The following is a 138,788-nucleotide window of genomic DNA, read 5'->3' as shown; positions in this document are numbered from 1 at the left end:
ATCCCATCCATCAGGCATGTCAGCCACACCACTCAGATTGGTGATGTCTGCAAACTCGCTGAAGGTGCACTCGATCCCACTGTCCATGTCATTGATGAAGATATTAAACAGTACTGGTCCCAATATGGACCCCTGAGGGACACCACTTGTCACCGATCTCCACGTGGACATCGAGCCATTGACCACTACCTTCTGGATGTGACCATCCAACCAATTCCTTTTCCACTGAACAGTCCACCCATCAAATCTGTATCTCTCCAATTTAGAGAGAAGGATGTTGGGGACTGTCAAAGGCCTTAAAGGATAAGTGAAAAGAGTTCAAAGTAAAGGAATGAGAAGTCCTAGCTCACCACTCAATGGTATCTCGGTCTCCCAAGATCCCCTGGATCTCCTCCCTGCACCGTTGCTGGTACTCTGGGTATAATGACAGGCAGTAGAAAAGCCAGGAGATCCCGCTGGCTGTGGTATCGTGACCTGCAAACATGAACGTGTCCACCTCGGCACGCAGGTCCTCATCGGATAGCCCAACTCCATTTGCATCCTAACAAAGAGGAGAGTATATCTTTCTTGAGTGCACATTAATTGGACTTGCTCCTTTGGCTATAAAAAGAACCCTGGATGATGATGAAGAAGGGCCCGATTTGGCGTCTCTTGTATCTCGCTGTACATCAGGAAGTAAGCCAGTAGAAAATATATCCAATATATGTGAGACCTTCTAATTACCGACTCTGCAGTCAACAGAGCTACAGCGTTGGGCTTTGTTGGGATACCCATTCCCAGCCCTTCAGAAGGACACCCTATTTGATCCCCTACCACGGGTCCCTATTATGTTTTCCAGTAGTTTGATTTGGACGACTTTTGTTTCAGATTGAGACACAAAAGAAAGCAGAAGGACAGAGTGAGCACAGCATGTGTCTCCTTCCTGAACACCAAAATGGCAGCTTCTGTCCAGAGTATCTGAAGACGTGTGTGAAGGTAAAACTACAGAAGGTAAGAAACAAAATCTCTTAAGAGGACTATAGCCATGGTGACCTTCTTGTAACCTTTTCAAAGAACCCATTCTTCTCTGGTTTCTGACAGCTCACTTATTTTAAATTATTAATGTGCTCAGTGAAAATGAACAAGGAAGATGAAAGTCTGTCTGAGTTTTGTATGTTCAGTCACTGCATCTCACACATTTGTATTTCCTTCCCTTTCAATCCACCTTTCCCTGAGCTAGGAAATCTGGAGTGGGGAAACTGTTGCCAGCAACTCCAGTCAGGGGTGATGAGCTCCCTGCTGATCCATCCTCGGTGCCAGGCATTTGATATGATTATTTCAAACACTCACCTTGGTACAAAGAAGAATGTCCAGAAAATCCAGGTGTCTCTTCTGGATCTTGTCAAGTTCCTTCTCACTGGAGAGCAACATCTTTCTTTCTTTTATTACCTTATCTGCGTAGAAGAATGATCAATCTGTTAGATGTGTCCTGCCCCTCCAGAGAGCTCGTGTAGTTGTCTGCTTGGTCAGCAGCTTGGACTCTGTTGAATGTGTAACCCTCTGGCCAGTGCATGCTGCAAACCCTCTCCAGATGCAAGTGGGGGAGAGGTTCAGCTGGGAGGCAGGGCTGGCGAGAAAGGGGCAGAAATACCTGTGTGGGTGTGGGCCAGCTTGCAGGCATCCCGAAACTCACGGCCTTTGTGAGTCAAGTCATAGAAGACATCCTTGTAAGAAAAAGTCTGGATTCTATTGCTTATGAGGTAGCTCAGGTCATAAACAGCTCTGATATAATAGTCTGAGTTGCTGGAAGGAGACCAAGGTTAAAGCTGGTGTTAGCAACAGGAGTGGGGAAACAGGAGCACTTGCTTTCCCAGAATTTGAAAGCTTAGGCACTGACCTCTGAGTCTGACAGTTGGTATTACAACTGAAGGCACATTTCATGATGCTGTCTAGCGTCATCAAGCTGATGTCTTGAAAGATCTCCACTGACTTCCTCTCTGTGTTCTTCTTTTCCCATTTATCCTAGTGATGGAAACAGGGGTAAGGAGGTACAGACTACCATCTACGATCAGGTCATATTTTCCTGTCCTTCTTCCCAGATCCACACTGCTAATTTGTTTCTTTTCTGCAAGCAGAGGCCCTAGTTCACTATATATTCCGTGAATCTAATCAACTCCTCTGTGCATTTCTTTTTCCAGGTTTACCATTACTAGGCTAGGGAAGGATATTCTAGCAGTGATTGATTTTACTGGAAAGCTGGTAGAAGAGAGAATAAGTGGAATGGCCAGAGGAATGTGAGCAGAGCAATTTCAGAACTTCAAAACTACCCCAAAAGTTCAGTGAAATTCTAGGAACCACCTAAGTCCAATCTCTTTCCCTCAGTCATTCCCAGACCTGATTATTTTCGCTGGTGCACAGCTGAAAGGTAAAAGTAACAGGAGTGGTGATTCTTACCAGCATCACTTTGACCGATTCTGACATCAGGGCCACATAAGATTTCAGCACATCGTAATGAAAGGCTGGTGTGAGCAACTTCCGATGCTGGAACCATTTGGTTCCCCCCAAGTTCAGCAGTCCCTGCCCTGGAGACACAAACAGCAAAGGCGCAATTGGCTCCTCCAGACTCTGATCCCGGCTCTGACAGCCTTACTACTGCTTTTGGCCAAGCACAGACTAATATGCAGGATCTGGTGGAGCCTTTTCTCCAGTCTCTCTGAGGCCCTTCGCAGCAGTGCTACTTGGATGGAGGAGAAGCGTGCCCACGTGTCCTTCACTGCAACCAGCTGCGCACATCTAATCTACCCTGAAACCAAACCCCTGATGCCAGAGGCACAGGACTTGCTCTCTCAGATGGGTTTTTCTGCCCCAAACGAAATACTTGGGTGCCTTTTGCAGCACACGCTGACAGTTGTCAGCAGGACCCTGGAGGGCTACCTCAAAGCTGCGTGCAAGCCATGAACCTCCCTGTCCTTGGTGTGTCTCACCCCAGTTATCCAGGGTAGCATTCAGTCCCTGAGCAAACTGGAGGTTGCTTTGTGAAGGCCAGGGTGTGTGATCCAAGGCAAAGCCACCTGATGTGCTCCACGACTAGGTGGACATCACTGGTACTAATGCTCAAATTCAAACAAACTCTAATTTGCAAGCCCTGGTTTTAGAAGGGAAGAAAGCAAAATAAAGGAAGACAAGAGGGAAGCTGCTGAAACGTGCAATACAGCTGAAAGGGATAATGGAAGAGAATGACTTACCGATCCAGGGAACTAAGAATTTGTAGGGTACATCAGACTTACTATCTGTAAAACAAAGTAGATACCAGAACAGTATGAATGGCTACTGAATTCAACATAACAAAAAAGAAAATTCAAGATAAATTGACATTAGAGTTCGTCCTCTAAATCACAATGTGGAATTAATCTCATTTCAATATGTAAAATACTCTAACACTAGAGGTGGAGTTTAAAAGCAGTCTTCTACATGTATGACCTTAGTGGACTTGAGAAAACCAGAGAAAGGTATAATGAAAATTGTGTGTGGAGAAGAAATGGCCATGGCAAATCTCAAAGTTGAGATCAACGGGTGGAAGTTACCAGAGATGCCCATGTATGTACCACTCACAGGCATCATGCTCCACAGAAAGGAGCAGAGGAGAAGACTAGAGATGTCTTCTGAGACCCATTGCCATGCCAGCTCACCCACATCACTGGGTTTACTGGCAAACACAGAAGTTGTGGTGGTAGGTACCACAGAAGACAGCAACACCAGTGATAATGGAGACAGTGGACTGGGAGGAACAGGCACATGGTCACTGTTTTGCATGAGAATACAAACTGCTCCGTGGAACCTGGGGCAGGCTGGGAGTCTGCGAAGGGGAGCAAAGGAGGAATTGCAATAGCTGTGAAAAAAGCTGGCAGAGGGGATGACTCCAGGCAAGTTTCCCATGATTCTCTCCGTAGGGAAGTGTCAAGGGCATGACTTCCCCAAACCAGATGTAAATACTTACCTGTTTGGCCAAATATGCTTTTGGCATATTCAGGATGGTGGATTACTAGAGAAGGCAGGACTGGTCCAAGCCATCTGGGAAAGGCATAGGGGTATTCTTCTCCCCATGACACGATCTGATTTAATATTTTAGTGGTATTTAACTGCAACGACAGTTAAGCAGGGACTGAATTCAGGCAGAAAAAGAAGGACGTGCTGGGGATAGCAGAGGCTAAACTTGCTGTCTCATGGAAAGCACATGCAAGATGTCTTCTCCTGGGAAATGGGCAGAGAGTGGGTGGACTTGCCACAGGGAAGCTTTCCGTGTTGCAGGTGGAGGAGATGCTGGGCATGGCAAAGGGACCGTGCAGAGGTGGCAAACCTGCCTGAGCCACCGAGTCCCTGCAGCACAAGGCAGCTCCATGGAGAGTCCCTAGCTGGGGTCTGGCTGCAGTTGAGCTGTGTTAGGACAGCCTGGGCTCGGAGCAGCTTGGTGTCACGCTTGGGAGCTACTGGTGGCATGGGCAATGCCAGGATGCCCAGTGAACAGGCCAGGGGGACCAAGGCTGTTGTTACAGCCCTGTTCTCCAAATTCAGCAGTGCAAGGTGGGTGTGCAAGGTGGGCATGCAACATGAAAGCAAAAACATTTGCACTATAGAAGGATGAAAATGCTTGCGATAAAATGCCCTGCTTTTGTGGTCATGTCTTCTTAACTGAATGTAGGGGGAGAGACTCTTATTGGTAGAAGGTTTAATGCAGAAGAGAGACATTTTATGGTTGCTCATATTTAATAATTTCATGAAAGTCCCAGAAATCACCTAACTCCATCTTTAAGCACATGATCCCAAACAACATGGCTCTGTTTTTTATCAAAACGATGCCCATTTCATATCCAGGCACCCTTTCTGCCTGCCCTGCGGAAGTCTTGGCACTCCCTGTGTGAAGAGGTCCTCTCCTGTAGGAAGGCACACTAGCAGGGGACATGCACAGCCCACCCGGTGCCCCCTCACATCCTGACTGATATCTTCCACAGTTGTTGGGACAAACCCACCCTGGCTGAGCCCAGCTACCTCCTTACCAGGTGATTGTGGCCATAGAGCCAGTGTTTCGGGGGACCAGGGAATGCCTCCAGAGCCTTGATGAGTTTCTTCCTCTCCTTGTAGAACTGGGCCACCTTCAGCAGCACGAAGATGACACCAAGCACCACAGAGAGCTGCAAAATGACAGCAGAAGGTCTGGCTATGTTGTCCAGCAGAGATGCCATGCTGGCCCTGTGCCTGAGATGCCTGACGCTGCCTTGTCCTGCCTGCTCCTCTTCTGCTCCTCCCACGCTCGTTCCTGATGGGGAACCTGGTTGCAGGTAAAAATCCTCTCTCTCCTGCTCTGCTGGAGCTGAGCCTGGTGAAGCACTGCTGACAGCAATTTATAGCAGCAGGAACATCACGGTAATCAATGCGTCAGCTTGGCCAGCAGCCCGATTGCCTACTACCCCCACTCACTCTTTGACCTGCTTCCAGCAACCTGTGGATGGAAGCGGCTTGTTAACAAACAACCTGAACATATTTCCCACTTTCTCTGAAGTCCCATATGCTCCAGCAGCAAGTGAAAACACTGAGTCATCCATGCCCACGTGGACGAAGCCATCGGAGGGAGTAGGTGAGAGGTAGCCAGGCTCGGGCTCTAGCTGAGCTCCGGGCTGTGCTCAGCCAGTTCAGGTCTGGAAGCTGTTCATCAGCCCATGTGAAGTGAGGAGCAAATGGGCCACCTCTGCCCAACACACGGGTTGGACAGATGCAGCTGCCTTCAGCTGTAAAAGCAGTGCTCTGAGGGACTGCAACATCACGCAGCACCTGCTCGCCACGAGGTCCTGCCGTAGACGAGCCAGGAGACAAAACTGCTGCCCAGAAGAATTGCAATAGATAAGTCAAGGAGAGGGAACGCAGCAAAGAAGTAAAATGAGCTGCAGCAAGATTGAGGGCATGTCTAAGCTGATAGGGAGGCGTGATGGTAAGGCCATGTTCTCTCTGCAGTCCTGGTGAGTCCTCCTTCCCCTGACTACACGGCATCTCACCATCCTCCAAAAAAAGCTCCACCTCACCGCATTTACCTCTCCAATGCAGTGCTCGGTTGGGCGCCAGGTAGGACCCCTTCTAGCAATCGCTGGGCAGATCCTGCCGGTTCCCTGGGCTCACATCCCGTAGGTGCAGAAGCCTGGAATGGCTTGGAGGGAATTGCGGGGCTGGTGGAGGACTTGGGCTGGAAGCCTGCCACGCGTGAGTGACTTCCAGGCTAATCCGAAGAGGAGGATCCCTAGATGGGCTGAAAGCATTTCTCATTTGGTTGTTGGGATATTATGAGGATCAGATGGGTCATCAGCTGCTGAACCTGGCAGTCTGATGGGCTACTACATAGGGACTGCTGAATTTTGTGGGTGTTTCTCTTCAATTTAACATGTCTCCGCGACAAGGGTCTTCTCATGTTTGGCCACTTTAGTTTTAGTCTAAATTACACCATGGCCAATTGAAACCCATGTTTTCTGCTAACAGAGTCATTTTACTGAAAAAACTACTGTTTATCTGGTATTCATTGCTGACATGTATCCTTTTTATAGCAACAGAGACATGGAGTTTGTTGGCTGAAGTGAATCTGCACAAGCCCAATGAAAAGATTTAAACTTTTTAGACAGAAAGAATGTATGAAAAAATCTTACAAGACCCACTCTCTGGGAATTACCTGACTCCACAAAAATGTCTGCAAGTTAGTGAAGTGAGTAACTTTTCCCTCAGGTGGCTTGTGGCCTATTAATTAATGATTGCAAAGATGAAGCCCTAGGTCCGATTTATATTTGAGTCTCAGGGAGGTGTGAAGCGGCTGCTACAAACCCATGCAAGGGATTGTCGATATATGGCTCATCTGTTGTTATATGCAGCTCATTGCGAACAGGCTGAAGGTCACGGTGTATGCCAGTTTGGGTGTAGAATGGGAAGGAGCCCAGCTGTGAAAGCTGGACTTATCCTGTCCTCTTCGAGAGAAAAATCAACAGATGGCAGAAATGCTCCAATGTGGTGCACGGCACTCCTCAGGAAGAAGCATTGTTAAAGCAACTCCATTTTCACCTGAAATTTTCACATGCAACTTCTCTGAGCTTTCAACCCCTCTTGGGAGGTCACAGTGTAAAGCCCCCTAACTGAGGGCATTTGGGGCAGTTTTACTTTGCATCTGCGCAAATTCCCTTGCTGAAATGCATAACCTAATTCATCAAGGCTTTATTTTCTCTTCATGGGTGTGTAAACTAGTGTGCGGGGCAGGAATGCTCATCCTGACTCTCTTTCCGACACAGGCACTGCAAGATTACCTCTGGGTCCTTGCAAGGGAGAGGGTTTGTCCTCCCTGCTATCAGCTAGAGGATGCTGAGTGCCATACAAAGACTGAACCTCACACCTGAACGGATCACAGGGGGACCCTGCAGATTTAGGTGGCTCCACCATCATGCCCTTTGGAGGGATGTTTGACTGTGCATGTCACTGCTTCTGTCTCCTCTTGGAAGTTCAACTATGGATTTTCTGGGTGAACATCGATCCCCCTGCTGACATTAGCCAGTGTGGTATGTGGTCTCTGTCATGTGCATCATCACCTAGTTCTCAGGTGGTGATAAGATAATTTGCAAATGCTCAGGCACGATGTGTTGGAAGTGGCAGTTCTAACAGTAGCCCCTAGCTCCAGCAGTGACGATGTTTCCAGAGCTCCTCATTCACTTCTGGGTTTGCATCCTGAACTTGGCAGCCCGGACATTTCCACATAAAGTGGGAGGAGAACGCTGACATTGGGACACCTGCCCCCACAGGTACCCAGGGCACAAAAGGCACTGGGGATGTCAGCTGGCTAACAGCCGGCTCCTACCATGTGTGTCCAGGTGCCTGCTAAAGTTTGGGCTGAAGATGGGGTCTGTCCATTGCTTCTGCATCCTGGTAGTAGATGACTGCTCTAGAAACACACTTTTCTCTTGAAAGACATCAACTCTGTGATCTACTCTTAGTCTGTTCCTGGGCTGCAAATACCCTTTTTCTAGGCTGCCCATGTTGTTTATAACACTAAGTTTCTTCAGCATTTCCCTAGAAATAGTGATTGCATGAGTTCCTCAGCTGGGATAAGGTGACCCAGTCAACACTACGGCTGTCTGCATGGCACCGGGCTTTTGCTAGCATGGCAGGAAGATGCATTGGAAAGAGACAATGACGACAGCTGAAAATCTCTTATATCTCCCCAGGCTTGGGTGCTTTGGCTGCTCGAGCCTTGTCCTAGCACATTCCTTCAGCTCCCCAGTGTGACTGTCTCCTGAACCGGACCCCTGTAACTTACATGAAGATGGTGTCTCTGGTTCTTCAGACTGGGAAGAAGAGGAAGGAGAAGTTATATTCTCTGGCTGGCATTTGTCATCCTGCTTTCTCCCCATCAGTTGTTGACATGCTGCATCCTTTGAGCCGGAGCCTGGTAAGTCATTACAGCCACATCCATCAACAATTTTAAAATTTAAAGAACACGGTGTCTCTGCTTATGTTGCCTTGGAGAACATCCCTGAACAGCACTGCACAGCGTTAGCTTTTCACACACTTGGCCATCTTCATGAAACTAAGCGTATCTTGTTATGCTGAGCCAGCTGGATCTGTGTGAAAGTTCAGACGAGAGATAAAGATTGTCCTTTAGGAGGCAGAAGGCTGCAGTCTGTCAGGTTAGGCATTTCTTAGGGAAGGCTTTGGCTGTAGCCCAAAGCAAGAGGGACCCGATCTGCCATGACTACTTCACACTCCTGAGCAGGAGCACCTGAATCCAGGGACCTCACGGCTATGGAAGGTGTAGGAGACACATCTAGTACCTCTAGCTCTTCGTATGATCCTCCACCTGTCCTGCAGCACTGTGATTAATGGGCTTCCCATCAGGAGAGGAGGCAGTGCAGGCCAGTTGGCTGGCTGGCCAGTTGGCTGGTTGGCCAGATGGCTGGGGAGTGTGTGGGCTGCAGTTGGTCAGGAAGCTCCTGCTGATGTTTCTTGCCTACCTGAGGAGGAGGAGAAGGATGAACATGCGGCACAAGGAGCCACTTTTGGGCTGTCTGAGCCAGATCTATGGCTCTGCAAGCTGCCTTCAAAATGTGGGGCCGACCTAAATAGCCAGGGAGGTGAAGGATGTGAGGAGAGCAATGTTACCATGGGCTTTCTCTTGTTATCAGATGAGGTCACAGAGAGAGTTTGGACAGATCTGCCATGATGCTTGGGATTAACCTTGAAGTTAGGTTTGAGTGGTGTATGCTACTAGAGACCCGATTCCCCATCTCCAATACATCATGGACTCTGCCCCAGAACTGTCCTTCCTCCAGGATTTTTTTCCTCTCAACCAGCTCTAAAATGGCCTTTAGGCTCTTTCAGAGACTCCCCTCTAGGAAAAAAACCATTAAAACCTAGCCTCTTATCTGACCTTGCCTGTGACTATGGAGGGAGGAGAAGGGGAGCTCCGCGGGGCTGAGGACATTGGAAAGTGGGATTACTGCTGTGGGTCCCTCATGTGAAGACCTGCAGCACGCTCATAAATCCAGCAATGTCGTGTAGTTGGGTGCCTTTCAAGGTCCACGTAAGGAAAACAGGGAGAGTTGGGGTTTGAGCCTTTGGTCAGCGCCAGTGGAGCTGTTTTGGGGTGTTCTGTGGCACCCTTTGGCAATCACTTACAAAATAACTCAAAAATTCCCCAAGACCCACAGGTGGAGGGGCCAGACTGGTGGAGTTGCTGACATGGCCTCAGATGAAACTTTTACAACAACATAGAAATTCTCACTGGTGACAAAGTCCCTGAACAATGGGCTTGACAATGGGTTACAGAACAGGGTGGATTTTTACCCATCTGGCTCCCTGATAGTTATTTAATAACCAGTAACAACTGTCAAGCATGGAGCCAAGGGGATATGGGTTGTCTTGAAGGTCAAGTGAGATGTCAAACATTGAGCTGATAGGAGGGAACATAGGGGACAGAGTGGCTAAACCCATATTTATGGGGATTTGGAACAAGAATGTGAGCTTGGGTGATAGCAAAAGTGGGTGCCTGATCCAGCCTCTGCATTTTCTGTTTCACTGGTGGAGGGGAGAGAAATGCCTTTCTCACGTATTTCACAGATTTCATGGTAAGAGGGGCCATGAACATTTGGTCTGCCACTCTTTAGCACAGCCTGGGGAAGATAACTCAGGGATTTTTGCAGGAGAAGAAACCATGGAAGTTAAAAAGGGAAAGTGAAGTGGCCACAGAGCTGCAAGTGGAGAAAAGTGAAAGGGAACAGCACTGGTCTGGTCATCGTAAGGGATTGGGACAAGGCCAGAAACAGTCTGCTTAGCACTAGGAGAAGTGTCCCAACTGAAGTACGGAGCCTCCAAAAGAAGATCTCAGCATGACAAAGCAGCTACAAGAGTCTCCTGATAGCCAGAGAGGTCTGGCCAGGTTGGCAGGGTGAACGGAGAGTCGGCTCGACCTCCTGGACATCTGGGGCTGGCAAAACTACAGCTGTGTGTTCAAGGGCACTCGGAAGGTTGTCAAATATTTGCAAAGAGCCTCTGCACGGTTGGCTCGATGCTGTGGATGTCCACGTGATGGCAGTGTATGCCATGACAGGTCAGGCCATAAATGTAAAAAAAAAAAAAAAAAAAGTTACACTGAAGAATTCCCATCGTATCACAACCACCGACACATCAGGTTGCGGAACTTGCTGTCAGGGTCTTGGGTGTCTCTTCACTTAATTTAGACACCTAAACAGAAGGAGAGGATCTTCATCTCTGCCTTAACTCATACTGTTGGCATTCATTGCAGAAGAACTGGTTTATCGAGCAGGTGAAATTTAGGTGGCAAATTGGTACTTTGCCCCAGAGTGTGAACTTGCAGCAGCTGCTTTCCTGCCTGTGCCTGTGTTTATTCAGATAGGAAGAAGAGTCCAGGCCCATCTGTCCCTGTGTGTTCCTGCAGTGCTTGGTGCTGACAGATGAAATGTAGCTGTAATGACAAAAAAAAAAAAAAAGAAAAGTTTCAAGCTTCCAAACACATGATATATGAGGAAATCATGGCAAGAGCCCAGCAAGTGTTGCAGAGTAATGTGAGCTGCCTGGATCCCATCTGACCACACATGTCTTGAGGATGAATTTATATCTGGAAGCATTTAATACAGCTGTCTTACAAATATGTTGCAATACTCATTTAATTTACAGGCTGCTTCCAGTGTGAAATCCCAGTGGGGTTTAGATGGAAATTGCTGGTACCATCTGATAATGGGTTTGCCTGGAGAGCAGCGTGGGTCCTGGCAGGGACCGCATCCCCCAGCAGCGCGAGCAACCTGCTCTGGCCGCTGGTTCTGCTGCTCCCGTCGTGCTTGGCAGAGTGCGAGAAAGTACCACCACCAGCCAGCGATGGACGGGTACCCTTTGTGTGACTAGGATGGGGCTGTACAGCTATAACAACAATCTCTGTGGGGAAAGGAATAGCTGCGGGAGTCGATGGCATCATCTGAAAGACCAAGCTGTAGAAAAGAGAAAAATCCAAGATCTTTTTAACTGAAACAAAGACTTATGCTGTTGCAGCCCCCGTAGCCCCTCTCACAAGTTCTTGTTAAATTAGTTATCTGAAGGTCTGAATCAGGCTGTCCAAGGTCAGCTCATCATCTTTGCAATTACCCTTTCTGTAGAAAGTAGGGAAGGATTAAAGAATGAGGCAACCTTTCTGCATCTAGTCACTGACTGTCTTTCTTGCTCTGAGTTATACATCCCATGTGACCAGGTCTTTTTATTACTACCATGTCTCTAATATCTAGGAGGAGAAAAGTACCTGGAGGGAGGCAGTCTCAGAAATTACATTCTGGAAAGATCCGGCTCACTCTGGCACTGGGACACAGTTGCCCCAGAAGCCCTGTTGCAGCCTCAGCCCAGCTCTCCGGTTCAAAAGCAGAGCAGCCATGGAAGGTGGGGGATGCAGGACACGGGATGATGCAGGATGTGGGATGTAGGGTGCAGGATATGAGATATGGAGTGTGGGATGCAAGAAGTGGGATGTGGGATGATACAGGATGCAGGATATGGGATATGGGATATGGGGTGCAGGATGTGGGATGTAGGACACAGGCTGGCTGGCCTGGCATGCGGTGCTGGCCCATGTGGCTTGGGGAAATTGGGAGCTGGGCTGCCATGCGTGGCGTTATTTAGAAGAGTGTGACTCTAGCTCCTGGCACCCGAGGGTGTTAGCACCAAGGAGACCTTTGTGTGCAGATCTGATGTTGGGTTTGGGTATGCGACTGCAGGGAGAACCCAACTCCACTCCCTTCCCGTGCCAAGAAGCCACAAGCACAACACAGAGAGGAGGACAGGAATGCTGCAGAGCACCTTTCTTTTTCCTCTTCAGATATGAAGAGGCAGATTTTTAGCAAATCCTAGAAGTCCCGGGGGGAGCAATGACTGAACAGGGTGAAGGCTGGAGCAGCCTGGCTTTTCTGTCCCGGGGCCAGGAACATTGACGTGTTGGACAATCTACCCCTGATTCAGGCCACTCCCAAACACCAGACCAGAGGTACCCTGCTGTAGCCTTACACCGCCGTCATAGCTTAACCCCAGCCGGGAGCTAAGCAGCACACAGCTGCTTGCTCACCCCGTCCCAGTGGGATGGGGGAGAGAATCAGGAGGGTAAAAGTAAGAAAACACATGGGCTGAGATAAGAACAGTTTAATAACTGAAATAAAATAAAATAAACGAAAATAAAATAATGACAAATTATAATGAAAAGGAAAATAATGAAAAGAGAGTGAAATAAAACCCAGGAAAAACAAGTGATGCAAATGGAAAACAATTGCTCACTACCAACTGACCGCTGCCCAGCCTGTTCCCGAGCAGCAGCCCCCCGGCCAGCTTTCCCCCTGGTTTATACGCTGAGTGTGAAGTCATATGGGGTAGGATACCCCTTTGGCCAGTTTGGGTCAGCTGTCCCGGCTGCGTCCTCTCCCAGGTTCTTGTGCCCCCCCAGGCTCCTCGCCGGCAGGGCAGCACGAGAAGCTGAAAAGTCCTTGACTCAGTGTAAGCACCCCTCAGGAACTAAAACATCAGTGTGTTATCAACATTATTCTCTTCCTAAATCCAAAACACAACATTGTACCAGCTACTAGGAAGGAAATTAACCGTATCTCAGCCGAAACCAGGACAACCACATTCATTGCCTTCTTTGGGCTTTTAGACTATGCAGCAAAAATGGTGACCTGCACTTGAAACCTCTGAAAATGCAGATTCCCCGGGCAACCTATGTCAGGGCTTAAGAAACCCCAGGGAGTGCTTTATGCTATGTAATCTGTATCTACCTAAATGCAATTTAGCAACTGCCATTTATTTACATGAGGACTGTTATGCCAAGTTCCCCTAGTCTGATCCCTGTTCATGTGCTCCCTTTCAGTGGGTACACCGTGATTTCAGCTCTTGTTCATCAGATGGTCTTGCTTTAATCTTTCACATTTGCGTGCCAATGTTCATCCCCTCCTTTTTAGACGGTGCTTTTTTCAAATCTTACCTTTAAAAGAAAATTGAATCCAATACAGAGATGTATGTCATTTGCTTCTAGTGACTTCAGCTATTTTGATTAAAAATTTTCTCATTTTACACTTTATAATATGTAGGTGAGGTACATTTTGGAGTAAATGCAGTTGCCTTTATACTTATATCTCCAAACAGGGTTGAAGGACACTGTCTCATTTCATCTAGTGAAAGGAGATGCAAGTGAAAAATTTTTGAGAAATATTTGTATTTATGCATGTAAGTATGATGTTTGCTTTGATTACAACAACAGGATATTATTGATTCGTATTATTTTGTCAGCCTCTATATCTACAAAATACCTTTTGGAGAGATTGCTGCCTATTCAGTGGTTTCTGCTCTAGGTTTTGTGCAACAGCTGTGCCTGCTCTTGTGCTTTGTGCTTGTGCTTATGGACTCGCATCCCATTCACTTCAGCATTTTTTTCAATTTATCAAGATAATTTTGTATCCTAACACCACCCTCCAAAGAGCTTGCGGCGTCTCGTGGTTTTATAACGTTTTACATTTTAATAAGCATCCTCTGTCTCTCTCCGTTGTAGGGATATCTCTGATTTCAACTCGAGAGCTGCACCTCGCGTCTGAAGAGGGGACAGGCAGCCGGAGCGTGCGGGCGTTCGCCCGGGCTGCCCCAGCGCAGGGGCTGCAGCCGCAGCGAGCGTCCCCCGCAAAGCGGGTGCCCTACCGTCGTGCCGACGTTCCCGCTTCTTTGAGAGGAGCTGGCTCAGGCCAAAAGAAATTGGATTAACTCAGAAGCGAAAATAAGTTGAACTGGGATTCGGTTTTCCTGGCACAGGCGGAAAGCCAACATTGCTGAAGAGCAGGGGATAGAGACGGGAAAGCACATGGAAAAGCACGTTTACTGAGAAATCTTATTTTCATTTTACTTTCTAGAGTCCTGATCCTTATGTATATAAATGAGGGCAACCGCTAAAACTGTGTGCTGATTGAGCTGCCATTTGACAAGGACTGCCTTCACACAAAAGCTTAAATCTATTTTCAAAATATATCTTTCTCATTATACGTTCAGATTTGTCCTTTTGGTCGAATTCATTACAAAGGAAGGGAGTAGCATCATTATTCATATTCTAATATGGAGTTCAATAAGTTTCTGATTTTTTCTGAAGGAAATACTTTTCTTCCTGGGAGAGTTTACCTCTGAAAAGTCCTGGTTTTCAAAGGAACAAGAAATTTGAAAAGAGAAATGGCATTTGGATCTCCTGCTTTTGAGCCCAGAAGATAATAATTGGATTAGAATATAGTCTGGCCTGATGCTTGGGTTCTTCATGTGCTTTTTTTGCCAGACAGCATGGTATATAAAATAATCTGCCATATACTGAAGTCCCTGCTCATCCACCCAGACCAGCTCAGGGAAGCGGGGTAATCCCGATGGCTGAGGCTGGCCCCTGAGCTCCCCACTTTCCTAAGCTCCATTCATGCTCTTCCGTGAGAACCTGCTGCAATCTTTACTTTTTAAAATATTATTTATTATTATTTATTTAAAAATTATTCTTTTTTAAATTATCAATTCAATATCACAGATTTTCATGTCTTTTGCCTAAAAAATAGCAGGTCTTCCTGCAAAGCCTTTCTAGGCAGCAGCAGTGCTCTCTATAAGCAGGATGGACTTGTGAAGGTGCATGCAGGAGGGACGAGGCTGGGGGAGGCTTCCAGCACTGCCGACGGCTCCTGGCGCTGAGGATGCATGAACCGCCTGTTCTGGCAGATGCTCTCCGGCTGCTTTCTCAAGGTGATGATGCCAGCGAAAGGTTGTCCTCTCACCTAGCTGCCTTGAGCTCTGCACAGCCCTGCACATCAAACTTAGGCGCTGAATCCAGATAGCTGGTGCCGCTAAGCCTTTCTTTAGCTTTAAATCCTCTGTCCTTTGCAAACTCGGAGTGTGAATTTTAAATTGCACTTGTGATTTGCTCCTGTTCTCACTGGTGAGAAGTCTGTGCGTTTCCATGGCCCTGCAAAATAGTTCCCGTGGGTACATTTTCCTTGGCCATAAGGAGCAAAGGAGTTTCTGGTGGGTCACAGAGCAGGGTCAGCTTCATTTGCAGCCAGTTTTGTTCATCCAGTCTCTGGCTGTGGTGGTCTGATCACGAACTGCTTCAGGTCTCAGCACAGAAGAAGAGAGAAAAGGGGCTTGACTGGCACCTCGTCTTTCCTGGAGGTTTGGTACTGTCTCAGCTTACTGGGTGGCAATCTATAGCTCAGGTCTCACCTGAAATGGGAAGCTAAGGGGTTACAATCCGTTAAAGACGGGGAGAGGAATGCCAGGTACAAGGTGATGCCACCTTGCTCCATCTTCCTACCACCAGAGCACACGTGTTCTGCTGGTGAGCCATCTGCACCGGGGTCTTCTTGGCACAGGGGCCACCAGCCTTGATATAAACAGCGCTTTCCTCAGCGTTCACCAGTTTTATTGCTGTCACTTGTGCCATTGGTCATTGATACAGGCCATTTTTGCAATCTTTGCTTTACGTTATTCCGCCTAGTGCTTTCACACCCAGCCATTTCCATTCGTGCTTCATGCCCAGCACTCCTGCTGGCGCTGTGCCGGGTCTCTGCACGGCTCTGCTGTGCCGAGCTTCACCACGCTGGGGCTGGTCGGCGTGCAAGGACGGTTGTGGGTTTGCACGGGAATATTGGCATCACCCCTGATAGGTAGCTCCTCAGCTGCTGTAGCTGGAACAGCCTTAGTTTAGCAACCGAGGTGAGGTGAGTTTGCATCTTTTACACATTGAGCTTTTACCCAGTGACCTTGAAATATGATTGAATGTAACTGAAGAAACTGGCTTTTATCAGCTTAGTACTTGCCATATGACTAGAGGCTGTGACTGAGCAAGTTTGAGCCAGGTGCATTTATTGCTTTCCTCCTGGACCTCATCAGGAGTAGAAAAATCTTCCTGCTTTCCTTATTAACTTATTCCAGGATATGGAGTGACCCAAGTTTTTCTCCTCACAAACTATGGATGCAAATCCATGGCAGGGTGGGAATCTTTTGGTGTTTTTTGTGTACTCAGGCTCAACAAAGTCGTAGCTGAATTCAGGGTGAAGCTGGCTGACACAGTTGTGTCCTTCGTGTTACCCATGCACGCAGGCGATTTCTTTCTTTTACCATTTCTTCTGAAATGGGATATTACTGAATCATAGCAGTCGCTTCAGGGCAACCTGGAGGTTTTGGTCGTAGGAGGAACTAATTTGTGGCTCGGGTGCTTGGAGCACCATGAGGTATGGAGATCGGAGGTGAAGCTGGCTGGTGGATATGTCTTCTCGGGGCTGCTTGGCTAAGCGAGCACCCCACGGCAGGCAGGTTTTATCGATGGCAGCTAGATGTCCTGGCACAAAAGTAAGTGGAGAGGACACAGGAGGGGTTTGGGGGGGCTTGGCAGTAGCTGTGGATACAGCTGTGGTTAGAGATACGGATGATGTGGCAGAGGAGGTGCATGGGCAACCCTATTTGCACAATAAACCAGCCTGGTTTTTGCAGCTTCTCAATTACAACTGTTCTGAGGACACCTTTGGTGTGACATTTGCAGTGGGTTGGTAATATGGTCAGAGTGAGAGATGACACCAGTTATTTGTATTATCTCATTTAATACAGGCACCCTTTGTGCACTTAAAATTAAAATTGGACAAAACCTTATGTTTGATATAACCTTCCTTTAATGGGGCTCAACAGTGACTGGGCTTGCGGTGTTGACAGTGTAGCACAGTGTATCTCACAAAAAGGTCCCCCTGTTTCCCCAGCTGCATTCTATCTGCCTTATCTCTGCGGATGAAAGCTGTATGAAGTCAGCTGCTGTCTTGCTGCACAGCAGCCTGCTCGTGATGCTGGAACCACTCTTGATGTCACCGCAATGCTAATTGCAACAGCAGCATTTGGGTTTTCCCAATTTGACACTTCCTACCCCACTAATGATTCCTGCAGAGGCAGAGGACAGCTCACTAGCGTCCTCCAGTGTACCTAAAGCATACAACTCTCCTAACTTTATCAGCTTAGGAAAATTAAAAAAAAAGAGAGAGAGAAAAAAACCCCTTTCTAATCATCAGAACTCCTCCCTTGCAGTTTTAAATGAAGATTGCACATTGGACCCCTGTTAAGGTATTGCTCATGGAAGAAGATGCTGCCTGGCTGTGGCTGGAGACCTGCGGGCAGGGGCCTGGCCAGACACCCCCAGGGTTGTCTCTTGCTGCTCATGGGTTTCCTTTCCACTTCCCACTTCTAAAGGGGTTCTACACCATATTTGTGACAAAGTGGGCAAGCATCAGCAATAAAAACTGACACAGCTGCTATTACAGGACTAATTATTGGTTTATTAACACAAAAATTATGGAAGTTTTGCAGTTTAGGCACAATTTCAGAGCCCAGACTGGAATCAGTGTTTTCAACAAAACAGAGACCATTGAGTGCGAGAAGAGAGGCAGAGGTCTGCCACAGGCTGTCCCTGCGGCAGGAGAGGAGGGCTGACCTCTAGGCACCGAGGAAGGCGCTGATGACGGAGCAGGGCTGGGAACGGTCACGAATTTGGCCAGGACATGAGTGCGAAGGCAGGATTTGGTAAGGAGGAAGCTGGTGGGACCTGCAGATGTTCCCAGCCCTTACGGCAGGGCAAGGGGACAGCCAGCAAAGAGGCACGGCCATGCCCGGCTGCTGCGAGACTGGCGCTCGTGGAGCAGATGGCAATGGGTCGGTGCAATGCCATCCGGGCTACCTGGGCCCAGGCCAAAAAGGGCTTTCAGCTGGTGGAAGAAGCACAGAAATCAGGCATCCTCATCCCCAAATCCTGCCCTGCACCTTTTGCCCCAGAGAAACATTGTCCCGTCATCTGCTTGGTCCGTCCCTACAACAAAGGCAGGACGTTTTCCAGCATCAGCGGATTTTCTTTAGATACAGGTGAATCCCATTCTTGGAGCGAAGGATGATCTGAGGTATTTTGCAGGGAGGCTTGGTGGGGTCGGGTGAGAGCTCGAAGCGGAGCAGGGTCAAAGCCAGCGCCACCTTCATCTCGTTCATGGCAAACTGCTGCCCGATGCAGTTCCTGGGGTAAAACAGAGCAGCTCAGCCACTCCACCTCGGTGCTGGGCACAGATAAACCCCCACGGCTGGATCCCAGCCCTCTCAAACCGGCACACAACCCTTCCCCTCTGCAGCTCTGGAGGCCCCAGGCAGTATTTTGGGTGGCAAAAGCAGGGACACGGGCCGAGCAGAGGGAATCTGGGGGAGCATCGGAGCTCCTGGATGTGTGTTCAATGAGCATGGAGAGGGAGGGGAGATGGGGAAGCCAAAGGAGAGGCCAGCAGAGCCGAGGTGGTGGGTCTCCAAGCAGGAGGGTCTGCAATGTGTTTGCCTTGGCGGGGTGAGCACAGGGCGAAGGGAAGGATTGGGAGCAGGGGAGAAGGGGGAATCAAAGGGCAGGGGGGTGAGATGGGGTCTCTGCACCGAGGAGAGGAGGAGAGCAGGTAAGCCCAGGATGCTGCAGGCTCCCCACATGATGCCAGCAGGATTCTCCACAGCTTTGGGACCCGGTTCCTGGTCCCCAGGAGTGGCCTGGAGATGTTTCCTTCCCATCTTGCCTGCTGGTATCAGAATCCCTCTGCAGCACAAATGCTTGTTATATGCTCCTGAACTGTTTAATGCTGCAGGACCAGGACTTCAGGCAGCAGTCTCTGAAAGCCCTCTGTGAGTGCTTCCCTGATAGCAATTATAACAGCAGCACACATTTCTAGGGCTGAGCAGTTTCCAGGGATGCATGTTTTCTCTCCACACTACTCCTTCAGTATTCAATACACTTTACCTCATTCCAGCAGAAAAAGGCAGAAAGGCATGAGAGTGTCTGCCAGAGATGTTCTCTGGGGAAAACCGCAAAGGGTCAAACACCTGGAAATGAAGAATATGCAGCAAGAAAAAGCAACTAGTCAAGGAACACAGTACTGACCAGTATCTTCAGAAACGTGACACCCCATAATTTCCGAACAACCCCATTGGAGAGAGAATTCATTCTGAGATGGACTGAAACTCATACACCAAACTCCCTTGCTTTCCACCGAGCCTGGCAATGGTGTTGCCAAGATAAACCAGACATAGATACAATGAAAACCAGAGAGCCAGGTTTCAATCCTCCACCTGTAGGCTGAGCAAAAAATCATCTTTCTGCCTGGTAATACAACAAGCTCTTCACAGCACGTTGTCTTACTGTTTGGGCAGCACCCAGCCCTAACGCTGCTCTCTGACTGCCCTGTGCCACCGCTGGCTGAGACTAACGCAAGGTGGTTGCTTCTCAGCATGATTCCCATGGGCAAAGATGTTTGGGAGAAAGTGGGGGCTCTGCTCTCCTGCTAACAGGTGAAGGGGACATTGGAAGAGGCACAGCATAAAGGGGAAAATTATTAGAAGGGCAAAAGAAAACTCACCAAAGGGTCCTTCCATACTGCAGGGTTTCTGTGAATGAGATAAATGCTTATCGCGGCAATGCTGCCTGTGAAGGAATCAAGGAGGAGAAAAGGGCTCAGTGACAAAGAAACTAAAGGGAAGGTGCAGCGTGCTCACACAAAGGTCTGTCTAAGTCATCACGGTCTTATCTGTCAACTGGCAACCAATGAGGGTTTTGTCACTGGCTTCAGAGAAAACTAAATATTTTCCATTTGTTTACTTGTAAGCAGGCAAAAGGTGGAAATGAGGAAGGCACCGGCACCATAGGCACATCGTCCCCACCCTGACGCTGCCCGCTTGTGTGCCAAATCAGAGAAGGAATAGAGGAGCACAGGGCAATTCCCATGCCGCAAGTCAGGATGGGACTGGTCCCCATCCCCCTGTGCCTGCAGTTTGCCAAAATGGGTGAACCACGAGTTTGTGCTTGGCCAGGATGACAAGGGGCTTTTGGCACTGGCACGGCTGCCCTATAGTGGTGGTGGCAGGAAGGATGTCACCGGGATGCCACCACCCAGCCCAGACCTCAGTCTATCAATGAACGTCTGTGAATGTCCTCTCCGAACGTCTGTGCCAGCAAGGAGCAGGTCACAGAGGCAGGGCTGCCGCCTTTGCTCCGCGGCAGGCGGCGAGATGTCCAAGAGCACAATTTTGTGAAGGAAGACTGGGATTTACAGACCTTCTGGCAAGGTGCGTCCATCGGGGAAGGTGATGGGTTTGCTGAGCTGCCGGGACACGCCGGGCACCGGTGGGTAAAGGCGAAGGCTCTCCCTGATGCACATGGTGCTGTAAGTCATCCTGCCCAGGTCCTCCCTGCCGGGACAGAGGCAGGCTGAGCTCCCCGCTCCCCCCGCTGCCCCGTGCCGCGAGGCCCCTTGTCCCACAGCCGTCATCCCCCTGGGCAGACCCCCTTGCAACAGATGGGGCGTACGGAGGGACCCGCAACCTCCAACCACAGGCTGCTGCAGCCTGGGGTCCCCAAGGCTGAACAACCTTAACAACCTCTGAACAAGCTCAAGTGCAAAGTGACAGCAAAAGGTGAAAAGCCACGACTGCAACGTCTTGTGGCGAGAAAACAGGACAGAGCAAAGGGCGATGTTGGTGGCCCAGGTCTTGGCATGGCATCCAGCATGTCCCTCCTGGTCTGGCCCTTTTCTTGTGCCTGCCCTGGTAAGAAGGGCAAGGAGGCAGATTTAGCTGAAGGATGCAGTATCTGCTCCATCCTATGAAGTCCCTGTGCACACAGCAACCTTTAGCAGCCCAGCTTTCGAGCCCTGAAGACATTTGCCCGCTTAGAAATGACAGCGATGGGAGAAAAGTTACCAGCTGAGGAAATGTGCAACCTTACCACTGAAGTGTCTCCCGGTGCCCCAGGATCCCCTGGATCTCCTCCCGGCACCGTGCCTGGTGCTCAGGGTGTGATGCCAGGCAGTACAAGAGCCAGGAGATCCCGCTGGCTGTCGTATCATGGCCCTCAAACATGAACGTGTCCACCTCAGCACGCAGGTCCTCATCGGACAGTCCAGCTCCGTTCTCATCCTAACAGTCCAGAGACACTTTCAGTGGCCCATACATATATAAATAATATATAATATATATAAAAAGTATAATGTAGATAATATAGATAATACAGATAATATAGATTTTATATATATACATATATAAGCGGCCCTTATATTTATATATAAAATATAATATCCCAGAAGGGACCATTACATTCTTTCAGCTATTGCAAAGGGAGGTGGTGATGCCCCTGGGATATGTATAAACAAAATCAATCTCTGTTTAGAGTGAATTCAGGGGCCCTTTTCCTTCACTTATAAATCCCTTTATCCCCTCCATATTAAACCACCAATCCCTCTGCGTGTTGTATTCCCCAACAGGTGCTACCAACATTTCAGTGATGGAAAATTGGACCTCCTTGGCTCCTCCTCAACTGGGCAGGACTGGGCTAATTTATTTTAATGGCTTGTGCAGTTCTGAGGGTCTCTGGTGGTTTGTGGCACCCCTGCAAAGACTGACGGGCTTTTGCACCCTGCTGCCCCGCCGCACACCCACTCCTCACCACTCACTTTGGCACACAGCAGAATGTCCAAGAAGTCCAAATGTCTCTTCTTCTGGATCTTTTCAAATTCCTGTTCATCTTTAAGGGACTCCTTTCGCTCATGGATCACCTTGTCTGGGAAAGAAAGAGTTAAAGGTTCAGCAGGGCAGGAGATGCTGAGCTGCAAAATCGCCCTGTGAATGCAAAGCTCACCCAAGGGGGTGACCATCACTCCGTCCATGATGCATTTGCCACGTATGCTTCTGCATCCCAGGCAGTTTGGCTTTTTCAGCAGCACAGCGACAAATGCCGTGCACATTGCCATCCTTTTCTGCAAACTTCTTTGTCCACCACAGGCTCCTCAGCCTATTTTACCCACCCCTCCTGCATTAAAATCACACCTGGCCTGGAAAGGAAAATCATTCCTTGCATCGGTGTTGCTTGCAGTGCCCATGCCTTGTCTCACCAGTCTCAGCTCATTTAACAGGAGCGTTCCCAGAGGGAAATTCCTCCGTTAGTCCAGTTTAATAATCCCGGAGCTGTGAGACCCCCTTGCTTCATGCCTAGATTGGACCACCGCTGCAAGGTGATGCTCTGCTTGGATCCCGGCTCCGATCCTCCGGGCAGGATCACTGCATGGGCAAGGAGGTAACTCGACTGCCTCTGGTCAGCCAGCACCCAACCTGCTCAAAGGCTTTGGGAGAAGACGAAGGCAGGGAATACCTGTGTGGTCATGAGCGAGCTGGCAGACCTTCCTGAACCGATATCCGTGGGGGCTGAGCCAGTAAATGATGTCATTGTGGTAGGGGAAGATGCGGAGGCGCTGGTGCACCATGAGGCATAGGTCATAGACAGCCTGGATGTAGGTGTTTTTCCTGGGGAGAGGGGAACGGTGGAAGTTTGTACATTTGGGAGCATCATGACAAGCAATTTGCCCGCTTCCCTTCGGAGCTGTGAACTTTCTGCCAGGGTCTGGGGCAGCCAGCACTGACCTGTTGGTCTGGCAGTTGCTGTGACAACTGAAGGCACATTTCATGATGCTATCGAGAGTCATCAAGCTGACGTGCTCAAAGAGTTCCACTGGTTTCCCGTCTGTGATCAGTTGCTCCCATTTATCCTAGGACACAAAGCAGACAGAAATGAGAACGTAAGGGACAGTTCTGCGTGAACTACATTCACTTTCTGGTTAACGAGTGCTCACCTAGGGATACATCCCAGAGAAATGGAAAAAAGAAGAGGATCTCTTAGTTGCCATCAAAATCCCAGAGGAGGGAAGCCAAGAGGGGGATTATTAATACAAGATTTGCCTCAGGCAGCTGCTACTCTTGAATCCAGGCAGTGGTGAGCCCTGGTACACCCTACCCTAGGGCAAAGGCAACAAGGCACCCCGGAGGAGCCCAGGATGGGCACATTGCTGGGTGATGGGGTGTGTTACCAAAGTATTTCTTAGGGTGCAGTGTGTTTCCCGCACAAGAGCAGCATATGTTGGTATGGGGCTTTGTAGGGGTCGGCGTTCAGAAGATCTCGCGTTGTCACGGAAAGTTAGAGGGGTAGTCGCAGCCTTGTGATGTACCTGTAACCCCACCTCCCCTTGTTAGTATAAAAGGAATTAACTGCGCAATAAAAGGGGGAAGTTGGCGCTCACACTGTGTGTGTTATCTGTCTCTTTCCCTGGTCCGGGCCGACCAGTGATCTAAGCGTGGCACCTTGATATGTAGCGAATGCTACAGGGCTTCACCAAGTCTGTGTTTTTCTATCTCTCTCTCACAAGCACATGTGACTTTGGTGCCTTTGGTGTCTCAGATCCAAGCTTCCATCTCACGATCTCTCTCCCACTGTGTTTTTCCAGCATATAATATAGGAGCTCTTGCTCAACTTTTCCCATAGGGGATCCCTAGAGAAACTGTAAATAGTGTCTCTTGCCTGGCAGACATGAAATGATGTTGAATCCCCTGTCCCTTCATGGCTGTAAGGAACCAGTGGACTCAAAAGCTGAGAAAGGGAGGAGATGGAGGAGCACAGTCACATCTGAGCTCCCACAGCATGAAACCAGGTTATATGGACAGACTTATGTCCTTAGCACATACAACGATTGCCACCTGGTGGCATGGGCTCCCACAATAGGCACTTTGCATTGTCTGCGGGGAATTATAAAGTGCCAGGCACTAGTGTGCATTGCAAAAGCTCTCCTGGCTCTTCAGCCCCCGGCTCCTGGCCGTTCCCTTGGCTGGTAGGAAGGAGGACAGCCAGGATCCATGTGGACCTGCTGGGGAGATTGGATGAAGGGAGGCAAAGGAGGAGGAATACTTCTGGCACCCAGACACCTCCTGGTCCATGTGCATAAAGGCTGGTGCCCCTCACCTGTAATTCACACTGGTTTCCATCACACCCGGCACTGATGGATGGGAGAATAGTGCAGTTTCACTGTGTATTAGGCAAGGCAGAGATTGCAATCCAGTCATGGGTGTGTTGATAGCAAATGATACCTTTTAACTTTAGGTCACAGTATAGCTCTGTTCCAACCTTTATATTTTGGGGATTTATTATGGACCTTCATTTACTTCAATTCTTCATTTACAAAAACACCCTATGAGAAGTTGCAGTTGGGATTGAGATTTGGGGACGGCACTAACATTAATTCTCCAACCTTAGCCACAGAGCCCAAAGCAGCACCAGAGACATAGTCCCCACAGGGAGGCTCAACCTGCTGGTTCCGTCCAGACCACAGGCAGGGATTTGTGGTGGCTCAGAAACCTTGACTGCCACAGCCTATCCTTACAATTACCAGGTTGTGAATAAGGGCACTGCAAGGAAACCCTGCTCCAGCATTTACCTACTAAACAGTCAGGATCAGGGAAAAGAAAACAGGGCAGAGAGAGGAGCATCAGGTACGAGTCCTACCAGCATCACGTTAGTAGACTCTGCCATCAGGGCCACGTACGGTTTCAAGATGTCGTAATGAAACCCTGGAGTCAGGAGTTTTCGATGTTGGTGCCATTTTGGCCCGTGTAAGATCAGCAACCCGTTCCCTGGGGAAACACAGTCAAGGCATGTTTTGCTTGGCACAAGCAGGCTGTTTTCACCTGCCTGCAGACACAGCCTCTGCCTACAAGGAGCACGATTAAATCTGCTGAGCTGCTACGAGAGAGCATTTCCAAATGTTGCTGTCAGCTCCAGGGTTCCCAGGGCTGAGCAGAGCCCTGCTCACCGAAACAACACAGTGCTGCCTCCGAAAAGAAACAGCAACACTGCTGGAGCCGAGAAGTTCAGAGCAGCAGATGCATTTTTCACCAGTCCTCCACTGAATCTGAACTTCTCCCATCACCACCCTTTGTTAACTACGGACATGTAAGTGGTTCTCATTTGTACGTATGACTATGTCTGAACCTTCTATCCTCGAATCACAAAAAATAGCATTATTTTAGCACCTTTTTCAATAAACATAAATATTTCAGGAAGCCTTAAGCTATAACTGCATCAAGGAACAAGCACAACGCTGTTCATTCATAGCATGTTCTTGACTAACTTCAGAATCATTCCTGGTAGGCAAAGACCTGGGAATACATACCGATCCATGGGACAAGGTGTTTATAGCTGATGTTGTCCTTGGGATCTGTAAAAAAATCATCAAGAAAGAGAAAACAAAATGGTAAATGTTTCAGTAGCATCAACCCACTGGTTTGCACATGAAAGCTCCCTCTGGGCTCTCACTCTTGATTGGGTATGAAGCCAAATTGGTGGCATCCCTGCAGAATTAATCAGTATTTCACAACAAAATAATACTGTTTGGCCCAGCTGCAAGAAACACGTATAAAAGCAGATGCCCAGACTGGAATAAAGAAGAATACTGGTAGTCCAAAGTCTATGCTGTGTGATAAATTATTAACCCTCCCAGACAGAACTGTTTAATACCTTTCTCTCTGGATGCACTAAAGATATGGCTCCGCAGTAGGAGCCAGGGGTCTGAGTCAAGAAAAAAGCTTCCAGCTGTCTTCTCCTTGCTGGGGTCAGGCACTGAGAAGATAACTTTTAAAGGAACACTTGAGGAAATTTGATTTGCCAGATTTGGAGGGGCCCCAGCCACCTCCACAGCCCTGTGCCTGAAGCACCAAGGGCATGGCATGAAGGAGGGATATCGCTCCATGCCTTTAGGTGATTTCTGCAAGACAACCTCTCTGCAAAATCCTGCCTTGCTATGAATTTTTAGGCTGGCATGGGAAATCTGCAGGCTATGGTTGTTGCTCCACAGCTGAAGGCATCATCTTCTCACCTCCTCTGGCCAACAGAGCCTTGGCATAGTCGGGATCGGTGACAACCAGGAATGCTAAGAAACTCCCGAACCAGAGAGGATGAGCGTATTGGTACTTCTGTGCCCAGATCTCCACCTTGTCCAGCACCTCTTCCTCCTTGAGAAACTGTAGTTGTGGGGAAGTAAAAAGAGAAAGAATACTTAGATTCAGATGAAAAAATAAATACTCTCCCAAACTGTAGGGTTCAATTATATGGAACTTAGTTATCGGGCCTGAAAGTAGCTCATGGTCACAAGAGTGTTCCAGACGCCTTTAGAAGGCTTTGAACAGACTAAACAAGATAGAAGAAGAAAGATCCCAATTAGAAAAACACAGGTGCGCATTCCACGATAAAGGGAACTTGGCACAAACAACCTCAATTCAAGGACTTATCTCAACCAATTGGACTAAGACAAGTCTTGCATGCTCTAATTAATACGGCCAATTATGTCCTATGTTTATGTGCGTGTATAACTAACCTTTTCTTACATCTGTGCGCGTGGACAGTACCGATGTAACCAATCACCGTTTATGCTTGTGCGCGTGGACACCAAATGCTTGCATGCAGCAACCAATTAGAATTTCTAAACAACTTATAGAATTGTATAAAAATGATCGGCTAAGCTCAATAAAGGACTACTACTTTGATCATCATATTGGTGTTCCATCATCCGGACCCCAGATGGATTAACCCTAAACCCTACATTTGGGGACCCCGACGTGATCTGAAGAGGAACAAGAGGCAACGCTACTGAAAAGACGAGGAACCGCCGCGGACCACGGTGGCTGGAAAGACGGCGCCGGACACTGCTCGAAAGAAGCAGGACCTCACTGCTCGAAAGAAGCAGGACTTCACTGCTCGGAAGAAGCAGGACTTCACTGCTCGGGAGAAGCAGGACTTCACTGCTCGGGAGAGGCAGGTAAAATAGTGAGCTTATGGTGAAAAAAGGGGCGGCATGGGTATCGCAGCATCTGCAAAAGAAAAGGCAGCCATAAAGACATTTATTAGGCTGGCTGAAGAAACAAAAATAGATATTAAAAAGGATCAGTTAGAGGCCTTGTTACAGTGGGGCCAAAAAAGGGGACTTTTTAAGGACTCTGAGGCTCTCTTTTCATTGTCTGTTTGGGAGAAGTTAGGAAAAAAAATATGGGACTCTATACAAGAAGGGAATAAAATACCTACACGTCTGGTAGCGCATTGGAAAAAGTGTCTCAAAGTGATGCAGCAAATAACGTCAGAAACTGCTGCTAAGGATGCACTAAAACGTGCTGTAGCGACAGAAATTCAAATCATTAATGCTCCTGCTCCGCTACCGTATCGTTCGGAGGCAGAGACAGTACGCGAAACGCAGGACCCCCCCCTGCTGCCAACGGTGCCGCCGTTAGAGGAACAGAAAACACTGATTGCGGCTTTTCCTGTAGAGGAGTTGAATTTTTGGGGAAAGGGAACTAACGCTGATATCCCCATGGCCCCGCTTACACCTGAGGAACAGGGGGTGATAAATCCTTTGCCGAAAGAGACAAGTCAGCTGCCGTTACGAGCGGAAGACATTCCCCTGCCTATGGACGCTGATGATTGGGGGGCCCAACCGGACTTAGAAAATACTGAGGAAGCTCAAAACCAGCTACGTACTGATTCTAATAATGTAAACAAGGACTTGGCTACTTTAATAATAGATCAAAAAGAGACAATGTTAGAATTGTTGGCGGAAATGCAGAAAGAGAGACTTTTTGGAGCTTGTCCGCGTGCTCCTGTGCCCTTGACTTCTGCTCCACTCCCTGGGACTGCCGATATTAATCAGCCATCTGACAGCTCCCAAGCCTCCCTAACCGTACAATTAAAGGAAACCCTACAGGATCAGGGAGTGAGTAAAAACCCACCTACGAGAAAACAGCCCCCAGATACCACCGTTCAACACGAACAAATTATACCTAGCATATACCCTGATTCAAATAATGCAAACGAGGATTTGGCTACTATAATACAAGGACGAGAGAAAGCTAAAATACATGCTGACGCTCACGCTGCAGCACTCGCGGTAGCTCTACAACCGATAGTGCGGCAGGGAAAAGGAGACTATGGCCCACACAAAGACCCCTTAGCGTGTTATCAGTGTGGTCAGCCAGGGCATTTGAGATGTGTGTGCCCTCAACGCATAGCAACGCAGCCTCGATCTATGCCAGAACTAACTAACAGCAGTCAGTCAAACTTTCCTGGGGTCTGTAACAAGTGCGACAAGTTCGGACACAAAGCCAGTGACTGTCGATCAAGGTTTAAAAAGGATGGAACACCGTTAACACTATATTCGGGTTTGCAAGTTGCGGAAGCCTCTGTTTGTCCACAAAAGCTGTCGCTACACAAAGACATACGAAATATACATGATGTGCAAAAATTTGTCGGAGACCTACAGTGGATCCGGCCTTATTGTGGTATCACAAATACAGACTTGCAGCCACTGCTGGACTTGTTACGGGGCAGCAATAGCTTAACTTCTGTACTACAACTAAATGTATCGGGACAGCAAGCCTTGACGGCAATTGAACAAAAAATTACATCATCTATGTCTGGCAGATATATCCCTGATTTACCCATAAATTTATATGTATATAACTCAGATAAGGAAGTTGCGGGAATTTTGGGTCAGTGGGATGAACGACAGAAACAAAACCCATTGGTAATACTAGAATGGATATTCTTGCCTGCTAGCATGTCAAAAACGGTAGTTACTAGAATTGAAGCTCTGAGAATGTGCATTCAAAAAGCAGGGGTGAGGGCGATACAAATTTCAGGGAAGCAAATGGACAAAATTATTTTACCTATGTCAGTTGATATTGTGAATAAGGCCATGATAAAAAGTGACTGTCTTGCAGTAGCTCTGCTGGACTTCAAGGGGGAAGTGGATAATCACTACCCCCCTCACCCATTATTTAAAACAATGTTAACAATGGAACCACGCTCTATTTGCAGCGAAAAGCCGCTGGAGGCTATTACCGTTTTTACTGATGCTAGCAGCAGAATGGGTAAAGCGGGATTTGTGTATCTTCAGGATGGATCCTGGAAATCTGAAGTCATTCCAGTTTTACAGCAATGGCAGGGACCTTGCAAATTATTTACTTGGGGAAGAGGGTATGCTTGTGTTTCCACAGGTAACGAACAGCCCCATTGGATACCGGCGAAATGGGTCAAGCCGTGGATTGAGCGACCAGATGACGCAAACAACTCAGAAGATCGAGAGCAAGAGGCAGCGGAGACATCAGCAGGTCCCAAAGCCCTAGACAGACCGACTGGACAAATCACGACAGAGACCGGCAGTCAATGCAGAAATTAAGAATGCGTGTGAAAAATGTGGAGTATGATACCGACTTTAGATATGTATCTTAGTGTGAGTGGGTAGAAAGGATAGTAAAAAAAAAACAAACAAAAAAAAAACAAAAAAAAAATGTTTTTTTATTTTATTTTGTGTATAACTATTCTAATAGCATTTTAACTAACCAACTAACCTACTAACCTGTAACTGATCGTATTGAGAATAAGCAGTTTAGAGTTATTATAGCATATATATATATATATACAATTTAATCTTCACCAGCACTCGGTGGACCTTTACTCTTCAGAGCCGGGTGTGGCAGTGGTTTTAGGATACCCCGATATATAGTCATTTATTCGTACAAAACAAAAACAAAAACAAAAACAAAAACAACAAAAAAAAAAACCAGGAGAAAGACAGAGATTTAGTTAAAACTAAAATTGGAGATAAGGTCATTGCCTTAGTTAAAGATCTAGAAACAGAGCAATGGGAAAGTCCACCTCTTCCTTAATAACCTGGGGCGAGATTATGCTTGTGTTTTCACAGGTGCAAGCTCACAATGGACTTCCGTTCAATTTACACGATCATCATCATCCGGAGCATCACAGATGGTGCGGCGGCAATACGAATACCACCTCAGCCAAAAAGTAATGCGTAGGTCATCCTGGCTAACATAACAGATCAAAATTCTCAGTGCATTGCAACCGCATCACAAAGCCCATGAACAAATAGACAAGATGGCTATGACTCATGCAGCGCGCCTGGCCAGTGAGCGCAGGCGTCATGAGTTTCTAAATGAGGCGGCTTTTGGCACCCGCTGGCCACGTGTGCTAAAACCCGTTCCTCTGCAAATGTATAGATACCGGGATTTTCCGAAGAGCATCGGGTTGGTGTACGGTGAGGCCATCGTTGCCTCTGTGGGGACGCCCACGGAAAGCTGGCACCTACCAATTGCTGGGCTGAGTTCGCGGAGCAAAACCGCACAAGAATGTACAAGATGGTCCATCCTTGTGTGTTGCAATGTATTTACAAATTAATTGATGGATCAAGTAAGGCTGTGTTAATTGAAACAATAAACAATAAAAGAGGGGGAGATGTAGGGTTCAATTATATGGAACTTAGTTATCGGGCCTGAAAGTAGCTCATGGTCACAAGAGTGTTCCAGACGCCTTTAGAAGGCTTTGAACAGACTAAACAAGATAGAAGAAGAAAGATCCCAATTAGAAAAACACAGGTGCGCATTCCACGATAAAGGGAACTTGGCACAAACAACCTCAATTCAAGGACTTATCTCGACCAATTGGACTAAGACAAGTCTTGCATGCTCTAATTAATACGGCCAATTATGTCCTATGTTTATGTGCGTGTATAACTAACCTTTTCTTACATCTGTGCGCGTGGACAGTACCGATGTAACCAATCACCGTTTATGCTTGTGCGCGTGGACACCAAATGCTTGCATGCAGCAACCAATTAGAATTTCTAAACAACTTATAGAATTGTATAAAAATGATCGGCTAAGCTCAATAAAGGACTACTACTTTGATCATCATATTGGTGTTCCATCATCCGGACCCCAGATGGATTAACCCTAAACCCTACACCAAACCACTGTCTTAAAAAGCTCAAGGTCTTTCTGTATCACAAAACCAAGTAATGGCAAACAAATTGCTGGCCTCCTGGGTTTGCAGAGCATCAGAAGTAGAGATGCTTGTTACTTTTAAACCTCATATAAAATAATTCTTCCTTATCAATTGACCCTAACCACGGGGAACGACCTTAGGGCAGTGGTGGTGCCTATCAGTGCACATATGTTTTCTGCTCTTTTTCCATGGCCACCCCAAAGAAGACACAGATTTGCCCAGACAGCCTCTGCATTTTGTGATGTGCAAATACGTCCTCACTTGCATGTGGCTGAGCAATTAGCACCTGCAGTCATGAGAAAATACAGCAGCACTTTTACAGCAGTCCACGGCATCACTGCTGTGTCTGTCCCAGTGCAATGATGCCTCCTGACCGGGAAACCTGGGCCACAGCTTCTTCCAGCCATTTAGCTGGAGAAGGCCAGTGTCCACGTAAAATTCAACAGAATGAGTCCACAGTCACCAACGGAGTTTACAGTGGAGGGGACAGTGGTTAATAACATCAGATTAAGATTTCCTTGATTTCCAGGAATTTAATTTAGTAGGTGATGAAGGGCTGGTGCTCCCAGAAAGATTCATCTCCGGTCCTTGGAAGCTGCATGCTGAGGAATAACGTGAGCATCAGCGTTTGTATTGGCAGCACTGGCAGGTTCACTCTTCAAAAGTGATCACCATTTTATTGCTTTTTCAGTCAGTGTTGTTGTATATTAAACAGGCAATAGCCAGAGAACAAGTGGAAAGATCAGTGGAAAATTCCAAAGTCACAAGCAGAGAAAAAAAGGTCATGGAGACAAAACCATGTAAGAATTCTCTTTTCTTTGAACAGAAACTACTCTGCCACAATATGCAGGGCAAAGGATTTTGGTGAGCTAGGGCTGACATAGCTGCTGCTTTGACTTGAAGCTTGAAGTTTAATTACATCTGGATACTGGCAGAGAAATCAGCCCCAAAGTCACCCCATTGACTGAGTCTAGTGAATATTTGCTCAATTGCTTCAGTGCTGAGTTATCTCAGCTCAGTTTTTAGTTTGGCTAGTGTTTCTCAACCCAGAAGATGGCTTCTACTCAAATAACGACACACGTCAGGTTTGTCTCGGAGGGGATGTTCAGGAACCATGGGGCGTCTGCCAGGGGACCACGTAGGCTGAGTTGGGGCAGGTCCAGGCTCCGTGCTCCACGGCTGAGCCCCCTTCCTTGTGAGCTGGGGGAGTCCCTGCAGCACGTCCCCCACGTCTCTCGCATTTGGCAGAATGACGAACTACATCCAGTTATCATTTATGATAGAAGGTTGTCGTTCAACTTCTTTTGCTCAAGTTCAAGATTTTGGACTTATTAAAGAGAACTATCAATTTATCTGGTTGCAGGGATCAAGTTTTGGGGTAAAAGGACGCAGCCCTCCCTAGCGCCCGCCCCTTTGGCAATGCCAGCAGAAGCAGGGCTTGGCAAGGCACCTTTGGTTGAGTGACACTTGAACACGCGAAAGTACCTTTGATAGGTCTGCTTGTGCCTCCTCCCATCACGAAATCACAGGAAGCATAAATGGAGGTAATTGGGAGATGCTGAGCAAGCCTCGCTGGCACAAGTCCTAACGCTAGAAGCCTTTGCATCCAACCTTGGTTTTGGAGTGCCAGCCTCAGTTTGTGCTCTCAAGAGCCATCCCTGCATTTGCAGAGGTTGGGATGGGTTTATTTGAGAGGAAAGGTTACCTCCAAGGTGAGTAACCTCCACCTGCTGTGCCCAGCACTCCTGGGGCAGAAGGTGTAAAATCTTGTGGGCTGCAGAGGAACAGGACCAGAAAGCTCCTGCTTCTCAACCAGGGCTTCAGCTACCAGGCTCTGCATGAAAGACCATCACTTCCACTTCTTCCTCCCTTGGGGGCTTGAAAAGAAAAGTATAACCCCCACTTGGATCTAAGGAAGAAAGGTAATAGCCTGATCTCACAGGGAAATGCAAGTTTTGAAATAGATCCAATGCTAAAAGCATCTGCGAAGAGGCACTTAAAGGCAATTCTAATGACTATGTGCCGATAACAAATGAAACAGAAAACACAGGAGCTGAAATCTGAGCACGAAGCTGCGCCCTGCTCCGTCAGAACCAGGCCAGCTCCCCTCCGCCAGCCACCCGCGCAGGGCAGATGCGGGCGAAGGGCTGCCGAGGGACCGAGAGCCCCCCTGCGCCCGCGGGGCAGCGACCCTGCTCTCCTCTGCTTCCCACCAACCGTGGCCATCGGAAGTCGGTTTGGCCACCTCGGGGCTGGCACTCTGGGTTTTAACTAAGTAGTGCTGCTGCAGTGAGAATGAACAGCTCTACACAACCTCTCCGGATATTTTAATGTAATTTCTACCGAGTGATTTGGATAAGCAGAGACTAATACGTAAGAATGCTTTAAAACAAAGTGATATATTGCCAGGAGACCCACCCAAAGCATGACAAAGCTATTTGAGATACTAAACTGACCTGAATCAAAACTGGCAATTAATCCCTTTAAACCAACAGAATAGGAAATGTCAGTGGTCTCCCTGAACACAGCTCTCAGGTCCTCCTCCGAGGTGGGTGTAAACTTTGTATTCAGCGTGTGCCCAGAGCAGTGCCAGTTTCCTCACTGGCTCAATGAACTGTTGGGCTCTGGGGAATTCAGCGGCATTTCATCAGCAAATGATTAAATTTGCAAAATGGGAATTCTTCAAAAAATACTGTCTGAGGTAAGAGTCTAGCCGTGAATAACCTAGCCACAATGGAAGCAAGCGATTGGCGCAAATGGTTAAATCCCATTCCGGGATAAAGAGTCACAACTGACAGAGGCAAACATACTTTATTTTACTGCAGTTTTAAAGTCTAACTGGCAGCATGACAAAGCCCTGAACTGGCCCATCTTCGTGCTTACGTTGCCAAAAGACAGCCTGTCCCGTCCAGCGCAGCAAAACTGGGGCTGGCGCGGCACAGAAACAAGCCCTAGGAGCTCCCCTCCCCGCCTTCCCAGCCACTTTTCAGGGTGCCAGTTATTTCATGTGCCACAGATTTGGCCAGGTCAGGGCATCGGCAGAGCCCAGGAGAGGTCAGGGCGATTTGAAACGGCCTTTAGCATGTATGGAAAAGCCTTTTCGCGTCAGGTAGTTCAGTTATTCCTCGTGAAGCTGCCAATGAGTGGTGCAAATCTGTTTGCCGAGGCAGCCACGCTGACCTGTTTGGGCAAGCGCGTACCTCGGGGAACAGGCACGCACGCCACGAGTGCACGGAACAGGTTATGTCCGCGGGTCTAGTTAGCCACGGCTTTAACGCAACCTTAAAACCATCTGTGGCCCCCGTGCCAGGTGCTATACCTGGGATGCGTTTTATGGCTTAAACCTGACTCGAAACGATCGGCGCCCTGTCTGGCTCGCCTGGCAAGGGGAAAGAAGGTGCCTCTGGGTGGTGGGAGCAGGGTGGGAGTGGGGTGCGTGGTGGGGACCGCTGCAGCGGCTTTCACAGCATCATCCCCCCCCCGGGGACTGGGAGAAGAAGCAATTCTCCCGGACCGTGGCGAGGAGTCCCACCAGCATCGCCCCCCTCTCCCACGCGGGGAAGCTGCTCCCCGCACTCCCACTCCCCCCCCGGGCAGCGCAGAGCCGTCTCTCGCCCTACCTCGTGGACGTGGCCGAAGAGCCAGTGGGTCGGGTGGCCGGGGAAGTCGGCCAGCGCCCTGAGCAGCTCCCGCCGCCGGTGGTAGAGCTGGATGGCCTTCAGCAACACGCAGGTCAGGCAGAAGACGGCGGCCAAGTGCAGCACCCGGGACACATCCACGCCCAGCCAGGAGACCTTCATCCCACCCGCGGCAGCTCCCGGCGAAGGCAGGGACCGCCCGCCCGGCTCGGGGGGACGCCGGTGTCACCGCCCGGGGCCGGCACCGGCCGTATCCAGCCAATGCGGGGAGGAGAGACAGGTCGGGGAGTTCGAGCGGCTGCCAAATCACGGCGGCGCTTGTTGGCGGGGCAGCATCCCGCGGGGCCTCGGGAAAACGCGCCCGGGAAAACGGGCTCGGAGCCCTTGGCGTTACCCCGCTGCTGCCGGCGGGGGACGGGGGCTGAGGAGGGAGGGAGGGAAGGGGCCGGCGGGCTGAGCGGGGACCCTTCCCCGGCAACCCAGCGGGGGGCTGCCCCGGCACAGCTCCCGGGGGGTGTTCGCCCCCCCCCCCCCCCCCCCAAACGCCGGCTGCTGGGCTGTGCGCTGTCACCGGGGGAAACCGGCAAAGGCCGGGCGCGATCGGGGCTTTTAGGGAAGGAAAAAGCAAACGAACAAAAAGAGTCTGGCTGAGTGAGGGTGCGTAACAACCATCCCACCGGGCGCGGAGAGCCGGCATTTGGGAATATCGCTGCTTTGCATGGGGTTTTTGGGGGATTTGGCGCGGCTCTGTGGCAGGCAGAGGGCAGGCGGCTCGGGTTCTCTGCCACCGTTCTCGCCGGGAGCAAGGGCCTCCGCCGAGCCTGGTGGGCGAGGGGACGGAGAGTAACCGCGGCGGGGTGGGAGCACCGGCCGGGCCGCGCCGCTCCGCTCGGCCGCTTCTAGCCGCCCCCTTCACCACCCGTCCCACCCGCCGGGGGCGGGACTCGAACCCGCGGACCCTCCGCTCCTTTCCCGACCCCCGTGGAGGGCGCGCCTGGGCCTTTAAGCCCCGAGCGGGGCGGCCCCGCGGCGCCCAATGGGAGCGCGTCTTGCTGGCAGGTGGAGGGGCCGGGCGGCGGCGGGGCCGGGAGCAGCCATGGCGCGGGCGGGGCGGGCGGCGGCGGCAGTAGCAGCGGGGCCGGGCGTGCCGCCGCGGGGCCGGCCGGGGAGCAGCGGCCGCGGCCCCGCGGAGCGCCTGTAGCCGCGGCCGGGCCGCAGGCTGGCGAGCCGGGGCGCGCTGGCGGCGGCGGCGGAGGAAGAGGAGGAGGAGGAGGGGGGAGGCGGGAGCCAGCCGCCGGCCGCGCCGCCGCCGCTGCTGCTGCTGCCGCCCCACAAGAGGATGAAGAAGCGGAAGGAGCTGAACGCCCTCATCGGCCTGGCCGCCGACGGCCGCAGGAAGAAGCCCGCCAAGAAGGGCTCGGGCCACCGGCTGCTGCGCACCGAGCCGCCCGCCTCCGACTCCGAGTCCAGCTCCGAGGAGGACGAGTTCGCCGGGGCGCGGGGACGTTGCGGCAAGTGAGTCCCCCGGGCTGCCGCCGAGGCCCCGGCCCGGTCCTACCCGCCCGCCTGGGGCTCTGGCCACGGGCCTGCCGCGGCGGGAGCCCCTCGCCTCAGCGCCGGTCTCCGGGGTTTGTGGGGGTTTGTGGGGCGCTGGGGGCTGCCAGGACGGGCCTGGAGCCGCCCCGAGGGCGTCTGGCCCAACAGGTCGCCTGGCTGGGGGTAGGAGTGGATCTGAACCGCCCTCTGGCTTTCTTCTTACTGGTTTTTCTGTTCTGTGCTCACGGCGACTACAGTCCTTAGAGCCGCTCGGGGTCACTCGCTTGAAACGTTGAGCGCGTTTATCCGTGCGTGTTTCGGCGCAGCGCAGTCCTGCGCCTGCGAGCTGACGCAGGCTGGTCTTCTTGTGGACGTGATGTCGCTTTTTGCCGGTAAATAAACTTTTCGGTTGGGTCACAGCGTTATTAATGGGCCTCAAAGAATAACGAAAAGTAGGCACGTCACAGAGAAACTTAGGCTTTGGCAGTTTAGGATAGTCTAGAAGTGTTTGTCATAACATTATGGTAATAGCCTTTCTTGAAGCCTGCCTTCCAAGCTATCAAGCAGATGTTCCTAACATAAGTTTATGCGAGCAGAGCAGGAAATTTTAGTAAGGGAAACCTGACAGCTGCTCTTAAATATGCTAGATGTGCCTCCTGAGAATAAACTGAACAGAGAGTAATAGCCCTGATCTCACTGTAGAGCCTTATTTATTCTTGGAAGAGCTCTTGGTTAGCTCCTGTCAGCCAAAGCATGTACTGTTCTGGGGCTGTCCCTTACTTTTATAGAACAGCATTTAAAATAAAGTTTTCTAGGCACTGTTGAATATTCACAATCTGTTATGTTTGTTTTATCCAGGGGAGACTATCTACGATGCTGCAAATTCTGTTACCCATTGTGTGCGTTTGTCATTCTTGCCGCTTGTGTGGTAGCATGCGTTGGCTTAGTCTGGATGCAGGTGGCTCTCAAGGAGGATCTGGATGCAATAAAGGAGAAGTTTCGAACTAGTAAGTATAAACGTAACTATGCTATTTCACGTTTGCTTTGGGCAGTATGAAGAGCTTTAGTTACCTACCTGCTTATTCAAAGTCTGAAGGTACTGAATAGAAAAACTGCCCCTAAACTGAGGAGTCCTGTGGGCCAAAACCACTTGGAGGCTGGGTGAACCTAAGGCAAATGTTACATATTCTTGCCTGCTCTATACCTTCTGAGGAGCAGGGACACTGGATTAGGTGGGCCTGTAGTTGCTTGTATGTACATTTCTAAAATTCCTGACTTTCGTCTTGGGAGTGCTCTTTTCCAAAGGAAGCCCCTATTTAAAAAGAAGTTCTAATATGTAAAACAGTCTAGGGGATTTTGATGCATCCCTTAAAAAAATTAATGGAAAACAATCTTCTTGTTTTGAGCTCTTTTAAAAAACTCTAATGTTTGCTGTGGTGTTACTGCAATTTGAATATTGTTTCAGCATTACATTGTTTTCTTCGTGTTGGTGTGGAGTTACATCATGTTTAATACTTTGAAGTATGGAGTTAACATGAAGCATTTTGCTTGTAGGTCTCAGGTTTTCCCTGTCCATCTAGGATTTCAATATTATAACTTCTGTAGTGCCGAGGTATAACAAATGGTGAGATTTGCCTGTAATGTATGCTCTCGGTTCTCTATACCTTACCTCTGGACACAAGATATGTTTCGGTGCCTTATTTTAGTCGTGTTTAAAATCCTGTATATTGAAAAAGGCAAGGATAATCTGAGGATCTGTGTGAATGGAGCAGAAGAGAGTGAAGCTTAAGCATTCAGGTAGTCTCTAGCTGCTTCAGGAAAGCTAGGTAGTTACGTTTTGCCTGAGGCGCACTGCTGTTGAGTGTGGGTTTTGTCCCATTGCTTTGGTCTTCATCTTAGAATTTTTGTGCCTGGGACATGAAGATGACCTTAAAAATAAGGCTGGTGAAATCAGTTCAAAAATTAGCAGGCTGCTAGAGCTGGAGGTAAGCAGAGGGCTTGATTTGCTTGTGGTAAAAGAGGTATTGAGGAAATGTGTGTACAAATTCTTTGCTGTTGGTGTTCAGGGCTTCCTGTTCAGGCGTGTAACTCTGCTGTGAGGCAGGGAGTCCTCTGCCAAGGTGGAACCTGCTGGCTGGTGGGAGTGAGAGAAAGTGTTGTTGATAGATGTGCTTTTAATATTAACTGATACTGAACTCTGAAAGTCAGCTACAACTGGCGTCCGCTGGTTATGGAGGATACTTTCAGTTACGGGTGCTGCTTTGTAGCTGTGAGCGTACTGAATAGCTCAGGAGTAGCTGTTCCTGTGTTCTAGGTAAGCTGACTGCTGCTCTTCATGTACTGGTCTGGTTTAAGTATGTACTGGCAGTAAAAGTTTTGCACGATGACAACATTTGTTGGCTTGGGTGTAGTTAAGTTTCATCATTCCTGTTCTACATAGACCTCTTTGTTAAAGCAGTTGTTTTCTCTGAGGTTACTGTCTGGCAATTACATATGTGCTTGTTTTGTCCTAAATAGCTCTGATAGAAAAACCATGCATTTAATACTTTGTCTAGTGATAAAGTAGTCTCAGATTTCTTTGCCACTGTAATAGCATGCCTAGGAGCTGGATGGGAGCCTTGTAATGAGGCACAGCATTAAAAACAACAACAAAAAAAGCAGACAGCAAGAATAACCTGGTTCCAAAAGGTAACATTGTGCTTTGGTGAGGTGTGTGGGTGGGTGGAGAAACAAAGGCACGGATTCCGTCTGTCCTACAGCAATTTTGCCGAAAACCAAACCTTCTTCCTCTGAATCTTCATCCAGATTTTTTCCCCCTAAGAGCGGATTCCCATGGCAGTATTTGTTTGTTAATGTTCTGCCATCCTTTGAACAGACTGAGTATAGTATGAGTGCTTTTTAAGAGTAAGATACCGTTGCACCTAGTATGTTTGGGATAGGGGGAGGTCATTGTGGTGTTTCCCTTCAGTCGTTAGTAATGATGCTCAGAATGCTCATAGTACTTAACCTTCCTAGCACTGCAAAAAACCCTTAAGTGCGGTCTCGCTGTACACAGAGTGGCAAAACAAATGTCTGCAAGAGCCTCTGAAACATCAGATTCAGTGAGAACTGCTTGTGTCAAACGGACAATTAGCTCTCAGTCTGTTTTGGCTACAATACACCTTTCACGGTCTTACTGAACCAAAAGTGCTGTTTGGATCTTGGGTGATCAATGCAGGCTCCTCTGTACCTAGAAATGACTTTTAGGGCTCGCTTCAAGAAAAGCGAAGTGTTTTTTTGAAGATGCGTGCTTTCCAGCTGTGTGTATTGGGGCAAGCACTCCACAGGCATGAAGTGTTCCTGAAGGTTTCCCCTTTTGACCAGATGGGTCACCCATGGAAATTTGTTCTGGGAGCTGCCAGCAGCGTACCACGTAGATCCCACTGCTCTTGGAAGTCTAGTCTGAATGATGGCAGTTTGTTGTGGAGCCAGCTGGTGCTGTGTTACAGGGTGGAGGTGCAGGTTTTGGAGAACTCTGTTGTCTCCATCTCAAAACCTTTGTTTATTTGTTTCCCAGACCTAGGGATTTAGGATTGCCTAATAGTGCTTGCAGCTAAACAGCTTAGTCACTGCAGACCTGGAAGAGCTGCATTTCTGAGGCTCACTTGAATTGGTTTGAGCTGCGTGTTTCCCCCTTCCTGTAGTATTAATTGCAGTAAAAACTGACTTTATTTCCAAGGGCCTTGTTTACTGATTTGTTTACCAACAGATGTTAGTGTGTAAGCTTATATGTTTTTTTCGTTGTCCTTCTGTCACACGGAACAACTGTAATCATGTTAATCTCTTTGGAATTCACTTCATCGTCAGCAGCCCCTTTGCAGTCTTGAAAAGGGCACTGAGGTTCATTTCACATACCTCCTTTGCCCTGGTACTGTTGGCAGTTCTTATTCACAGTCCCATTACTGTTTCATGTTCCTCTGTGAAAGCAATGCAAAATAACTGCACTAAATAAAGACCTGCTGAGGCTTAGCCAGAATGACAGTACTATTGCAAAGTGTTAAATTTAGTACGGTCTCTCTGGGTTCTCTCTGTAGACATTAGTCCTCTTAAAACAAAAAAGAGCTGTCATTCTGAACAAACGCTTAATTCTGAATTGGCAATAAAGCCATATGTAGAAACTGTTACTGCCTTCTTTCACTGCTGTAGATGTTGCTGCTTGTAATTTGTTTTCTGCCTTTCAATGTTGTTTACCCAGACTTTTGGGTTTTTTTAAAACACATGTAATTATTTTTTCTTTTTTTTTTTTTTTAGTGGAATCTAATCAGAAGACATCATTCCAAGAAATTCCTAAACTGAATGAAGATTTGGTGCAGAAGCAAAAGCAACTAGAACAAATTGAGACTGGAGAACTGGGGCTAAATAAAATTTGGATAAATATCACAGAGATCAATAAACAGGTGAGAGGGATCAGTGCTTGGTTTTGAAAAATAATAAAATATTCCATTCAAATTTATTTTTACAGAAATTAATTTCAAGTGCAATGCTGAGCTTTTAGCTAAGGACTTCTGTGACCATATGCTAAACTTTTATTTTTAAAGTTAAAATGGAATATAAGCCTCATTATTAAACAAGCAAAAAAAGTTTGAGGATCTGGTTCGACTGGAGAGTGATTGCAAACAGGAGAAATTATGTTACTGGTAGAAGGACTTCAGGCAGAACTTGAAAGAGTCTGAGAACTGTGCAGTTCTTAATTTTCCTGCTAAATAATTGTGACGCTTATGATGAGAGATTTGACATTTCAAATTTCTCAGAGTGTCTGCAAACGTTTCATAAGCATGAGAAGAGTTACCTGAATCACTACGAGTTCATGTTGCTGCAAATGAAGTACTGGTGTCTTGTGAATATAAAATCTGCTAATACACACTCGGAATCTGAGCTGGTGTAAATCTTAGCTCTGTTTATGCGACTAGAACTAAGCCACTTAACAGAAAGCTGTTTCCTCAGCTGCTGTATTAACTCAGGCTTCAATCAAAGCATCCAGCAAGGCTGTTATTGAAATTCTTGCCTCTGAGGGTAAAAGTTCAGAGCTGCTCACATTTAGTGGTATCAAGAGGTGTGTGTGGGGAAACCCTCCTTGACACTGGTGCTTTGGGTTTAATTTTTATGAGTACTGAGGTTCCTGCTCAGATTGTTTTTTCTTCAGTCCCATGCAGTGGTTAAGTGCTTAATGAGGCATATAAATATGTTTGAAAATTTGACTTGCTTTCTTTAGCATCTGACAGTATGCATTATCCACTGATCTTTAGGTGCTTCATTAAACTTTTAAAACGCTGTCATCTGCACCTGGATGTTAAAGATACTTGCACATGGTTCTTGCAGGCCCTCAAGTTACTGCAGGGTCTGGTTACAGTCTGAGCCAGCTCTTCTGGGAATCAAAATTTAGTTACTGGATTTTTTCTATGAATTGTTGGGATGTGCTGCTGGGAGTCATTTCAGCCAATATTCACAGCTGTGGAACCAGAGACTCTGCACTGCAGCTGATCAACATGGGCCTAATGTAAAATTAGGATCTTGCCCATTTCCTCAGCTTGCGAAACAACTTTTTTTTTTTTTATAACCAGAATAAAGTGGGTTTTATCTGCTCTACTTTTGTGTTGTCAAATGTGGGAAGAAATTACTTTTCTTTGTTTTGACTACTGATGGCTACAAATTATCTTGAAGTGATGGTGTTAGCAGTTAATGACTAGCATGTAGTTGGAATGAATAAGTAATCTTGAAGACCCATTGAACAACTTGCTGTCTGGGTCAAACAGTTGACAGAAATTGAGCTAACCCGCTGTACCTAGATTGTCACTCTTCCATTTCTGTAGCAGAAGGTTTGGGTGATACGTGCAACTTCTTTGCCTGTCACTCAACTAGAGAAGTTGTATGGTTTTGCTGGGTTTTGCCAGGCAGGTTTGATTGCTAAATACAGGAGTGGATGACTGTTTCTTACACGTAAGGGCTTGTTGCACAATTTTTTAAATCTTTCATGGGCAACAGCCTCTCTCTAAGGGGATGAATGTAAAATGGGCAGAGGGTGCCTTATTGAAAAGAAGGGGCTTCTATGGCTTTCAGTTAAAAAAAAAAAAAAATCTTCTGTTGCAATAGGCAGAATATTTTTAATGTAGCCTAGGCAGGATTTCTAAACTAGAGACAGGTATGTTTTGTATGTGTGTACATACATAATTTTGTCTTGCCTTATGTTTTAATGTTATGAATTAAGTCATAATACTGGGGAAGGTCAGAATCAGGATTATGTTGACTAATTCTAAATATTCCTCTTTGGTTTTAGATATCACTATTAACCTCAACAGTAAATCATCTCAAAAACAACATAAAGTCTGCTTCTGATCTGATTTCTCTTCCTCTCACAGTAGAAAAACTTCAGAAGGCAAGTACTGTAAATGTGGCTATTGCTAAATGCATTCTGTGCTGCTAAGCTGCAACTGGGCTCTTGGGGACAGAAGTGACAACAGGAGTTACCTGAATTGCATGTGAGGAATATTTGCTTCTCTTGTTTTTAAATCGGACTTCATGTACTTGATATTGTATGGTCCTACGATAACGTATGGCAGGTAGAAAATTTGAAGGCCTTGTTTGTCCCTTTCTGGAGATTCATTTGTTTGTATTGTGTTGTCACTTCTTTACCTTGGACCTCATCTTTCTGGTTGCTTTCCCTCAGGCTGCTAATCTTAATATCATTTAAGACACTTGCAAAAAGTCTGTCTACAGTTTTACAACTCTGCTTGCGATAGGTGGTTTGTTTAACTTTTTTTAATTGGAAAAGAAAATGGATTGCTTTCTGGAAAACTTCCTCATCTTCAGCAGTATATAGTTCTACATCTGGCTCTGCATTTACAGTCTTGAGGCAGGTAGGGGTCTAACTTGGGAGCAGTGGGCCTGGAACATTAGCATGGGAGCTTTCTTGGTGTTCAGTACACACACAGCAAAACATGAATTGTACTGGGATGGTTTTCTGACGATCGCTTGAAAGATGGGTGACACAAGGTTACTTCTAAAGTGACTTCTGTTAATACAGTGTCTTACTGTGTGCCTTAGCTGAGCATTCTTTACCAAAGAACTGTCCTGTTTATTTTGGTAAAAAGAATGGCTTGTTGAAACTTCCCCGGCTCTTCCATGGCAGTTCTGTTTATTTAGCAATAAATATTTATATTGGGCTAACACCTAATGTCAGTCCAGTCTTTGTAGCTTTTATGGGTTTCCACTTTTCATTTCCTATCCCTACAAAATTAATGTATAATCAACAAGCTAGTCATATGCAAAGCAATTAGCGTGGTTTGGCTGATCAGGCTGACAGGATTTCTTCTTCTGGGAGGAGTACGAAGCTATTTCCTAAGCTTCTAATTTGCTGTTATGAGCATGCTGGATTTGCACTGTGTCATATCAGAAGTAAGTCTTAAGGCAGTACCTAGTCTGGAACCCGCACCTACTTTATTTTTGTATATATATATATAAAAATATATATATAAAAATCACACATATAATATAGAAAAACCTTGTTTTCATCTTTCTGCCTTCAGTACTGTCAGGACAAAGTGTTGGTGTCAACAGGTTTCAGCTTGCAGTGATCTCCTGAACAGCAAGGCTTTTTCATTTTGAAATAAGTCCATCCTGGGTCACATTTTGTGAAAATCAAAGATCTTGGGAACTCTTGAGTTCTTTCCAGTCTCTGCTGTTGAGTCTAAGTAAGGTGTTAGATGTGGCATCTGTTTCCACTGCTCTCTTGATGCCATCTTGCTTGCATTTATGTTTTAGAAGATTGATATAATAAAAACAGACCTGGAATCCTTCCAGGAGGTATATTGCAAGGTGTTGAGTATAGAAAAACTATTCAGAGGTTTAAATACAATAGTTTTAATGGTTTGTAAGTGTCATGCTAATGGAAAGCAATAGGTTTCAAGACTTGGACTTCTTTTTGACCTCTGTGTGCATGCTGCACTACCTCCTGTCACACAGGAGAACTTCAGTGGCTGTAGGTGGGTAGTGTGGCTTTTGATAGGCCTGGTGAAAAATCTTGTGCTCAGTTGTCCTTTGCATCGAACTGTCTTTGGAATTACCTGCCTTTCTTGGAGGAAACCATCTAGCAGCAGTCCTAGCTAACCAGGGAGGTCGCAGTTGACTGGAGGTTAGCAAATGTGACGCCCATCTACAAGAAGGGCTGGGAGGAGGATCTGGGGAACTACAGGCCTGTCAGTCTGACCTCAGTGCTGGGGAAGGTTATGGAGCACATTATCTTGAGTGCCCTTGCACGGCACGTACAGGACAACCAGGTGATCAGGCCCAGCCAACATGGGTTTACGAAAGGCAGGTCCTGCTTGACTAACCTGATCTCCTTCTATGACAAGGTGACCCGCTTAGTGGATGAGGGAAAGGCTGTGGATGTTGTCTGCCTCGACTTCAGTAAAGCCTTTGACACCGTTTCCCACAGTATTCTCCTGGAGAAACTGGCTGGTCATGGCTTGGGTGGGTGTACTCTTTGCTAGGTAAAAAAATGGCTGGGTGGCCAAGCCCAGAGAGTTGTGGTGAATGGAGTTAAATCCAGTTGGCAGCCGGTCACAAGTGGTGTTCCCCAGGGCTCAGTACTGGGGCCAGTTCTGTTTAGTATCTTTATCAATGTTCTGGATGAGGGGATGGAGTGCACCCACAGTAAGTTTGCAGACTACACCAGTTGGGAGGGAGGGTTGATCTGCTTGAGGGAAGGCAGGCTGGATCGATGGGCTGAGGCCAATTGTATGAAGTTCAACAAGGCCAAGTGCTGGGTCGTGCACTTTGGTCACAGCAACCCCATGCAGTGCTACAGGCTTGGGGAAGAGTGGCTGGAAAGCTGCCTGGCAGAAAAGGACCTGGGGGTGCTGGTTGACAGCCGGCTGAATATGGGCCAGCAGTGTGCCCAGGTGGCCAAGAAGGCCAATGGCATCCTGGGTTGTATCAGAAATAGTGTGGCCAGCAGCACTGGGGAAAGGATTGTCCCCCTGTACTCGGCACTGGTGAGGCTGCACCTCAAATACTGTGTTCAGTTTTGGACCCCTCACTACAAGAAAGACATTGAGGTGCTGGAGCATGTCCAAAGAGGGGCAACGAAGCTGGTGAAGGGTCTAGAGAATAAGTCCTATGAAGAGCAGCTGAGGGAACTGGGGTTGTTTAGGCTGGAGAAAAGGAGGCTGAGGGGAGACCTTATCGCCCTCTACAACTGCCTGAAAGGAGGTTGTAGCGAGGTGGGTGTCCTTCTCTTCTCCCAAGTAACAAGTGATAGGACAAGAGGAAATGGCCTCAAGTTGAACCAGGGGAGGTTTAGATTGGATATTAGGAAAAACTTCACCAAACAGGTTGTCAAGCATTGGAACAGACTTCCTGGGAAAGTGGTTGAGTCACCATCCCTAGAGGTATTTAAAAGATGCGTGGATGTGTAGAGATATGATTTAGTGGTGGACTTGGCAGTGTTAGGTTAGCGGTTGGACTCAATGAACTTAAAGGTCCTTTCCAACCTAAGTGATTCTATGATTCTATGAAAAGGCTGCTCTACTTAGAGTAGGATTTTGGTTTCTTAAGCCTTTTTCCCTGTAGGCACTGTTCCTGAAAATGGGGAGCTGCCTGCTAGTGTTAGTCCTGAAGGACTACTGAAGGGGTTCCTCTTGGACAGCAGCTTTTGTTCAGGCTGATGAAAGGTGCTAAAGGTATCCTGAGGTCCTCCAGGGCGGAGAGATTGCTTTCTGAACCTGTGTTCAGACTTGCAAAATGAAGAGCTGGAGGAAGATTTGTGTGGCTATCATTTGAATATAGTGTGGGTAGCTAGAGGGTCACTTCAGTGCCTTAAGAGCTTATGAACATAATAGGGTCGTAGGAAAAGGGGATTTTTAGACGGGTTCTGTTTGTTTTAATGATCAAAGAAAGTATTTAAAATGGAATGAGAAGCATAGGGGCATGCTCTGTCTCATTACTGTAACTTCCACTAGTGTTTATGCATGTCCTAGCTAACAATCTGACTCTAGGTGCTATGCTGTCAGCTGCTAAAACACCAGTGCAGCTTTACAGAATAGTTACTTTCTAAAGTTAGAGTTGGGCGTGAAGACAAGGGAAGGATGAGACGGGAGTAGTCAGAAGCAAAGGTAGCTGTCAGAGCACACTGACTGTACCTGCAGAATTCACGGGGTTTTTCCTGATGCTTCAGAGCTATTCTTTCATCTTAAAAAAGGCAATGCTTTCTTGAAAATCTGCAACCTTTGGCAGACTAGTTTTGCCGCATGTGATGCGTAGCCCTGAAAGACAATTAAGGCTGGATAAATCAGTGATGTCAGCATCCTTGTATTCAATACAAATACTCCATGTAGAGAGAGGAGGTAAGATGTCTTCATGTCAGGATTTTTTTTTTTAATTAATGCCAGAACACTTATATTGTTTTGGGAGTGGGAGCAGCAAACCTGTAATTTTGGTTATCTAGCTTAAGTTGTCATAGTGTAGAGTGTGTCTTTGTTTATTGGCCTGGAGATGCGATGGGTATAATTCACAGTTTTGTCTGCAAAGAAAGTTCTGAATACTTCAAATTCATGTGCATATTTTTGTGGCAGTCTGCCTGTAGTTTCCCTAACAAAACACTGTGTTGAGCAGATTGAAACTTTGGGACAGTGCAGTATGAGGAAGGCTGAGATTTTTGTCATCTTCTTTATTCCAGACTGTAGCAAACATAGGTAGCACCCTTACCAGTGTTTCTCATGATGTTGAAAATATACAGACAGCTATTGAAGAATACAAGAAATCCGTAGAAATACTCCAGAATGATGTGGTAAGAAAATGTACTGATTTAACATTGCGTTTTAACAGTTACCTGCCTAATATGAAGCAAGTTTAAGAACTGTGTGGAGTTCTGCCTTATGTCTTCAAAATACTTTTGAAGTTTCAGGAGGTGCTGGTTGGTACATTAATGAGCTAATCTTCTAATCCCTGTGTGGCACCTCCTATATGGTACCGAGTATGTATTTCTCTGGAGCCAGAATTGTTGGTGCCTGCTACACTGCAGATTTTTGCTTCCTACTACACAGATGTGGAGCCTTGGGAATCTCTGCTTCTGTGTGATGCAGGGTACTGCTTATGGTAGCTGTCAGCACTGTCTTAGGATTGGGGATGGTGGAAGCATTGAGATAGTTTGTTGGTTGAATTAAGGATGCATATAAGGATGAAATTACTGGCCATCTTTACCAGAAACTACTCACTGTATTTATACTGACCTCTCACTTGGAGTTAACAAATTGAGCCAATAATTAAAGTTTTTCAGCTAAACTGCAATATAGCATTACTTTAATAGGAATACTTGCAGACAAAATTTAGATTAGGCACATTATAAAACTTGATTCAGCCAGTGGGTGCTACGAAAACATTGCAGATATGGCAGTGTGTATGGTAGCAGTGAAATTTGTATCATAATACTTCATTAAAGGGAGAAGCGCTAATTACAAGGGTTTAATTAAAATAAATTTGGACCTTAGGTGTTTGAAGGAGAAAACTCTGTATTAGCCTAGTTAAAATACTGCATGCCCAACAGACATGGGTGACTATAGTTGTTGCAAAACATCCTTGGCTACAGCCTGCCAGTTATTAAAAGCTTAGTACTTTTTTACAAGCATTTGGTAACGTAATTTTCTGCTTCTTTCCTTAGAAGGAATTAAAACAGATACCTTCACTTCCTTCCACTATTGTGCCACGGACTGAGAGAAATCAGACTGAAAATTGCAAAAAGGTATTTTTCTCCCTTGCACGGGGAATATTGTTACAATTATCACTGGTATGTAGCTTTTCTGTGTGTTTTGCAGTACTGTATTGTACAAAAAAAGTACGTTTTTTATCATGACAATACAGATAGCATCTTTCAGAACAAAATACAAGATAGTTTTGCTGTGGTTTCTTCCTGCGTATGTGCAAACAGGGAAGTACCCTGGTCTGAGAGTACTTTTTTTTGTGCTCTAACTGGGTGAGGAGTAAAAAGGCTGAAATTAATATCTAACAAATTATAGGTGTACTTTGCTCATGTAAATGGAAATGAGTTAAAGGCTTTTTATGGAATGGATTTTATGGCAGGTACTTGCCAATCTGATCAAATTTGGGAGTGGCATGTATTGACTCACCCTCAATATAATGAGGTGTGGAAAGCAGGGATTCAGCAACCAAAAAAAAAAAAAATAATAATGTGTGGGTGTTTAGCTGAATGGGTTGGAATGGAATGACTGCATTTATTTACACTTAATACAGTCGATATCTTCCTCAAAAATGAATCTTGTGTATAAATATCCCTAGTACATGCTTTCTTGGGAAAAATCGTTGGTGTGGTTACTAAGCTTGCCCCTGGAAAATTAAATGAATAGGCTTTCTGTGTTTGCTGGCACAGCTGAAGTGATTACATTAGCAACAAAGAGGTTAGTCCTGAGGAAGAATTTCAGTTTCAGACTTTGAAAGCTGGAATAACTTTCTGGAAGCTTCCAGTTGGATGTTTTCAGTGGTGTCGGTGGAGAGCCAATCTGAAGTCCGCCCAGTTAAATTGGGTCAGTCACCGTGTTGTTAATAGCAAGAGCACTGCAGAGGTTGAGTAAACTGACGTGCTGGTTTTATATTTCAGGAAAGCCAGTCACTGCATGCAGCTTTGGAAGAGCTAAATAATACTGTAGTGGTGTACCAAAAGTTGAATGACATCAAGCTTCTAAATGTGGATTCAGCCATTGGTAACCTTAGCCGGAGGGTTATGCTGTTAGAAAACTCTCCCCTTGCTGTGAATAATCTGGACAAAAGAGAGAACTTGTCTACCAATGTGGTAAGTATTTGATGACTAAGGGTGTCTACTCAGGCTAGTAGTTTCAATACTTTGTATATACTACAGATAGAGCTTTTCAAACCTAACTGAGGAAAATGTCAGAGTGAAACTTGAGACACTTAGGATTTATTTTTAAAAGGCTGGAATTTGTTCCACGTTTCTGAACAGGTAACCAACGTTAAGAGTATCTCTGAAGTAGTCATTTCTTCTCTACAGAATCTACAGAAAAATATCCAAAACACTCTGACGTTTAAGACTTAGGTGACTGCTTAATGGGGCAGGGTTCACAAACCTCTTTAACTGTGTTTTGGGAAGGCACTCTGACACAGATCTGTTAAGACCACTGAGAAGCTAGGTGGGCCTCTGGATTGTTCAGTGGTGCTTAAATGCTAACAAAAAAAGCTAAAAAAAATATTTTAATATTAAATATGTTTGTAAATCCTTCCATTGCTTTCTGTATGCCATACTGGGCCCAGTCTCTGGGAATGTGTTCTGTATGTTTAGCAATAAGGAACATGCTGACGTTGCTGTGGTAGATTACATAAGCCACTGTCTTCATGTTTATTCTAGAATATATTTGTTCTTTTTTTTTCCTGCTTCATGCCTGCCGAATTTGAAGGAAAGAGACTCTATTGTAGAAAATAATAAGCACATGAATAAACTCGGCCCTCCTCCATTTTTCCTGTAGGCGAATGATGCAACTACCTCTCTAAAAGCAGAAAATGAAGATCAACTAGATAATGAAACTCATTCAAATAAAGAACTGAAGGTAAAGTAAGGAAACACAAATTACACTGAAATAGTAGAGCCATTCTCTTTATAATTATGTTTTAAATGAGACTTAATTGAGGAAAGATCTACAAGCAGGCTAATCTGATCAAGTTTCTTTTGAAAGTCCAGAGTAGGAGGACAGCTTATCCACCCCATTTTGAGGACAGGAAGTCAATTAGGATGGAAGAAAAGTTGGAATAGATTAAAGTCTTGCCATTCTGACTATGTATGGGATATCATAGCAGAGCTGCTGCAGTATCCTTCCATGCAGCTGAAAGAATCTTGGGAGGTTCAGACCATGGTCCAGTGGAACAGGGGGCTCTGGCAGCCAGCTCATTTGAGTACCCATTGCCATGCTCTCAGCAAAGCTAGCCCAACTGTTGTGGGTTCACACCACAAATGTGGTTACGGTATTTATCCAGGTTTAAAAACTTTCTTGGGTTGACTTAGAGAAACTTTGCACCAGTGGAATCTAGGAATTAATGAAAGCTGCATTTCAGTAATGATCTGATGACTGGCTGCAAGCGAGTTTAACAGACTAACTGAATGGCCAAATTGTGGGCTGGGGATAAGAGGCGGCGTTGTTGAGGTTAGTTTCCATCTTCTGGAAAGAAGGCAGGTGGGTGAAGTGGCTACACTGTCAGTTCCAGGCTTGGATTGATGTGAACTCAACCTATCATCTGGAACCTACTCATAAAGAGGGCAAAGGAGCTCCAGACTGAAAAATGGGATGGTTTTACTTTGACAGAGATATAGTGACTCCTGCACTAAGGTAGTCAGTTCTGCAGACAAACATTTGAAACAGTTGTGCAATTCAATGTATAAACGTTCACTCCAAGTATGATTATATTACAATTTTTCAGAGTCTTGCTCATTTATCTAAGAAATACAGAAATGTCACATTTTTTTTTTTAAATTGGTGTCTGCAAAATAGTTGAATAGTTGCCTGCTTTTCAGGTTGAGGTACTGATTCTATTGGTTTTTTACAGGCCATGTGAATTTATTCCTTACATCTTTCCATAGTGGTTTGTTGTTGTTGTTTTTTGTTTGGTTGGTGGTTTTGGTTTTTTTTTGACTTTTAAAATCTTGTTTATCACTTTTAAACTTGGATCAGCCTGGAGACCTCCAAGTCACACAAAAGTACTTAGGTATTTTAAGTTAATTCTTTTCCTGATCATCTCTGTCTGCTGATGGGGTGCTTTTTAAGAATTTTTTTTTTTCTACATATGCAGGAAACAGGACCTAGAGATTCTCAGGTATCAAAACTAAAAGAGAAGCTTCAGCTGATCAGTGCTCTCACAGGCAAGCCAGAAAATGACAAACCCATTGAGACATCAAAGAATGGTAAGAACATGTTAAAATAGTTATTCCTAACGTGAAAGTTCCCTGTCTAATTCAAAGAATAACTAATGAAGGTGGATAATTTAGACTGTTCCTTAAGATTTTGGTGAAGATTATTTCAGTTAAAGTGGTAGGAAGCTGATGGCTCTAAAACAGAAAACTATGTATGACTACAAAAGTTTGAAGGTGACTTTCCATGTGTATAGCAGGATGCACATGCATCAATAGCTTGTATTTAAAGGCATACCTGTAGAAACTTATACCCAGTAACATCTATTTTTGCTTTTTCGAAAAATCCAAGTGTAACGTAGAGGAAAGGTCTGTGTGTCTTTTGACTTGTCTCAGTTCTGCACTTTTGCTGTATACGTTCAGTTAGGGCTGAAGATAAGATTTGAAATACTTCATTACAGTAGAACTGTGCTTGCTGTTAATTTGCTAAGCTGCAACTGGGAAGTTTAGACCTTGCTCTTGGGGAAGATAGATACCTGCATTGACAAGGTGAAAACAACCCAGGTGGGCAGATGTAATTTTCTTAATAAAGATTTGTTCAGCGCTTTCAGACTGGGAAGTAGAAAGCACTTCCAAGACATTCTTTCTATGGGATTTACAAATACACTTCTAGTACAGTATGAATGATTAAAGCTGCATAACTGTCCAAAACCAAGTTTCCTTCCTTCTGTTCTTCCAGTTATTGATAAAAGGGGCAACAGTGCTGTATTCTGAAACAATTTTGCGGCATTCTTATGCTATATAGCATCTGTAATGAAAAAAAAAAAAAATTAAAAAATTCATTAGTTTTATCGGATTTTTTTTCTGCTAACTGTAATTCTGTGGAATTAGTAAGACTAACAGAAATTGTTTTATAACAGTTGAAAGTAGTCTGAGTACTACAGCAAAGCCCACAGACCTTTCAAGGCTGGCTTCAAGGTCAGCTGATGACATCACAGAGAGTAATGGACAGCTGAGACATCTGTCCTTACCAGGAATTTCCAGCATCAGAGGTATGTCCTTTCTAGGCTGACCTTTTCTTTTTCTGAATATTTCATGCAAATCTTTAGGAGATGAAAAGTATAAATGGAATTATTACATTATAGCGTGTCTGGGCATTCTGGGAAAAATTAGGTCAATTTTAAAAGCTTGACAACTATGGACTTTAAAAAAAGGTAATTTAAAAAAAAAACTAAAAGAAAAGAATAGCACTTAAAAGAAAAGAACCTGGGATTTAAACAGGAGCGTGCATTATAAGTGAATTATAATTGTTTTGAGTGCCAAAGTATTATACCAAGTGCCCCAGAGATTGGGAGGGAAGTCAAGGGCAGAATTAGGGTGCTGAAGGAAAATGAAGTAGGTGTGAGTGTGTATGTTTTGTGTTTCTTTTTCTTTGTATATTTTTTTTAAGAGAATACTGCCTGCTCAAATGAATGATTTCTGGATCTTGCTGTTCAGTCTTTTCAGCTACTGAAAGGGCAATGCTTTGCATCAGGAAATGAATAGACACTTTTCCCTTTATATTATCTGTGCTGTTGGTATAGCAACAGTCATTCAGAGCTTGCTTTTGTGGAGGATAACTGCATCTGTATGCAGTTAGTGGCTGTAGAATGGGTTATTAGTTGTGGCCAGAAATAGGGATTACTTTTTTCAGATTTGATGTAATTTAATCCAGAAATGTTAGTGCTTTTTTCTCCTAAACTGTTACTGACAGCTTGCGACAACGCAGAAGGCAAACTACGTACTTGGGGAAGCTTTATTTAATTACTAGGTAGTAAGACATAGTGCAGTAAAACTGGAGGGGCAGCTTATAGGATATTCCTGTGTAATTAAAGGAACTACTTCTCAATCCTTGTTCTCTTTGCAGATCTTCAGAATTTGTTTGAAAAAGCAACTGAAGATACTGGTGGAAAACTATCATATGAAGATCTTCAAAAGCTGCTTGGCTCTACAGCCCAAGAGTCACAGAGCTTTAAGAAATTTGACACAGATGGAGATGAGAAATACTCATTACAAGAACTGAGATTAGCATTAGGTGTATAGGATATATATTTAGAAATGTGATATCAATGGATGCTACTGTAGCTAAAGGAAACTACGGGACATGAAAAACTATGTCTGCACTTTTCCAGTGTTTTACTGATCTTTGGAGCTAAATTACTGTACACATTGCCACCTCTTTTTTCGTTTGCATTTATTGAAGAGAAATTTACAAATTTATATGTCGATAGGACATAATATTGGGACTGTGTTAAAATCCAGAAAATTCCCAAAGTTGGAAACATTTTCCCCTCATTGTTTCCCTTTCAAGGGACTTCTTGTTTTTAATTTAAAATGTGTACATACTAAAATAAAAGTATGGTTTTATATTTCACTGAAATTTGCCTTAAATTAGAGAGCTGCACTTTATGTAGAGCAGAAGGAAATCTGTCTTGTAAAGATGGGCTGCTTCTGCTTGTAAATATTTGAGACAGAGTAAATTATGCATATTTAAGGGGAAGTTTGTGTCAGGAGATGTGTTGGTAATAAGCTGTTTACAATGAGAGGCTGAGCCTAAAAGGGATGGTTAAGAGCTTCAGCTAAACTTCTAATTTTGATGAAGTATATCCATGAATGAGTTTGGACTCAGTCAGAGGAAAACAGGAGTGGTAAATCATGCCCATCTATATAGCAGGATTTATTTTTAGAGGGAAGAGTTGAAAGTTTTTATATCATAAGCCTACAGGAGCAATTACCTACCAAGTGCTTGGGTTTTCACTTCAGCATTCTTTTAGCTTTGCTGTATTGCATCCAGGTTACATTTTGTGAGATGAGCCTTTCTGTTTTTCAAAAAAAGAAACTATTGAATAACTTTAACAGATGTTTAAGAGGTAAAAGTCTACAATGCAGCCTACTGAGTAGCACCTGAATAGTTCATGCCTTGGGTGCAATCAGCAGTGTGCTGATGGTCTTGGTGACTGGAGATCTTTTGAACAGGGTTGCTGATGCTGCCGGTTTCTTCCACCTACTGTTGTTCGGGTCATTGATGAAGTGTCCCAAGTAAAGCTTCTGGTCACTAGGCGTGTGAGTGGGTGGAGAAGGCCCAGAGTAGACTTGTGGGCTGTTTCCTGACTAATGTGAACGTGATCACTTCTTGGCACCTTTACCTTTTGTGTTCTTCCCAACAGAAGGATGTAAAAAGTGGCATAAGAGTATGCAATTGCATTGGCGTTCTCTACTGATGCTTTGTAAGTGAGGTTTCCTTACTAGAGAGGAGCTTAAAGGTTTGCTTATACCAGTGGATCTAAACACAGACTGTGTTTATAACCTTCTGGAACATAGAAAATCACTTTTGCAGAAGGAATTTTCTTGTAGGCTAGATCAGGGCCAAGTTGGATGATTTTGCTCACAAATATCACTGATCTTGTTGAGAGTTTTTTGCATGATTAGTGAATTGAAGTTGCCCACCTTGCTGACACATCAATTTATGTGGAAGTCTGTTCGTAATTGTTGACTTTAGACTGGATGTTTTATGAATGATTGTATTCTGGGAGTATGAATCAGTGAAGGAATGTACAAAATGGAACCCTGTTGCCCACTGCCTAGGCTTCTTTCACTGTTGCTCTTCTATCCTGTTTGGGTAATGCAGACGTGACCCAATACGGAAATGCTTTTGATGTGATGTTTGAAAACACAGTATTTTAGAAACAAAACAAAACCAACCAACCTTGGCTTTTAAGAGGACAAGAAGCCAACATTTGCTTCTTGCCACTTCCCATGCCCTTTTATACACTACTGTATAATTCCTTAACCAAATAAAAAAAACCTAGCAATAAAATGTAACCATTCTGGTATTTTATTTGTACATACTGTATCATAGCCATATGCCAGAGTTTGCAAAATATTTTTGGAAGTTTGATTTGTATGGAATTCAACTTACCTTAAAATTTAAGGGATTATTGTATCGCCATGTGAATCTATTAGTGTTTTGTTTTGTTGCAGTCTGCTTTACTTTTAGAAGGCTCTTCAACAGCAGTAGTGAAACTGCCAGCTAGAGACAGTGTGTGCTGCTCCAGCCACCCGCGTCCTCTGCCTGTGGCCAAGCAGCCGAGCTGGTCAGTAATTGGCACAGGGGCACAGCTGTCCAGTGGTGCTGCTTAATTTGCATGTCAAGAGCATAGCCGATCGCTAATTGCTGTAGTCAGTGCGGTTGTAGGATGGACTTGTGCTATCAATTTAACAAAATCCGATCATTCCCGAGTACAGTGGTCGCTTTTGTTTGGCCTAGGGTAGCCGGTAGCGCTGTGCTGCAGGCGGGGAGCACTGGTCCCAGCCAGCTGCTCCCATCCCCGCAAATTTTCTGCTGCGCCGCTGGTCTCCATCCCGCATGCGTTCCAAAGCCCCGGTGCCGGGGATCGTAGGCTTCCTCCCCCGCGTTTTAATCACGCTGCAGATGGTAGGGGACATAAAAGCCGTGGGTGTAATAAATAACCCTGGCGCGGACCTGCTCCCTGCTGTGGCTCGTCCCTACGGGCGGCAGGTTTCCAGAGGGGCTGTTGAAAACCAGGCTGAGGGGTCTGGGGGCTGCTTCGGGTGGCGAGTCCTAGAGGGAAGAGCCATGTCTGGGGTGGGAAGGAATGGAAGGGTGAGGAGTCGGGGCTGCAGCGGGAACGGGGCGATGCGCCGCTGGGACTCGCTGTTAGGCCGTGAATTCTTGCGTGTGTTTTCAGGCTGTGTTTGTGGTTTTTCAGGGTGACTCCTGTGTAGGGACCACCGTGTATCTTTCCGTGCAGTTACTGGCCTTCACAGGGAGCGAAGCCGCGCTGTGCTGGGCGGGCCTCGCCCTTCTCCGCTCCGCTGGCTTTGAGCTACGGCACGCCGCGCTTTTTATCATGTAACGCGACTTTTCATTGATCTCAATAAAAGTTGGTTTTCGGTGTGCGCCTCCGGCCGTTTCATTCCGGGGGCGGAACGGCGGGGCCGGGCCCGGCGGGGCCGGGCGGAGCGCTGAGGCGGAGGGACGGCGAGGGGAGCGGGCGCCATGGCGGCCCCGCTGCTGCAGGCCTGCGGGCTGGGGGCGGCCCTGCGGAGCCGCGCCGCTCTCCGCCCGCTGGGGCTGCTGGTCCCGCCGAGCCGGGGGGTGACGGGGCCCGGGTCGGGAGAGGCGGCTCTGGAGGAGAACCCCTTCTACGAGAAGTACCGACACAAGATCCGGGAGCTGCGGAGGTGCGGGGGCTGAGGGAAATGGCGGGAGCCGGGCCCTGAGGAGAGGGGAGGGGGCAGCGGGGTCGGGGCTGCTTTGGGGGAAGAGGGGGTGCGGGGGGAGCTGGGTTTTTCGGGGAGGGGGGTTTTAGCTTTGCGCCCTTAGGAGAAAATCGGGTGGTGTAGGCCAAATGCTGCCCTCAGATTCACGCGTCGTTGGCACCAAGTCAATCAGAGAGTCGTCTCCCAACGCGGTCAGCTTGGTAAGATATAGTTTTACTAACAAGAAACTAAAGTTTTAAGCTGAGAACGTGAATCGGTACCGCAGTAATAACTTTAAAAGGCCAAATGGCGTTAATCACCCAGTACTGCTAATAGTCCCTGTTCCGCCTCAGATCCAGTCCAGATGTGTTTGAGTCCCGCATGGAAAAAAGAAATGAAGTGAAAAAGCAGCCTGTGGGATATTCTAGTCAAGGAGAGTTTATCAGATGCATGGAGGAAAAGGCAAGGCCAATTTTCTTTGTAATTCATATCTACTAATGCTATAATGTCATTTATAGAGGATCAGCATAATGTTACAAACGTTCTTGTTAGTAAAGAGCCCCAGAATTTCACACTCTGGTGGCTAAAAGTGTTGTTTTGTATTCCAGTGTATTATTTTGCTATTTTGGGGGCTGTAAATTCTGTGCTTGAAGCCTTGTTTAAATGTTTAATTAGTTCCAGATTAGTTTGGCCAGATGGAGTGACATGATCTTGCATTTATCAATTATTAGTGAATGCAAGAAAACGGTTCAATAATATCAGATCCAAAATGCATAGTAGTTTGCTTTTAACTAATCCTTTCTGGTGTTTAAATTCATAATTCACGTTAAGTTACTCATCTTCCTATTTACTTCTCCTAATCAATCATTTATTTTATTAAAAATGCACTGCAGTGATCTTCAAGTATCTGAAACTTGAGCTCCTACTCAGGACCCTGTCAGCAGGCATGTTATGCGTGGCAGGGGAGGCAAATAAATAGTATTATAGCATCAGCTATAAAAAATAAAGAAGAATATTCTCTCTTCTAGGCGGAAGGCTTGGGCACAAAGACATCAAAGGGCGGATTCACAAAAGATAAGGTAAGGGAAACGATCCTAAGTGTTCGGAGGGGACATGCTGGCAAATCAAGGATGTAGATTAACTTGTATTGCTACCATTAGTGCTTCAGCCAAGAGCTTCCTGAGGTAAACTAATGTTCCTTATGCTGCACTTGAGTATAAGATTTTAATTTCCTATTGGGTTCATGTTCAATCTTAAAGCTTGCAGCACTCTGGGTTTTTGTTATACTGTCCTTTCTCTCTGACACCCTGGAAATTCCTACTAGTTAGGGGATCTGTACTGAATGCTTGCAGTAACAAATGGAAAGGGTTAACCTGCCTTTACAGCGTGTAAATATATTTCCAAAGATTAGCCAGCAGAGGGACAAGAGAATGGTTTTATTCTCTTTCACATTCTTGTATTTTGGCAAATTTTCTGTGTAAATCTGCCAACAGAGCATGTGTCTGGTGTGGCTGAAGGCGAAAGGCTGCAGCTCCTTTTGCAGCTTCAGTAGAGATCTGCACAACTGGAGCAAAGTGTGTTCTGTGTCCTGACAGAATCTCTTCTATTCTGCCTCAGTGTGTGAATCCACTTCTCAGTGCGTAACTGCTCAAGATTTACTAGTTTCTTTGGTAATTAAGAGGACTAAGTCACACTGTAAATTGAATTAAGTTCCTCTAGCTTGGTTTTGTTCTCTGTAATTGCATCCATTCATTCTGGATTCTCACTTGAATCACAGAACTGTCATCATGCCAAGTTCTTTATGCTTTCTCTTGCAGACACTTGATTCGATTCTTAATGTTGAGATGGTGAAGGAAAAATCAGCAGAGGAGATAAAACAGGTGATGGATGTAAATGGAATAAAGTTTGCTCCACATCTGCGCTTAATAGTAATCTAGATGTGAGGATGGCTATGGATGTATATTTATAAAAAGCACATTCACATGCATGTTCAATAGTAGAAGACAGAGTTTTCTTCATATAGGTAAATTCACCTAGGATGCACCCACTTGATAAATAATACATCTGGACTTGATCACTCAAAAACTGTCTCTACTGTAATTCTTACTGTTGTCATTTAATGTGTAGCAGTTGAATTGGCATTAGCAAGCTCCTGTCAGGTTTGAAGCTAGGTAAAGGGAAATCCTAGCTGTAGTTCATATGGATTATGCTACATCTGTTTTGCAGGAATAAAAGCAAAGCTTTTGCCACTTTGTATCTTTGTTTGCATTACCTGTCATTCACTAGCCTGTGTACTCACACTAAAGTTAGTTAGGGTAAGGAGGGGGTGGGTGGGTCTGTTTGCTTGAAGAACAGTGTGAATCGAGTTATTCCTCCTAATACCTGCTTGCCTTTGCACTGTGTTCCTTTTTATCTAGTTATAAGTCACATCTGTTGCACATTTCTGATGTAGCTTGAGGTGGATCTGGTATTTTTTTCCTTACCAGACTGTATGCCAAGAAACTATGTAGGCATGATCATTGAAGGGGAGGAGCGTGTATGAAGGAGCCTTCTGGCTCAACTTAGCAGAAACCTAGCTGCTTTCCTGATAGCTTGAGAACATTATAGAAGTGGGTTTGTGCTCTGGAGGGGATGGTGTGCCAGCAGTTATAGCAGGGAGTGGATTTTGTAACTCGTGAGTTTCCTTCAAGTTCCTGTATTTCTGTTTCATTGATTAAATTAAACATTTTACTGACAATTCTCTCTAGTTGTGTAGGACTGGGGAAGAGCAACTGAAAAAGTCCTGAACTCTGGGCTTTTACTTGTACTTCTCCATTTATTAAGGACTTTGAGCTTTTATGTAGGTATTGCCATCCTGCTGTGGTGAAGAAAAAGATTGTCAACGCAGAGGAGCATTATGCAAAATCTTGGCTTCTGTTGAAAATGTTTTGTATGTTCTTTATTAAAAAAACCAAAACCCCCAAACCCTCTAGAAATCATTAGTGTGATTGTTGGGAAAAATGTAAGAAGCACTTCTGATGGCTAGTAAATCTTAAGCCACCTCTGAGCCCACTGCTTATTTCTGTTATCTAGTTGAAATCTGTCATTTGGTACAAGTACTCTGGAACCTTAGAAGTGTTTTGCATTAGCAGGGAAGTCAGTCAGCTTGGTTGAAAATTGACTTCTCAGAGTGCTTACAAAGGTTAGTTGACAAATGGAATTCTTTTTAAAGCATTTAATATTACTGCTAGATGCTTGATTTTAACTGTATCTCATCTCCTTTGTTTCCTACAGATTTGGAATCAGTATTTTTCTGCAAAAGATACAGTTTATGCTGTTATTCCTGTAAGTAGTTTCCCTGCAGTTATGCACTTGAAAGGCCAGTGTGCAAAGCTTTCCTTTCTAACTGTGTTTCTGTTGCTTTTAAAAGCAATCATTGAGGGAAAATGAGGTTTCAAGAACAAACTTTCTTTCTGGATTGAGTGTTCTTATTGCCCCAAATAAAGGCTTTTGTTTCATAAAATGTGTATCCCTTTTTTCTCTCATCAGTCTCAATAAAGCTACTACGTTTTTCTGCACACCTGGCTTGAATTTCCAGGCATTTTTTTATTATGAATATCCAGTACTCTTCGCAGGGCCTTATTTTCTGTTAAGGTAGCGTTTGTATTTTCACATCATTTTTTCTCAGAGTTGCTCATTTTTTTCCCCTCTTCCCTGCAGCATGGACAGCTAACTCAAGTTTAATATGGCAGTGCTAGAGCACTTGGCTAATAACTTGCACGTGGCTAATCACTTATGACTTACTTTCGTACATTTAAAATTATTGGCAGCACTGTCTTTCATTGAGATTGCATGGTGCTTCCTGTGATAAGATCATATTTCTTATTCCTGATAACTTTACCAGATGTTAATTGTTGTTAATCTGCATTAGGCTGAAGGAGGTTTTTTTCGCTTTTGGGATTTCTTTTTATTCTTTGCTTCAAAGTCTCTATGTGATCGTGATCTCTTAAATCTGTCTTTTCACAGCTGGGCACGAACTGTGTGTTCCTTGAGTTCTTGAAACCTCATTTAGATCTGGGGTCTGATTTGCAATTGTACTTGGCCCTTTGAGCTGCAACTGAAGTCGTTGGGAGGCTGTATTCTAAATGTATGAAGCGCTGTACGCTCTGAAAAAGGCAATGTGGGATTTGAAGTCAAGCAGCATTGCGTTTCAGTTTTCCCAACATGTGGATGTTGTGAAAATAGTTTGAATTGCACGTTTACTGTAGCAGAGGGCCAAAGCCTGGGACTCCAGTTAGGATGGTGCGGGTTTTTTATTAGCGGGGCTGGAACTGTTCTTTGGTGCAGTGTTTTAGAGGAGCTTGGGAAGCTTTTAAGGCTTTAATGCAAACCAGATCCTAGGCATGTTAGGAAGTAGTTCGTGGTGTCATCATCGGGGAGAAAAATACTATGTCTTTTGCCAGAAGCTTTTTGTTGGCTGGAAGAAGGGCCTCACATAATTCCTGAGTGCTCAAAAGCACACACGGAGGAATTTTGTGTTGATGAATAGCATGTGTTTTCTTTCCTGAACACCTTAGAGTAGGTAATGGTGCTGGGAAGAGAAGAGCAGGCGAAAGATTTGGGGGAATGCAGAGAACACATGAATGAGATTGCCAGGCTTCATCAGGGATGACCGAATATGTTTGTGGTTTTAATATAAACCTAAGCAATAAGTATGTTACTTGAGTAAATATCTAGGCTGCATTGTAATACTGAAGCACAGATGACTACGATGTAAAATCCACAGTTTGGGGCCAGGGATATGTCGTCTTGCTCAACTGTTGACACCACATGATGCAGTGGAGCTGTTACTGAAAAAGGGCGTAACGTAAGCATGAAGCGTGGGCCCCCCCACCTCCAAGGAATAAAGCTTTGAATCCAAGGAGTTTACTGCTGCATCTTAGAGACAGCATTGTTAAAACAGGATACCAGTGATATTTAGGTAACTAAGAACTAAACACAGTTTTCCACGTACATGTTGTTAGCTTAGCTGTTGCCGCAGTGAGGCCTTCTGTAGATGGAAGTTGTACCCTGTAAAGGTTAATGAGATGATTCTGAGTAACTGTGCATCCACATGTGTGTTATGAAAATTGAATTTCTCTTTCTCCTCCCCCAAAGGCAGAGAAGTTTGATTTAATATGGAAGAGAGCCCAGAAATGTCCATCGGTACGTATGGCAGAGACTCGCAATGCATGGACGTATAGCTGTAATGCATTTCTCCTCTCTAAAGCCTAATTCATAAACTTTTGACCCTCCTGTATTCAGACTCATTGTATCAGCTCAATTAGTAAAATCTAGGTCTTGAAATACTTGTCTTTGTGTTCAGGTAAAAGCAATGGCTATTCATATGTATTAAACAGTTTGATCTAGCTATCAGACATCTAGATATAAGAGATGTAGGGTTTGGAAATGAGAGCACAGAATCTCCCCAGCAATGGATTTAGCTACATGCCTCTGGTTTCCATTAGTTGGTGTCTTGTGGTTAAGTCTCTTCCATGCAGTGTTGTGAAGAGCCAAGCCTTTTAGGGCAGCTTCATTGATGTTCCTGTTTACCTTTCCTTATTGCTTAAAGGATCTTTGCTTTAACCTGGAGGAACTGTTGTTAGCTATAGCGACGTGTCACTCTGGCATTACGTTGCACGTACATGGAGAAAGTGAGTTCTCTTGTCTTAACAGTTGGTGTGAGTTGCTCCTCTTTCTTTTTGTGTTTCTTTACTGGCAGTGAAGATAAGCAAGGAGTATCTGAAAGGGAAAAAGACAGGAAATCAATGTTTGGGTTCTGTCCACTGAAAGAGCTGAACCTTGTCATCTATTAGCCTGCTTTTCCTCATCATAAATGTGCATAGCCATGCTTTCTTCACCATGCTGGTGATCTGTGATAGGTAAATGTTGGTCAGCTCATATGAGCTATTTGCATGGAAGCTATACTGGGCAGGCACTATGCTGTGTCAGTAATGCATCTCCATCTCTAAGGGAGCGTGAGTTGTCAAAAAAGACTATATGGCATGTACTGCAACATTTGGTAGTATACGTTTTGTTGCAGAGCATTGTAATTTAACAGCTGTGACAGGGGAATTGGGTGTAGTCAAACCCTTTATTACAGATACAGAGTAAATACTCTGTGGGTTGTATCTTAGGTGTATGCCAGCACAGCAAAGCATAAAATACTGAGAATGCGTAATATGGTTATTTTGGAAATGAGTGGATTCCCAAGATTTGGGTTCACTGTTTCTCACCTGAGTTGGTGGATATCTTGTAAGCTTCAATTAGAAGATTCCTGTGTGAACGAGGATGTTGCTGCTTTGAAGAAGTTAAATTACGAAAGCAAAGAACAGCTACTAACAAGCTAAAGGATATCTTTCTGCAGTTTTGTACCATGTGCTGCTGGATTAGTATTATTTTCTATTGTTGAAAGCAATGTGTTTTTACAGTAATTTGTGTGCTGAAGCATAGACTTTGTGCAAATTTCACCATGCTGAGACAGAAGTGAAAGGCTTCATTCCTGTATGAAAACAAAGTAGCTAGATTTTGCTGAGAAGAGTGCTTTTGTAGGTCTGAATGGGAGACGCTACTGAATTCATGGATGGGTCCTGTATATTTTACTTGCCAAAAGCAAGATCAAATATATCTGGCTTCCCAAGCTACTTGGAGCTTGGAAAGTTATTTATATAGTTTTAAGTGCATTTCTGTACAGTGCATTGGCATTTAGTCAGATATCCTGCATGTTTTTCTGCTCCCGTGTTGTCCTTTCCCTTGGTGTGGGAAAATGAGCAAGTCCCTAGCCTATGGAGTTGAATAGACTGTAAATCTCTGGAGAGAAAATGCTTGCTGCCTCTTCTGGAACAGTTGGTGAAATTACAGGATTAAATACTCTGAATGCTCCTTATCTTATATTTGACCATTTCTGCTGTTAATTTTCTAGAAGTAAACAAAAAGGCCGGTCTGAATGTTCTCCACTGTCCTTCCCTTTCCTTTGTCTCATATAATACTAATAAAAATATGTGTCAACATATTTGCTAATGAAATAATACTGTTAAGGTAATGCTGGTTCATTGTCTGCTTTGAAGTCTGGTTCCTGCTGTCCTGTCAGTCCTGGTGGAGTAAAGAACCCCATTTTCTGTTGTGGTTCTCCTGCTAAAGCGTTTATGCCGGAGGCCTGTATGACATGGGCATCATTTTGTTCTATGAAAGGGAGGATTGGGTTTTTTTTGTTTTTTTTTATCATTTCTCTGCAGTTTCTGTATGCTTTGCCAAGAAAAGAAGGCTATGAGTTCTTTGTGGGGCAGTGGTCAGGAACAGAATTGCACTTCACTTCCCTAATAAACATTCAGGTGAGTGGTTGAAATAAAAAGTCCAAAAATGGCTCAGGATCCAGAAATATATCAGCATATTACAGTATATAATAATTGCTAAATTGTTTAACAAACAAATTGTCTAGCTTAACTTGAAAGGAATTATGAGGGAAAAACTGCTATTAGAAATGGGTAAATTAGTAAATTAATTACGGGTAAATTAGTAAATTAATTACAGGTAAATTAGTAAATTTATGGGTATTAAGTGTCTCTCTGATCTAAAGGAGAATGAGGTAGAAGTCAAATAGTCTCATCAAAATAGAAGCAAGAGCCTAGCTTTTTAGAACTGTTTGTGCAAGCTACTTAAAATACCAGTAGATGCTATAAGATGAAATGTCTTCTGGAAGCTGTGGGTTCTTTTTCTTTAGTCAAGAAAAAACCCAACAAAAAAAGAAAACCCAAGAAAAAACCCAACTCTGCAAATCTCTTGTTTTCTGTAAATACCAGGAATAATGAACTTTTAATTGGAACTGACCCTTAAGCCCTGAAAAATGACTGCCTCCACAGCAGTTAATACTCAGAAGTTTTGTAATCAAGCCTCCAAATCTGCAATAGAGCTGAAGTTCTTTATGGGATGCTGACAGGTTTCTTTATCTCCTTCAGACCCAAGGTGAAACTGCTCCTAGCCAGTTGGTCTTGTACCATTATCCTGAGCTGCAGAAGGAAAAAGGGATAGTACTAATGACAGCAGAAATGGACTCCAAGTTCTTGGTAAGAGAAATCTGCTCATTGGCTTCCTTCATTTTATGCTGCAACTCCTCCTACAGCTTTGAATTAAAGCCAAATTAAGGTGAAGTCGTTAAAAGACCCTTTCCCAAAGAATGGTCTACTAGATTTCTTTAACCTAATCTACTTAATACTAGGGAAAGCTAAAGGCAAATCATCAGTCTTTGTCTATCTGGTGATTTCAGCTCATGCATTCTTTTTTTTCTTTTTTTTTCCCTTTGGGCATTATAGTTTATTGTTGTAAAAAAACATAGAAAAGCTTCTGGTTTTCTTATTAATGGAAGAAAATTTAAATGAAAGCTGTTGTTACCTGCCAACAAATTAAAACAGTGTTTTGAAGTTTAATACTACTTGTCAAATCAGGAGACCTCCGGAGCTTTGTGTTAGGTTTCTGTGTGCCTTTGCTCTTTTCTTTATGCGTGGGTGTACTGTTGTTTGCGTGTCTGTAACAGTACAATGCTAGGACTAATAGGAGTAGGGATTATACTGGTGGAACAAGATAACTAAGCATCCCACCTCTAACTGACCTACTTATACCAGTTCTGAAACTAAGCACAAAGGAGTCCATTGGGAATGCATTTGCCCTGTTGTATCTCAGAGTAGACAAAAAATCAATTTTTGCAAATAGGTCAACCGTAAGAAGGGATAGATGAGACTGGTGCATCTCCAGTGCCTTAGAGTGGGCAGGGATCATGAAAGACATATTTGACCTCTGAAGTGTATGCTTAGCAGGAGAACACTTTAAAGACACGGTGCTAAAGTGTGTAAGTAGGTCAGGAACAAGAGGGAGGTGGTCTGTTAAGAGATTCGCTAAACTAAGGTGACTTGGAATTAAGTCATTCGATGAGTAGGACTGCAGTCTTTCAGCTGCTGAAGAGTCTTTTTCAACAGGATACTCAAATAGAACAAAACCTGACGGTAACACGTTCTTTGTTTTAACTCGCAGGTGGTCCATGAAGCACAGTGCTTGGCGAACCAAGTGCAGCTTTTCTATGCAACAGATCGTTCTGAGACCTATGAATTAGTGGAGACCTTCAACCACAGATCTAGTGAATTTAAATATATGTCAGTTATAGCAGAGCTTGAGCAAAGCGGACTTGGAAGAGAACTGAGACCTGGTCAGGTTTCTGACAAGTCATAGAGCCCGACCTGCGACCTGCGGGTGAAATGAGCCAGCAGTAGGCAGGGGCGTTCCTAGATGGGGTGGTCCTGTCTCTTTTTGTTTTACAAATTTGGTTTGGCTACAGAAAGGATCTGGAGACATCCTGGGAACGTGATAGTCGAGCCTGTCTGGCACTGATGCAAGATGAGGACTTGGGCCATTTGAATGACAATAACTAATTGCCAAAATGGAGCCCTGTACTTCAGCATAACTTCATCAGAACGAGCCGTTTTCCCGTCCTGTAACTTACTGCTGCATGCTGTATTTTGAAATCTGAAATAAAGTGATAGAGTGGGAGCTATGTAATGGACAATATTGACATCAGGAGAGAGAACAACCAATGTTTCTTCTCAGTACGTGCATTTTAAATGCCCTCCGCCATTATAATTGCATGGTCCAGTGCTTTTTAATCTGTGTGGAATTTATATGGGCTTGTCCATCAAGAAAAAAGAATAGGACCAATGGTCTAAAACAGACTCCTCTTTGTTACTTTGTGTGTGAGGCTCCCTACACAGATGTATACTGTGGCCTGTTTTTTTCTCAGGATTAAAAAAATAGTGACTAGATTTGTTCTGGGAATTTTGTGCTTCTTAATTGATATATTAATTTTATCCTGTGGCTGTGTTTCTGTCTTAGAGATGTTTTTCTTGAGGACTAGGATATTATGAACATGGTTTTATTTTTGTATATTTTTTTAATAGTGTAGAGGAATTATTGCCTGCTTTATAGAATTAGTTTTTCTCAGACTGGCATCTAGTCAGCGAACGCTACAAATGGTATTTGAAGGGACAGAAAATAGCTCTTGTTCCCATTTCAGGAAAGGCATTATCCATAATAAAAACAAGATGGACTGGCATAGTAACAGAGAGCGAGCCACCAACCGGCTTCTCAATTGTGAAGTGACATCTCATGAAAGAAATGTATTGGTATGGATATGCATAGCTGCTTTAACACGGCAGTGTTGGTAAGATTCTGGCTTTACAGACTGCAGCAGGTTTGGTTTTTTTAAACCTGCCTTCAACAAAAGAATCCCAAAGCATTTGTGCTTTGAGCTGCTCTTGTTTCATTCCCAGCAGAGGCAGCCACTGCGTCTGTGGACAAGGGCATGCTGCTGCAGTGCGATGTGCAGCCTGTGCATGGATTTCCAGCGTACCACTGCTGCTCAGGTAGACAAGTAAAGAGAGGACATCCAGGAGCTTCCCAGGAGCAACGCTGAAATATTTCCCGTATCCACATCAAATCCCTAGCACTAACTTGCCCTTAGCACTAATTATCCGTTACGTCCAGGCCACATTGCGTCTTCCCATCAGCCTGCTGGAGGTGGCAAGCATTCCCTCCTTTTCCAAAGAAATGGAGGCAAGAAGGGTATGCAGCTTGTCTCTCTGTTAGAGGAAGACCAATTTTTTGGGCAGGGCTGGTACTGGATTTTCTGTGCTGCCCTTAACCATGACCTGATATGGAGGTTTGATTAGTTATAAAGGGCTCTTACACCATCTGCTAGTATAATTGTAGGACCCTGTTGCTGTAATACTCACTGTCACGCCGTACTTTCTCAGCCTGTTCTTTGGAGATGAACATTGTTCAGCTAAGCACTAAAGGTAGGTAGTGAGGCTTTATTGTTGGAGTCTATTTTAGCAGCAACTCATATACATTGGGTGTGAACTCTTGTCCGTTCAGGGAATTATAAGATGTTTTTAGAAGGGGCACATCTTGTCCTGGGGCTTTGCTGCAAGGAGATGATCTTGCTCCCTGGTAATGTCATCTTTTTGTTTATGATTGCATTGGGTCTGTGAGTGTGTGCATAGCAGGGGAATAATCAGAGGAGGTGTGGATAGGGCTGTTATTATCTGAACAGCAAATCACCTTTATTAAACAGCCTTTCCACTTTTATAGCATTTGTGCTCCATTTATCATTTTCCCTTAGCTGAAGTAAGGGCAGTTTTGATTCATTATTCACTTCCTGCTTTGAAAAAGTCAGAGTTGCTGTATTCATTTTTAATATAGCTATAATATAACAGCTCCAGATGAGTAATGGGCAACAGGAGTGAAACTCAAGGCTTCCAAATCTACACCTGAGCCTCCTTCTGAGCTTAAAAGACCAAAGTCTCTAGTAAAGGCTGTAGCAGTCACTACCTGTAATTTTGAGGTTTCTTTTTTTTTTTTAATCCATCATGTGATTAATCCCAAGCTAAGGACTTCTCCGAGGGTTTAAGACAGACAGACATGGCAAAGTCAAGAAAAGGAAACATTTCTTGCATTGCATGCATTGGAACCGTTTTTAAGTAAGGCCCAAACTGAAGAGGCAAAGTTGGATCATACTGCCTGCAGCCATTTTGCAAGGGACTGCATTTTCTGGTCCTGGCAGAAGTGGAATGGACTGATGGAGGGAGCAAGGGCTTTTTTCTGCAGGTGTATTCATGTACCTTAAAGTGCATGCCATAACATGTTTCCTCCTTGTGTCAGGGTGAGACCACTTGGCACAGAAGTGACTGACTTGGTGTCAGCGATCTGGCGCTGTATTGCATCACCCCGAGGAGCAGAGGAGGAAAGAGCTGGCTAGACTTGTATGTGCGTGCGTGTGCAATGGGAGGGAGATAGTGGAGGGTTTACAAAACTGAATGCTGCACACCCTCCTGGGAGGTATTCTCAGATCTGCTGCTGGGGACGGCGTTTGCTGCAGCCCTGGAAAATCCTACTGCTGTGTTTTCTCCAGGAAGCCAGTCCGATGGACTGCGCCACTGAAACACTGTTGTGAGCAGGGGAAGCTTCAGACAGCTATTTCCTACTGTGTTCCTGTATGATCTGTATACAGATTATCATCTGTATTCCTACAGATAACATGTAGGAATGCAGATTATAAGAGCAGATAGCCCGGTAGCCTGAGAGGCTGCATCATCAAACCAGAGCGTCTTGGTCATGGAAAACAAGAGTTGTTTCAATATTCAGTGGCCCAGTTGTAGGGTGCAAGTTTGACACAGTGTGAATAAGCTCCCTAATTTGTAAATGGAAAAGTGGAAACTTTTCGTACTTTTGGAAATATGTATGCTAATGTGTGTGCTCGTGCTATAGTTAGGACTTGAACAGCACACTTGGATCTGTGCTGACTGCTGCTGTGGTGGTGATGAGGCTGAAGCTGGGGCAAAGACTCCTAATAAAAAGGTCCAAGAGAAACTCTAGGCCTGATCCTCCATCCCACTGAATGCTTGCTGTAAGGGGGGAGTAACTCAGCTGAAGAACTGACCCCACAAACCACCCTTGCTGCAGAAATAGGCCAGCGGTGTTTCGTGGCTGTGTGGCTTCTCCGGTGCCCGGGATGCGCTTGTGCGTGAACCGCGCTGCCGGCTGCCTCGGCGCGGGCTGGCCACGGGGGTGGGCGCCTGCGAGCCTCGGCGTGGGCACGGACCCCCGGGTCTATCTGTGGCTTTGTGCAAATTGGCCACTAAAAACTCGCATAGGGGTTGTAAGATCCGATGCGCTTAGGATGTGCGTTGAGCCTAAGGGCTGGTGAAAATAACCCTGTTAGTCTTGGCGTGGGGAGAGAAGGGAACTGTGAGATTTATGTGCCGTGCAGCCGCTAGAGGGAAGGTTTGTCTCCTTATTCTGAGCTGCTGGCACAACGGAGCTTGCATGAGCCTGTCTGCTCAGCTTTGTGAGCTTGGGGTGAGTTTTGTGCAAAAAAACCCATTTAGATGCCCAGGCTGCTCCTATATGGTCGATAACGTGGTGGGCTGCGCTGAGTTAGACCAACAGTTCCCCCAGCCCGGGGGACCACGTCCTAGAACCTAAATGGGCTGCCTTGGGGAGGGCAAACACCCTGCAATAGTTTTCCAGATCGCTTTGCCGATTTCCAGCCATTTGTGGGCCAGGGTCTTCCTGAGCTGGATGCATCTGTCTTTGGTAGCCCTCAAGTGGGCATGTTGACGGAGGAGAAGCCACCTCCTTCCCTCCGCGCTGTCTGTGGTCTGCCTCCGGCTGGAGGCGAGCCCAGGGCCAGGGATGTGGCAGCAGCTCCTGCTAGGAGCGGTGGGGCAAGTTTTGCAGCCGGAGGCTCTTCGTTATCAGCATCTCAAACCCCTGGCCTGCCCACCCACCCCTGTCGCGCCAGGGAGATGTACCCCCACGTCAGCAGGAAACCCGGAGCCCGTCCCGCTCCCCGGGGAGACACCCTGGCTTGTGAAAGGCGGCTGTCGCAGCAATCAAGGAAGTGCAGATTGAAGGATGATGGTCTTACCCTCACTTAAAATGCTGACTCCAGTGCTTTTTCATCTGCGCCTGGTTTTCCCTGTGCCTTAGAAAATGGCAAGACTCCAGTGCCCTCTGATCCACAGCTGAGGAAGTTCTCACTCCCCGTCTCTGAGCTTGTGCAGGACTTGGTAGAACGAAGAGGGGGAGCTGGCTGTTCCTGACGCCGCGTAGCCGAGGCCAACTTTTTTGGGGACGTCCTTTGCCTCTCTGGGAATAACCGGAGCAAACCCACCGCTCCCTTTGCTATGTCTTGTGATCTGCCCGGGCACGCAGAGCCTTCAAACCCTGTCTCTGGTCGATGGGGTGCTGTGCCGACGGGCTGCTGGGGTGCCCGCTGTGCAGGGCATCGCGGGGCCGGGGAGAGCCCAGCCCGGTGCCACAGCTCGGGGGGGTCTTGGAGGGGGCTTACTGCTCCCACCCGCAGCGCAGCTGCGTCCTGCCAAGCCGTGTGAAGCTGCATCGCCGTGTTGGGCCTCTTTCCGTGACCGCCCATGAGGCCCGATGGAGCCGTCCAGTGCTCCGGGCTTGCTTCCTTCCCTGCTTCCTTCCCCCCTGATAAATTCAGCCGTGCACCTGCCGTCAGGAGCAGGGCCAACCCTCCCTCTTCCTTCCTCCAGGGCAGACAAACGCCCTCTTCACAATAACACATCCCTCCTGCCCCAAACCTGCCCCTCGGACCTTTTCCTCTCTTCCCAAGTGACTCCTGCCCTCCATCCCTGCAGCTGGCATCCCGGGCGGCTCCGGGACTGCGGGCTCTCTACTCCGTGAGGTTTCCAAAACCTCGTGCGACGGGGTAACTCCCTGACCAGGAGGTGTTGCTCACCCCCCTGGACTTGTGGGGCAGCAGCTGATGCAATTTCAGCCCTCGTGCTGTGTTCCTGGCCCCTCTTTTGGCTCCAAATCGCTGAGGGTGGGAGGACCCCATCTCGCCTTTAAGTATTTTGGCTCCATCTCGCCTGGATGTAAATCCTGGTCACGAGTTCCCTTCGGGATCTTTGCTATACGGCCAAGCCCCCTCAGTTTTGGATTTGTGCCTGGTTTTTGCTGGGGTTTCGGCTGAAAGTTTCCTCCTGGCTTGGCGTTAGCTGTGAGGAGTTACATCTGCTCCGCAGACCTCCGCCTCCTGCTCACGAGGTCTGAGGACATTTTGTGGTTTCCTGCATCCCTTGGGGAGGAGCGTGGACACTGGTGCCCGCCGGGTCCCCGGGGTGGAGGACAGCAGCGTTGCTCAGCCTTTGCCGTGACTTGGGGCAGCTGCGATGTGCAAGCAGGTGGCATCCAGCATTGGGAACGCTCCCCCAGGTGCCGAAAAAAGACTTTGCGGAGCTGCTGTTGCTGCATGAATCTGCTGGAGCCAGGCGTGGGGCTGGTTTGCCAGCAGCCAGAAAGAGTCTGCTGGGCTACTTGAGCCGGATCCTGATTTTAGTTACTTCAACCTGAGACTATCTGCAATGACTGTGAGAGATTTGCTCAGGAGCAGGGCAAGGCTGATGTGGAAAAGGCTCTTGTCTCCATATACCTGCCCGCAGATCCTGGGGTGGCTGTACACACAGAGCCGAGCTTTCGGGATTAGGGCTGTTGTACTGAATTAGCTGATGGTCGTGGTGGGAAGCAGCTGGACAGATGAATTTGACAGCTCGTGCTTCCCTCCTGCCCCAAGAGCTGAGCGTGCAGGGCGCTTCTCCTCCAGGTTTTACCTTTTCTGCAGAAACGTGCTGCAGGTGTGACACATCTCAGCCATCTCCCAAATAGGGACAGGCAGGAAAGCAAGGGGCTGCTGGGGTGGGCAAACCCTGATTCCCTCTGGTTCTGGCCCAAAGCGATCCGCTAGCAGCTGCTGGCTGATGCTATGGGCCCTTCGATGTCTTCTTTGCTCCTAATAAGATGCTGCTGCAGGTGACGAATAGTTTCTATTGCACCTGCACAAAACCAGTGCTGTGCTGGGCCTTGCACCAGTGCAGAGAGAGGGAGGAAAGGCGAGCAGATGCCTTGCTGGGAGGCTGCTGGATAATTGAGGGTGTTTGCCATGGCCGGGCCTGTAACTTTATTTTTAAAGACCGTCTCTGAACGTTGTGCCTCAAGTGCAAACCCTGGCATCACCTGTAGCTGAGAAGCCTCGTTATGGGGGAAGGAGTCCAGCTCCTCAGAGATGTGTCCTACTGGATGCACAGCCTGCATGGGGTCGGAAGGTAAATCCTTGGCCGCAGCAGCAGGAGAAGCCAGGCGGGATTTAGGGAGGCAAACCCTCATCCTAAACCCTCCTGCTTCACGCAAATGTACCCAGTGGCCAGATCCTCCTGCCGTCTCAGGCTGCCGGGTTTGTGGTTTCCTTTCTTACACTCCCGCTGCTCCTTGCCCCCGCCTCGTCCTGCGCCCTGGTCCCCAGCTCGCCCTATCACCTGCAAATACTTGGCTGAACCTGAGTTTCGCACACATGTAACCAAAGCCCAGAAACGCTTCCCTCACCAGAACCGTCCCGCTGCCAAACGATTTGCAGTCGTTTCCCGCGAGGCTAGCATCTCATCTCGCCGCGGCCGAGCCAGGCTGCTCCCCTGGGAAAGACACGCCGCCGTGCCACGAAGGGGACCCTGAGCGCCGGGGCCGTGCCACTGCCCCGCTGCAACACCCGGGAGCGTGACACGTGGGGTGCACCGCCGGTTTTACATCCCCACCCAGGAGTCTGACCCCGAAGCCGAGTCCCGGCCCGCGCCGAGCCATCCCACGCCGGCTGGCTGGCTGCTCCGCTCGGCGCTGAGCGTGCTGGCGCAGGCTTGCTTTCGCCGAGCTGTATTTAAATACCACAACGCGCTTTCAGAACTCACCCCACCTCCGAGACCGACAGAAAGTAAGTCCGCTCTGTGCAGCGAAAAGTTTTTCTGGTTGGTTTTTTTTTTTTTTCTTTCCCCTCTCTCTGGCTTTTCTGTTTTGGATGGCATCCAGCTTGGCCTGGCACTGAAAACTCTGGCTGATTTTTGCATGCGTGCAGGGGGGGGGAAGGATGGAGGGAGAGGGACTGTGCAAAAGACGGGAGGGCAGCGGTGGGGAGAAATACTGCGGGATTTCATCTCCTTTCCCCCAGCGTGCTGCTGTCCCGTGAAAGCTGGGAGGCAGCCAGCGGCACGGGAACTGCGCACCAAAAAGGACCTCAGCACCCAGGAATGGTGCGTGGGTGTGGGTGTGGGTGCCCACCCGTGAGCGTGTGCGCCCGGTGCGGTGGGTGGCGGGGGCCGGCAGGCCGGCTTCCCAGCGGGTTTTCCAGGGACAGCTGGAGCTGCCGGTGGGGTCAGGATGTGACATCACCGGCCGGAGAAAAACCCTCGGCCCCGAGTTTCTCTAACGAAACCCCGGCGAGTGCCGGAGCGCAGCGGCTCTCCCTGCCGCTGCCAGCCCCAAACCGCCGACAGTCCCGACGGGGAGCCTGGTTTGGACTTTTTTCTTCTTCATTATTTTTTTTTTTTTCTTTTTCCTCAGTAAGAGCAGAAAGTGCAGCGGAGGGATTTGGGGCTGGGAGCCAGTCATGCCAGGGGATGAGGTGAGTCCTCGGGGTGGAAAAAGCCAGTGCTGCACCCCCGAGGATGCTTCTGGGGTGCTTTTAAGCATGGGTTGGGCGAAAGCTGGTTTGGGTTAGCCTGGGAAGGAGCAATCCTTCACCCAGCCGGGGCACGGACGCCTGCAGAAGGCTCTTCCCCTTCCTCCGGCGTGTCTCAGCTCAGCTGCCAGTGTATAAATACCAAGGGAGCCTGTTTCGGGGATGCGGGAGGGTCCGGGAGCCGCCGGTGGTGGGGCAGGGATTAGTGCAGATGGCCGGCGGTGGGCAGGGGAAGGGGGGACCCGCAGGGGAAGGGGGGACCCACAGGGGAAGGCAGCACACGGCGTGGGCAGACACCCGTTTCCCAGGTGGGACGGTGCCAGCAGTGGCTTTGCCCGTGTCGGAGGGAGGGCGGAAAGTTGTGGGTGGGGGGAACTGGGTGGAGATGGGTTTTCAGCAGCTGGTTTATCTCTTTTCATCTTCTTCCCTGAGCTCGCAGGCCTGGAGCTCCCGGTGTTTGGGATTACAGCTCTGACGGTGGAATAATCACCCTTGGGACTGAACCAGAGCAGTCGGGCACCGTGGAGGCCGTTGGACACCTCTTTGCAGGGCTCCCAGCAAGTCACTGGTGGCAGCAGCGACATCCCTGCCCCCAGGAATGAGGTACTCCCAGAAAGCTCCCAGCTCTACTGCATATCACCCCTACAACGAACTGGACGTGCTGCCTCTAGCCTGGAGAGATGGGGCTTTGCTTTTCTGCTTGGAGGCATCTTGGGTGACTCGGGGAAAAACTTTTTCGGTGCCTTTGGGCTAGGCTGTGGTCCCCAGGGAGCTGCTGCTTTGCTGGTGGTGTGGCAGGGAGGTAGGGCAAGGAGCGGGACAGAGCGGGGGGACAGTGGGGACAGGCTGGGGGCAAGCCAAGGTGCGTGCGGTCCCCTTCCTGGAAGCTGTGCCGGGTCCGTTTTGCACGAGCTGGGGATTTCCAAGCGTTTAGGCGAGCCAGGGGAAGCACCAGCATGGCTCCCCAGCCGGGGAGCGGGGGGCTGAGTCCTGCTGCTGCTCTGGAGGTTCCTGCTCCGGAGATGGGTGCTGGGGTGCTCAGGGGCTGCCTCGGAGGACGCTCACCCCTCTTGTGGGTCTCTGTGGCACTGGGGGGGGGGTTTGTGCAAGGAGGGTTTGGCGGCAGGGAGACGCCGCTGAGAGCTCAGGGCTTCTCTGCAGCTCCCCCAGCCCGCGTGCGGGGCCTTGATCCCCCTCCCGGCATCTTGTCTTGGCTCGTTTCCTGGAATTTTCCATCGTTTGGGTTATATTTGGGATCGGCAGCCAATAACCCCGTTTCTCACGGACAGCCCAGCTGGGGCTTGGCTCCAGCAGGAAGCATTGAGGGAGCGGGGCCAGCACCCCAAGACCGTGCTCCCCAGCATCTTCCTTCTGTAGCCCCGCTTCCTTAGACGATTAAAACCAGACACGGCTATCGCAAAAGCTGGAAAAGAGGGTCTATGTTCCCTTCCCTGGGATAATCATGCACCCACAGCCCCTGCCTGGATTGGGGCTGGGGTGGCTGCAGTTCAAGGCTTGCTCAGGAGAAGCAGCCTTGGTCTTTGGGGTGCAAGTCCACCAAGAAGCAGCAAAGATGCTCTTGGACAGGTTGAAGACCGAACTTTGCAACGGGACTTCTCTGGAGCTTGAAAGGAACTCGGAGACGGGGCCGTCGAGTCAGCAGCCAGACAGTAACGCTTCCTAGAAGCAGCAAAAAGCCAGCAGAGCCCCAGGGCCAGCTGGTTTCTGGTCAGACTGTCCATCTGGAGGCTGGCTGGGTGTTTCGGGACTCTGGCAGACAGTAGCTGAGCTGATGCCTGCCCTGTTCCTCTTCCAGGGATGGGGCAGGATGAGTCTTTTACGCTGCCTGTGGTGGGGAGAAGGGAATCCCCTAAAGCAGGGAAGCAGAAGCAGACATCTGAGTGGCCGAAGGCAAGATGCCCCGGGGAAGCCCGAGGGGGATTTGCAGAGCTGGTAGTATTTAACCTACACTTTTCTCTATGGTGCCTGGAGCCACGTGGATCTGTGCTCTCCCTCTGTGGCCTTTTCCTAAAGCAGTGGGAGCCGGAGTCTCCCTGCGGATTGCCCACGGTGTTGGACCCCTCGTTGTGCTTTCCCGGCTGTCGCACCACCGGCGAGGGTTGGAGCGCACTGCTAAAGCGGCTGCCTGTGGTTTGCAGTCAGATGCTTGCGTGAGTGTGTAACTGTCTCGGGCCGGGTCCAGGGAGGATGCGCTTGGCACTGGAGCCATGGGAGGTGCCGGTGTCAGAGCCTTCCTCTCTCCTTAACCTCCACAATCACTAATGCTTCCCAGGGGCACTTGCAAAGCGCTTTTCCCCCTGAAGCCTTTGCTTTTGCAGCCCTTAATATAAAGGCAGGCTGGGGAGGGAGAGAGTTTTGAAATTGGGGAAACTGAGGCAGGGAGCACGGGACTGCCCCTGGTGCCCATCACCCTGGAGATAGTGGTGTGTCTGAATGATCCTTCCTGCAGGATTCTGACTAAAGCTTATTTGGGGTCAAAACCGGAGGTTTTCTTTAGTGACCTTGCCTCGTGCCTGCAGGACTAGGGGGGAGGAAGCCCCCCTCCCGCTGCTCTGCCTGCTTTCCCCTTTTGTTTTGCCAGTTTCTAAACAGACCTTTCAGAGTTGTTTTTAATTTACAACAAAGCCTTTGCCTTGCCGTGTTCCTCTGTGGTTTTCAAATGATAAAAAAAGAAAAAAAAAAAAAAAAAGAAGCTTAAGTAAAAAAACAAAACAACCCTCAAATCTGAAATTAGTGGCTTAGTTTGACCCTGAACTTACATCCCCCCCATCCAGTTCATTTCCTTTCATCTCTGGACCTGCCAGCAATCTAGGAAATCAGTTTTTCACGTGTCTCTGCCTGCTACATCCCCGGCAGCGGCTCTGCCTTGCCCTTGCAGAGCTTAACCCTGCGCTCATTTGGTTCTTGCTAAACCCGACTGAGTTTTGCTTCTGATGCTGCCGGTAAAAACAGGGGCAGGACTGAAGCCAGCAGCCTTCCCAGCTGTGGACGGGGTTTTGCGGCCGCTCAGCTGGGTTTGTAGCCAGCCCTCTGCAAAGCCGAAGCTATTTTGGGAGCGCGGATGGGGGTAAGCACCGAGCATGCCATGGCGTGGATGTCCCATGGGAAGCGGCGGCATCTTTCCACCCGGCAGCTTCACTTATCCTCCTCCGACCATCCTCGGCAGGGACGCGGGGTGACAGCGGGGAAAGTCTCCGGCTCCACAGCCACCCGCTTCACGCCCTGTCCGCTCCCAGGAGCGGGACGAGGTTTGATTTGGGGGTTTGCAGATGCTTCAGAAAGGGATGTGTGAGCCCCTGGGGTGCCGGCACCGCCCCGTGATGGGAACTGCGGCACGGTGAAGCGGGGTTGCAGCCTTTGCCAAGGCTCCTCTCCGGGGAAGCTTTGATGTTTGCACGTGGGAACCGAAGGCAGAGACCTGCAGGCTGCCGCTGCGGCACCGGTCCAGGTCCCGCCGGCACGGGCCGGCAGCGGGACGTGTACGGCCATGTCGTAGGGAGCTGCTGTCTAAGCTTGTTGAATGGCAGCTCGCCCTTCGGATTTCCCAAAACAGGCAGCGCGAGCGGCGATTTGAACTTGGATGGGTCTCCTCTCCCACCCCAAGCCCCAGTGGACCATGGCCTGATTTCCAGGAACGCGACAGCCCTGAACATCAGGCTCAGCTGAACTCTGCGCTGCAGCTAAACCTTGGAAGATCTCCCATTTTCCGTCTCTTTACATGGATCTGTCCCAAATACTTGGCCAGCGATGGAAGAGTACCAGCCGAGTCGGATAAAGGTGGACACTGGGAAAGTCTGGTCTTGCCTTCGCTGCTGATGCCCTTTTCCACCAGTTAAACTCGGGATGTGTCCAGGTCCGTTCCCAAAGGACTTTGCTTTTCTTCCCAGAAAGCAGGGGCGGATGCTGGGTCCCTGCCTGAGGGGAAACTGAGGCATCAGTGACTTTGCAAAGCCTGTTTGCTCCAAGCCGGTACGTCCCATCTCAGTGCCCCAGCTGCAAGGGCCATAGCTGGTATTTCAAGCCTTGGTCCTGGCCTCCATGCAGCAATCTCCTTACGCTGCTCACATCCTTCCCTGCACATCAATCTCTCTGGGCAGTGAAAGCTTTGGGGCAAAGTAGAGAACAAATCTGTTCTTTGGCGCAGCGCCTGCCTCTGCTTCTTCGGGTCGTAAATCCCAGGATGTGTTTTTGGCTTTGTCTTAAATTTAACTTCTGGAGAACATTTTTCTCCAGTAAAGATTGACAAGGCTTTTTAATGACTTGGTAATTTGGTAGCGATGCTGGCAAGGATCCTGAAAGCAAAACCGCTCGCCTTACTCCGGCGTGCACTGCTGGCTGGGGAGCAGGGAGGCTGCAGTGCCATGCTGGCGTCCTGTGGGCTCGGGGGACAAGTCTGTTCCGAGCACTTGGGCAGCGATGGGTTTTGTTCTCCCATTCCCAGGAATCTCTAACAGATGCATGGTAGGAAAAACCTGGCAGATGTTTACCAGGTTTATTGCTCTTTTTTTTTTTTTTTTTTAAACTGGTGTTTTATTCAGTACTGAAGCATGAAGCACATTCCCACCTGCCTGATGAGTGAGAACAGCTTGCAGGGTAACACAGAGATGCAGTTGTGGATGACGCAGAGATGCAGTTGTGGGATGAGTTATAGGTCTGGCTTCAGGAGATGAGATGCAGAGCTTATTTCCCAGTGAGTGGCTCAATATTTGCAGAGGACTTGCAGTGTGAGGCACAGGAACAAGGGAACCCCCCCTGTATTCATGGAGAACTGATTTCATTGCTGATGGCCCCTGCAAGTGACACATTTGATGGGATATCATCTGCCAGGGTGGCTTCTTATGACCCCGGAACAACCCAGTCTCTGCATGGAAGAGCCTGCAAACAGCAATAGCTCCTGGAGCAGAGCGAATGGAGCTGAGGCCAGCAGAAACAGTGACACGGAGAAAGGTCTGTTGGCACGACTTGCCTTGCTGAAATCCCAGGGAAACCTCCTAGGTTAGATCCTAGTCCCTGTCTGTACTGATGTTCGCCCAGAGGGACTATGTGACCTGGTGGGATCGGTCCAGTCTAACACAGGGATAATAATTGAGTTGTTCACCCTCCGTCTAGCCGGCAAAGAGACCGAGGACACAGGCTTGTCGTGGTGCCACGCGATGCCCTTCCAGCCCTGCAGCGTGGCAGTCACTGGACTTTATTTGGGTGCTGGGCAAAGGGGCTGCTCAGCTTTGTCTGGGGTCTTGGACTGGCTGGGACGGGGATGAGGCAGCTGCAGGACCATTAGGAGGTTCTGCATCATCCCTGTCCTGGGAAGCTGCCAAGTGTCAGATGGGGAAATCCTGTCTTCTTGTTAGGGGCATGATTGTTCATTTTTGCTTATTTTAATGGCCTTTATGTTTCAGCCAGAGCCTTCTGCCACTGGCTGGTGACTGGAGAGAGAGAGGGAGGAAAAATCATCCATGGATGAGGGTATGGACAGCAGCAAGGCAGGGATAGCCCCATGTCCTGGCTTGGTGGCAGAGCCAGTTAGTGATAAGTCTTTGGGGGGGTGTGAAAGCACCAAAGGTGCTGCTGGCCCCCTCCCTCCCACGCTGGCCGCAGGGCCGGGCACTGCTCAGCCCCATCACACCTACCTCTATACGGGCAGACCCTGCTGGATGCCTCACTTACACTTCCTATGTTACTGGAGTAGGATCCCCATTGCAGTAGTTATATATAAATACATATGGATGTATATGTACATATTTTAGAAACTGTTATGCATTAGCAAACCCTCTGGGAAGCTTTTTTTAGAGGTGTTATCAACAGGATGTGCCTTGAGTATGTGACAGCCGGGTGGGAAGCCCCAGATAAGGGCTTTTCTTTACAGCCTGGCTGTGCCGAGAGTCCCCTCGAGAGTCCCCTCGCCTCCGCTGGGCTCCCTCGGGGCTGCTATACCAGAGACCCTTCCCCTCGGGACAAGTAGGAGTCATGACACGGTGCCGGCTCCCTCTGTCAGTTGGCATTTTGGAGAGCTTGTGCTTTTTTTTGAAGTGGGGAACAAGCTCTTTGACATGGTTGGAGCCAGCTGCTTGGGGCAGGGGAGGAAAAAGCATCCAAGAAGCATCCCCCAGTCATTGCCCTCTGGCAATAAATGAGGACAATGGGGCTGGAGCTATTAAAATCCCACCCAGCAACATGAGCTGGGGAAGGTTTGCAGGTACCCCAGTATTAAAGTCGTACTGCATAACATTGTGTGATGACTGTGACCCCTTCCGTGGGGCAAAAAGTACCTAATAATGTACAGTTTCAGGTCTCCTTGTACCTGGGTACAGCAGAGAGTGGTGGGATTTGGTACCACCATGCTGTGAGCTACGTGATGGTGGCAAAGCAACGCTCCAGCCTGTGGGAAAGGCTGTGGTTAGTGCCCTAATGGTACTGGTGTTGGGCTTTCCTCCCACACCAGGGTTTGCACCCACGCCAGGGTTTTTCCCCACAGCCACGTGCTGGCTGTGGTGTAGAAATCCCCACCGGGCAGATCCTGCCCGTGCTTGGGGTGATCAGTAGGTCCTGCCGTCTTCCAGTGATGCCTCAGTAGGTGGGCTTTGAGGGGAGCACAGGGTTTCTCTTGCAAGGTGTTTAGCTGGTCTCTGCTGGGCAAAATAGGATCTGCCTGTGGCTCGGGACTAAGTTTAGAAAAGAGAGTTTATTTAGCAAGCTTTTTGCTAAAAGCTGTCTTTTTAACGATGAATGTGCATCCAAGTTTTGCTTAGGCACCATTCCCTCCTGCTCATGACTTTGGGTAAGTCACTTCCCCTTTCCGTGAATCTTTTTCTTCCTTTTTTTTTAACTCTTTCTCCATCTCCTCCTGTCAGGGGGAGGCTGTTGGAGGACTTTCTCTTCCCTAAGCCTCAGCAAAGCATTTAGCACAAGGGGGCCTTGATCTCGTTACCACCACTGGTGATGTGTGCAGGTAATGAAATGCACAATTTCAGCCTGTGCGGGACAGCCTGGGGCGGATGGGGTTTCCACAGAAGCTTCAGGGAGGAAAAGGAAAAAAAAGGGAAATACTGCAGCCCTTGTCTGTGCTACTAACCGCGGGCAGGAAGGGGTGAGCTCAGAGCTTTGCTGAGCTGTGACTTCCAGACCGAGTCACCCGAAGCATCAGCTCTTTGTCACCCCAAGGGCTCCTGTGTGCATTGTGTGCCTGCCTGGAGGGCCGCATCCTGGCACGTCCCGTTGCTGTGCTGCGCTGCCGTTTCCCTCCTTCGGATGCAGGTTTTGTTCTTTTGGACAAACACACGGGGCAGAACAACAAAAATAATCCCCCCTTTTCCCATTGATCTCGGCGCTGGGGCTGTGTGAACCAGCGGCCAGCTGCGGTCGCAGCGCGGTCCCCAGGGCATCGCTCGCCAGCCACCGCGGCAGGGTCAGGGGTTATTTGTACTGAGAAATTCCTGGGAAAGGGATGCTTCCCCTTTGCTGGAAGAGGAAAGGGCTACCAGGTTGGGACTGCCCGGGCTGGTGAACTCTGCTGATATCGCGGCTCTCAGTTTATTGCAGCAGTTATTGATAAAAGCCCGGGAGGTAAGAGGCTGGCTGAAGCCCACTGAGCTCCTGGCGTGCTCGGGAGGGAGGATGGGCTCTGTCTGCCATCAAGCCTTGCACGGGGCGCTTGTGGTGATGCTTGCCCTCTCTGGTGCCAGGAGCTGCTGTCTGAGGTGTCAGCAGCGGCTCCAGGTCACCCTGGTGGGTGTGGAGGGGCCAGGAGCTCACCCCAAATCTCTGTCCCCACGTGCTGCCAGAGCAGCAGGGCCAGCCAGCATCCTGGTGCAAACTTGTCCCTGGGAGCGTGCCCCCGCGTGCAGCTTGGCTTCATATGTGACTGAAATTTGTCTCTTTCTCCTCCCAGGATCCTCCACCCCTGAAGATCCCAGCCTTGGGTTTCACATTGCACCGAGCCTCTGTCCTCACCCTTGCCGGCCCTGCCCACGATGGCGTTGTGTCTCAAGCAAGTCTTCAACAAAGACAAAACGTTTCGTCCCCGAAAGAAGTTTGAGCCGGGCACCCAGCGCTTTGAGCTGTACAAGAAAGCCCAGGCCTCCCTCAAGTCTGGGCTGGACCTGAAAGCAGTGGTGCAGCTCCCTCCCGGCGAGAGCATCAACGACTGGATCGCTGTGCACGTGGTGGACTTCTTCAACCGCATCAACCTCATCTATGGCACCATGTCGGAGTATTGCACGGAAAAGAGCTGCCCCATCATGTCCGGTGGACTCAAGTACGAGTACAGGTGGCAGGACGATAGCAAATACAAGAAGCCGACCAAGCTGTCGGCTCCGCAGTACATGTGTATGCTGATGGACTGGATCGAGATGCTCATTAACAACGAGGACATCTTCCCCACCAGGATAGGTGAGTGTGTTCTGGTTCTTTGCGAGAAGGCTGGGATTGTAACCGGTGCAGGTTCCCAAACCGCTGGTGCACCTCAGGGTTGGTGTTGCCAAACTTTGCAGTCCCAAGGATCGTGGCCTTTCCTGTTCCAGGTGTTCCTCAGTGTCTGTCCCACACCCCTTTGCTGCAAATGGAGCTTGGGATTCCTTGTCGTGCTCCTAGGGGATGTGGAAAACAATGTTCTCCTTTTCTGTGCTTGAACTTTTTCCAAGTATTCTGTGCTTGTGAGAAATGAAGGCTGGTAGGTCATCAGCTTCCTTGCCCTTCCTCAAGAAGCTGAGCCACATCCCTGCACCGTGCTCTTCTCTCGACTAATCAACTCAATTTCTTTCTGGTTTTCCAGGTAGGTTCATGGTCCCAAGGTCTAACCCTCATTCCGCTTGCTGCTTCACTTCTCAGCTCCTTTCTACCTCTGCTAATCCATCTCAGCCCTGATTATACATCACATCTTGCTATTTAGCTGAGGCATCGCCTGAGCAGAGATGCCTGTCCCCAGGATCTGGCCTTTGCAGCTGCCAACCCCCAGGGTGTACGATGCACCCCTTCAAAAAGTTTGGCCTTACGAGCTTGCAGCAGCTGCCAAAGGCAACACAGCTTGCAAACTAACCCCTCTGCTGCTGACCTGCAGTGCTTGGCAGCTGCCAGGGCTGATATTAGCCCTGCTACTTAGCTGCTTTCTTACTGTTTGGGGAGATGAGTTCAAGGGTTGCAGCCGATGTGTTGGCCAAAACCTGCAGGTAATTGCTGCCGCCTTCCCCTCGCCAGCTTTCTGGGACAGGCTGGGTAGCGCAGTGCCGGATCCTTGTGCCGGAGGACAGGCAGACAGGCTGCCTTTGGGGTGCACGGGAGAGTCAGCCCCTGGGATTCACCAGGGGCATTTGCTGTGCCATGGAGTCATCCCTCCCTCGTGGGCTCAGTGGGCTCCACACATCCCCCCGCGGATGGAGGAGGCTGGAAGTGTGGCTGGCTGACAGCGTCGGCGCAGGATGCTCCGTTCTGGCAGCCCCAGTCCCTAGTTGGGGACAACAAAGTCCCCGTTGATTCTGGCTGCAGCTGGGCACAGGCTCGCTGCTGCCAAGGGGCAAAACGGCAGCCACAGGGTAGGATCCGTCGTCTTCTTCCCAAGGCGGCTTGTTCCCAAGGAGAAGTTCTGCACGCCATTCAAAGCAGGGATGCAGATGTGGATTTATTCTGTTTTCCCTCCAGAAAGGACAGTGTTCTGGTCCAATTTCATGCCTTTCAGGTGGGATTTGGGGTGTGATGCTGCTTGAAAGCTGCTCTGGGGAGTCGGGGCTACAGGGAGTCTTAACACAGCAGAAAGCAGGCAGCCACGGAGGGATGGTGGCATCGCAGCACCCTCCCCTCTCCCATGTCTCCGTCTGAGGTGCAAAAGCCAAGTATAGTCGTGACCCTGCTGGTTTTCACTCCATTTCTGGCACTTCTCCCTCCGAGGTGTAACACATCCCGATGTGGGGAGGAACGGCTGGTGCCTCTGGTTTCCACTTCTCCTTTTGTTTTGGTGCGGGGGGAGTTCAGGGTGAGATCTGGGCAGGCTGCAGGCGGTCATGGGGCAAACCCTTTTTTTTCTTTTCCAAAGCCATTCCCAGGGCCCCTCTTCCAAGCCCCTTTATTGCGGGGAGCCTCGTGTCCCCGAGTGACTTCAGTCCCCTTGCTGGCGTGTCTTGGTGGTTCTGGCCTCACACATGCGAAAGGGAGCTTAGCCTGAGATTGCACTTTAAAACGCACGACAGGCTGTTATGGGAGGCAGGGGGAGGAGGGAGCCCGTGGCACTTTGTTGTCAGTGTGTCCCCAATTAACTGCCTTTCACCGGCCTGCCTTGTGCGCTGGGTAATTGCTCGGCAGCTCTGGCATTTCAGAAGATGGAGGTGTTTGGCCGAAGGGAAATGTCACATCCGCCGGTTCCTGACGGGCTGCTCCTCGTCACCACGCCGGATGACGGGGGAGGCTGGGGGACGCGCAGCAGGGAGGGACGCAGGGCTCGGGGACAGTGGCCAGGGCGAGCAAACGGAGATGCTCAGCCTCCCTCCTAAAAAGCCATCCCCTTGGGAAAAGACCTAGGACAAGGGGAATAAGGCACCAAAAGGACACAGGGAAGATGAGAGCTGGTTTAAGGAAGGGAAAGGAGTCTGATGAGGCAATGGGGAAATTATAAATTTCATGCTTTGGAGTTGCGGTGAGGCTCTTCAGTATTAGCAGCAGAGACAGGATTTAGCATGAAGGTTTGTTCCACTCCTGCTTGTACCAGAGAGATCCACCGGCATAGCTGACCACCACCTCAGCGGGTGTTTCATGAGCTGTGTGTATCTCAGCTTTCCCTCCTGGCCCCTCTTTGCCATATGCAATAAAACTGTCCCAGCACAAAGATTTCCCTGGCTAAGGCTACCTGACCACAGACAAAACAGACTTTTCTATTTTCGTTTCTGTTTTTTTTAGAAACAGTAAGTGTTCCCCAAACTTGCTAATGTTGCCTGAGGCTAACCTCAGCATCCTTCTCCATCCAAAAGCTACAAAGCCTGAAGCAGCACATGATTCAGCAGGGCTTGCTCATGGCTGTCCTGACAGTTAAGGGAGAGGTATCTCATGGGTCAGAGGGGGGAAATCCTTCACCCGGGGATGAGAGGCTCAGCTGGAAATGAGCAAAGATGCTTCACTGGCTTGTGGGCTTACAGGGTCCTTTGGCATCATGGGGGAGACCTTGGCTGGGGTAAATGGGCACAACTTCATTGACCGGAGCAGAGCTGGGCTGATTTGCACCACTAAAGCATCTGGTCCTTCAGCACATGTTAGAGGTGGGAGGCGAGCAGAGCGACCCGGTTGACAAACACATTTGGTTTAGCCAAGCTGCGTGATGCAGAGCTTGTGCCGGCTCTGCAGCGAGGCCAGAGGGGCAGCTGTCATCTGAAACAGCAGCAAGGGAGCCCGATGCCAGCAGACAGCTTGTGACCTGGCAGAGTCCCAGCAGGACCGCAGCCCTCGGATGGCACGCTTGCACTGGGAGAAAATCCCTACGGTGGTTTAATGGGGCCGGGGGGGCTGCCAAGCAGCAAGGGTAAGGGGGAGATACTGCATCTTCCCTATCCCCAGGGAAATCCACCTGTAGGGCTCAGTCCCTCTTAAAGGCTTTGCCGTATAATCCTTCTTCTGGAGTGGAAAACCTGTTTGTCTGCTGGTCAAGACAAATCCCTGCATGGGGTGAGCTATGCCAACCTGATCGCTATAAATCTACAGCGGCAGCAGCTTTCCCAGACGACCCATATCAGTTTGCATGTGCTAGCGCTTTGTTTCCACTGTTCCAACCAAAGTAGCTGTCCTGAAAAATACATTTAAATGGAGAATAAGCATCGTTCCCATGCAGGGAAAAGAATAAATGATTCTACAGGTGTATTTCTACCAGCTGGTAAAACTATATCAGCAGATTTCTTCAGTGAGTGGCCACATGAACAAATTATGACCTGGAAAAAATCGGCTACTCCCGGTAATTGTTCTGCCCCGTGGTGCCTGGTTTTAGGGAGCTGCTGCTGGGCAGTAGCACGCCGGGGAGAAGGGTTGGGTGGATGGGGTTTGCAGGGCCCGTGGCAGTCAGCTGCGTCTGCACCAGTCAGCCCAGCATCAGGCTGCCGGCTGCACAGGCCAAGCGTCCTATGTCAGCACCACCGCGGCTGCTGAAACCTCTCTGTTATTAAATCAGTGAGGACGCAGGGTTTGGACCAGACCCAGCGCCGGAAACACCCCACGCTCTCTGCCAAATATGCCTGCAGCTCTACAGAGCATCAGTCACAGGAGATTTTGGAACAGTTCTTGGAAAGCTTTTCAAAACTCAAGCTCTGCCATTGAAGAGTGGTCCCAAAACAATTACAAAAAAAAGAGAAAACTTGGTGCAAAATTATCCAATACTTTCTCCCTGTAATAACAGAAGAAAAATGTTCTGAATTCAGCTAATTATTGCCTTTCTCTCAGCTGGCTATTTTTTACATGATTTGTCTTTTTTTTTCTGCCTATTTTCTTCCAAAATTAACACCACACCAGCTTGCAGCTGCCACCATGCCATTAGTTTTAAATGGGGCTTTAAAGACTTATTTTTAGGAAAAAATTAATCACCAAACACCACGGTGGCCAAAATGGAATTGAGAAATAATGACAACAACAATAATTCATCACATAATTCATTGAATTACTGCTTTTGCGGAGGAAAAAAATACAATTGCCAAGAAGCAAAATAGCTTCCCAGTACTGATTCATCATGAAAAAATTAAATTGGCTGGAGCGTGAGGGTTAGGGGCGGGAGAGATGGCAGGAGAGATCCAAGAGCCGTTTGCAGTCCCTTACCATAAGCGCAGGCACTTTGTTACCTCTCATTTTCATTTCCTTTTACACGTGGTCCCACATCGTTTCCTTATGTTTTGAAGCAATCGGCACAGAGTGGGGAAAACAGATTTCTCGGAGCATTAAATCACATCTTGGGATTTTCAAGCAAAACATCCGAGATAAACTGAAGGTACTAATTCATATCAGGGCTGTGAGTCACGCCGCTCGCCACAGCCCTGGCTGCATTACAGTGAGTGAAATTGTACCTGCTGGACTTACAGCTTTTGCCCTGGCTTGGAGCATGGGTAAGGCTCAGTCTTTTCCGCCACCGTGGATGGCTGCTCTGCTTCACTCCTGGGCCTGGGCTGCATTTCTGCCCTCGGACAGGCGATGCTCCCAGCCTCCGGCTGTCTGGTCTGTGTGCGGCGTCTGGGTAGCACAGCTTCTGATCACGGGTGGAGGAGAAGAGCTGACCTTGTGTATAAATCTTTTTTCCTGACACCTGAGCAAGTTCACGTTGCATCCTGTGGTCCCCTCCTCATCACTCATCATGCAAGAAGAATCAGAGCGGGGCTACTGCCTGCTAGATTGTGGGTTTGCTGCTCCAGGGTTGCTGGATGGTGAATTAAATGTAAAGGTAATTTGAATGCCTTTAAATCAGCCCAGGTGGGTTTTGTGGTGTTCTGCTGTCCCTTGAGGCAGCTGGGACCGGCATCAGTGGGACGCACTGGCATGGCGCTGCTGGGTCCCCGTAGGTGTGTAAGGCTGGGGAGGGTGAAGCAAACCCAAGCAGCACCACCCTGCCAGGGTGGTGTGTCAAAACTTGGGGCTCCCTCCTGACTTTGCCCTGGCCTGCCATACTCCTGCTAACAGGTCATCTCAGCCACGCAGGCTCAGTCCCACCAGCCTCACCCCTTCATCTCACCAAGCTGCTACTCCTGCTGCTTCGTGCCACCATGCACCAGCTCCGAGATGGAGGAAGTCCCCCAAGCAAGGGCCACCGCTGCCCCACTCCCGAGTGCCGTTTATCGGCGCACTGGCCACTACTGGGCTCTCTCTGCTGCCAGCTCTAACGCTGCTCTGCCTGACCCAGCCTGGCAGGGAGGTGGGAACCACAAAGGGAGCAGCCTGCCACCCTCCCTGCTTGGGCAACGGGCCCCATTGCTCCCCGCTTGCTGTCACAGTGACCCCTCCGAGCAGCCAGGACAGCTCCAACGTGAACGTACAGGAGCCTGGCTGCTCCGTTTACAGCTAAACATCTGCAGGGGCAGGATAGGTGTGCGGCCAGCGCCGAGATCCCCGTCTCAGGGCCTTCCCCTTGCTGGGACGTGCTGGCTGCAGTGCGTGCCTGGCTGCAGGGAGGAGGCACAGCCCGCGCTCGCCGTGTCCCCTTGCGTGCTGGAGAGGATGTCGCACGCGGTGTCTGCTGGACGTCCGCTGCGCCAGCAGCCGTGACCCAGGGCGAGCCTTATTTGTGCCGGATCTTTCTGCTGTTCCCCCCAGGGTTGGTTAGATGCAGCCTTTACTGGAGAGCCCTTTCCTTTCAGCTCTGGGCGAGGGGTTGGGGAATTTCTGCACCTCCTCACCAATGTGGCCAGTGCCTGCTGCAGCTGCTGTGGGTTGCCTTCCAAGTCAGCGGAGATCAGCAGCGAGGCACGACTGCTGCTGGAGGAGGCAACCTGCTTATCAGATATCCGCCCTGCTTCCTTCCCGTGGGGAAGCGCTTTGATCAACAGGCGCAGGTCCCCGTGCCAGACGCGGGGTCCAGTCGAGCATCCGCAGCCTGGACTGAGGGTCCTGGCACAGGAGGCGCAGCCGTGGCTGCAGCACAGGGAGAAGAAGCAGGACCCGATGGCCCAGAGCTGTGCTCTGCCCTGGGCATGTGTGCGAGTGAGAGGGGTGATGTGGGGAGAAGGAGCCAGAGCCGGACGCCAGTGATCCCTGGACCCAAAGGACCATAGCGGGTGGTGGTGTCATGATGTGGTAGGGTGATGGGTGACCAGTGGGAGTCCACTGGTGACAGCCAGCCACCACTACAGCCTGGCCGTGTCTGAAGGGGATGGCCACACACTGACACCTTGTGATGGACACAAAGAAGAGCAGCCCAGCTTCACCTCCCAGCATCGGATGCTGCTGCGGGGTTCATGTGAAAGCACAGTGGTGGGGTAGCCCAGAAGGGTACTTGTAGGTCCTGGCAGCTTGATGATATCCTTCCAGGCATCACTGGGTATAGGATAGCTCCCATAGTTGCTGATGGCCACGAGATTTGGACAGGGTAGATGACCTTTAAAGGTCCCTTGCAACCTAAACTATTCTATGATCCTATTTTTTATGCCAAATCTCTGTTCCCTGATGCAGAGCTGCTTTTGGAGAACCCAGGATGTAGCTGGAGGTGTCTCCCCTCTAACTCTCTCAGCTGCCAGCATGTCCATGAAGACTTGCTGGTAACTGATTTATAGAAAAAGACAGTTCCTGGCTAACCTCAGGACAAAAGCAGTGGAAAGCCACTTGTCACCATCTGCCAGCTCTGAAGGTGGTTCATCTAACAGCAGTATCTGGACCATAGATGCTATCAGCCCTGGGAGTCTGAGATCCTTTTGATCTGCTGTTCACTGTCTGATTTTGTTTCTTTCTTAGCTCAGGACTGGGCTGAGGTTTGCTGCTTTCCTTCACTATCAGTCTTTGCAGTTTGGTGATAAACTCCCGTGGCTGGTCAGGTCTGATTTCTTCCTCGTGGCCTCCTTTGACCAGAGGAGGCACTAGGCAAGTGGGACGCGTGACAAACTGGTGGCAACAAACACGTTGCTGTCTGCCTGCTGGCACCTTGCTGAGTTCCCAGCAGCGACTGCTTGCCTCTGGTCCCGGGGAGACAGGCTGTTCAGAACTGTGTATTCCCCAGCCGGGGCTCGGCAATGTGCGCTCATCAGAAATTACTTGCCGTGATTAATTTTTCTTTATTAAAAAAAAATATTTCTTGACTGGTTCTTCAAAGCTGGTCTGCAGGGACCACCCTGATGGCATGTCTGAGTCCCCAGCTGGGTGATTATGGCTTTTATTTGCTCCGCAAGTTCTCACTCAGTGCAAAAAGCTCAAATGAAGCCGTTGATAAAGCATCATGTCCCTCCTGACTCCAAGGAAGCCTGGAGATCTCTCTCTCATCCCTGCCCTTATCAGACTGGCAGGCAAGGAGAGCCCCACAGCCAAGGGTGCGGGGCAGAAGCAGATCTCCAGTACCATCTCTCATCTGCTGGCATGGGGAGAGCCTGGTTGTACTTTGCCAGATGTGAACACCTTTCCCAGAAAGTCCTAACGGGATCTGTTAGAGCCAGCAGTGAAACAGGTCATGCCGAGGTCCCTGCTGCAGGAGCAGCCCTGGGGCTGCAGCCTGCTCCTGGTTATGCAGAGCAGCGGCTGTGAATCAGTCTCAAAACCACCGCTCTGTGTTTGTGTGATGCTGAGCCGAGATACGTGTCCTCCTCCCAGCGGTGGCTGGGACATCCACCTGTGGCACTGGTACACGAGCTTCTGCCCTGCCTGCTGCACCCACGCTGTGCACAAAGCAGAGGGAGACTGGGCTGGGCTGAGGGTGCCTCTGGTTTAGACCACAGATCGTTTTTCTCTTACGAGTACTGCGATACTGAACCCAGCACCTGCCGAACCCTGGCCGTTGAAAACACAGGCTGCACGCATGGTGTTGGAAGGACAGATCCTTTGCGTTTGCCACCCAAGGAGGAGAGGGGTATGGCACTGCTGCTGGGAAACAAAACTGCCAGGAGCCTTTGGGAAAAATAGTTTAATTGCCTAGTGAGGCTGATGAGAAAGATTCAAAGATAAAATTACCATTTTTAATTTTTTTTAGCTAAGAGATTTGCTGATGCTTTCCACAGCGCAAAATGTGTGAGCTGGCCATGGTTGAGCAGAGATTATTTGGAAAGATTTTTAAGAGGTTATGATGTGCTGCATTAATAAGAAGCAAAGGGAGGAGGCTGGTACAACCGTGGGAAGGGAGGTTTTTATTTTGTTCTTTGCAAATTTGCATTGAATTGCTCAGGGGAGAGGAAGAAGCTTCAGGAAAACAAATTCCAGTTGTTTCATTTTCCTCCTCCCCAGAAATATGTTGGGGTTTCAAAGACATGTTTCCTCTAGAGATTTACCCCAGGCTTGCTGACACTGACGGTATCACACCTCTGAGATTTTCACTGTGATAGCAGTGCATTAAGACAAGGATGGAAACGTAGAGTACGAAGTTGCATCCTTGTGTCCCCAAAATTGTGTGGGACAAGGCTAAAAGTATAGAACAATGTGTGGTGGGTCCCGTTCTTGAACAACCTGGGAGGATATCTCAGGAGGGAGCATCATACAGGTGCAATGACATTACAGCCTAAGCATCATTAAGATGGGCAATTTCTTCCTGTTTTAATGAGACATTTGTTTGAAACAAGGATCAGGAAAAAATGTAGAAACTCCACGTCTTTCTGCTGATGCATCAGAAGTGATGTTTGAGGGTGGGTGGAGGAAGAAAAACAGTATGAACCATGCTTTTGATTCAGAGCACCAGGGAAGGTATCTTTTCTGCTGGGAGGAGGTTTAGTTTTGTTTATGGACCTGGGAAAATATAATTTGACTTACGCTGTGCCTGCACAGGCTTGTAGGGGAAAGGCAGGGAGAGAGGGCAGAAGGATTCTCTCTGCCAGATTGCTCTGGATAGAGCCATATGTGGAGAGATGTGGCCTCCTCCACTGGATGAGAAATCTTCTCTCCTAGGGCAACTCCCCAAATCCTCAGACCATGCCTGTGTGAAATTGCTAGTTAGGCAATGAGGAAGTATGTGGGGAGAGCTAGATGGCAGGTATTGCCCCAGTGTAGCTGTCACCCTTGACATTAGCCAAGGGGATACTTCCTCATCATCTGTGACTGCCTGTTAAGTGTGACAGTGACATTTAAATACTAGCTGTTTTTTTTGGAAATGGTCAAATGGCTTCCAACTTGCTTCTGCTTTGCAGGTGTTCCCTTCCCCAGGCAGTTCCAGCAAGTTTGCACTAAGATCCTCACCCGCCTCTTCCGTGTCTTTGTCCATGTCTACATCCACCACTTTGACAGCATCATCAACATGGGTGCTGAGGCTCACGTCAACACCTGCTACAAGCACTTTTACTACTTCATCAGGGAGTTCAGCCTTGTTGACCATCGGGAGCTGGAGCCTTTGGTAAGGATGGCCCAGGGATGGGGAGGTGGAGGAGGTGAGACTGGCATGGGCTGAAGAGAGCACTAGTAGATTCAGGTGGGGGCTGGACTCTGAGCATTGCAGTCACCCTCTCTGGACAATTTCAGCTACTCTACCTCAGAAGCACACCCATGTTTTCTGTCCTGTAACCACCAGCCTTAGTCTTCTGAGAGAGAACTTCCCAGCAACAGAGGAAACCCTTTACCCTTTGAAAACCCTCCTTAAACTTTGCCTCTGCTGCCATGTCTATGAATTGCTCTTCAATATTCTCAGGACCACCGTAACATAGGGTCCCTCTATACTGTCTTGGTAGCCCTAATGCAATTTGCACATCAAAGCATTTCCAGTCAGTTGTGTCCACATGGCTTTCAGGGGTCAGATCTGAGCCCAAGTCTCCTCTCCACAGCCTTGAGTTTTCCTATTAGCAGACTAAGGTCCCTCCTTGAGATCCTAGTGTGAATTACAATGAGGCTGCAGGAAGGCAAGCCCCAACAGGACATGCAGCTCCAGACAACAGCTATAGAGGCCAAGCTGGAGAGGCCTCGCTGGAGCTCCAAGTTTCTCTGCAGCCTCCCTTGGGAAGCAATTAGCCAGGCAGAGAGTGAGAGTCCTTGAAAACAGCAGGACTGGTGGGAAGCAGAGGTCAGGCAGCTCAGGCACATAAACTAGAAAATGCACATAGTTAGTTTTGTAAGAGAGCCAAGTGTGTCACAGGCAAGGTTCAGTGTGGTCTGACCTAGGGAGGACATGTTGCAATGGGGAGAAGAATTAATAGGGAACCCAGTAGCTACCGTGCTACGATAAGGGCTGGGTTGCAGAAAAGGTTGTATCCAGCAGCAGAGAGCCAGGGAAGACCAAGAGGATTTAATCCCAGAGAGAGAAAGAGCTGAGAAAAGTCCCAGCATGAGCTGCCTGTTAAGAGTATCTGGGAGCAGGGTGGGGGGAATGCCCCTGCCCCTAAGTGCTTGACTCCTTCTCTGCTTTCATTTGTCTCAGTCAATTTGCTGCCTGTCTGCTCTGACCACAATTTGGGGTGATTGAGAGATGATGATCTAATCAGGGGAGATTTGAATGACAACAACATCTACATTAATTACTTTGCAGAGTTTGATTGTGACCTGTATTATCACAATGGCCCTCAGCTCCAGAAAATGGCAGCTCAGCATCATTCCGTCCTCTGTTAAGTCTTCCTCACCACTGCTCCTCATGACAAACTTCTTTAGCATTGATATACAGCCCATAATGGTGTCATCTCCTTTGACTGATGCTTGCTAATGTAAATAATTAGCACCTAACAGCCAAAGCAGAGGCTGACATTGCTAAATAGGCTTTCAATGCCAGTGACTCACATGCAACGTGAGATGATTTATGGGTCTGGATGAATCTAAGATGAACAGATTTTCCTGTGTGATGCAACCAGGGTTAAACTACAAGGAAATGAGACACATTTACCTCTGGTCTGTGTCTCATTTCTTGGTGTGCTCATTGCCTGGCATCCAAGCCCCAAGCAGACCCAACCACATGGGAGATCTCCTTCCCTCAGGCAACGACTTGCTGTAGGTGTGTATGAGAGTGTCCTGCCACCAGAGGACAGCTCTGTCCAGGATGCAATGCTGAGTTGAGGAGGGAGGGAAAAGTTGCTGCAGCTTATGAACAACTTTCAAAAACTGAAAATGGTCCTTCTGGCCATGCTGTTACCCCAGGGAGGCTGCAGCTTGACACTGCCATCAGTCCCAAAGTGTGCATGAGTTAGGATTGATCCAGTAGCTTGCAACAGCATTTCTCTCTGCTGCAGGCAGGGAAAGCAGTAATGGGAAGTTTCTTCATGCACATCCCAGGGGCTTCCCAATGAGCCCCCCAGGAGCCTGGTGTGGCTCCAGTTCATTGTGCTGTGGAGCATGCGGGGAGCCCGGCGTTCATGCTGTTCTGGCTTTGCTTCAGCAGCAGCTGTGAAGATGCACAAAGAGTAACATCCAACCTCTGCAGCACTTTACACTTCACCTCAGTCCTCTTTCCTGTGGCTAGTTACTCTCCCCAGTCCAGGGCAGAGCACTAGTGACTTGCTTTGCTCATTCCCCTTCTCACTGGGCTGCACCATAGCTGTTGCCCTGCTCCTAAGTGTTTTTAAGTCCTGAAGGATTCATCAGCTGGTTTGACACTTAAGCAAGAACAGACAGTGCATTGCATCTGCCTTCATTTTAGGCTAAGACTGCAGGGTTTAGTTTTCGCAAGTTCTCAAGGTTTGTGGAAAGGCTATAATCTCTCAGTAGGGATGAGATGAACTGTCCTTGAGAGGTTCAGTCTCTCTTGACTGCCTTATGAGCCCAGACAACTGTCCTAACCTTGCATTTAGATGACCAGAGTTAGTTCACATGAATCCCATTTCAGAGGAGACTCCTGTCTGCAGAGGTGCCCGTTCCCTGCATGTGACTATGGAAAGCCACCAAGCATGTGGAGGGAGCACATCTGGAGCAGGACAGCAGGTCTGAGTGCTGTATTATGGCTGGAGCCTTCCAGATGTGGGCTTTCTACTGAGAAGCCCCAGTTTTCAGATTTAGGAGTAAGAAGAAAGAAAAAACCAGCACCTCCCCAGCCAGAAAATGTCCTGCTATGCCCAAATATCTTAGAAAAATTACAGGGATTGTGGGATGAAGGAGTTCTTGGTTTATAAGCTTGCCTCTGGCTGAATCTCCCTTTGCTGCCTCAGTTTCCCTTTTGTCAAGCTTCTTTGGGATGTGATTTCTTAGCAGCAAATCTTGGGAGCTGAGAATGAGATATAGATCCTTTGTACAGGCAGAACTAGTGAAAGGCAGTGATTCACTCTTAACAAATCAAGAAATACGGGGGCAGAGAGAAGCTGTGCACTTGCTTCCTTGACAAGGGCAGGTCATGGTGCCGGGCAGCAGCACTGGCAGAGGTCCAGCTGGTTACGTACTAAAGCAGAGCTGTGGGGATTTCCAGAGTCTGATGAATGCCTTGGACATTTGGGGCCAGCCTGAGGAGCTCGCAGGCGGCTTGGCAGTCCACTGGCCACTCCAACCCATCCTATTCAAGGCTGCTTTTGTGTGTGGTGCTGTGCTAGTGGGATGGGCTGGATGCTGTTGCAAGAGGATGTTCACAGTCTTCTCACCCCCCCTCTTCTTTCTCCTTCCGAGATGTTTGCAAACACTTCCTGTTTGCAACATGATTTTGTGGCAGAGCATGGGCTTTTCATTTGATGGCACGATTCTGCACTCCAGTGATTTTGCATGTTACTCCTACAGAGAAGCCCTCTCTTTGCCACTCTCCCCTGATGGATTTTAAAAACAAAGCTCTCAGCACTGAAGAGCTGAGATTGCAGCATCTGTCCCCCTTGGTTGTATCACTAAAGGGCCTTTTATAGGGTTACTCAAGGGTCATCCTACTTTCCTAGTTCTCTTTTTTTCAGAGTTGCATCCTTCCTTCTCTGCAGACCAGTCCTATTTCGGATCTATTTTGGGAGTACATTTTAATGTGTAAACCTTTCTCTGGGGTGCGTGAGGGGGCCTGTGTGCACACGAAGATTCACAAGCCATGAATCTGATGAGAGAATCGCAGACTTTCCTCACTGCAGCAATGTACGTGATTTGCAAGCTATTAGTCGAGCTCCTTAAGGCAAGGACAAATACCATCTTCCACCAGCTGAAAGCTGGGCACCTTCCTAATGCAGCTACCATGACGCCATCCTGGCTAAAGACAACTGTCTGTTAGCGTAAACAGGGCTCGCTCTCACAGGAGGTTTCTGTGGCCCTCTGTTATTAGCACTCATTTGCGTTGCAGTGTGACCATGGGATCCCCTGCCAAAACCGCAGGTCCTTTGGGTGAGCTGTTGTCACCTCCTGGAGCGAGAGCCGGGAGCAGCTCCACGTCCCATCTTCCTAGGCAGCTGCAAACGGAGGCTCCGAGAGCGGCACCGCCTCGTCTGGCTGCTCTGCAGCTGAGTCAGGAGCAGGACCTGGATCTTTCAACATCTCAGCCAATGCTTTTTCCTTGGACTGCTCTCAAAGCTAGGGCATGGCCAAAAGAACTTTGTGCTACAGAGACAGAGGAGGATGCCAGGAAGGAGCTGCTGAGGCAGAGCAGTTCCCAGGAGGGCTGGCATGGGAAATAGAGAAACACTCCCCAAGACTCCCACGGTTGCTTCCTTGGGTTGTTTTTGGACACCTGCCAAACTGCCTGAGACGTCAGTCTACTAAAACCTGTCTTTTGCACTTAATGTTTCTTTCTTTTCTCTTCTCCTTCAACGCAGAAAGAAATGACAGAACGAATTTGCCACTGAAGCATTTTGGCAGGCGAACTCAGCCGGCTCATTCGGAGTCTGATGGGACAAGACACCCTGTGGTGGGAGACCTCTTCCCAAGGACTCGCTCTGGGCATTTCAACTTGATGAACTATGAACACTGCAGAAGAGCCTCTTCAGGCGAGGGCTGAATCCTAAGACTGCCAAGCATCTCTGGACAGATTTTTTTTTTTTTTTAGTAGAGCCCAGTCTCTGTTGTATGGCTCCTGTCCTAGAAAGCCACTGACTTACTGGAGATCGAGACAAGTTTGGTTGACTTTTGCACACTCTGGTTTCTAAGACTCAATCCCATGTCTGATAACATCCCTTCAGCTACCTTTCCTCTTGTTTTGTCCTCAGCTACACTGATCTCCAAATGTTTTATTAGTGATTCCTGCCCTGTGAGCAGCTGTGACCTTGGCTACCGAGTAATGCCTGCTACCTTTCCCACATGCAGTGGGTTTGTGATAACATCTGAGATCAGCTCTGCAAAGTTGGTGACATTTGATCCCAGCTGCCTTCATGTGGTTAGCTCCTGATGTACCGTTTTTAATCATGAGCTGTGAATGTGTTTTCTTCTGCCCTAATTCGTGCTTTACCAAAGGGACCATTTTTTCCCTGCAAAGAATATTTCACTGTTGGCAGAGGGGACTTCGTGATGTTCTAAGATGCATCCAACACTGCTTGGACTAATGGCAAGGTGGCCCCATGACAGAGGAGGTGAACTAGGCCACTTTTCAGTGTGATCAGCACATTCTACCTGAGAAGAGACTCAGGAAGTGGTGGAAAGGAACTGTTGCCAGAAAACAACATTTTCAACATGTCAGCATTTCCTGACATGTTTTCTTGGCTCAAGATCAACAGATGCTGGCTGCAGAAATTGTTGTTTTTCCATTATCCAACCCTACAGCATAGTAAATCATGTGAAGAAGGACTTTAAGAGACACCTAATCTACAATGTTCTTCCAAAAAAGCAAGATCAGTCCTTAAACCTTTTTGACCTTTTGAAAGCATACTACTGCTACCTGGTCTGTGCCATTATTCCCCTGAAAGGTATCACATCTCAAAATTTCTTCCCCTTCTGCTTGCAATGCCCAATAACTAGTGTTGTGTTCCCTGTGACATTTTTCTTTTGACAAGTGTTGAAGTCTTTTTTTTTTTTTTTTTACTGTTTTTAGGGAGTTGAAATCAAATTGTCTGAGCCACAGCATTGTTATGTTTGTATTTCCTGCCCTTTTTCTAGGAAAGTTTTGTATACCAGACACAGCTAATATTTATAATCTGGGCCTTGCCCACTTTTGGGGTAGGGAGGGGATGTGGCTAGAAAATGTAAATATTTAGGCCAACATTAAAGTGCACAAGTGAATTTTTAGTGCTCAAAGCACTTATTTTGTTGTGAAAATCTATTTTTTTTAATCTTGTGTACCAGATGTATATTTTTAAATGGAAATAAAACAGAGCAAAATGGACACAAAACCACCTGATGCATCATTCCAATATTTTCTGTGTAAAATAATAGTAGAAGTCCAAACATTTTTTTTCTGTTACTAATTAGAGAAACATTAATAATCCTGGTGTACTTCATTCTTCCCTGAATCATCTGTAGTAAGACAGGCATCATGAAAAAGCATCCAGGATAACTTGAAGAGTGGATTTCCCCTGAGAGTTTCAGCACCGATGGATCTCAATGCCATGTTGAGACCTCAGCTTGCATCTCAGAAAGTGGCTTGACATAAGCTAATGTTGCTGGTCTGCATCCTCCCCTTGCAGACTTTTCACCAGCATCCCACCTGAAGGTATTTTTCCAGCAACACATGGTGGTGAGTTTTACTCACTACTTTTTGCAAAGGCGGGTGGTTCCTGGGTCCTGGGATCCATGTTCCAGCCTATATATACATCATATACATCAGAACCACAGGCACTAATCGCTGTGTGGTGCAGAGGCAGGAGATGACAACAGCTCTATTGATCGGGAACCTTCTGTGTTTCTGAGGAGTGAGGCCTGGTTGGACTCAGTGCACAGGATCCTCTGGGAGCTGGTAAGGTTGGGGCTTATGGAGAAGCTGTCTCAACAGTGGGGTCTAAGGGATGAACTGATAGCAGCCTACAGCTATTTCAAGGTGAGGTACAAAGATGACAGAGTCAACCTCTTCTCAACAGTGGAAGATGGTGACACAGTGACCAACAGCCACAATCTGTGGCTTGGGAGGTTCAAATTAGACAACAGAAAAAAAAATACAAAAGGATGGTGCATCCAGTGGACAGATACCCAGAGAGCAAGCATTAACCATCCTCAGTTGAACAAGACTTGGTGTAAATAATGCCCGTGCACAGAAGCCTGCTTGTATTTTTGTCCTCCACATTGTCCTGTGGCAATGAGTTCCACCAGGTAATTATGCACTATGCATTACAAAAGGGGAGCGTAGTTTGTTTATTTTTTAAACCCATGCCTGAGCATTTCAGCCCTCCTGCTTTGGGAGTGTTTCCTGTTTACCTCCTCCACACCATGGAGCTCCTATAGATTCCTGTGGAACAGAAAGCACTATTTCTGAAAGATCAACCCACAGGCTCATCTCAAGCAGATGAGCACATTTAATTTAAAAAAGAAATTCAAAGGTCTTTATTATTATTATTATTATCATTATTATTATTATTCCTTCTTTTCTTTTTAATCTGGTTTACCCAAGGAAACAAAGCTCATGATTGTGTTGTGACAACTGCATCGTTAGTAACTCTGGAAGCACTACAGGAAGGGAAGACAGGGAGATCATTCACTACCAGAAACATCTTTCTGTCTCTCTCCAAGACACTGAGCTATTCCCCTGGTCTTCATCCATCTGAGTGCCTCCCAGCCTGGAGAGTTTAATGCCTGAGCACAGCAGAGATGTTCATGAAGCAGAAAGCACTGAGATAAGTATCTAAGTCAAACTTCTCCTCCCTTCAGGAGGCTGAAGCGTGCCTATGAGGCTCCAGCATCCCCAGAGCTTCAACAAACATCCCCACGCAATTTGAAAGCAGGCAGGAACCCTGGGATGCATTAAATATGCATATAGCTCTTGTTAGCCCCAGCTCCCCAAATGACTCATCTGCTTGGCTGGCTGCCAGGTGCCTGGGACTCATTTGTCTCTTAGCAAAATCCCTGAGTTCTCCTGATGAAGGGGAGATGTACTACTGCCAGGATTTTATTTTCCTTCTCTGCAGCCACCATGTCCTTCAGGACCAAACAAAAGGCTGTGGTGCTGGTCACCAGGTCAGATAGAGGCTGACACGGGAGAGACACTGTGCTATGCAATGCCTGCAGACTTTGGAGAATTTAGGAGTAGCCTTGGATGGGGGGAAAAAAGGCTTTGTGGAGCATAATGGCTCCTGTCCCACTGCCACAGGGATGGGACATGGAGAGGGCTTGGGCTCAGCCAGTGAAGCATACTGCCTCTGGCCAGGCATAGGCAGGGGTCAAGGCTGACCTACCCTGGCAGCAGCCCCACTGGCAGCCCAGTGGGTTTGGGCCATGGGGTGGTGGTGGGGGTTTGCTGGTCTAAGTGGTGGCTCCTGGGTTTAAGCCTGCCCATGATAAGGCTGGACAGTCCTGGGTGAATGCTCACAATAACCATGACATGATCTGGTCTGAGATATTCCCCCTCTCTCGGTGAAAGCTTGTAAAATGTAAGAGAAAACTTGGGAAGAGAGAAAAAGGAGCCAAGGAAAAGCTGTTGTTTCCAAGGGCTAAAAATCTGTCCATGCTGGGAGATGACCGTGAATCCACTCAGGATCAGAGAGGGATGAGATGGGTTAATAACATTAAATCCATTTCTTGATCGCTTTCTTGGAAGTGGGCTAGGATGCTGATTCTAGCAGAGAGTTTCACAACTGAAGGCAAGAGTGTTTCTCTTGAATGTGTGCAGCTTTTACTTTCTGGAGGCTGATGGCTTTGCTAGTGCAGCCTGGTCAGCCTGATTCCCTCATGCAGGTCAGGGAAGGACAAATGAGTCATAAGTGTTAAGAAAACCTCAAGTGCCTGCAAGAGTGTGGCATTCAGCTCCCTGCTGAAAAAAGACCCTGAGTCAGAGCTGAAATGCCAGCAGTGCGTGGGGGGACTACTGCACGTCTGCATGAATGTAGAACACAGCAACAACAAATGAGGTCTCTTACATGACAGTGTCTCTTTCTGTAGAGGTGGCTGTGGGGAAACAAAAACATGGTCTGCCTGCAAATTTCTTGAAGGTCTCAGTGTAACATAATCTGTTCAGCTCCAATGAGGCACCTTACTTTGATGCTTTGAGATACCAGGTGATGGTGTCTGCTACTGACATCCATCCATAGGGCAGGACTCACTACCTGTGTAGTCACTCAATGCTGGCCACACTTTGACTGCCCCAGGGTCTCCGGTCTCTTCCAATGTCTGAACTCACCCAACCTTTCCCCCATCCAAGCTGTCTCACCGCTGGGGGCAGCCACAGGTCCCCGGGCAACAAGGATAACCGGGATAGCAGTGTTCAGATGATACTCATTGGATCCTAAGTGAATCCAGCAGCTCCATGACTGCTGCTTCTTAGATGTAACTGGCACTTGTTCTCTCAAATAATGTGTTTTCATGGAAAACTTGAAGGAAGTTTGGGACTTTGCAGAAGCCCTGGATTGTAGGGCTTCTCCTGCAGAACAGTTGGGTCCAGGTGCTGGCTGCTGGGGTACAGGGTTGTTCCATACTCAGCAAGTGGTGGTATGTATTTAAAATCCTCCTGCTGGGAACAACAATCATGAGGGGGAGGAAGAGGATCCATATTTTCAGGATTCTTCAACTTGTATGACTCTTCAGCCTGTGTTAGGAGAAGCTTCACTGCCATTTGGGTAATCCTCCAGCAGCTATTTTACTATTAACTTTAATGAAGCTGTACCACCTGGGAGTTGCCATACTGGAACAGACCTCTCCTCTGTCATTTAATATTTTATATCCACAGGGCCAGTTACCAATTGCTTTGGGCTATGCCCTAATGACGGAGTGAGGTAAGCATCCGTTCATGTGGCCGTCAGGTGAGCATATGTTACAGCTGGCAGTCTCAGGGCAACTTGCTGTAGGCATCCTGGGCTGGAGGCCAGGACCAGCACTGCACTCATGGTCTCCCTGCCTTGGGTCTTACTCATCTTGCAGTCTTCCAGTAGTGCCAGGGTTCTCCACACTTATATGCACTGGGGGGAGTAAGAGCTGAGCTGTACGCAAGGTCTCAGTCCCAGCCTAAACTAGCAGGGTGGATATGCTGGTTTTGGTAGCTACATATAGGTGGAGATAATGTTATGGAAGGCCTTGAGTTCTCATGCTGTGGCAAAACGTTCTGCTGTTTTGGTGACTGTGCTCACTTCTGATGACTTTTTTTCCTTCAGTCCTTGGACTGCTTCTGTAACCCATAACTGACCCTGTTAGAAACTCAGCTAATGTCTTCCCTGTGCTGCAAGCAGCAGCCCCAGCATCTCATCTAAGTCCTTCTTGCTTGACTTTGCAATCTGCTTGATATTACTGTGCTCTGATTCAAAAATAAATACCTAAGTAGAATAGGAATGCAGTGAAATGGAACTGGGATGCTGCATTTGAAAATGTCACCACTCAGAAGGAAAATCATCTTCCCACTTCTGTTCCTAGCAGTTATGATGATTTCCTCCCCAAGACACCCTTTTTGTGCTATGACTTCCAAATTCATTAAAACTCACAGACATTCTCATTTTATACTATCTTGTAACCAGCCCGTAGCAGGAGGAGGATTAAAAAAAGCCACTTCTGCACAAGCATGTAACAGAAGACTCTGAAAGCCTCCTCCTTTGGTACTGATCACTCATACAGCAGCACCTCTGAGATCTGAGGAACCCAGTTGGGGAGGATGAGGATACCAACCCTTGCTTGTGAAAGTTTTACTTTTGACAGTATTTGTATATGGATAAAAAAAAGTCTTGGGGCTTGTCTAAACCTCTGGACAGCGCAGATAGCTGTAGCATGCAGTGTCATAGGATGAACCTGCGGCATCCAGAACTTTGGCCAGAGAGGCTGTTACTCATCTGGGTAATATCCTGAGGAAGCCAAGGGCATGAGACAGCTTAGCCCCATTCATTTTAATAAGAATATATCATCAAAACACCACGTGTAACATCACCAGATCTCACCCTTCTTGTCCACACTGCATTGACAATGATGGCATAGGCACCACGTAAATAATCAATACCAAGTTGTAACACTTAAGTCAGACTACTTGGACACAGCCCCCTGTGTCTGCAGTGGCTGTCCAGGGGCCTAGCATTTGGGATAGCACACAGTCTGCATTCCCCCTTTCCCTCCTAAGCAGGACACCATAGGAAATGTGTTGGAAGAATTTCGAATGGGTCCTGCTGAGTCTGGCAGAAAAGTGAGGAGACACTGAGGATGAAAAGCAACCTGGACTGCTAGAAGTCACTTTGCGGCTGCTGAACAGCTGTTTGGGGTAGATGGGGGTGTTCAGTGGTATGCAGTAACAGCCTCTAATGATCAGCTTGTACAGTGGGCACAAGCATTTTTCTGCTTGTTTCCAGCAGGTTTCGTTTGTTGGTTTCCAGCAGACCAGACGTTTTCCAGGTCCCATGTTACCTGGGCTTTCCATTAAGTAGAGACAGTTCAGGATCTCTGTCCCAGTGGGCAGTGGGGTGGCACTGTGTGAAGGTGTGAGTACTCCTCATGGGTCTGGCTACAAGAAAAGCAGCTTTCAGCCTGGCGTTGACACCCATATGGGCACTTTTAATGTCCATTTTGAGAACTTTTCCTTGTCCTCTGCTGTGAACAGCTTTGCCAGATGGAACACTGAAACATGGTCTCTAGAGGTAGAGATATCTCACGCTACCCATAAAGCTACACATGAATCATAAGGTTTCCTGAAAGAAACAGCATTTTTTTTTTTTAATTTTTTTTTTTTTTTTGAGTGGGGCAGTGGAGAAGGGACATTCACAACAAAAGAATGACACAGAAGCTTGATCCTGGGAAATGTGATTGCATAAGCGTGTCTCTGGGCTTAATCGCCTAAATGTGAAGTATCATTTTCGGAGAAACTGAGCTTGTACAAATTCCTTGAAGAGCAGAGGGAATGGTACATGCTCTCTGTCCTGAAAATCAGACTAGACTAGATTGTAGGTGCTTAAATATAGATTTAGGTGCTTGGCTGTGGGCAGATAAGAGAGGAATAACTCTAGTCGAGGCTTGAAATCATTTTAGTAGTAAAACATAGGCCAAAGTACAGTGTTCCAATTGTAACACTGCTAAATCAAAACTAGCTTTGGTAATTACTTTGTATTTGACTAACAGCTAGCATAGATGGCTCCTTATATTCTCTGCTGTGTGCTGCATGGGTAAAAAGCAGACATGTACTTGAAAAGCTATTAAAAAATAAAAGGAAAAGTCATGTGGAAGAACTACATATTTTACTGTGGTTAATAAACCAATTATACTGTTTGAAGAGGTGCTTTTTTCTTCACTTTTCATAGGACTTAGCCCTGAAATATTAGCATAACCATCTCCTAGAAATACCATGCCTATTCTATTAAAAAAACCAAAATGAAAAGCAAAATACTTTTGTTTCTCCCGCTTTATGTCAGGCTAGATTGAAACTTAAGATTTGCCCTCTGGTTAAGTGTGTTGTGCAGCTGGGTTATTTTGCAAGTAACAAAAGGGACAGAAAAACAAGGGTTCAAGTATATACATCTTGCTTTGAGAACAGGTGCCTACTTTCACAGGCAGAAGATGCTGTGTTGTGCAAGAGTCCTTTAACCCAGCAGAGAATTGTGTAACAAGAAGCAATGGATGGGAATTAAATACCATGATGAATTCAGTTTGAAAACATGCTACAAAAGGTTGAGATATCTCCCCTGAACTGCAACAGTCCTAGATGTCGAAAGTCTTAATGTGCTCACATGGATTTGAGCTACTGTCGCAGACTACCCTTTACTTCTGTTCGAGTGGAGGTATACATGAGAAGATGTTCAGACGTAAGTCCTGAACTCTTCAAGGATAAAAGGTTTAGATGTGTTGTGGAAATAGGTGGGCAGCCAGTGGAGAGCGAAGACTACTAATGCCCTCCCTGAGGGGAGAGAGAAACGGGAGTGTCCTCAACCTGGATGGGCCACCAGAGATTCATGGGGGGGAGGGAAAAGCTGCTGGGAGTGGCTTTGCTGTGGAGAAATCTTCACCCGGGCTTGCATCTTGTTAGACATCAGACCACTGCACCAACATGCACACAAGTGCATCCCTAAGAAACCAGGCTTCAATGCTTCTGCTGTTTGTAGACCATGCTCTTCCACGCCAGCTTGCTGGGAAGAACAAAGCATGCTTTCATCCTGGGAGAGGATACCACAAAGATACCACTGATGTTCAGTAGCCCCATGCTGTCTGGGGACTGGCAGGCTTCAGCTGTCTCAGGCACTGCTCTGCTTCTGGGCTGCTTCCTTTGAACCCAGGTGAGGAACTGGCAGCTCTCTCAAACTGTGGTGCATCTTCCCGACCCCTTGGCAGAGAAGGCAGCAAAAGCAGGTAGCATATGTCTTAACTTGCCTTAGATTTCCTGAGCTTGTGGCTTTGAGAGTTGTGGGTACCAAGCCGCATGTCCAGACTGAAACCATACAGTGCTGGGACACTCATTGGCTAAAGCTGTAATTCACTAACTAAGCTGAATTTAGTGTTTCTCTTGAGTCATTTTAACAATAGCCAACACTAGCAGAATTGAACAGCTTTAGGTGAAAAAATGCTGTTATCAACAACAAGTTATTGACCCTATATGTGGCAGCAGAGTTGAAAAGTTTTGGGCCAGTATAAGTAAAAGAGGTTGCTCTCCCTCCATGGCAACTTGGAGATGGTTTCTGGTGCTCTGGAGGTGGGAATGGCTATAGCTCTTTGCCATCCACAGTCCTACAGGCTCTTTGCCCTGTGGCAGTTACCATCTCCCAGGTGAAATGTGGTAACCCTGTGTGCAAATTCCCAGATCTTTGCAAACACAAAATGAGTCAGAACATCTATATAGTGACTGTTAAAGTCCTGCTAACTTGATAACTTGCAATTTGCTTTGATTTTTCCAGGCATATTCAGGTTCTGCTTCAAAGTTTCCCATTATTTATCTGATATCTGTAGCCACACAGTGCAGCGAAGCTTGCAGTCTCTAGGCATGAACATCTCCTGCTTCCCAGCAAAGCTAGCATCTCCACTGATGTTTGAAATCCTAACGGAGAAGATACTTTATCACAAATGAGGTAGGGAGTAGTATTTCACAGGAGTTCTTGTTGGACTTGATTTCAATCTACTCTTTTTCTTTTGATATGAACTCTAAATTTACCAAGTTTACATCTTTTCATTTAGTCTGCCACAATGAGCGGAGAACTGAAATGTCACCCAAAATGAGAATGGCCTTACAAAACATCAGTCTGAGTTGATATGCAAAAGAGCTATTTCTTGCCAGGTGTACTTCTCTGCAAATGAATCCACCTCCCTGCTCAGCCTTATGGTGGGCAATAGCACTGATAACTGTCTCTTCCCAAGAGGCACCTAAGAAGTAGATCAGAGCTTCTCTTTGTAACACTAAAAGAAGGGACTCCTCTGCAAACTCCAAAGCATGATTTCTGCTACTAGTGAGCCTTTTTTCTCTTGGAGCTCTTGTGCAGAGCTGGCACCTTGTAGCTCTGCTGAGAAGGGAACCTGATTGTTTTTCCAGTCAAATATATTTGCAGGCAATATAACCAAATCTAAAAAGGGATAAAGCTGGGAAAATTACAAGCCTCATTCAATACTAATTATTTAAAAAGATTTTAAAAAATATTTGAGTAGCATATTTGTCTTTGCCCCAGTGTTCTCACACTGCTGCCCCTCTTCTGTAGCTGTATTGGCCACAAAGAAGGAGACTTATCTTTCACTGCCAGATAAAAAGGGGCAGCAGTTCTGGGGAGGTAAGGAGGTAGCTGCAGGAAATAAGGCTGCTGTCTAAATTATTCAAGAGAACATGGAAAAAATGAGAAAATGCATCCTAATGTAGAAGGACTGTGATTTATCCCAAAATGGGTAGGAGCAAGTGAGGCTGGGATACAGAGCCACCGCTGAGGAGAAGCAGCCAGTCAGGTGTACAGCACTGCCTTCTCAGAGTCCCTTGGACATTCTGTCCCACAGTAGGGTTTTCATGCTGTGCCTCCTTAGGTTTATCCCTAGCTCTTGGTTGTTATTACTTTTTCTTTCTGTTCTTAGTCTGGCCTGCTTGAAGGTGCACCTGGCTTACTGAATGTCCCCAAACCCCTCCGCTGTAGCCACACTGCTCTGAAGGCAAAGGTGAGGGACACTTTCCCCTTGTCCCCTGAGCAACTGCCGAGGTACATCAGCGCTAAGTTGATCCTGAGGCCAAACGGGAAACCTGTGAAAAAATCACCGGCTCATGCAAAATGCTGGTGGGGAGCACAGGAAGCAGAGAAAGCAGGCAAGGAAATGAGCGTCCAAAATACCCATTATGTTGCTGGCATTACATATACAGTATCAACTTGTGAAGCTGAGACAAATTTTCCTGGATAAAGAGACTTCTAGAAAGTTATCGTTACCGCCCCTCCTGTGCCCTAACTGTTTTGTGAGAGACAGCACTTGGTGCAGGCAGAGGCGAGCGTCTTACTGGCTTTTTTAACTCACTAGGGTCTCTTCTGCGAAGGTAACATCTGAACAGCATGTGCTGAATTTTGTTCATTCCTGTGGTCTCCCACGAGCGCTTCCTGGTAACCCTGCCGAGGGATGGGGGGGGGGCACCAATACAAGATGGCGGCCACCTGGTTCTCACCCTCAGGCTACGGCAGAGGGTCCCTGCGAGGCCCACCTGCCCTGAGGGGCCCTGCGCCCTCCTGCCACGAGTGGGGACACGCTCACCTGCATACCCCTCTACTGGGAAGGAACAAACCGCAACCTGCAATACCCCGGCCCACAAGACCCCCCCCACAACATCCCCCTTCACCCCCGGGGCTGCTGTGGGGAGCTTCTCCCCGTGCGCATGCGCACAGTGGGTGGGCGCCCACTGCCGGGCGTGCTCACACGGAGCGGTGCTGCGCGCATGCGCGCTCCCCCGCCTTCCACATACGTAGAAGCAGGGGGCGGGCGGCCCGGCGCCGCCCCCGCCCAGGGACGCTGGCGGCCGCCATGGAGGTGAGGGCGGGGGGGGACGGCGGCGGCTCTCCCTCAGGGCTGTGGGGGGGGTGGCGGCGAGGGGTCCTCCCCGCCTCGGTCGGCTGAAGGGGAGGTGTGGGAGGCGAGCCCTGAGGGGGAGCGGTCCGTCCCCGTAGAAGCCGCTGGGCTCCCCCGGCTGCGGGCGGGGGGGGTCTTCTCCCCGGGGCTTGGCCGGGCTCCTCCGAGACGCGGGGCGTGTGGAGGAGTAAACGCTTGAAGGGCGGGAGCGGCGGCAGCGCTGGTTTCTGCGGGTGGTGGCGGTGGCGAAGGGACGGCTGGAAGGCGGTGAAATGCCTCCAGCCCGCCGGCCGGCAGCTTCGGGTCTGGGGGCCCTCTCCGAAGGACCCGGGAGGTGCTGTCGCTTGGAGCTTGGTTCTTCCCCGAAGGCTTAAACTGCTGTACTTCACGCATAGTGCGTTTTTTAATAGAGAGTGGTAAGTCTATAAACTCCTGTGGCGGCTGCTCTCTATTAAGAATATTGCTGGAGTGGAAGAGGAGCAGGCAAAGGCGAATGAACCTGTTCCTAGATTTGATCACAAGTAGTCTTTTAGTTCTTGTATTTTTCATCTGTCGTAAAACAATGAGACCTATGAGCCCCCGGGAACACTGAAAATCCATCTAGATTTAATCTATACTTTACCTCTGCAGTATCTGTTAGCCTGACCAGGGTGACCTTCTGAGGCAGTTCAGAGGGAAGAGAAGCAAAGACAAGGCAGCGGTACAGTCCTGGTGATAGCTCGGCTGCTGGCTTCAACAGCACATATGATAGCCAAAAATTAGCCTATTCCCCTGACATCACTGGCACTTGTTTGTGAAGTGTCAGATTTGTTTAGATTTATTTTTTTTCCTTTTATGAGCTTACTGCTTACAAAAGCCTCTTTATCATGCAAGTTTATGCCCCACAGTTAGCTTGGAAGGATTGGCATATATTCTGATAACTTTGAAGAACTACAGTTTGGCATTTTTTTCAAAACAGAGCTCCTCTTCATGCCTTCCAGGTGCTGGATGGAAGCAAGGCAAAATACACTTGTGGAGCTGAACCTTTTCCACTGCAGTTCTAAAGGTAATTGGTTTTGGTATTGGCAGCCTTCCAGGTAAAGTGGATTTGGGTGCCTTGGACGCCTGAAAGTTTCTTGACATTGAACATTGTCCATCATGACATTATTTCAGGGTATGAATGCTGTATCAGTACTCTCTAATGCTTTCAAAAAAGGTATTTACTGCTGCCACGTGGAATTTCCGCTCACCTTCCAGTACCTTCCTGCTAACGAATGTTAAAACACTGGTACAAATTTTATGTGACGTCAAATGTGGAAATGCCATGGACTATTAATTTTAGAGTTGAAAGTACAGAGGAAGGGAGCAGGCAGAAAAATCAGTCTTGCTTCAAACTTTAAAAACACATTAGATTGACCTCTCCCAACAAGGCTGCTTGCTAATATAGGAATATGTTGTGTAGCTTTTTTTCCAGTGACAAATGTCATTATCTGATCATTTGTGGGGTGTGGAGTCAGAGCAGGAAATGCTTATCTTCTATCTGCATGAAATTAAAAGTTGTCTTCTAAGAAGTTTTTCTCTTTGGTTTAGACTTGAAAACTAGTAAGGGCGCTGAATGGGGTTAGAGGAGCTAGTTGGCAATGCAGAGACAGTCTTCCGAGAGTTGTTGATGCCATCAGACAGATGTTTAGTAAGTGGCCCTGGTAACTTACTTGCCTTTGTATCTCCTTTATTTAAAAGTGCTCTAGGGGTTAGAGAAGCTTTGAGCAGTTGAGTCAAAGTACTATTGCAAGGACTTTTTTCATTTAGAATGTGTGTGGTGTGGAGTTTAAAATAATTTTGCAGCTCAGTTCCTGCTGCACTGCGATGGAAACTTCAATATGAATCATCTGCCAGTGGTCAGTAGCATTAAATGTCTTGTTTGGCTGTACTGCTGTATGTGGAAGGAGGGAAGGTGGTCTTTCGTGGAATAACCAGCGTGTGTGTCATGTTGTTCCTGACAAGTCTTACCATTCACATTTATTTGTTAGCCCCCTGAAATACACCCTATTATGTCCTTTCATCCATGTGGCTGCCTCAGAGGCAGGTTGTCGTACAACAAGAAATTAAAAAGATTACTGTGTGTTTTTAAGCCACCTTCAGTCTCATTTGTTATCCTTACTTGTTAACTCATAGCAAGGTCACCATGCTTGTCTTGTTTGCCTTTATCTTTCCAGTGGGGATGATAACAGTTCTTTTGCTGTCATTCTGAATGATAACTAACGCTTTTCAAGAAACGCATGTGTTTCTATGTAAACATAGGCAGACCTCAGCAGAAGATCTCATGTCTACAGCATGTGTGCTAAAATATGCTATTTTCTCCCAACAGGAGAGGGAAGAGTGCTGTGTACTCTCCTCTCCATTAAGGTTCTCCCTGCTTCCCCAGTAGTGATCATGGTGAAGTAATAAATTGGGATGGGAGGAATCTATTTGAAACAACTTTATGTGCTATCCGGCAAAGTAAGATCCACCCATTGCTGGAGGGTTTGACTCAGAACCTCAGAAACCCCATGCTTAGTTTGCAAAGGAAGTGGCTAGCTGAGAGTACGAAAAGTTAGACTCTGCAACTTGCATACACAGAAGATAAGGTATCTCTGGTCTTCTAGAAGTGTGAGAGAAGGGAATCACAGGGAGAAGTATGGAGGTAAAGAAAAAGGTTTCTGTAACCTTTTCTACAGATTGAAGAATTTTAGAAGGATGGTGTCAGCTGTTACGCTATGTAGGTGTTATAGTAATGCCTGTGATAAGGCAAAATTGATAATTTTTCTCAGACTTGCTCTTTCATGAAATCAGATTGCTCGGGCTTCCTGTGGACTTTCAAGTGTTCATTTTAAAATGTTAATGCTCCTGTATGTTACTGGGAAGATGTTGGAATGTTTTTAAGTTCCTCTTCCTTCAGGATAATTCAGATTAATTAATTAAATTATACTATAAGTTTTCTTGTAGGTGGGATGAGAAGGTAACTGACAGCGAAGAATGAGTTATGGCAAACTACTGTAACACTGAATGACCTGTAAGAATACTCACTTCTCACAATTTGAAGTTAATACTCATTCTGTATTGTATTAAGTAAGAATATTAAAATAATCTGCCTCTGGATTTGACACAGGGCTGTGCTAAAGAATTGGGCATCCTTCCTCTTCAAATTGTGTTTCTCTTGATGTGTAATGTTACAAGCACAATTAATCACTATGTAGTTGCTTTATAAAGGTAGCTTTGGTTATTCTGAGCTTCTCACAGCCAGAAGGTTTTGGCAGAATCAGCACCTGCTGAGTGAGTCCTGTTTCATTATGAGCCACATCTACAGGAATCAAAGTGTTGCTGAGGAAGGGAGGGTCTGAGAATGATGTGAGCAGCTGAGTTGGGAGGAAAATGAGATGGAAGTCTGGTTCTGTTTTGTTTCTTTGTCCAAAACGCTGGATGTCTGAAACTTTAAAATGGCTTAACTTTTTTTTTTTGGAGTTTCGAGCACACACTTTTACATTTGAAGTCTGAGAGTCACAGGTATGTCACGCTTGTGAAATCAAGGGACTTACTCATGCCTAACTATTTTATTTAATCTGGTGGTAGCTGTTTGAACAAGTAAACAATGGCTTTGAAAAGAAGTGTAAATCGACGGAGAAGTTGGATGCTGTTCGGAAGGTGCAGACTGGTCTGCCTGTTGTTGTTCAGTTAGTCAAAATAGTATTTTTAAATCTCAGTTAGAGAAGCTTCATCAGAGGCCTCAGTATGCTTTTATTCCGTCTGAATAAAAAGCCTTTGCTTTTGCAGTATCTGTGGGCCAGTAATATTTTGGTAATTGCAGCTGTTCAGGTACCACCTCAGTGGTCTGAAAACATCCTGTGCCAGCACATCGAGTTTGTTTCATCTATTGAATTCCGGGTCATGGCTATCCTCAGTGAATCCACAGAAGGCTTTATTTGAGGCTCCCGATTCTTTTTTTCTTCAGATGGTGTAACCTGAACATCATTGCCTTGTTTGCCACTTGCTAGGAATGGATTCAGTACTAGTGGTACGTGTTCTCAGGAGATTTTTCAGCTGTAGAAAATGCTTTCTGATGCTCCTGCTCTGTTGGAGCCTGTTTGGCTGCCTTCAAGACCAATTTCAAGATATGCTTTAATTTGGTGCTGTTATGGTTGTAGTTGTGGTGCTCTATCTTGGCAGTGCGTTGATCTAGGTTAGGAGTATGGTAATTCTTGTCTGTTAAGAGTAATTCTGTATTTTGTATCTAAACTTGTTATGGTTCTCCAATAGTATAACAAGAACTAATGAATACCATAAATCCCTCCACTGATTTTGCAAGACTGTAACGAGGGGGTCTCCTCTTCAGTTGAAATGACTGGAGCGCTGGAAATAACACTGTGTTTTGCATTCTGTACTTAAGAGTTATAAAGCCTTTAATGCAGGGGTGTTGTCGTGGTTTAACCCCAGCCAACAACTAAGCACCATGCAGCCGCTCACTCACTTCCCCCCCGCCCCCCCAGTCGGATGGGGGAGAAAAATCGTGAAAAGAAGTAAAACTTGTGGGTTGAGATAAGAATGGTTTAATAGAACAGAAAAGAAGAAACTAATAATGGTAACACTAATAAAATGACAACAGTAGTAATAAAAGGATTGGAATGTACAAATGATGCACGGTGCAATTGCTCACCACCTGCCGATCGATGCCCAGTTAGTCCCCGAGCGGTGATCCCCCCACCCCCACTCCCCCAGTTTATATGCTGGGCATGGCATCGCATCGTATGGAATATTCCTTGGGCCAATTTGGGTCAGCTGTCCTGGCTGTGTCCCCTCCCAACCTCTTGTGCCCCTCCAGCCTTCTTGCTGGCTGGGCATCAGAAGCTGAAAAAATCCTTGACTTTAGATTAAACATTACTTAGCAACAACTGAAAACATCATTGTATTATCAACACTATTCTCATACCTAGCTCAAAAACATAGCACTATACCAACTACTAGGAAGACAAGTAACTCTATCCCGGCTGAAACCAGGGCAGATGTGCTCTTGCTGTGTGCTTACATGAAGTTCAGCACAACAGGGTCTTGCAATCTCTTGAGACTCTGGGCACTACCCAAATGTATGTAATGTTTGTGTGATTTCTGAATGTGAATGTGATTGTGTTCCTTTTCCTTCCAGCTGCAGAACAACTCGTCTCAAGCAAGACCCAGTTTTGAAGCAGGGGGTAGTACCTGGACTCTGCTTATACTGCTTTCTTCCATTGAATTCAAACGCACAAAAAAGGTATCTTTTTAATAGAAAAAGGCATCTGTACTGTGTTCTCCAAGTGCTTCCTGTACATGTGTTTTCTAAATATATTCTTCCTTCCTTTGGGAAGCAGATTAGAATGAGAGCGGAGTTAACATTGGTATAGTGGATTTTGGCATGTTTGGAGTGTTAGGAGGCAAGATGAAAGGTGATGTAAGATCTGGATGAATTGAAACTTGTAATTGTTCCTTTTCTTCTTCACATGGCGTTGTTTGCAAGTCTTTACAATAAGTGGTTTTGTTCATCCTTTTGAAGATAGTTGTAGAGGCCACAACCGCAAAAGAGAGAGGCTGTAACTATACCTTCCCACACAGGCTCTGAATAATGTGTATTGTAAATATTGCCTCAACACTGAATTATGACAATGATAATAAAATACAGGACTTCAACAAAATTGCAGCTAAAACAGAAACCTGCTCTCTTTTTGCTTGCAGTATGGATTTTGCTGGGTTACGTTATCCTGTGAGCAATAATCCTAACTTGACTGGAGGAGAAGGACAGATCAGAATTTGAACTGTTCCCTGTTTCTTCAGCTCTTGTCAGACTGCTAGTCAGACAGTAGTTCTTTAGAGAATGGTCTGACTGTTATGGTCAAGAGGGATGTAAGAAGTGCTCTTTATCAAAGGTTTGGCTAATCTGCTCTGAACACCAACTAATGTTCTACTCCCAGCTCGCTGCACTCAGACAGAATAGATTATAAAGTGGGTGGACAAGTTGGTTTGGTGGAAGCAGGGGTTCAACGCTATGGGCCATGTTGTAAAATGACCTTAAAATAACAACAGTTGGATGTTCATCTTGGACCTGATGTGTCCAGGGGCCATTTCCTTCCAGAGCAGTTCATCTAGTCTCTGAGCTTTCTGTCTGGCAGGGTGAGCTTCCTCAGAGCCCACAGAGGTATTCCTGCAGTATGCAACACACCTAAGCATTGCTTGGATGGTTGAGGCACACTGTCTTTCAGTGTCATTGGAAACTCTGGTATATGGTCACAAGCACAAGCATTTCTTTGAAAGCTTGAAAAACCTCTGAAGCATTTGGCTGAGCTAAAGATATTTTCTTGTCATACCAGCTGTTACTTAAGTACCAGTTCATTATAACAAAGTGAATAATGAGAATGAAGCTGTGATACCTTTAAAGGAAAAGCTGTGTTGACAGAAGTAAACTACACGATGTGAAATAGCAGACCAGAAGGGTAATAAGAATCTAATACAGCAAACACTTCATGCCTGTCTGATAGCAAATTTGGTCAGGACTGTAGGTTGAAAACATGAGCTTTTCAGTAATTTGGTTTCTGTGTACATGACTAGTGAACTTCCTGGTTTCAAGGAAGCAGTTCTCTGTAATTTAGGAATTGAGTCAGACTAAAGGGAATTGAAATAATGTAGTGAGTTATTAAACACCAGACTGTAAATATCATAACCAACTGGTAGAGTGCTGGAGATGGTTGTGAAGAAATGTCAGCTGTGCTAAGATGCAGGATTCATCTCCTGTCTTTTTGCTAATTTTCAGTCAGTTACAAGCTCTGAAACTGTGTAATATTTGAAATGGAATAGAACCTGTCTAGGTATGACTTGTTGACTTGCAAAAGGTCAGGTCATTAAAATGACTTGTTTGACACCTTTTGGAAATCAAGCACCTCCTTCAAGCAGACCAGCTCTATTTCTGAGCAGCTTCATATGTGTCATTTCAATCTCAATTCTGAGTAATGCAGGCTGAATTGAAATCAGAGCGAGCTGGAACTTGCTGTCAAAGGCTGGCCCTCTCTTTATGTTAAAATTCAAAACTGTATGTGTGTCAGTTTGATTTGAAAAGAAGCTGTTGCTTCAGAAGTTAGTAAAATGTATGCTTTTGTGTTTCTTACTGTATTTAAGAACTTGCATATGTCATCCATTGGGATGATTTAACACATTCTGCTTAAGACTTGAAAATGAGGATTTACTATTGTCTTAAGGCTTTGAGTGATACATTTTTAAGTGTTTCAGTAAGTTGTTAAAGAGAAAGGGCTTTCAAAACAGCACTTGTCTTAAATTTTCAGATAAGGTGTGAGCTCTAAGTGACACTTGTAATAGTTATTACTGACAGATGTTGGCAAGAAAAATACAATGAAGCAAAGAAAAAGTATTTCATGTATTGGTAGATTGTTGTGTAATATTTTCTGCTTCCGAGTCTCTCCTATGTTTTGAGAGTACTTTACAAACAGCGAAAGGTGGAAAAACTGCTATTCACAAAGGCTCTCTGTTAAAGGAGAACTGCTAGAAAAGTTGCCGTTATCATTTTAGGGCTTGCTCTTCTTTCATTACCAGTGTTCTCATAATTACGCTATTTCTAGGGATTTATTTTTTTCTGTAGTACAAGGTCTTTAATTGTGAATTTACTTAGAAATCCTCCTGGCTGTAAAATGTCTTAGCAGTTCTTTGCTACTGCCTTAAAGACTGTGAGCTGTGATTTTTAACTGTTAGGGCCAACTTGGCAGGATGTGACTGGTGGTGTGGAGAATAGTGAGTATAGTGTGGAATCATTTAACCTTTTTGGAGATAGGTTAGCTGTATGAAGCAGCCTCTGGCAGAGAAAGTGTATGGCAATGTTTTTATTTAGGCTTTCCATAAGAATACGTGGGTGTTTTTTCTTTTTCTGCCATATTCTCTCGCATCAGTGAATTGTTATCTCTGACTAAGCTCTTGTAATATCTGCAGCTAGTAATGCAGAAAACAATATCTAAATGCCATAAACACTGCTTGTTTTGGAGCATAAGTTATCCACTACTCTGTGGTTTAGAAAGGCACATCATGGTTCTGAGATGTGGGTTTTTTTCTGGCCTTTTGGCAGCATAAACTGGCCTAGATGGCTTCTTTGACCTGTTAACACTTGTGGTTGCTTTGTTTCACCAGGTTGTTTGAAACTTCCCAACACCTTCCTCCTGTTTTGGAATCTCATTTTCTTAAACTGACTTGAAAAAAATCTACTTGTAAAACAGTAGAATAGCTCAAAGAACAGTGCACTTGTGAGGGCTGTAAATCCTGTCTTGCATCAGGGCATGCATTATGTTGTGGGTAGCTCATGGTGGTTGTTGACAAGGTTGTTCCCATGCTTTGCCTTACTGTGCTGTGAGAGGAGGATTCAGTATAGATGCATAGTTATTTTCTTCTGTTTTTACATTTGTTTATCAAACCTCCCCACAGCTGTTAATTAGCACCCAAATTGTCTTTTTAGGTTTCCTCTGATATTTGGGGGAGAGGTGGCAGCCTGTGATGAAGACAAGGAGAGAAACTTTTGGATAGCTTAAGAACATAAACACATAAGATCACTTTCATTTTCTCCTAAAGTAATTGCTTACGTGTTAAAGGCACCTTTATGTTCTGCCACACAGAGATGGTCAGCAGTCAGCCTCTCCCCATAGCAGACAGTGGGAAAAGGAAAAAGAAAAAAAGAACCAGAGCCACAGATCATGTCCCTGGGAAGTTTGAAGGTTGGTGGCAACTTCTAAGCTTTTAATTGTAATGGTCTGTATTCCCTCTGCTGTTCTCAGTTTTCTTATCTAAACAGTGCTTTTTGGCAAACTTTCTAAGTTAACGTTTCTGTTTTTCTTTATCCCCCGTATTTTGGTCTTCAGTCTCTTTTTTTAATCTTGGTGCTGAAATCTAAGTCCTATTTATAATCGGGTTTGGTGTTTTGGTGGTTGGTTTTTTTTTTTAGTAGGAACAGTGTTGATATCAAAATGTTTTGATTGAATAGATGTGAGAACAAATACTGCGAAGCACTGAAGGTAAAATACAGTTCAGTGCCAACAAAGCTGACCAGTATAAAACTTATTAGTGGGCAAGTAGCATTGTCAGGTACGTTGCAAATCAAGAGGTAGCAGTCTTCTAGGTTTAAACATTCAAGTTTCAATTATAAAATCTACTTGCAGAGATAGTGTTTTATGGTAGCCATTTTCTGATCAAGGAGTGGAATGTTTTCTACGTGAAAAAATTGGTTCCGAGTTTTACATGAAGACAGGGAAGGTGGATGAGGTCATAGCAATTGCTGAGATATGTTTATTGTATGAACAAACTTGTAATTTTGATGCTGGAATGAAGTCTGCTTTAAATTTTCCTGGTACTTGGAAGAGGGGAAGTGAAAAATGAGGCATAATTAAGGCTGGCATATCTACTTTAATACTGCATAAATCTGTTTTCTGTCTTCATTACCAAGGGAATTTTTTCAGTTGCTGTCATATGAGGGATGCTCATCAGATAAATAGCTTGTCTTGATGTTGTTCACTGAAATGCTTTGGCTAATGTGTCCTTTCTGCTGGATTTCTTTGGCAGACTTGTACAAGCTGACTGCTGAGCTTCTTGGTGAGGGAGCGTATGCCAAAGTTCAGGGTGCTGTCAGCCTCCAAACTGGGAAAGAATATGCAGTAAAAGTAAGTGTAGAATAAAAGCAGCATCACTTCTGTCTGTAACATGTCTTCTCCCTCCTAGTATCTCAGTGAAAACCTGTAATAGAGTGGGTAATAGCAAAACCTTTTAGAAAATTTTTGATGCTTGAAGTGAGCCTGCTTTATAACCATTGAGATATCTGTTGTCTTAAGTATTGTGCCTCCGGAGTGAGCTGGTGTTATCAGCTGCAGATAGAATTCACAAATAGTAAATGACTGTGTGATGGTTAGATCTCAGAGCAAGATCTCTCTTTCCTCTCATGTCCTGATTTGATTTTGGTCCTACCAGTTTTTAGCTCTTCTTATGAAGGAGACTGAGTCATTACCTAGCACGGCCTACCAAATAATGCAAGCTTTTGAGAATGCTGCTCCAAGTTCAGAGAGCATTAGTTACTGCCATTAGTTCATGTAAAGCTATGTCTTATTTTTTGATGGAGGTGAATCTTCTGTAATATCATAATATTAAGTGTTAGGGCCCGTTTACAGATCTGTGGTTATCCCAAGTCCCCCATTTAATTACAAACACAAATAATAGCAACAAGAAAGCTTTATGCTTGATTCTTTTGGAGAAACCATAGGCAGAAAATTTTAAATCCCTTTAAAAGTCTAGTCCTATAGATTCCGTAATTTTGTGTGTACTTTGTAGAATTGTTGAAAGTCTGGAATAAACAAACCACTACATTATGAATTAGATGTGATTCGATACCAAGTGTCATGTAGTACTGGTGAATGGTTGGCCATTCTGTACCAGAGAACTCTGGCTGTAAAAATGAGAAACCGATACTGGATACAGATGTTGGTAGTATTTAGGGTAATGGCATGAGCTTTCAGTTCACGTAGCAATTGTTCAGTCTCAGCCTCTGTGGAAAGCCCCTGTCCTTGTCTTTCAGCCTGCGGAGTGTGTGAAGGAAGGTCAATTCTGATGGCAGTACAGAAGGGCTCTGAGATTGAATGTATGTTTTCTTTAATACATTGGGTCCTATTATTGGGTCTCCATGAAGTTTATACTATCAACCAAACTCTTTTTGTGGTGAATTTAGTACTTTTTACTTCTTTTTGACTGTTTGGTGTCTGATGTGACTCAAATCTATTTTTGTTAGAACTCAAAAGGATATCCTTTTCTGCACATTGCAGAATTAGAATGATGCAAGAAAAAGCTTGTGGTATCAGGTCAGTGACTGTTTAACATGTGGATTTAGTTGCTTTCTTATCTTCCTGTACTTATTTCTCTTGTCATTTGAATGCCTTCCAGAGCTCTGCTGGCACTGTAAATGAATGATGGATGATAAATTAAACAAAGAAAGGTGGAGTGTTTCTGTCTGGTGGGCATGCCTGAGATTCTAACTTTAGATCAGTTACTTAATTCCAGAGCCACATGCACAATTCCTGCAGTAATTTTTCAAATATGAGCTCTAACTCTTTCCACAGATCATTGAAAAAAATGCTGGGCATAGTCGGAGTCGAGTTTTCCGTGAAATAGAAACACTGTACCAGTGTCAGGGTAACAAGTAAGTACAGAGTCTTGTGTTTGTTTTATTTATTTAAAGTATCTTGAATATTTTTCAAATTTTTAAGCCTCTTATGTGTGAGTAAGTTAGGAGCTTTGCAGTATTCTCCTTAAACCAGTGGAACTTTAGACTTGACCTATTCGAAATAAGAATTTTCCCTTCTCTTACCTGTGAAGTTTAGAGAAATATTTACAAATTAAAAGTCATATAACTCAATTAGCAACTGGCTCACTGTAGCCCGAATGTGCTTCAGTGATGCATGGCTTTTGTCTGAATGGGTAATGAACTTTTTGACGCTCTCCCTTGTGATTTCACCATCAGCAAAAGCTGACCTGATACCAGCTGCTGCTGAAAGGAACAGACTTGCCATTCCTTTCCTTAATGTGTGGTTTGTCCTCCTCTTTGTGTCAGCCTTCCTGCTTTTGCACTGGAACCCTTAGGTCAGCCAAAAGCTAATTTAGTTTTCATTTGGATGTGTGCTGACTTCACGAAGCCACAGGATGAAGCAACTTTAAAGCTGCTACTTGTGTCTGAAAAGGAGGGAGAGGCTACACAGCCAGTGGCAGCATGCTCTGTGATGAATTTAAGCCAATTCTGAAACTACTCCTTTAGATGTCTGTTAATCTAGAATGTATACAACAGCTGTTATCTATACTGCAGTTGTGCAGCTTATATTGAGCCTTTTTTTACAAATTTTTAGTACAACACTTCAAGATAATTTAAAACCAAACTTGTTTACCAAACTCATGGCCTTAAGTTGTGCTGTAGAGAAGCAGGTTATGTTTTTGTTCTGTGTGTGGTTAAAAGCATATGGTCATTCAGTAAATAACTGATGAAAAAGTCAAGCTGTCATCACCACATGCAGAATTTGGATTTTGTGTGTACTGCAAGTATAGAAGAATCTGACTTACACGTTTGACATTCTCAAGGCAACATGGGGCGTTTGTGCTGCAAAGACTGTACACTAGCTAAACAGGAGTTAGTTAGTCTAAAAATGGTAACTAAGGCGCTGGATTTAATGTCATGGTGACAGATGCCTGTCTCCTTCAAGCACTGTGTGTTCTGCCTTGTGATTTCCAGAGAGAAAGAATGCCAATTTAGTTTGTTGTTGTTCTTGCCTTCAGCACAAATGCAATGTTCTAAATTATTAAATACAACCTATTACTAGTTATCTTCCTGTCAGTTGAGCAGTGGCGGAACTCTTTCACAATCCTGTCTGATTTTGGTGTTTGGCCTGTTTCTTCTGCTTAAATTTCAGTGTGAGTTGGAAATGTAGTTCTAATGCCATAGGCAACCAAAGCAACTTGTTTAATTAGAACTTTTATTTTTGGTTACTTCTGGCACTTCCTGATTATCCATGCTGAAACTCTTCATGGCTCTGTTTACACTCTATGCCTGTCTCTTCTATTTCCTCTCTCTCTCTTTTTTTTTTTTTTTTTTTTTTTTAAGGAACATTTTGGAGTTGATAGAATTTTTTGAAGACGACACAAGATACTACCTTGTCTTTGAGAAGCTGCGAGGAGGTACTGTGCAGTAACTGTGCCTTTGTTCATTGAATTGCCTTGGTCCTGTTTGTCTCAGTGTTTTAAAGTAGAAAATGAAGACCTTACTTTAAATGCTTGAGAATTTTAAGACAAAGAAGTAGTAGAGGAACTAATATACAAAGCTTGAAGTATGGTTATTCCTGAATATTGGTGGGTCTGGTCATGCATTTGAAATCCCTTTCTGTAGTTAAGTGATGGAAATGTCAGCTCTGTTAAAGTAAGAGCTTTAGAATATAGTTAGTAGGTCACAGTACCTTCAGGCAAGGGGAGACACACAGTATGTCAGATATTATGCACAATCTTAGTACAGCATCTATATACTTTGGTAGCATTTTCCCTTGATGTAGGATTGACTTAGTTTCCTGAAACTCATGGAGTACTGTTGCAAAAAACCATCTCGCTTCTGCCTCAGGTTGCTGTAATTGTGGAGCAGTCTGCTTTTGGCTGTTTGAGGGCCAATCAAGTGAGCATGTGCGGTCACTGGTCTCTAGCATTTAACACTCACCTGGGGAGTGAGAAGGCTACATCAAGTGCTTTGTGGACTTTCTCACATTTTTCTGCATTGAGCATAGTTACAGTATCCATTAATTGCATGACTGTGCAAAACCATGAGTTAAAAGTATGGCCCACCCTTCAAAGAAAAACTGAGTTTGTGAAGGAGTATACTTCTGTCCCTAGAACATCATCTATTGTCACTGGTCAAGAAGGCTTTCAGTAGCAAACCATATGGGCAAGAAAAGCAAATTCGTTCAGTATAGATGCAGAAGTTTTTAAAAAAAGAGAAGGACATGGGTTTTTTTTCTTGAGTAAAAGCTTTTGTTTACCTTCCCTTAAAATTAGTGCATCATTTCATTGTGGTTTCCTCTAACACTGTTCCTCTTAATGCACAGACTTCTCTCACAAATTAGCTCAAATAGGGCTCAACTGGGATGAATCTGCATTTGTCTATTTTCCCATCTTCACATTCTTCCATTAGTTAACCCTTTCCTCTGACTGTAGGACTATGGTTGTCAGTGTACCTGCACAGCTGCTGAGAGGATAATAATGCTACAACTTCTTCCCTCTCTTAGTGTTTTTACAGTGGTCAACTAGGGCTGAGACTGGTTTTCTCTTTGAAAAATTTCAGCATTTGTAGTGTTAGGTATGTGGGTTTGAAGAAAGAAATAATGGGAATTAGCATCAGACCAGCTTCTGATGCACTACAGATTCTGGTGTAAGCAGCATGGGTGGCAAGAACGAGAACATTAATCTTCAATGCAAGGTTTACTTCAGTAACTGTAGTCTTAGATACTGATGTTGCCTACAATGTTGGGGCATAACTTGGGCTTTCCATTTACAGCTTTGCCTTTGTGTAGCTGTGGTAACTGAAGGAGCTGTGCTCCCATTTTAGCTGGGTTCAGTTCACCAAGATATGCAGAAGCCATTTAACATCCTTGCCTGACAACATTTTATAACTGAAAACGTTAAAATCCATCTTATTATACTGAACTTGCATGATTTAGGAGACCTTTCCACTTTCTTTTTTTCTCTCTGAAATGCATTTTGGGAGGTGCTATATGATGCTTTCTCTCTGTTGAATACTAAAGAGGTGGTAACAACTGGCAGGAGTGCCCTGCTATTCTTTCTGTTTGTGGGATTCCTCTGCATGGGCTGAATATAAAGTCTGTAGAGTATGTTTTCATTGATATTGATATAATTCTTATCTGAGAGAGTTTGGAACATCAGCTCTATTCAGAAGGGTAATCTGAAATAAACCTGCTGGGTGAAATGAGCACTTCAGGTGGCTTAGTATTGTTTCCTGCAAAATCTGGGGTCTTTTCCACAGGGATAGAAACATTCAAGAACTGGTATTACTTTCAAAAAATGTAAAGAACAACTATACCAGGAAAACCCTTTGAACTCAGTGCCCTTAAGAAATCTGTAGCAAACTAGAAAGTGTTTTTGGCAAGGAAAACCTGTGTTTGAAATCTGATAGCCTGGTCCAAAGTGGCTTTCCTCCACCCATCTGACACAGCATATCTGTGCATATCTGAAGAGTCTTTTGTCATATCAAAGCATATCCAAAGAGTCTTTTGTCCATCTTTCTTCTTTTTGACTGTCTTTCTGGTTTCCTCTCTGAATCCTTGCTGTGGAGGAGTGGCAGCAGCTTTGATAGTATAAGAATAGGAATTACCACAATAGAGAACGGGAGGTTTCCTTCCACACCTAGAACTGAAGAATAAAAATTTAATCACCTGAGATTTAAAATGTTTACTGTATTGGAGACTAATAACAAATGGCAGTTACTTCTTGAATTTCTCTGCCTGATTGCTTTTATAAACATACCTCTTAGAGTAAGAAAATGAAAGACAGTAGTAAGGCTATTTAGTGGGCTTGGATCTCTGTGAACTACGTTAATATTTTTTTTTTAAGACATTTTTAATCTTCTGAGAAGATTGATGGAATTCACTTAAAGAAGATAAGGAATCAAACCTCCCTTTATCCTTTGTTAAAGGGATACCAGTGGAGCTTTGCATGCAAGATACCAGTCCTTCAGTATGTTCATATTTGAGAGGTCTTTTGTCAGATTTCATGTCCCTGGGCAAATTTTGCCTTAAGTCAGCATATGAGCCTTACCTTGATGTCAGTGGGAATTTTAATGTGTATTTAAAAGTAGAATGTCTTCTTATTTTGATGGTGTTGAGACAAAAAAACGTGTATACTTGACTTTCAGTGCAGAGTCTCAATTGCCACGTTACACAAAATGAGGAGTGTTAGTTCGAGCATGGCCACCTGTGACCTGGCGGCGGGTGGGTTTTGCTGAAGTGCTATGTACATCCTTAGATGATGTTTGAGTTCTACTAGTGCTATTAGTAAGTTTCCACTGTTCACAGTGTGTGGAAAACAGACCAGTCAGTGCTGGGGCAGTAAAAAGTGATTGCCCCTCATGCTGTGCTTAAACTAGAGGGCTGCAGTGTTTGAAAAATTATGTTCTAGCATGCTTAAGTATTGAAGCTGCTCAGTTGTACCTTTTTCTGCTTAGTCATTCCCCTGTTTGGTCCCTGGAAGTTGCCTGCTGTGAAAGGCTGTTACAAAATACAAGAAATGAGATTATGGATTCATGATACTTGGTACTAGCTCATCATTATTTTCTGAGGCTCTTTTCATAAAAAAACATGGGACTGTGATACTTCAGTTTCTGCCATGTAAACATACTAGGACAGACTATTAGTTGCAAATAACTCTCCTAAATTACTTCTGGCCGTGTTCACACTGAGATCGGTTCTTCCTTTATGGCAGACTAGTAGTGGCTATTGCCTTTTTATCCTTGTATTGACAAAGCCTTTTCTCAGCCCAGGCAGCATTCATACTAAGGTTTTCCCTTTCACCTGTTACTCTGACAGGTTCAATTCTGGCCCATATACAAAAGCGGAAGCACTTCAATGAACGAGAAGCTAGCAAAGTGGTGAGAGATATTGCCTCTGCTCTGGATTTTCTTCATACAAAAGGTAAGAGAAGGCTGTCTCCATCTTTACTAGTTGATATTGTACACTTAGGTTATGGAGCACATCTTATCTGTAAGTAGTCAGCCTTTGCTAGCATTTCTATGTACAGCAATGCCAGATGACTTGTGCTGTTTTCCTCTATAATATTATTTTCATAATGTGGTAGTTTAAGTAATCAGCTGTGTTAAGATGGTATAGACTTTTGACAAAAAATTAAGTCAGCATCCAGGGAGAATTAACATTAGGGTTGAATCTGTTTGCTTGTTCTTGTTACTTGAGCACCACGTAAAGGTTACTCAAAAGGGACCTAATACTCTTTTTAATTTCCTCCTCTTTCAGGTCTACAGAGATGCTTTTCTGTATTTATCCAGAATTTCTGCTGGTTACAGGGCCTCTGTTGTAGCTTTTGGTCTCTACATTTAGACCCCCACTGTTGGGTTGAGAGACCTACAAGTGAACCATAGTCGTTGTTTGAAGGTGTATTAATTTCATTTGGAATTTGCTCAGATTTAAAGTCAGTTCTGTTTGTAGAGAGTTCTTTTATGTTAAAATGTTTTCTTGCTGCTTTTTCTAGTTGGGAGTACTTCTGTTTCATTTCAAAATATCTGTGTGCATTATGGTCATCCCAGAGCGTACGTGCATGTTGAATGTGATAGATACCTTTAAAATCTTTCCTATGTCATAATTATCTGGTCTTGCATAGATTAAGCAGCTTCAGTTAATGTTACAGTGACTACCTCTGAATAGAATGGCATGTAATTGGAGGCTATGTTTATTGATTATTTAGTTTGATAAATTTTTCTCTCCACTTATTTTGCCATCCTGATTAGCCAGCTAGATCTCAGCAGATCTACATTTGCTGTCTAAGTTGTTTAGTACTGGCCCCAGTTCAATAAATGTTTAATTGTAGGTTTTACTTGTAAGTCAACGGTACTGCTTATATGCTTGAGTTGGAATTACAGCATTGGTACCTCGATAGGTTGAACCCATTAAAAAGAAAAGCATAGCAATGCATAGGGAATAAAGTGGTAAACCTGAGGAATATGGATCTTGTCACATGTTGTGACTATGTTATAAGAAGTTAATTTGAATGTGGAAACAAACTTAGTTTGGATTAAGATTTTTTGTAATCTTCATAGCCTGTCTATGTGATAACTCAACTTTAAACCTGCAGAGAATGTACTCTTTGAATACCTGTGTTTAGAAGATTTTGACTTTGGGAAACAGGGTGAATAAGGAACAGGAAACTTGGGCTGAACATGCGGAGAAATACTTCCTTGACATGTTAGGGCTATAGTAGGTTGCTTAACAGCTGAAAGTCTAGGAACACTGTTCAAGGAAGTTTAATATTGACTCAGCTAATGTATTTCTGTAGTTCTCTTTCAGCTTTTAGTTTTAATTCTCCTTTCCCCAAACAAGAGGGGAGTGATTCATTAAAATGGCCTTAGAACGTGGGGACATGGCTTGCACAATTGGCTGCAACAACATCTCCTTTCATTTTATTGTCCTCTTTATGGTTCTTTCGTGTGACATTAAAATAATTAGTAAGTAGCATACAGAACACTAAAGTAAACAGGAAATTAAAGCATTTTTATTGCACAGCTTACTGGTGAAGTGCTATAGCTAGATGCTTTAAAAAAAAATAAATTGAATCAGGACAACTAATTCTTTTGCCAGGAGTAGTTTAGAACTCAGCTGGATGATAATACTGCCTTACGCCCACTTGGGATATCTGTGCTTTATTGGTAATATCCACTGGAGGAGTGTTTAAAGGCAGTTGTTTCCTCAGCGCTGTGTGCAACTGGAAAATAAAATGTTATATAATCAGACATTTTAATTCAAACAATAATACAAAAAAGTGCTGTTGGGTTTCAAATTGCAAGCCAAGCCAACTGTTGGGAGTTTTGTCAGCCTTGCTGTAAATGTCAGCATGGGCCATCTTGACAGATTCATTATGCCATCTTCCATGCATAAGCAACGTGAACTGCATGATTGTGAAAGTTCTGATTCCTTGAGATCGATGCTATGCTGTTAATGTTGTATTTTAAGTCATGTCTTGTGGTGTGTGCTGAAGAAAAGTCATTAGAAGCTCCCTGACCTAGAATTTGGTGGGATATTTTTCTTTCTTGTACTCTGAAGTGGTATCAAGTGTGTTTGGAGTGTAATTTTTTTTTAAGCAAGGCTAGAGTGCAGTTAAATTACAGCTAAGTTGCTCATTTGATTTGATTTTTTGCTTCTCATTTTTTGCCTTCCCATTAAGTTTGATCATATTAAATGGTGAAATTCCAGAAATTGTGTGTTTAGGCATTTGAAGAACTGCTTTGACAACGCAGAACCACCCTTGCATGTGAATTGCACAGATAGATAACTTTATGCTTCCCTGTTGGATTTGCCTATTCCGATAGCAGTTGAATGAATGAAGAAGCCCTTTGGTTGTTCTCCTTTAGCTTTTCTTCTGCATCTCCAACCAAACCCTTTAATTTTTCTTTTACTTTAGCAATGAGTACGTACCTCACCATTAAAAGGATGATATTTTCATCTGGGAACTCAGGGGGTTTTTTGGGCAGAGTGTCTCAGGTATTGTCTGTGCTGGTAGGAGTTCAGCGAACCACCAGTTGATCCATCTGGAAAGAAGGACCTTACTGTAGAAGGCACAAAAATCTTTTGAGTAAACTGTGTACACAAGTAAACTTTCCTACAGGTCAGTCATCTTAATAAGCTGGTTTTAATTAACATAATTAATTTGGGCTAAGCCAAAAAGTTCCAGTGTTAGCAGGTTCTTATTTGCTTGACTGACTCTCATGTACATAAAAGGATGATAAAGGTATAGCAGGATGCAACAGTGACTTTTAACAAATACACTTTGCAATTATTTGCAGTATCATTAAGGGGGGATTGTGTAGCAAACTCAGGCCTAGAATATTTCCTAGGCCACCTTCTAATAGAGAAGTAATGAGAAATAAAACAGGAGAGTATATTCCCTAATGAACATTTGTACTCTTGTTTAGGTATTGCTCACAGGGACCTGAAGCCTGAAAACATCCTGTGCGAATCTCCAGAAAAGGTGCTACTCTGGTCTCTTAACCTGAAGTGTATTTTTTTAACTTGGTTTCCAAAAACAATCCTCATGTTATGTTTCTTCTCTTCTTGAAAACTTTTGAACCCACTAGTGAACTTCAACTAAATTTAACAGCACTGAAGCCTGAAAGAGACTAAATTCTTCTTTGAGCTGTAAAAATGTAAGCATCTGGCTAAGAGATAAAAAGCCAACTGTTCTTACAGAGGGCATAGCAATTACAACGTAGCACCTCATCTGTTCTGAGGCAGTACCCAGATGGACAAGCAACATTTACAGGCCAGCTAGTCACGAGACGTATAGTTCCCAAACTGCCCAGACGTGTACTGGCTCTTGCCTAGCCAAATAAAAAAATAATGTAATAGGGTCAGATGCTGGCAGCATGGGAGCAACTGGGGCAGAGGAGGCAAATGCAAAGAGTGGAATATAGCTGTAAGTGACTGGGTTTCACTAGTCCTGCTGCTAGTACAACTTGTTCTGTCCTGGGGTTTTCCATGTGGTGCTGTATTCATACATATTGCATTAATCCCAGTCTTCTGGACCTCTTAACTGTTTTGTCCTTGGTTTTAGGTATCACCAGTAAAAATATGTGACTTTGATCTTGGTAGTGGGGTGAAGCTGAACAGTGCGTGTACTCCAATAACTACTCCTGAATTAACAACACCAGTAAGAGACCTACTGTGGCTTTCTGCTTTTTCTCTTCTACCATAAAACAATTTTTCTTATCTCCAGAGGAGAGTTTCCAAAGGGCTTACTGCAACTACACCCAGTGGTGTATAGTTCGTTTAAAGTGGGTATATATGTGATAAAAACTGTCTTGGTTTCCCAGTCATAGAACATATATACAAAAGCACAGAAGCTCACCATGTTAATTCTCCTGTTGGCCAGAAAGTAACACATTGATCCTGTTCATCTCTTACTCCATCAAATGAGGAAGCTTTTCATGGAGGTTTTTTGTGTGCTTATGGACTTAGTTTGAACCTTAGTTTTGTGTTCATTTCCCGATGTTTGGGTTCTGTAGCTAAGACCCGTAAGCTAAGGGGAATGCAAGTTCTGTAATCAGTGTGTGGCTTTATAATACACATTAGTTTGAAAAACCACAGTGCTATGCTTTTGGCATTACTGTGGAAGAAAAATCTGACAGTTTTATGGAAGTCTGTTATAGAAATCACCTCCCATGATATACTTGCTCACTTTCTAAAAGGCTAGTAACTAATGGATAAGATCTAACAACTGGAAATACGTAAATTAATATTTTGTGCCTGTATAAAGGATCATAGATTCGTATGGAACAGTTTATGATTCTGCTAAAGAACAGTATGAACTCTTGCTTTCTGTTAGGTCTCTGTAGTCCTTAAACCTGAAATGTGTTAATTTTATCTTGTGCAGTATGCTTACAAAATGTTTCAAAGCTCTTGGCAACTCCATTTAACCTTTGAGGGATGCAGCAGTTGTGATTTGGCTTAACAAAATGAGACCTGCAGTGAAAGCAAGTAGTAAACTTCAGTAGTCCCTGATGACTGATTCTGCTTTTAGACCAAGCTGCCTACTATAAAGAGAGGAGAATGATAAATCTGAGTCTTGTTTTGATTTGACCCTCCCTTTGAAAACTTGCTTGAATTCGGTTTCCTAGTGTGGGTCTGCAGAGTACATGGCACCCGAAGTGGTCGAAGTCTTCATGGAGGAGGCCACGTTCTACGATAAGCGGTGTGATCTTTGGAGCCTGGGAGTGATCCTGTACATCATGCTCAGTGGTTACCCCCCTTTTGTGGGCAACTGTGGCACAGACTGTGGCTGGGACAGAGGAGAGGTCTGCAGAGTTTGCCAGGTGAATGTGCATGAGTGGGAGAATGGGCATATGTGGGATAGTGTAGTTTGCCCCATGAACTTAGGGTGTAAGACTTGTCGTAATGCCAGCAGTGAAGAGCTGTGTCTGTAACCCAACGAGTTATATCCTCTTCCCTATCCCACAATCCTTCTCTATTCTGTAATTCTTGATCTGGTTTATGGTAGTCACCACAATTCCTCAGATAAGTTGAGCCTCAGGAGAGTCTCCATGCGCAGTCTGAATTTATTCTTTCTAAAAACTGAGTATATTGGCTGCACTGTTACAGGGAGGATGGAGGGGGAGGTGTTTTGAGCAGACAGTGTATCATGTCTGTCTTAGGATGTGCTGAATCACTCTCTGGAGCTGCCTGTCACTCTCTATTACTCCATAAGGAGACTGGATGGTTTCAGTTGTCACCCACCACACAAGGTGGATAAAACTGAGTGAGAAGAATCCCACCTGAGAAGTCTTCCATTGCGTTCTAGTTGCTATTTAAATTAAAGACACTTTCCTTTACTAGAACAAGCTTTTTGAGAGCATTCAGGAAGGCAAGTATGAATTTCCTGACAAGGACTGGTCGCATATATCCTCTGAGGCCAAAGATCTCATCTCAAAGTTGCTCGTTTGCGACGCCAAAGAACGACTTAGTGCTGCTCAAGTTTTGCAACATTCATGGGTTCAAGGAGTATGTATACCCTTTTATTTTTTTTTTTAAGGGTTATTCTTCTTTCAAAGTGACGAACAAGCTGTTCCCTGTCTCTGAACTTTTAATAGCATCGTTGCATGTTTTACTGCTCTTATCTTGATTAATTAAACGATACACAGTGACTTTATTCTTTCTGGAGCTCTGTGTGCTAAATATTTGGATGAGTCTGTCAAGCTTTAAGTGTTTGGTTGGTTTTTTTGCTTGATTGTTTGGTTTTTAATTGTTGCTTTATGCATTTTAAATGGCTTTCTTGTGAATACCAAGCACTGCAGTACATGAATCATGTTACTCTTTAATACAGTAAGGCAGAATGCTGGTAGATAGGGTTTTAAAAGAACAGCAGTGTCCTCTTTTGCTTTAGTTCCCAGTTCAGGAAAGAAGGGATAGACCTTCTGGAGAGCTTCCAAAGCTTTAGCCTTATACCTGCAAACTGTGGTATCTTCTTGTGAGGGGAGACAGATTATGAAATGTGATTTGTAAACCAACAGTGATTTGGAAACCCACAATGAATTAGTTTATATGCACTATCCGTTAGTTGTAAAGATTTGGAGGAATCGCCTGTTTATCGCTCTTGGGAAGGCTTGGTTCCCAGCTGCTAATGTGTAACTAACTTTTCTTAACTGCTTCTTCTAGCAGGCTCCTGAAAGGGGATTACCTACCCCTCAAGTTCTTCAAAGGTAATATTTTTTTTTTTAAATGTCTGTAAACTTGGCCAAGAATCATTACTGAAAGAATGGGGAGAGATAGGAGATGACAAATTGGGGGTAAGATCCCTGGTGGAGAGTGGAACTTCATAAATGTGCAGCACTAATTTCATCAAGAACATCAGAAATATTAAAGCTCTGATTTTTCTTTATGATCTAATCTTTCTTGTTTGCGGGAAAGGCATTGGAGAGGATTCCTGTGGTGCAGTGCTAATCTTAGACAAGAAATAATGGTTTTGGCAGTTTGCTGCCCAGGAGGGGAAAAAAGGCATAAAGGCGTGCATTACCCAAAGACACCACTTTCTGATGGGTGAATAATCATCATATACACGTGGATCTGACTTCCACTGTAGTTGGAGGTAATCACAGTATCAATTTAACTGTGAGCCGGGCAAGCCTCATTTGAAGTGATTTGATGGCAGATCTGTATGCCAGAGAGCCCGAGTCACATATCTCTGTTTCTATTTCCATGTCTGCCACTGACAACTCCAGGTGGTTCTTCCCATCAGAAATGTATTTCCTTAAGCCAGATGTGCAATTATAGTGGGATTGCAGTTCTCTGAAGACAGCAGTATTGCCCCATATGCCCATCCTTTTATAACATGTAGAAATTAAGCATGGCATCTCAGGTGACTTCCCGGGTTTACATCAGATATACTTGGCAGAACGAGGACTAGAACTGCGGCTCTTTCCAAAATCCCAGAGTGTTTTTGTTACGTATTGCTGGTCCTTGCAATGAGAAGAGATGCAAATATTAACTGGTCATTTTGCCTGCTGTGTTGATGTTTTGATAGGAGAAATAAAACTTCGTGGAAGAAGATACTCTGCCATGAGGGTAACCAGGTGAAGTGACTCTTTGTGCATGTTGTAACTGCTTTCTCCTTTTCCCTTGAAAGGAACAGTAGCACAAAAGACCTGACGCTTTTTGCTGCTGAGGCTATAGCCCTTAACCGCCAGTTGTCTCAGCATGAGAATGAACTCAGCGCAGAGCAGGAGAACGTTGCCCATGCTGTGTGCTCCATGAAGCTTTCTCCACCGTCCAAGTCCCGCCTCGCCAAGCGCAGAGCAATGACACACGCCACCAAAACCAGTGACTTTCAGCCAGTTCCCCATAAAGCCTTTTAAACTTCTTTCCTGCTATGGATTGGCAAGATCAGCCTGTGTTCTTATTTGGATTTTCAGCACTGATAAAAGCTTCTCTGCTTCTGACACTTTGATTAGAAGCTTGCTCTTGTGATGTGACTTGTAACTTTAAGGGGACAGCTTTTTATGGGAATGTTTTTTGCCTGTCAGGTTTGGTGCATTAAGATAATTTAACTGATCCTCTTAAACTGGAGAAGATGGGTTTGCTGCTGTATTATTTGAGGTGATAAATCACTAAGCTTTCCTTATTTTCTTCTTAGAAGAGTATGCTTTAAAATGCAAACTTGAAAACATCAGAAAAAAACAACTTTCTTGCTTTGCCCAGCAGAGCATCAAGCCTCTCCCTGCCTATGGCTGCTCTCCTTGATGGTACATCTTGCGAGGTGCTGCTGCTAGTGTCAGCAGCAGGGACTGTTTTCAACCAACAGTGCCCTTGTCTCTTTCTGTAGACTCAGGAAATGAAGGTGATGACTGGGTGGATCTGTCTCTGTTGTCTTCGCTGGGCTTAGGCTGTGAGGATGGTACTGTAAAGGTGCAAGGATCACTCAGGCTTGTAGGGATGAAGAGGACCGGGTTGCTTTTTTAATCCTATTGCTAGTTTGTGTGTCAGTATGTAGGATGAAAGCTGGAGGTGTGTTATTTCTTATCTGACACCTTTTTGTTCTTAACTAAAATGTACTCTGTATAATCTCGCTTTTTATTGTTTTTTTTTTTGTGTCCAGTATGTCCCCTTCTCTGGCAGTTACAGTCTTAAGTCTGATAGCCACAGTATAACAGACTGTTTATGTAACAGTTTCTGTTTAGTATCCAGGGTTTTTTTTATATATTAATGCTATCCTCAGTTATACGTTCCTTTCTGTAAACTTGTATTTCTCCAAGTGCTTTTGTGTGTGTTACCTGAAGTTCTTAATGTGAATGGACAGACTTCAGTGAATTTTGGTGTCTGAATAATTTAGGATTATCAAATGCAGAGGTACATCTATACAAAAATGGTGCTGCAGCTGTTGCATTCTGCCACCTGCAGTGATCTCAGGCTGGGTGTCTAGATTTTAGCTTCCAGTTTTAGTACTGTGGTGCACCAGAGGTCAGGAGTAATTTGGAAGGGTACTGGCTGAAAAGCTGAAGATTTTGGGTGACCAAGGTGAGGTGTCCATGGAGAAGGACATGGATGTTGAGCACTTTCTGAAACATAAGCTGTGAAAACTGGGCTGCTAAGATGCCCAACATGATGCACCTTAAACTTGCTGGCCATTTCTGAAACCCTTTGCCAGGGCATTGCGTGCAGGGTGGAGAGGGGGAGGAGGAGGCGGCCCCCATGTGCCAGCACAAAACCATCCTGAGCAGAAGGAGAAGGAATAAAGTAGCAAATCCAACATGCCCTTGGAAATTGAAAGGTCAAAGCTGAGTGTCTTTGCATGGCCTATTCAGAGCGGTTTTACATTATCTTTTAGCAGTGTGCATACAGCTATTTTTATACAACATGCTGTATTTTGTGACTAATATTAAAGTTGTTATTTAAAAGATTTTATACATTGTGCCAGTGGATGGATTATGAAATGTCTTTTGCTTTGTTTTTATTAAAATGCTTTAAGTTATGGATTTAACACATGTGGCAGTTCTGTGTGGTTTTTTCCCTCTTGATTTTTGGTGACATGGAAAAATAGAGAATTACTTACTCCCTTACTTCTGTGTGACATGGGATTTAAGACAATGTTAAGTCTCTGAAGACTAACCATACCTTCCTCTTCTATTGCTTTATCAATTTCTGGAGGCTCCTGTGATCTCAGTTTTCTTGAGGTAAAATGAAGATTTGACTGCACAGAGGGGGCTGGAAGGGATCCTGTGATCCTTTTGACCTTTGTAGGAGATAGATAACTGAGGGCCAGTGAGTTCAGGAACTTACCAGCACTGTTACATTTCGTGTTCTTCCCTTCGATTTGTGCATGAAGCAAAAATCCTGCAGCTTGGCCAGGAGTGGTGGTACGATGCAAAATACTCATCTTGGATGCAGCCCTGAAGCCTTTCAGACTCCAAAAGTCTAAACAGCAGCATTAGCATGGAAGTGTGTAAAGGGCACATTGACGGTGCTGCTTGCCCAGAGATGATGGGGTCTGGTAGACGTATTCACGTGTTGGTAAGTGGTCTTTTGCAGACTTTGCTTTGCACCTGCTGCCTTTTGCTGGTGGTAGAAGTAGCCCCAGAGAGCAAGTTAGTGGAGCAAAGACCAAAGCTGCTGTTCCTGTGTTCTTGGGTGAACTATTGGTCTGGACAGTGAGTCCTTTACCCTCTCTCTCCAACACCTAGTGTGGAAAGCGAATCTGATGCATGTGTCTTCTGCACAGTGAGGAAGAAGCTGGCTTGCTAGCCAGATTTGCTTTCCCTTTATAAGGGAGAGCTTGGGGGGAGAGAATGAAATGTCCAAAGAAAAACCTTAGTTCAAGGATATTAATGCTGTTACCTTCAGCTAGTGGAACTGCAGTGTAGGTAAGAAGTACTCCTCTGGGCTTGAAGCCTCCTGTTGTGTGAGGAGAAGGCTTCAGCTGTTGGATGTGTGAACTGCGAAGGATTTTAAGTACTGGTGTGTGAAACATTGGAAATGCCCAGCAGGACTTGCACTAAATGGTTAAACTTTGCCTGATGGTTATGACAAGCCTTTCAGCTGATGGCTCCGGGCCCCATCTGGCTCTTGCAGTGCTTTCAGCTGCCTGGTGGATGCTGCCAGCAGCCGCCTCCATATGTGACCTGTGTTAGAGCATCCTTGCTCCCCACTGGTACATACTTGCACACTCATCTGTTTGGGACTTGAAGCTATGATGTCGGGCTTTTCACTGAAGAGCTAAAATCTGGACATGCTTTTCCTTCTGCAAGGCAGTAACCTCTGGCAGAGAAGACAACAAGCAGCAGGTACAGTAGATGCCAGAGCTGTGTAATGCTGGGAACTGAGAAAACCTCTATAAACAGAGAAGAGGTGTTGATTTAAGCCAATTGTTCTTGCAGGTGTAGTCTAGTTTTGACTGCCTCTTGCAGAGTCATTTTTTAGTTTCTTTAGAGGTCTGCAGCTGAGAGTTTATAATGGAGTTTGGGTGGGGAAGGTTGTTTTGCTGGAGAGGTGGGATGCAGCACTTCCCAGTGCCCTGTGAGGCTTGTGCCTGGCACAATCGGATCATTGCATCTGACAAGCGCAGTGGGTTTTAGTTCCTTTTCCAGGGAAGCCTGAACACAGCAGGGATCCCAAACCAGGTGGCAGGGCCTTTATTTGTACTCACCTTTCTTTCAAAGGAAATACACCATATTGGCATCAAATGCTTTTGTTTGAGCTGTGCTTTAAAGATATCTGCTTCTACTTCCCTCTTCCTCCCAGGCGAGAGAGGTAGCACAGAGCACAGGAGACCTTGTAGTGGTGGTACAAGGGCGATGTTTCAGTGATACAGGTCTTGGATCTTTGCCTCAAAATGAGGAGTTGGATTTGTCTGATGGTCCAGCAGTCTCTCATCATAGGTGCCTCTTTCCCTCTGATCTTTATCTTTCAATGAGAGTTCAGCTTTCTGTAGGTGTTTTATCCCCAGAAGGCCTAATTTAGTAGGCCTTCATGATGCTTTTTTCATGTCAGTGGGGAAAAGGCACTTGTTTCTAGGTGGGAAGTCACTAAATCCAGAGACTCTGGGATTTGTCATTTTGAAGTAGTGCTGGGTTTGCTCTTGTTGCCTGAATGTCTCTTGTTCAGGCAGCTGGTAGAACATGACTCCACTTCGTCGCTGAATCCCACGGTCTCCCCTTTGGAAAGGGCTGAATCTCTGTGCCATGCTTTTTCAGTTACTGGTGATAAAATAACACCAGGCAGCCTATGTGGGCTCCCTGGCTTCTGAAAAATGAAAGGGGCTGCAGAAAATGTCTCTTTGGTGGGGAAGTAGAGTGGGTAAGGCAAAAGGTGACTTCGAAGAATTCAGAAATATCTTCTGACCAGCAAGGAGAGCAAGCAGCAAAGCAGCTAAGCTGATCTTTAATGTCAGCTAAGGTGGTCCCCAGGAAAATTATTCTTCCCCCCCACAAGCTTTTCCTGGGAGGTGGGCAACCAAGCCAAGGGATAGGCATCAGCATGATTAAGGGGGGGTAATTTCAAACAAATGGCAAACAAACAGTCTCAAAGTACCCCTCTTCTGTCCCCTCGGGAGCTGGTGGCACAGGGTGCTCTGTAGGATTTTGCTGACCTTTATGTGCAATATTCCACAAAGTGCATTCAGCCTTGTACTTACCAGTGCGGTTTCTGCCTTGTTGGTTGCATAAAAGGAAGCTCCTGTTTTTCATTGTGTGGTATTCTCTTCTGCTCTCTCTTCCTTCCCCACATGTTTATTGAATCCTTTATCAGGGATGGAAAGATGCTGTTATTTTTTTGAGGGCTGTGGGTGGGCTGGCTTTCAAGGTAGAGAGCAGCTTGGTTAATTTTCAAAACTAATAATTTTCTTTGGGCCACTCCAGTGGCAGCAACAGGCTTCAAATTTGGCTTCCATGGAAACATACTGCCATGGTAACTGAAAGGCCTGACAATCCTAAAGAAATATTTTCTTGTACCCTTCCTTCTCTCCTTCGTTCTGTTTCCTGTGCAATGTGTGTGTTTGGTTACCCCTGCCAGATTCAATCAGTGCTTTTAAAATGCTCCAAGCACAGAAACGCACTTCTGTGGGAAGAAAACAAAAAAGTTGTAAAAGCGATGGTGGCATTTCACTGGCATTGTTAGCAAAGAAGCTGTTTCGAGTCTGGAGGGACATGTCAGCCACAAATTCCCTTCCACTGGGAAAAAAAACCCTAAAAGAAATGCTTCATCCATAGATTATTTTGTGGGGACTGGCTGGCATGGGCTGGTTCAGGGAGTCAGACCCTCCACCCAGTCCGACATCTGTAATACTGAGGATGGTGAGAATTGACTCATCTAGTGGTTATGTGACAAGAGTACCAGTGTTTTGCTGGGTCCCTTCCAGCTGATTAATTTGACGCTAGATTTTCTGTTGCTGCCTGTCACAGCTGCTTTCACACCAAGATTGGTTAGCAAAGTTTGGCAGGGTGACGAGTAGCCCCAGTTCAGCAACTTTGCGCTGATTCAGTCTGGAGTGGGAGGGAAGGGGGAATGGGGGGGCCTTCTGAAATGTTTGGCTAAGCGAGAAGCAGGGTGAGGGCAAGGACTCTGCGTGGCAGAGGGTGCAGAGGAGCCTGGAGTCTGCTTGCTGTTCAGGCTTTCTCTTTGATCTAGAACAAAGCTCATGACCTAACCTGGTACCACATCCGATCAAAATCCTATGGCTAGTTCTTAGGCAACACTGTGTATGTGTATGGGCGAAAATCTTACCTCCCCCACTGTTCCCTTACCCTAAATCACCGCTCTCTGGACTTCAGAGACTTCTTCTGGTCAGCTGCCTTGAGAATCATAACGCCTGCACCCAGCTCCAGGCTACTTGTGGGGAAAGCAGAGTTGCCTCGCTTATTTTCTCCTCCTTTTTTTAATCCCCAGTTTCACCCTATTCTTTATCCAGACGTTCCCCTTGCAGCAGCTCTAGATCCACGTGCTTAGCCGGGGGCTGCTCCTGCAGACGGCCATGGCCTCTACAGACTGCTGTAGAGCAAAACTGAGAAACAACTCCTGGAGCTACATGGAGGAGGAGAACAGACACAGACTGTGACACAGCTTGGTGAATTGGGAATGCGGGAAGGGTAAAGTCCTGTCCTCGTCAGTCAGAGAGCTGGATTATAGGAATAATCCCAATATAAACTGTTCTAGCTTTAAGCTGCTAGGGGCAATGAAAGGTATAGCTATGTGTCTCTACTAATGTTTTGCATGGCTTAATTGCAGCTGGCTTAACCAGCACACTAGGTTGTTTTGTGGTTGCTGTGTCTGCTAAGGGTACTACCTGCTAGCTTTGGGGATGCGAGACCTGCAACGTCCTTTTGTTATGAGCAGAAATAGCTGTTTGCTGGACATCTGTGTGGGCGGTCTTGCTTGTCACTAAGCTTTGCCAGGGGCTTTTGTTGGTGACAGCAATAATCCGGTTGCTTCTGGTGATGGTGGATGAAGCAGGTTGGCTTTTCTTCTCTAGCGGAGGGGAGCTGAATGAAAGTGAGAGGTTGCATTGGGCTGAGACAGCAAGTGATGCTGGAGAGGGACGGGCAGAAACGGCTGCGCTCAGCAATGTTGGGACGATCCAGAAGTGGATTCCTTTTGATAAGTGGCAAGTGAGTATTGTGTTTTGTTTCTGTGTAACATTATCCATGGGGACATGCTGTTTTCAGAGAAAAATATATATCACTGCCATGAAAAACTTTTGTGGAGCAAATGCCTTCCACGCTTAACCTAAGCACTGAGCTCTGGTACAAACCTTGCAACTGACTTCAGCAAGCATTGGTCCAACTCTGGCTGGTTTCCTCATATATTGAGCTGTGTCATATCCTTGCTGCTCTACAGAGTAATCTTAACCTAGTTTGGGTACTTTTGGGCTGTGTTTACAGCAACTGCCAACAGTCTCCAAGGTAAGTGGGGGATGCCATCCAGAATATGCTTTTTGCTGTGTTTTGTGAAAGGATTGTGTCACCCCTGGCTATGGAAAATCCCCTTTATCCCCCATGTGTCCTTCCAGCAGCAGCTGGATGCAGCTTTCCTTATGGCCTGCCTTAAACTGTCTCACAGTGTTATCATGCCCTGCAAAGCCATTTTTGTGGTGTTTCATCAGAGCAGAGCACTTTCTCATCATTACACCTGCTCTCAGCTTCATTGCAATGCAGGAAGGGCTGTCTGTAAAACTTCCCCCTGTTCTGAGCGTATTACTTCAAGTTTTACCTGAAACTGGAACAGGCTCCATCTCCTGCGGGAAATACCGTGAGGGCCCTCAGAGGTTTGACCATCCCACTTCTTTTCGGTTTGGGTCTAAAGCACTCGGGCAGCTTTGCAAGCCTTCATACCGCTATTCGCACCAAATGTGCTACTGGAGCATCAGATTTCCCCATGCAGTTGCATGACAGAAAGCCAGCAGTGATATCTGTACTAGAGGCTTGAACATAGCCCTAGGGCTTGGGCTGGAAACGCAGAACAGTCTGTCTGATCCTAACTGGAAACCTCTCTAGCATATAAATAAGGTCTGCTGCAGTCACAGGCTGCAATTATGAATTTATAAGGTAAGTGATCAGATTAATTGAGCAGCAGTGGGAGTGTTCAGTTACACTGGCTTTTGATTAATTACCCTTTGTCGGACCATGTCAGCACACTTCCTAATGCCAAAAGCATTGCCTGAGGTCTGTGGAGCGGCAATGCCTTCGCTTTAACCAATGGCAAAGCCAAACATGCCTCAAGACAAATAGTTTCTTCCCCGCCTTCTTGATTTTGTGGAGAAATTGCCAAAGTCTCAACCAAGTATTTGAAGCCTTTTTGGCCGATTTGCTTTTGGTTCTAAAAAACTGGGGTGATGGGGGGGATTTTTAGGAAATCAGATGGCAACTTGGACTGGTCCTCTCTATGGATGTATCAGCTGTGCTCAGTGTAGCATTGCAAAAGTACACCAAACACTGTCATCTGAAAGCGACCCTGTTAGTATTTTGGTTTTGTGCTTTCCCTCCACACACGTTATCCCAAAGGATGATCAATCTACAGGGTCTCTGGGGAAGACACCAAGCTGGCACTGGAGCTGCTGCAAGAAGAGCTGCTCCATCTGTTTGGCCTGTGTCTCATGGCTTCCCTGGAGCTCTTTGTGGGGCTGGAAGTGATGTAAGCCCTCTAGCTCAATTTGTCTGCTGGAAATCAGGGCTACTTGCTTTTCCCCACTTTAAAGCCACATTCAGATGCCACGAGAGGTCTGGGCTGTTGTGAAGGCTGGAGGAGAGCCTGAAGGGAACATCTGAACACATCTGTAGCCACTCTGAACTCTTTA

At 46.3% G+C, this 138,788-nt stretch overlaps 6 protein-coding genes and 2 long non-coding RNA genes across 19 annotated transcripts in view; 6 read left to right on the top strand and 2 right to left on the bottom strand.

Annotated features, from left to right (window-relative positions):
• The window catches only part of LOC142035191 (cytochrome P450 4B1-like), an 8,928-nt gene extending 3,545 nt beyond the window's left edge, over positions 1–5,383 (bottom strand). The window contains exons 1-8 of the mRNA XM_075037053.1: positions 5,034–5,383; positions 3,977–4,118; positions 3,225–3,269; positions 2,434–2,561; positions 1,877–2,001; positions 1,631–1,782; positions 1,330–1,433; positions 351–541 (exon numbers count right to left, since the gene is read on the bottom strand). Of these exons, the coding sequence (XP_074893154.1) occupies positions 351–541; positions 1,330–1,433; positions 1,631–1,782; positions 1,877–2,001; positions 2,434–2,561; positions 3,225–3,269; positions 3,977–4,118; positions 5,034–5,219 (1,073 nt within the window). The 5' untranslated portion in view covers positions 5,220–5,383. The remainder of the gene's footprint in view (positions 1–350; positions 542–1,329; positions 1,434–1,630; positions 1,783–1,876; positions 2,002–2,433; positions 2,562–3,224; positions 3,270–3,976; positions 4,119–5,033) is intronic.
• On the top strand, positions 452–2,522 carry LOC142035192 (uncharacterized). Its single transcript, XR_012651819.1, has 3 exons — positions 452–675; positions 868–990; positions 2,178–2,522. It is a non-coding gene; the product is annotated as an uncharacterized LOC142035192 (long non-coding RNA).
• Positions 4,306–5,204, top strand: LOC142035193 (uncharacterized). The gene is made up of 3 exons (XR_012651820.1): positions 4,306–4,560; positions 4,852–5,036; positions 5,119–5,204. It is a non-coding gene; the product is annotated as an uncharacterized LOC142035193 (long non-coding RNA).
• A 12,470-nt stretch (positions 5,384–17,853) lies between the features above and the next one.
• On the bottom strand, positions 17,854–35,847 carry CYP4B1 (cytochrome P450 family 4 subfamily B member 1). Its single transcript, XM_075037048.1, has 12 exons — positions 34,885–35,847; positions 26,295–26,439; positions 25,593–25,637; positions 24,926–25,053; positions 23,017–23,141; positions 22,748–22,899; positions 22,053–22,159; positions 21,329–21,519; positions 20,660–20,793; positions 19,965–20,029; positions 19,349–19,431; positions 17,854–18,592 (listed from the first exon to the last, which is right to left on the bottom strand). The coding sequence occupies exons 1-12, from the start codon at positions 35,062–35,064 to the stop codon at positions 18,424–18,426; spliced, it is 1,524 nt and encodes a 507-aa protein (XP_074893149.1). The 5' UTR covers positions 35,065–35,847; the 3' UTR covers positions 17,854–18,423.
• Positions 35,848–36,056: 209 nt separating this feature from the next.
• Positions 36,057–53,750, top strand: EFCAB14 (EF-hand calcium binding domain 14). 2 transcript variants are annotated; one of them, XM_075037051.1, is made up of 12 exons: positions 36,294–36,417; positions 36,696–36,830; positions 37,297–37,445; positions 40,729–40,874; positions 42,752–42,850; positions 47,150–47,260; positions 48,131–48,211; positions 49,085–49,276; positions 49,965–50,045; positions 51,280–51,391; positions 52,258–52,389; positions 53,244–53,750. In XM_075037051.1, exons 3-12 carry the CDS (start codon positions 37,391–37,393, stop codon positions 53,417–53,419), a joined length of 1,185 nt encoding a protein of 394 aa, XP_074893152.1. In that variant the 5' UTR covers positions 36,294–36,417; positions 36,696–36,830; positions 37,297–37,390; the 3' UTR covers positions 53,420–53,750. The 2 variants fall into 2 exon arrangements, with proteins under 2 accessions (XP_074893151.1, XP_074893152.1); XM_075037050.1 differs by lacking the exon at positions 36,696–36,830 and having other exon boundaries at positions 36,057–36,417.
• Positions 53,751–56,354: 2,604 nt separating this feature from the next.
• ATPAF1 (ATP synthase mitochondrial F1 complex assembly factor 1) lies at positions 56,355–66,423 on the top strand. Its single transcript, XM_075037052.1, has 9 exons — positions 56,355–56,581; positions 56,953–57,061; positions 57,628–57,678; positions 58,417–58,479; positions 59,873–59,923; positions 61,736–61,783; positions 63,853–63,948; positions 64,573–64,680; positions 65,642–66,423. The coding sequence occupies exons 1-9, from the start codon at positions 56,397–56,399 to the stop codon at positions 65,834–65,836; spliced, it is 906 nt and encodes a 301-aa protein (XP_074893153.1). The 5' UTR covers positions 56,355–56,396; the 3' UTR covers positions 65,837–66,423.
• Positions 66,424–72,377: 5,954 nt separating this feature from the next.
• On the top strand, positions 72,378–97,516 carry MOB3C (MOB kinase activator 3C). 3 transcript variants are annotated; one of them, XM_075037046.1, is made up of 6 exons: positions 72,952–72,981; positions 73,574–73,634; positions 74,131–74,294; positions 81,601–82,100; positions 91,469–91,671; positions 95,957–97,516. In XM_075037046.1, the coding sequence occupies exons 4-6, from the start codon at positions 81,683–81,685 to the stop codon at positions 95,984–95,986; spliced, it is 651 nt and encodes a 216-aa protein (XP_074893147.1). In that variant the 5' UTR covers positions 72,952–72,981; positions 73,574–73,634; positions 74,131–74,294; positions 81,601–81,682; the 3' UTR covers positions 95,987–97,516. The 3 variants fall into 3 exon arrangements, with proteins under 3 accessions (XP_074893146.1, XP_074893147.1, XP_074893148.1); XM_075037045.1 differs by having other exon boundaries at positions 72,378–73,634; positions 74,124–74,294; XM_075037047.1 differs by lacking the exons at positions 72,952–72,981; positions 73,574–73,634 and adding an exon at positions 73,864–73,912.
• A 9,561-nt stretch (positions 97,517–107,077) lies between these two features.
• Positions 107,078–132,489, top strand: MKNK1 (MAPK interacting serine/threonine kinase 1). Of its 9 annotated transcripts, none has more exons than XM_075037041.1 (14): positions 107,078–107,147; positions 108,145–108,231; positions 112,342–112,446; positions 115,835–115,933; positions 116,775–116,872; positions 118,316–118,395; positions 119,845–119,918; positions 123,323–123,427; positions 126,433–126,488; positions 127,071–127,166; positions 128,134–128,328; positions 128,849–129,013; positions 129,668–129,711; positions 130,635–132,489. In XM_075037041.1, the coding sequence occupies exons 4-14, from the start codon at positions 115,837–115,839 to the stop codon at positions 130,861–130,863; spliced, it is 1,239 nt and encodes a 412-aa protein (XP_074893142.1). In that variant the 5' UTR covers positions 107,078–107,147; positions 108,145–108,231; positions 112,342–112,446; positions 115,835–115,836; the 3' UTR covers positions 130,864–132,489. The 9 variants fall into 9 exon arrangements, with proteins under 9 accessions (XP_074893142.1, XP_074893137.1, XP_074893143.1 ...); XM_075037036.1 differs by having other exon boundaries at positions 115,678–115,933; XM_075037042.1 differs by having other exon boundaries at positions 107,090–107,147; positions 108,167–108,231.
• Positions 132,490–138,788: the final 6,299 nt, after the last annotated feature.

Source organism: Buteo buteo, chromosome 10 (assembly GCF_964188355.1).
Source record: "Buteo buteo chromosome 10, bButBut1.hap1.1, whole genome shotgun sequence".
In the NCBI taxonomy this organism is placed as follows: Eukaryota; Metazoa; Chordata; class Aves; order Accipitriformes; family Accipitridae; genus Buteo; species Buteo buteo.
This window is presented reverse-complemented; position numbering and strand designations above follow the sequence as displayed.

What these genes read in the sequence shown, in the direction of transcription:
- EFCAB14 (XM_075037050.1), top strand. Translation starts at nt 36,242, where the DNA reads ATGAAGAAGCGGAAGGAGCTGAACGCCCTCATCGGCCTGGCCGCCGAC. An exon ending in AAAGGAGAAGTTTCGAACTA is followed by an intron (nt 37,446 to 40,728) that starts GTAAGTATAAAC and finishes TTTTTTTTTTAG; the next exon opens with TGGAATCTAATCAGAAGACA. An exon ending in AGACTGAAAATTGCAAAAAG is followed by an intron (nt 48,212 to 49,084) that starts GTATTTTTCTCC and finishes TTTATATTTCAG; the next exon opens with GAAAGCCAGTCACTGCATGC.
- CYP4B1 (XM_075037048.1), bottom strand. Translation starts at nt 35,064, where the DNA reads ATGAAGGTCTCCTGGCTGGGCGTGGATGTGTCCCGGGTGCTGCACTTG. An exon ending in GCTCGCTCATGACCACACAG is followed by an intron (nt 22,160 to 22,747) that starts GTATTCCCTGCC and finishes TTTCTTTCCCAG; the next exon opens with ACAAGGTGATCCATGAGCGA. An exon ending in CAGTATGGAAGGACCCTTTG is followed by an intron (nt 19,432 to 19,964) that starts GTGAGTTTTCTT and finishes CTTCATTTCCAG; the next exon opens with GTGTTTGACCCTTTGCGGTT.
- MOB3C (XM_075037045.1), top strand. Translation starts at nt 81,683, where the DNA reads ATGGCGTTGTGTCTCAAGCAAGTCTTCAACAAAGACAAAACGTTTCGT. An exon ending in CATCTTCCCCACCAGGATAG is followed by an intron (nt 82,101 to 91,468) that starts GTGAGTGTGTTC and finishes TCTGCTTTGCAG; the next exon opens with GTGTTCCCTTCCCCAGGCAG. An exon ending in ATCGGGAGCTGGAGCCTTTG is followed by an intron (nt 91,672 to 95,956) that starts GTAAGGATGGCC and finishes CCTTCAACGCAG; the next exon opens with AAAGAAATGACAGAACGAAT.
- MKNK1 (XM_075037036.1), top strand. Translation starts at nt 115,819, where the DNA reads ATGTTCTGCCACACAGAGATGGTCAGCAGTCAGCCTCTCCCCATAGCA. An exon ending in GGAAAGAATATGCAGTAAAA is followed by an intron (nt 116,873 to 118,315) that starts GTAAGTGTAGAA and finishes CTCTTTCCACAG; the next exon opens with ATCATTGAAAAAAATGCTGG. An exon ending in GGATTTTCTTCATACAAAAG is followed by an intron (nt 123,428 to 126,432) that starts GTAAGAGAAGGC and finishes ACTCTTGTTTAG; the next exon opens with GTATTGCTCACAGGGACCTG.
- ATPAF1 (XM_075037052.1), top strand. Translation starts at nt 56,397, where the DNA reads ATGGCGGCCCCGCTGCTGCAGGCCTGCGGGCTGGGGGCGGCCCTGCGG. An exon ending in CAGCAGAGGAGATAAAACAG is followed by an intron (nt 58,480 to 59,872) that starts GTGATGGATGTA and finishes TGTTTCCTACAG; the next exon opens with ATTTGGAATCAGTATTTTTC. An exon ending in CTTCCCTAATAAACATTCAG is followed by an intron (nt 63,949 to 64,572) that starts GTGAGTGGTTGA and finishes TATCTCCTTCAG; the next exon opens with ACCCAAGGTGAAACTGCTCC.